The 144,179-nt window shown below is 39.7% G+C and overlaps 1 long non-coding RNA gene across 1 annotated transcript; it reads right to left on the bottom strand.

Moving 5' to 3' along the window:
• Positions 1 to 61,656: 61,656 nt before the first annotated feature.
• On the bottom strand, positions 61,657 to 143,827 carry LOC133218086 (uncharacterized). The gene is made up of 4 exons (XR_009727047.1): positions 143,746 to 143,827; positions 127,845 to 127,974; positions 73,056 to 73,146; positions 61,657 to 61,766 (listed from the first exon to the last, which is right to left on the bottom strand). It is a non-coding gene; the product is annotated as an uncharacterized LOC133218086 (long non-coding RNA).
• Positions 143,828 to 144,179: the final 352 nt, after the last annotated feature.

Below are 144,179 nucleotides of genomic sequence, written 5' to 3'. Positions count from 1 at the left end.
TATTTCTTTAAAGTTCTCATGGGTAAAAGAGGAAAGGGAGAGAACTAAAGCTCGGCCTCAAATGCATCTTCAACCTGCTGCCCATGAGGTTTTGAGAAGTATGATTTACTGACCGCATTGTAAGAACCTGCACTAACTTTTGCTCCTGTATAGCGGAACTAATATGTGCATAAACAATGCAGCTACTTTCATCACCTAATAAGAGTAATTTATAGGTTAGGACCTGTAGATGACTTTATTATACCGTCACCAGCTTCATGAAGTAGAACCTGCTTTGAATAACCGTGATCATTCCATGGAGACATCTCACAGAGTGATCATTAAAACTCCTGGTACCATGCCAGTTGCCATAAAAGTTCTTTGTCACACAATAGGACTCTGGTGCTGTGGAACTACGCAGATGAAGGCTTGTTTTCTTCATTATTTTCACTGTTCTGTTGCCTTTGGCAAGTATGCTGCTGACTGCACACCTACAATTTTTAGTAGAACTTGATAGGCAAAATCTGTTTCGTGCTCATCTAATCTATGACGTGATTAGGATTTACAAAAACAGTACATGCCAGGATTGAGTTAATGTTTGCATAAAAAGATATAATTTAATCAGAACTAGGCAAATTCAAGGCTACCAAGCTGCCTTGGCTTATTGACAGCCTGTTAATGTAAAAAGCAGACCACGTTAATTGTTAAATATGCTGGTCGTTCTTTCCAGTTCTCATCAAACTAAATCCAACTTTAGGGTAAAGAAATTAATTCAACCTTGTCTTAGATGTCTCTACTCTCATTTTAATATGTGGGTATTTGTCATCTCCCTCTCTCCCTTCTTATCATTTGTATATGCTCCTCCATTCTTCTGGAGACTGTAAATGTTGTATGAAGCATAACAGTGCACACTGGCTACTGCTCATGCTTTTCTCTGCACCGTGTGTGATCTCTGTTCTATGTCATGTGATCTTTTAGCATGTTTCCCTAAAACTGCAAAGAAATATCCCTTTTCTGTAATACTTCTAGGAAGTCATTCTCAAGTTCTTCTTGTTGTTTGGGATTTAATACTTAAAGGATCACAAAGTTCATTACACTGAACATAGCAGCCTATATTACTATAAATTCCATGAAATTCACAATAACAACAGATGCAGTTGAATGTTTGGATGCTTTATAATTTGCTACATCTGAGTTTAAAACATGCTCCTTAGTGCAAATCCATTGATATAATAGTAGGGACTTATTTAGTTATAGGTACGTAGAGCTATTTCTTTTTTGGACTACAGATGTTAATAGTGATTGCAAAAAACTAAGTCATGTCTTTAATTTGTTGTAAAAATAAAACACTCCTCCCTACCTTTTAATAACATGATACCCTGTGCTCTTTCCAAAGTTCTATAAATAGCTTTAAAAAGAAAACCCTGAATCTATGAAATGTGGCGGGCCCATTTAACATCTGGAAGTACTCTCGTGGCTGTCTTCACTTGCTTTCAAGACAGTAAAAAACTAGGCTGTATGAATTCTTGATATTCATACAAGGAGTACCTAGTAGCATCATTGCTAGTAAATAAAAGACTAAATTTTCTACACTGGAGATTGATGTTTAAAAGTTTGGGTTTGGGCATTTCCTGAGGGCCTTTTACTAATGCAGAACATTAAGAGCTGTGTGGTTTTTCTTTGTAACTAGAGGAGGCAATCTAATCCTCATTAGGTAATCTTTATTGGACCATCTCTGTTGCATTTATACTGAACAGTACCCTTATTACACGCTTAGTTCCATTTATTTCATCTGTTAAAATTACATACTTCCCCTGTATTCAAAAAGAATCCATGTTCTTGGCTGGCAGACCCAGAGTTTGAACATAACTATTAGAAACTGTTTCTAAAGTAACTTTTAATGCATTTTACTATTCCTATCTCTTCTGTTCAGGAGCAAGTGTTCACAGTGTCTGTGGTACTGGTCCCCCACATGGGAAACCAAGGGAAAAAACATAGTGACAACTGTGATTTTCAATAAGGTATGACACCCCCAACAAATAGATAAGAAAGTAAACCTTTGAACATTTAATTTTATGTTATAAAATATGGAGATTTAAAAAGCTCTATGTCTACAGGGTCCTTTGCATGTTCCCTTTAATAGTGTTGGGGGTATATTTACTGGCCCTGACTTGAGAGAGAAAGAAAAGAAAGGAAGCCATTCTGGGCATTTAAAACAGTTTAATCCCCTCTTTTGACATTTGCCATGTTCTCCTTGGATTTATAGACCACTCTTTCGAAGTGCTTTAGTGAAATACCAGCTATACAGAAGAAACAGGACATTAGTGTGGTCACAGCTATGTGGCTTGAAGACATGGCTGGAAAAAGCAAAGCACTTTCAGTGAAATATGTGATGAAAACAAATAATTATTCAGACACCTTTATGTAGAAAATGTCCAGAGATTTACACAGAAGGGGCTGAAAAACACTGCTTATGCCTTTTTTGTTAAATTCAGTTTTTAAATGTCTGTTTTGCATTTTTCAGCTAAACTAATAAATAGAGAATAAAAGTGAAAATGCTCTTTCTCTGCAGGCATTTCAGGGCAAAAACCTTTGCATTTTAATAGATGTGCTGCATTCTCAGAGCACGCAGCCTACAATGTAAGCATTGGTTCAGCGGCAGCGACTGGCATTTTCTCGGGGCTCCTTTTCACATACATCATTCATATTGATATCAGCTCTACTTGTCACAGGTAAAATGTTGATCTAAACCTCTTGGTTTTTGCTAGAACCTGCTAGGACAGATTCAGGAGTACAGTGTTCAATGATTTACGTACTCCTGGAAACGGACTGAGGTTAAATCAGTGAACTAGATGATACTGAAACATAGAAAAAATACCATGGGCATAAAGCAACCTTTCAGATGGACTTGACCTTTGCACCTAAAACCTCCTGCTGAGGCAGGCTGCTGGACGTGTTAGAGATGGAGCAATGCCCCTCGGATGGTTTCACCTGGGCCGTCAGATCCAGCTGATGTTCTTGTGTTATAGTTTAACTAGTGACCTGAAGATGGCAGTCTCCATTTTGCATGAGCGATATCAAAACTAGCAGAGACTTCCTATTTATCTATGAAGAGTTACTGCTTTCTCTACCTAGCTTGGTTTGTACTGAAGGAACTACAATAAGCAGATACAGTGGTGGTTCATGTAAACCCCATAGTCAGCTGGAAACCTCACCATACAGTCAAATACAACAGGCTTCACCAGCGTTATGAGGAATTTCTGCCAGGAATTCCTCCCAAAATGGAACTAATGGTTCAGGATCTCACGACCTACGCTGTGAACTTAACTCATATCATTACTGAAAGAAGTTTGTTTGTAGAGATTTTTTTAGTATTTACTATTCCAAACAAAGGAAATTCTTTGTGAGTTTCTTTCATTGCAAAACTTTCTTGGAAGATGCTTTTGTATATTTTTACTTTCTTCTTGTTTGTCTGTTCTCTACAAGGCACGGAAGAAGTCTCAAAACAATGTATGAACCAGGCTTTTCCTTCTCAATGCAACACGCTGGTCTTCAAGACTCTCATGTATGTGCACTTGTACTGTTAAGCTAGAATCCTTTGGTATCAGGCACAGATTCAGGGCTCATGAGTGTTAAGCTAGAATCCTTTGGTATCAGGCACAGATTCAGGGCTCATGAGTGTTAAGCTAGAATCCTTTGGTATCAGGCACAGATTCAGGGCTCATGAGTGTTGAGCTAGAATCCTTTGGTATCAGGCACAGATTCAGGGCTCATGAGTGTTGGGGACTCCCATTTGATTCAAGTGGTTTGGGTTATCAGATGACACAGTGATTTTATTCATGTCTTTAGCATTTTCTTTGCTAAAATCTTCTGAGGACAGTTATTTCAAACAGAAAATACTGACACACCAATATAGTTTTGTCCTTTCCAGGTACAATATGCTAGATTATGTCAAAAGTGAGTTAATTATTAGTTATTTTGACATGTTCTCATGGCAGTTCTGTATTTTGACATTCTGATGAGGGCTAACAGGGTAAAACTTACAGAAGCTTTCCTAAACATTCAGAAAAACCCTGGAAAGGGAGTCTCTAGTGATTTCTTTGTTCTTGAATATGATGATACAAATTCAGCATTTCAGAGCAATGTATGGGATATGCATGTGATAAGAGTTTTTCCCAGGCCTCCCAGCTCACTGTATGTGTCATACAGTGGTATGGAAGGGATTTGGATCCTTTACCACAGCAGTCACTGCAGGGTTGTGTAAAGCAGTTCAACTTCAGCTATGGATGTAAATGTTCTCCCCCAGATTCCTGTTTAAATGAAGATTTTGGACAGAAATTAGATGAGCTAATCCTTAAGTTATAACATATGCCATACCTCATTAAAACTTTGGAAGCACATTAAGATCCATGATATTTTAACCCAGTTTAAGTTTTTGAAACAAGATTCCTCATTTATGAACTAACAGTCAGTTCAGCTTTCCCAGCATCCTACCTGTGTGTAATGGAATCATCCATCAGCATGACTAGCGATCATCCAGGGCTTAAGGAAGAAGGTTCTAGCAATTATAAATCCCAATTTGTGAGCAAACAGGCATACTTCAGGATAGCCCTGCGCTAGGTTTCTAACACACCAGGTATCCCTACACATAGAGATATAATTAAGAACCCACAGCCCAAGACAGTGGTGCACAGATACCTGAGCTGACACTAGTCAGAAAGCTGAGTTCTGTCCATTTCATTCCACTCTGACCCACTAGTGAAATCTGCTCAGCTGCCAAAGGGAACTAGAAATTCATTGGGAAAAAAGGGGGTGGCTACTCTTAATGCTTTTGGGTTTTTAAATTCTTAGGTGGTGAAATGGAAGGGTACTGTACACAGGAAGGGTGATGAAGAAAAAACATCTTGGAAGGACACGGCCTTGAAGTGAAAAGAGGAATTTGGGCAGAAGGAACGTGACTGTGTTACAGTTTTGTCATACCTATATATCCGTTATACTGATGTATTACAATGCAATTGGCTGTGGAGCCTTCCCATAGTTGCTGTCTCTGAAGGGCTTAACTACAGGATAACCCAAAGGATAGAAATGTGGGAGAAGGATCTTTGAAGCAATTTTGGTCTTTGGTTTTTGTTTGTTTGGGTTTTTTCTCCCCCGCCAGTCCTGAAGCCCTACAACATTGGAGTGAGATCTCTGAGGAAAGGATACTGAACAGAGGAGGATGACTGCAAAGGAGTACGACTGCAGCATGTGCCAGAGGAACAGAAGAGAAAGAACGCTGGAGTCTGCAAGTGTTCAGGAAGAAGAAGACATAAAAACTCATCAGGGTGGACCACAGACACAGCATCCTGGTTTGTGACATTCAGTTCCAGGTATAATGCAATGTCCTTTTTTAACCTGATACTGCTATCTAGCAAGTTAATAGAGTTGAGCAGCTTTTTAAGGTGTGTGCAACAGAATGGTAGAGTCAGACACAGGTGAAAGTGGTCTCAGCTCACCATCTGATCAAACTTGATGAAGAGAGACTCCGTTTTTCTATAATCAGTGGGCTATGAACAGGTTTAAACTCACACATGTATAACTTCATTTATCAAGTACAATCCTCCAGAATAACAGATGTGTTCATTATAAGTGCATCTCATTTAACTAAAGTATTATCAATTTATTATTTATATGGCATCATTCACAAATTTCAGGATGCCCTATTCTACTGACTTTTTCCTTGCAGTGGAGATAGGACCAGCTTACCCCAGCAGTGCACTAGATAATCATGGCAGGTTCAGAAGGTGACCTCCCAGGTGACCTAACCATGACCCACTTTGGCTGCTGAGGCACCATCACAAAGTCCCTTGCCATTTCCCACTTGCTGTGACATTAAAGGTAGAGCTGATATAACAGTTTACTAAAAAACATAATTCCAGATCCATTTTTCTTCATTAAATTCATGTTAAATGTAATCTATTACAGAGGAACGGGTGGTAAATACAAGGTAATACACATTAAACAATATTGGCAACAGCTAATACACTTGCTCAAAGCACAAAGCTAACAGGTCTTAAGTATTCTTTAAAACTATACTTAAATCATGGAAAGCAAAATCCTTTCCTAGATTTGCTTTTAAATTTGTTCAATTAAGCTTCACAGGAAAAGGGCCCTAAGAACTCTGTCTATGAAACTACAAAATCCTCTCTATTAAGGATTTTGAAGATTTTAGTGTAATTTCTGATTTTACTGAGTTATGAAATCAAACAAATAAATAGCTTCAATAGGGAAGCCAAGTGGGTTAGATGAAAAGAATTAAAGCTGAGGTGTCCGGGCTTTTCCAGTGGGAGGAACTGCTGTCTTAAGAATAGCACAGAAAGATTTTGTCTGCCTGAGAAGAAAACCCAAAGGATTCAGCTTCTGCATGCTAAAATGGAAACTGCTGCATGAAGCAACATATTCCCCACACCACAGGTAAACATCTCACCACAAACTGCATCAAAATCCCTTTTTCTTCACATTGCTGATATCTGCTGAGTAGCCATTTATTTTCTTATGGTACCATAGCCTCCATCAATATAAGAACAACCAAAACTCTCTTGCCATTCCCATGGGGCTGGATGAGGCTGGCAAGGATCTAGTCAAAGGGATTAGAACAAACTGTTTACAACCACCTTGTGAGAGAATTAATAGAAAAGGGAGAACAGAAAAATACCACCACCCCCCCACCCCCCCCCCTTGTTTGGCTTGATAAGAAAGTGATGGAAATTCTCTTGTTAAAACCTTGATTTTTCCTTTACGTTGAAACAATATTCAATGGAATTTCCACACTTTACTGTAGAAAAAGCAGACTCAGCCAACCTATGGTCTGCAAGACCCTACTTCTATGCTTGTCACTGGCAGTGGCCTGCCAAGGGAGACAGAGGGAGACTGGCTGTGTGGGACTGGACCATGATGTCCACAAAATCATCTGTTAGGTAGCTGGATCTTCCCAAGTGCTATTTGAGAGCCGTGATCTCCACCTCCCTTGAAAACATCACAAATGTGAGACAAAGAGCAGCAGTGACTCTAAGGGGAAGCTTGCTTTTTCTGGTTTTTAATTCCTTTAGTCTGCTACCCTCATTTTCTCTTTGCTTTCTCTCATTTCTGTGTCTTTCTCTGTCTGTGCTTTGAGGTACGCAAATTTATATAAGTATATTTATATAAGCAAACAAAACCTCTTGCTTTGAAAATATCAAGCATTCAAACACCTTGGGAATAAAAGCCAGTGAGTGGATACTATGCACTAAAACAAAATAAAGCAAGACAAAGAAACTCTGGATTTATTACAACACTAAAAACCCAGTGCCTGCAAAACAATTTGCTTTAAGTGTGGTAATAATTCCTTCAGGCACATTATATGAGCCCCTTACACATGAGTTACACTTCAATGGTGAAAATCAACTCAGTCTAGCAAGGAGATAGAGCTCCAGTATTTGTAGTGAGTAGGCTCTGGCTAGAAAATGCGCCTTTTGGAGTCCCTGCAGAATCTAGCAGTGCTACTCTGCAACTTTTCAAACACACAAGGTCAAGGACTTTTCACTTACATTTATGTTTTGGAGTTAATGATGAGATGCCACATTCTTAGAGGAATATATAGATATTATTTTCCAAAATACCTACAAACGTTCTGTGCCTTGATTCAGGGAATTCACCCGGGTGTAATCTAATCCCTAAGAAAAAATATGTGGAGTTTAGCTAGGTTGGCTCTCTGATCTCTGTTGCACAGCATGACCACAGGCGTGTAAAGACGAAGGTGCACGTAGCAGGGTAGCTGGGTCACACCGAAACACTGTTGAGTTACTATGAAGATTCCAACTCAAAGTATTTTCCTACCCCATTTTTCTTCCCCCCTTTTCCTTCTCCAGTTTGTGAAAGCCTGGCTTGAAATTTCTTACAATCCATTTTTCTTAGGTGAGTTTTCTTATACATATAACATTGCGCTGTTACAAATAATAAATTCTTTCCCTTCCTTAACAGCCTCTAGCACATATAATTTTGGCTAGCAGCTTGAATAAACACGTCCCTTCCCATCAAGGCTGCATAAACATATTGGGTGCTGCCTGATTCAAGACACCTTTACTCTTTCTTAGGCATTTGTACAGTCTACTGCAAGATGCCTTGGAAACTTCATTTTCAGCTTAAGTGAAAGCGCTAACTCCAGATATTTAATGTATAAATGCTTTTTATTTCGCAATCTCTCTCTCGTGTTCCACTTGGAAAGCGATCTCACCACCATTTATTTTATGTAAGCCCCGCTTCAGAATGAAATAGGCCTATCATTCTCCTTGTTTATTTTTTCCTGTCTCATCTTTGTTTTCTGTGCTCTTGGAAAGCTGTTTGTCTTGTTTTCCCACTTGGCATGGATTCAGTAATGTATTCTTTTCAGTTGCCTTCAAGGCTACAATGCTAAAAAGCCCCAGAGGAACTGGGTACTTGACTGGAAAGACCCCAAAGGCTGTGGGCACCATCTTCCTATCTCTAATTCCTTCACTTCCTTTGAAAACCCTAACATATGCATTAGACTTTGCCATAAGTGCTTCATGACTAATTGTAAAGGTCTAAAAGACAGCTTGTGATACAGCTTTGCTCGTAAGACATGATGCTGTTCGCTAATGTTGCTGTGTTCATGAGCTGTGGGAACAGAGACACTTGGCCATTGCCAACGTCTTATAACAACCACCACCAGAAATGTGCATTGTTGCTCTGGGAAACAGTCCTAAATAGAAGAACAGTTATTATTTAAATTATACTAGAACTAAGCAAATAAATGGGCCAGATCTTTTAATATATTGTTTGCAAGAGTAAATCTAGCAATGGAGCAATCAGATTTAATCAGGTTTGATCCCAGAAGCTCTGTTCCTGCAGATGTGTGTTCCCCCAATCCTTAGGGAAAGCCTACACAGAGCACAGCAGAGATGGGACCCAGAGACTTCTATGCTAATAGGTCAGATAAAACAAGCTGAATGAGGAGACCATGTAAACTGTCTTATCAATGTATTGCCTTTGAATTGTAAGAAGATAAAATATTTAGGGCAGAATTGCTTAAGAATTTAGCCAACAGCTTATTTACATCGTTATTAATGGTAGCTTTAAAAGGACAGTCACGCCCCAAATGAGCTTTGCACTATACACACATATAGAAAGACAAGTCCTTGCCCAAATAGCAAACAACTGGAAAGAATTTATTTCCTTGTCTACTTTTGACAAGGTGAACATTTCAAATAGAGACATGGAAGATTTAATTCCAGTCTCCAGTGCTACCTTCCGTATCGACATGTACTTTTCAGTATAATTCCTGCTTTATGAAACATAAGGAAACATTTTAGATTTATTGTTACCTGAAAAACTACAGATAACACACTGACACAAATAATTCATTTTGCTGTCTGTCTTAATAACTTCTCTAAATTTCTTATGTCAATAGCTTTCATTCTGTTTGCACCATTATTTGAATTTATACTTTGCAGTGACAGCATGTGTCATAAAGTCTGAGCCCTGAATATTTCTGCCTACTGGGAAACTCTTCACATTGTCCTGATTTTAATTAGTCTACTCCAGTTTCTATATTTCAGTAGATTCTATTAAAATTAATCTGAAATTCTCAGAAAATGGTATTCTGATTATTTTTTTTAACATATTCCAAGAATAGAAGAGATCTTTAAACTCATAGTTCATAGCCCCAGAGCTCTTGCCAGCTGTTGCACGTACCTTAGCTGCCTCCTGCCTTTGAGGCACAGTTTGTTTCAAGGCATTGGCAGGATAGTAGTTTACGTTAGTTAAGAGCAAAACAGTTTATATAATACATTAGGAAAAAAAATCATAGTCATAGAAACCTAGACTGGTTTGGGTTGGAAGGGATGTTAAAGCTCACCCAGTCCCAACCCCTGCCACGGGCAGGGACACCTTCCACTAGAGCAGCTTGCTCCAAGCCCCTGTGTCCAACCTGGCCTTGAACACTGCCAGGGATGGGGCAGCCACAGCTTCTCTGGGCACTCTGTGCCAGCGCCTCAGCACCCTCACAGGGAAGAGCTTCTGCCTAAGAGCTCAGCTCAGTCTCCCCTCTGGCAGGTTCAAGCCATTCCCCTTGGCCTGTCCCTACAGGCCCTTGTCCCAAGCCCCTCTCCAGGTTTCCTGCAGCCCCTTTAGGCACTGGAGCTGCTCTAAGGTCTCCCCTTCAGGAGCCTTCTCTTCTCCAGGCTGACCCAGCCCAGCTCTCTCAGTCTGGCTCCAGAGCAGAGCTGCTCCAGCCCTCGCAGCATCTCCATGGCCTCATCTGGACAGCTCCACATCCCTCTTGTGTTGGGGGCCCTAGAGCTGAACACAGTACTACACCAATGAGGCTACAAACCCCTTCTAGCTGAGCACAACTACACAGAGCTGGTGAACATATTTCTCCAAGAAACTTCTTTTTGCTTTGAATTACACTGATTGCTTTTAAAAGTAACTTTTACAGGGGGTATTTTCTCCATGGTAATCTTTTTTTACCCACAACTTCTCTCTGAGTGTCGTGCTCATTTTATGTGTTCAGAACATCCTGTGTATGGAGCACCAGCCGAAAGCAGGAGCAGCATAACGAGCAGCTGTACTTGAAGCAGTCTTATGCTTTTGCACACTTGAAGAGGGAGCAAAGGCAAAGGCTGCACCCTCCATCCCATTGAGCTTTGTTGACTCAGAAGCACATGCACAGTAGTCCTGTGGCAGGTCCACAAGTTGATGCAGAGACAAATTACCTTGCCCAGTCAGCTCCCCAAATTAAAACATGAGACTGGCAGTACATCAAGTACCCGAATTTGTTCCAGATTTAAGCAAATGCATAATGGCAGGTGTACGATGGAATTTAGGTCAGCCAGGGAAGAGAGATCAACAGCACAATGCCACAGGCTCTAATTCTAACTAATCAAGAGACTGGCCAGAGGTTTAGTCCTGGCAATTGAAGTGGCAAACTGGGAATAATTGCATGTTTGGGAAAACATCCCCTTGGGCGTTCATAGTCAACCCAGATCACTAGAGATGATTGTGAGAAAAAGTATAATGAAATAACGATGTTGGCTGGTAGCAGCCAAAACATCTATGGCAATAATCATAATCCAGGCTTTGCAGAAAGATTTTGGAGGAAGACTAAAGGATTAATCAAGGGCCAGTGTGTGGGGAAATGCAGCTGTTTAGTTATTTGGGAAACTACACATTTTGAAAGAATCCCATATAAGAAAAAAGAACAATCTGAAACATTGGATTTAGCAGAGCGCTCAGTGATAAATTTCTTAATTTCTATGACTGATGTCAAATATTTAAACATACTTGTTTGGAAATCACTGTTTATTTTAGGCAGGTGTTCAATGCAGCCTTTGCAGGCGCATGAAGATGTCTGCAGAAATCTGAAACACATAAATTCAAGGATATACCCTTCGGGTTAAGAGTAAGATGTAATGTAAATTATTCATAGGTGGAAATTAGTAATTAGTCATTCAGTGACAGAGGAGACAGGAAGCTGAGACAAAGTGTTCATTAAGAGGTTCTAGGCCTTTTTTTCAGGCAGACTGCAAAGTGATAACTAGAACCACTGGCCAAAGGAGGAAAGCCCACAACACACCCAATTAAGAAGAGGTTATCTTGTGGGAGTCTTACAGCTGTGTGAACAAAGCTGTGTTCTCTATAGACCCAGATGAAAGTTAAGTTAAAAGGTGAAGACATTACCCATAGGGTAGCTGCCAAACTATTGTTCAATGAACAGGGAGTCATCTGCCCAAAAAGACAAAAACATTTAAGTGATGTTGGTCTGCATTTATGTAGTGTTAATCAGTGATGAGCTTTGCTTCCTCAAGCATCAAGATAGGTCTTCACCCATCCCTAGAAAAGTGCAAGGGAAAGAATTCCATATGAGGGCTGAGAGCATTTTATGCCATGGGACTTAATTAGGGGCTTGTGTTGTAATCTGTGTTTATTTTGTAGAAAAGCAAGCCATACAGATCCTTCTTAGTGTGTTATGTATAGACTGTCTACATGTTATACAGAAGAAAAGAAAATGCACACAAGGTCAAGGGTATGTAGAGTATACAAGGAAATAGTGTTGAATTAGAGAATATATCTAGGTCAAGAAAGGGCTTCAATGGAGTGGAAAAAAAATAGGGAAAAAAGATTTAGGAGACACAAATAATTATTAAGTGAATTTTTGGCAAGTGGACACTCTCAAGACAGTCAGTCAAATAACTCTTTGAACTCAAGTTGGCCAGTTTTTGCTATATGAGCAGCATAGCAGCAAGGATCATTTTTACAGGCCAGAGGGAGGAAATGAGAAGATTATGTATAAATCAACAGAATTGGAAAGATGTAATAATACAGAATTCTGACAAATACTATTTTAAAATACAGTCGCTTGTTTAAAAGCCCTCACCAAAGCTGCATATAAACTCATAAGCTACCAAGAGTTTGAATAAGAGACTCCAGGGTTTTACTCATAAAAATGTGCTGACATGGTTGGGACAAATTCTTTTCTATTAAGTTTAATGGTAGAATCAGAATGTACATCCATGCATGGCTTGGAAAGAAAAATGTCCAATTTGTGATGTCTGGTACCAGCTGGTGAATGAGATTAGAAAAATGAGAACTTAACACAGGGAAAAGCTTCTGGTTTTCTCCTATAAAATTGAGTGATCATACTGTCAGCAGCAAATGTGATGCTATTCTAGTGGATGCTAGAACTATCCCTCTATCCCTTTGTATTTACTATGGCAATGCAGAGTTGTTGACACAGATGCACGCATTTCCTTCCTCCTGACTTTATTTTCTTCACTGTCTTTATTTCTCTTAACAAAGCTGATGCTTGCAGATAGCAAAAATGAAATGGAATAACAATGAAAGAATTAACCAGGGTCAGGCATCTCAAGTTAGCCATTTTCTGCTTTTTTTAGTATAATGGTCAAAAAATGCTAATTTGGTTTTAGTTACCCTAGAAGATACAAAGATAACTTATAGATACAAAGAGTTGGAGTGCTGGTTCTGACCTACTCATACCCTTTACTTCATGCTCTCTTTAAAACCTGTGTTCAAGTCTAAACAACAAGTGCAGACAATCATTTGTTCCACCCTGAGACCTACCTGACTAGACATAAGCCTGATTTAGACCAAAACCTGGGTAGCCACATTAAAGCCATCACTTTTCCTTGAGTTTATATTAGTATATCTATATTATTTCCAAAGAAGATCTGGTTTATGGCTGGCTAAGTCAGAAGATAGACCAAACCATGACTGTCTGCATCAGTTTGTGTAGTCTCACTTCTAACAGGGCATATTAATGAGACCCATTATTTGGCAGTTCTACAGCCTTTGGTTTCTTTATAGCCTTGTGCTAATTTAGACTTTGAGCTACTATAATGTTAGCAATTAAAATAAACTTTCAGCCCAGCTTTAAACATGGGAGAATAATTATGATATCCAAAGTCCTCGGTAAGTCGATCAAAAAATACCATTTATTTGTGTAAATAATGGTCATGTGAAGAGCAAATGAGCACCTGGGCAGTTGGACTCCCTGTATGTCTACAGAACAGCATGTGGTCAAGGGGACAGAACCATTATCTGCTCCAGCAACTCATACTTTGTTTAATCCATTTGTTCCTGAAGGCAGTTTATACTGATAGTACACCTTACAATCTCTTATCAGAACTACAGTAAAAAGTAGATGTTATTATCTGAGAATGATCTCTCTATTGGGTCTGATAACCAGAAAGCCCCTAAAGCACTGGCATAGTAAAAAATAATTTTCCAGAAGTTGCTTTCTCAATCCTGTAAATGCTGTACATATCAAAATATATAATTATTCTGATAGCTGAGACATTCATGTAGTGCAGTTTAAAGTTCAATACACTCAGTCTAATCATTATATCATGTAGGACCTAGAAAGCTTGATAAAAAGTTGTTTCAGGATTATTAAGGATTGATTGTATCCATGTCAGATAATCATATATCTCCCATTTCCCAGCACAGAATAATTCACATGGGAAAATTGCTACATGATCTACTCTTCTGGTCACCTGTGACATTTCTTCTTTATGTAGCTGGAAACGATGTGAAGAATGGCAAAGTGGCAATCACTCTCAGCTGCCCCATTGGAAACCACTAAAGCAACCAGGACTCTTCCAGAAGAGAGGCAGCCAACAAAGGTAATGAATAGGTGTATAAAATCATGAATGATGATATTGTAGATGCTAAAGGTTTACACTGGTTTAAGAGGAAATTGGACGATTTCATGGTATTGAAATCCACTGAGGGTTATTAAATCATGGAAACCACGTTTGAAACTAAGAGCGGTCAAAAGCAGGGAAGGCTTGTGTGAGGAAATCATCTGTGCTTGTTCTGTTCTTGCTCTTTGTCTATTGATGCTGTCTGAGAGCAATGCTCCATCCCTGGCAGTGTTCAAGGCCAGGTTGGACAAAGCCTTGGGTGACATGGTTTAGTGTGAGGTGGGGGCTTGGAGCTAGACGATCTTAAGGTCCCTTCCAACCCAAACTTTTCTATGATTCTATGAGAGAGTGGACTATGGTAGTGAGACCTTCCATGTGATCAGATCACTGTCTTCATACTTTTATGTAATGAAACCTGTTGGAACTGCCCCCTGTTGAAATTTACGTGACTCATATGACTTCTCTGGACACAAAGTACTATACAGACCCCTTTTGTGTATTAGATATACCATACCTGAATGGGCATTTGAACAAATAACTAAATAGTCAAATATTTTATTTTTAATGTCCAATATTATAATTTTATTAGAACTGTTTTTCAAGAGCCAAAAGAGATAGAAAATATTTCAGTGAGTTTGTCTGCTTCAGTGAAAGCAGGCCTGAGCTTTGCATATTTCGCTGTCTGTAGAGTTTCCTACCTTTACTTCTTTAGTCCCTGAAAAGGTTCGACTTCTGCTTTTCAGAATTAGAACAACAGGAAAAGCTGGGTTTGTGGTAATTCAGTTGTGTCCTCACCAGTTCCAAATATCCTCAGACAAGTCAATGGAGAAGCTTGAATCTTCAGACAATAAACCAGTAGAAACTCTCACTATAGACACACAGCACAGTGAATCCAAACCCAGAGCACACGCTGTTGCATGGTATGAAATGCAGGTTTGCTCCTGCTCTCACCATGCTCAATACCACCATCTTCAGAGGTGCACATCATCATCCATGTGCAAATGCCTTGACAAGGGTGAGGTGACTGCAGAGCCCTAGGACATAACAGACATGAGGAGGAGATCTGATTTTAACCTTTGAGTTTACCGTCTACCCACGTAAACTCAGCTAATAAGGAATTACATTGGAGAAGTTCCTTTCACTACAAACACAATGGCAGATAAGAAGAGAGGAAAGTTAATCCTTTACTAGGGAGGGAAGCTAATGAATTAAACCACCAGATAACACCAATAAAATATTGGCTTCAGGAAAATCCAGTGGGTGGGCCAACTACTTACCAATGCCAAAATTAAGCACAAATATTTAAAACCAGTATCATCTGGAAATTATAGGGATAGGTAAAAAACAGCACCCAAAAAAAGGCAATTCGTACCAAGATAGCGGCAGGGGTGGAAAAGCCTTTATGACTGTTCTCGTCAGAGGTATAAAATGCAAATGTTGTGCACACATGTGTTTGCCATCTGCAGAGCCTGGCAGCCCGCAGGCTGGCTGTATGGGCAATCAAATGTTCACATTATGAATGATAAGAAAGCAATACAGTGGCAGTGGTAGCTCCTGATGTGCTCTACCATGCAGGTGGTGTTTACAGATAAGCTCCTTTTTGGAATCAACACTTGAGGTCAAAATAATCCAGGGAGTTGTTTGAGCAGAGAAGCAAACAAGATTAAAATAAATATGAGCTCATTGTAACCCTTACTGCTTAGGCCGTTGTATTTATGGCAGGGTTCCCAAACAGAGCAGTTTTCCTTTGTAGTCATGCAATGCACCTGCCACTTTTACAGGGCAAGCTCACACCTCTGTTTTCACACTGGTAATCTATCTACTGCTCTCCTTGTGCTTACAGGTTGCGTAGTCAAAGACAAGCATTCAGATTCACCCCTTAATGTTGTTCAAATGAATTGCATCATGGAGAAGTAGATTGAAAAAGGCATCTTGTACAGGTGCAAAAGAACTTGCAGGAAAATAAAGCACTGTGTGCTCTTGACAAAGAGTAGCATACACTGAAGAGTTCATAGCTTCTTAGAATGATACAAAAGGCACTTCATATTCCACCTCGGCTTTCAGGCTCAGTTATGTTCCAAGTTGTGCTATTCACTACGGTTTCAAGAAGACAGTCACTAAAAGATGAATTAGGACACACACAGTTAGGTGAGATCTACACTGCAATAATTCAGTTTAAATACATGCACAACACATAAGAGTTGAATCAAATCATACCAGCTAAAGAGCTACCTAAATGAAAGATCTTGACTCTGGATATGTGATTTAATGCTGTTTTAGAAGTGTAATGTGCAGTGGTATCAGAGGCTGGTCCCTGGTCCATTAACAATGATCAGAATCTAGTCCTTAATAATAATAGCAGATTATTTTGTGAGAGTATTTTCTTCTGTTTGGTTCTGTGCTACAATAAGCAGTAGCTTGTATTACTAGTTTCAGTGCAGGCAGAAGGTATTCCTGGCTCTTACATCTTCTGAAATGCATCTGTCTTCCCAGTTAATTATCCCATTTGGTTGTGGGGTTTGATGTCTTAACCAAACTCAGCCCTATAGTGCTGCTTCTCTCTACAGGCTGTGTTTACAAAGCTCTCTGAGCAAAGAAGCCTTGTAGAAAAGACTTATTTGGGAAAACTACTGCTTGTTTTCTGAATCCAACAGAAAAATTAAAAATGAAAACCTAAAAATTTCAAGCTTTCATCATTACTTTTAAAGAGCCAGATGCTTAGTACGCGGAGGGATTGTTACTCTGGTCACTGCAATTGAATGCAAAGATCTGGCTCAGCACATTATACAGATCAATAAGAAAATAGCTTATCTGCTCAAACTACTGTTAAAAATACAACGGCAAGACCATGCTGGATATTTTAAAATACTTATTAAAAAGATAAGTGCAGGAGAAAGATGCACAGTAAATTATAAGAAAGATTTCAGTCATCTTTTTACAGAATCCAAAGCAGAATTGTGTGTAGCTGATGGTCACTTTTGGCAAACATGTTTGATTGCTCAATATTAGGGAACCTTTAATACTTTTCTGTTTGGAGGCAGCAGGGTAAGAAAAATGCACTGCCAGCTTTTTTTTAGTGATGCTAGATCCCTAAAGCTGTTTTTTAACACAGATGGTGGAATAGAGTCTCATATTTCTTCCTAGTAATAGCTATCATTCGTAGGGAATTATATTTCCCAGAGTACTTATCTGCTTCTCATACACATACATTTGCATATATATACACATATATTAAAACCTCCTTACATTTATGTATATAAAAAAGATCATTTAGACAGAGTGTACCTCTACAGTATCTCCTTTAGTGGGCTTCCTAGGGCTGCATGCCACGCTACAGGACAGGGCGTGTGGTGCGCTGCCTCAGGGATTTATTCCAACTTGCGTGACAATCTACTGTGAAATTCTGATTTTTCAGTGCTGAGTGGCTGTTCCCAGAAGGAAATGAGGTTTATGAATGCTAATAATATATGGTTGGAGCCCACCACACAGCTCTTTTCCCTCTTCTGCAGAAGAAGGGTCATCAGCTCTGTGCCAGCATCACACATCTCCTTCCCCTCTCTGCACCATAGGTTTTGGTGAAAGTACCAGTGCCTGTATAGGATTACCCTTGGGAACATCAATCTATGGAGCCTACTGAGGTGGAAATTGATCCCTCCAACCCAAATGCATCAGCACAGCATGGTCTCTGCCACTCACAGTAGGTTTCCCTTTGCAAGAGCAACTTGAGCAAAGGCATCAGGAGGGAAGGAGTAATCAGCCAGCCTTGGTTTGTAACTGGAAAAATATGGAAAGCATGATGGTGGTGAGCAATGCTGCTGGAATTCTGCTCACCTCCCCAGGACAACCGTTTCAAACAGACAGACATGCATGAAAGGGGGATCCTGTATTAGCATATGGCCAGGAGAAGCCTGGGCTGCTAAGTCAAACCTTAGGAGAGGGTCTCAGCACCAAATAAAGTTGAGTAAAGGGAATCTAACCATATCTGCTTCCACTCAGGCATAAAACCTGCCACAATATACAGAGACTTGGACCGTTAATACCCTACCTGAAAAGGGATGGGTATTGGATTCAAGTGAAAGCACCAACGTACCAAATTTGTTTAGTTTTCCACCCGACTCTGATCTGCAAAGTGATGCCAGCAGACTACAAATGTACACCAGATGAACAGGTGAAAAGCTTGGGACTATGATAGGAAGACCTTGACCTTAGATGTCAATGATGTTACACTTGGCTGGGATTAGCTATCATCTGCCATGCCCAGGCACTTGTGAGTGCACCCTCAGGGGGGGAAATACATACAGCACTTGCGGATTCAGCCAAGAAGGAAGGAAATGTAGGGAAAATAATCAAACCCTGGCAGAATCCTTTGGGTAAAGCTGCTTTCAGTCTAGTGCTAATGGCTTTTCATGAATATGTCATATACTTATTAACCTTATCTTACAAAGTTTACCTGGGTTTTGAGTGTGTATTTATGAAGTCTTGGATATAAAGAGAGAGAGAGATCTACTTTTCTTTCCCTTCTTTTTTTTATTACATTATTCAAATAAGGTTCACCCTCAGGAAGTACTCGTGGGAACAGGGAATCCTGTTGACCTAAATCAGCTCTGCAGATCTTCTCAGGGGACATTAAGATTCAGTGTGGTGATCCCTTTTTTAATTCCAAGTGGTTTTGCAGACCAGTGGAAAAGACCAATCACTCGTATGTCCAGCATTTCAGAAGCACTCGTTTGGGAATGTTAGAAATTAGGGTGCCCCAGAATTGGAAGGGCAAGCATGTCATGTAGCCTTTAGCACAGATGAAGGCAGGTCTGTGCTACGTTCTATATTCCATGATCCTCAGGGCTGATACCCTGCTCTGAAGGCAGTATTTAGCCTTTTCTCAACTTCCCTTCACCTTCTAGTAATGCCTGAAAGCATGAAGTGGATTGCTGAAGCATGTCAGATCCCAGGCAGCTTTACCCAGAATATCCCTCTTTGTCCTGAGATGTGAGTTCTTAAAGTGGTGGCATCCAGCCAGTGTCCCACAGGGATACATTTTGCACCATTATTTACTCCTTTCCTTGCTAGTCTGCCTTTTAATTCCTTCTGTGTATCATCTTTTGGTTTGTGACTTTACACTCAGCTTTCAGAACAGTGGTTAGACCAGTTGTTAGACCTGGCTTGGTTGTGACAAGTGTGTGTCCCTTTAATCATCAAAACAGGATCAATTCTGCAGTCCCTCTTTGCCTTCCTACCGTGACTACACAGATAAAGTGAGACAATAAATATTGCTTCACCAATAGACTCTAATAACTGTAATTTATCTTCTTGAAAACAACAGTGTTTCGTGAATTTCTTTCTAGGCTTTTGTGTGTCACCTGGGTTTTGACAAATTTAACATCTACATGACAGCAGAGAATGAAGGGTATATTTCTCTGTCAGTGTCAGGGTTAGAACACAGCTATGAGTGAGTTAAATGAGAACATTTTGGGATTACATTGCTCACATTTCTTTCTTTACAATATCTCTGGTTCTGACTCAAAAGGTTCTGGACCACTGTATAAAGACTGTATGTTTTCTTTGTCTGATACTGATTTTAATTGCAACTAATTAGTGATAGACTGTTTACATACCCCATCTGTCTAAGGATGAGAGATTGATGATATCTGATAGATGATACATGCTCCAGCTGTGGGAATGGTGCAGTGTTTGAATGTTAATTAAAAATGAAATGGAATGGAAGTAACAAAATACTTAGTCTAAACTGCTGTTAAAATGTCACAGTCATTAAATTCAAACTGAACTGATCAAAAACATAATTTTATCATGTCCCTTCTAACCATCTGTACAAAAACCTTAGAGCACAAACCTTATCCTTTTTTTTTGTAAATGGCATTGTTTGAACCAGCTCTGACTACAGAGTGGTTTAACTTTGACTTGCCATGCTTATTTGTTAAGTTAAGGGTACTAAGTAAAGTTTAAGCCCCATATAATTGAAAACATCAACTTACATAGCCATGAAAATGGGACTTACAGTGGAAATGGCAGCTGACGTTCAACTGAAATAGATACGTTGGTGTAACAATTATGTACGTGATTTTTAATTCTTCAGATGATTCATTTAGGCAGGAATTGCCAGTACTGTAACTTAGCAAAAGGCAAAGGTCAAATACCTTATTTACAAACCCACATTCCGTGGTTCTTGCGTGTATATATCTCAATTCAGCTTTAACTGTAAGCAGTAAACCTGAAAATATTTTTGTGCTGATTAAATTAATGTGAATTTCACATTCGAGCAAGCTAAAACACACCTACAGAGTAAATAACAAGCCCCTGAAGGAAATTTAAATATAAAGTGATTAATACCCTGAGCTGATGAATAATAGTTTTATAAAAAGCATGCTCATGAAGCAGGCACCTATGCTTCACATCAGTCCATGTGTGTGGGCCTTGCAGCTGGAAAACACGGAGCTGACGTCTCTAGGTCTCTGTGCGGGTGTAAAGGACTATACACACATATGGATGTGACTGCAGAACAGGGGCTAACCTTTCAGCCCTCTGTAGTGATTCACATCCTAGCTGGAATATGCCGGAGAAGGTCAAATATCATTGACCTCAGTGTTTGTGAAGAGTTTCTGCCAAGTACAAGACAAATCTATAAACAGTAAACATGACTTCACTCATGTTCTTACTCCCTTCATTAGCAGAACCACACAGTAACTATGACTTGCAACTATTTTCTTATGTTTAACACATTTTATTTGCCAAATGTTTGGTTTGTCATTTCTTTTAATTACACATTTTAGCAAGGAATATTGGAAAAGCAGGAAAGGCCAAGACAAAGACTTTGGAGGATAAACTGTTGATCTTAAAAGCAATTCCTACTGGAAGAAAATACGATGATTGAGAGGTCATTGGTGCTAGGGTAGGCAAGATAAGTCACAAGCTATTTGAAGTAATGTTTCCTTTGATCTGCCAGGCCTTTCCATGCATAAGGAAATCCAGTGGGGTGCTAAAGGCTTTGCAAATCTTCCTAATGATATGCTGAGGATGCTTAAGGTTGAGGTTAAAGAGGCCTTTCAGTGCAGCTTGACTTGTGAACTTTTGATATACAGAACTGACCTTCCTCTCAAACATATTTGCAAAGCATCTGTCCACATTAGCAAACTGTATGCAGGAGCTTGGGCCAGAAAAGCCATGTTAAAAGAGAAACTTTAGCTCTGCCATTAAGCAGTCCTGCCCAGGGCAGTGATATTATAGGATTCCCACAGGGCTTTATGAACAAAGTGTATTAAGAACAAGGACGGTTTAAAAACCTTGAGGAAAACAGGAAATCAGAGTTGAATTGGTCAAATATTTGACAAGTACCATCAGACATGTTGGTGGGCATGGGACAAAGTTTCTTGGGAAGGCTCCAGCTCCTCATTCCAGTATCTAATTTTTAGGCCAACCTTTAACATTACCATGGCATTCACTTGAAATCACAGTCAAAATCAGGCATAAGAACAGAATCAGTGTTTGACTAAAGAAAGAGCCTGAAAGTAAACTTGGGAGGCATAAGTCCAAGAATCACCAGGGGAAGAAACTAAAAGAGAGAGACATGTAATCCATATTGGCACCACTAAGATATGAGGCAGTTTCTTAGTGCTCTGCTCCTGAACATGTCCTAAGGCCTGAACTGGACAAACACAGGATGTCTATATCCTTCCATACATTTGAGGTTCAGAAACTAAGACATGTATCAAGCTGATACTGAGAAGTGACTAGTTAGATGTGCTCAAGCTGTGTGAAATACGTATAAACATCACACTTAGTTTGGCAATCATGGCAACTTTCTTTCCAAAAAGAAGTCATCATTGCATTGCAACACAAGCTGGGCTCTTCAGCTAGTAGCCCACAGAGAATATGTAGTTCCCAAATGATGACTAAGGGGCCTATAAAGTGTGAAAGACTCCCTCACACACAGGATGATGCTGTTATCACGTGTACAGATGAGACCTGAACCAGAATTTGCCTGGGATGTTTAGACAGGCTGAGAAAGTCAGGGCTGTTCAGCCTGGATCAGAGAAGCTGCATGGAGAGCTCGTATCAGCTTTCCAGTATCTGAAAGGGCCTACAAGGATGCCGAAAAGGGACTTTTCAACAGGGACTGTAGTGATAGGACAAAGGGTGATGAATTCAAACTAAAACAGGGGAAGTTCAGGTTAGATATATGGAAGTTCTTTACTGTGAGGGTGGTGAGGCACTGACACAGGTTGCCCGAAGAAGTGGTAAATGCTCCATCCCTGGCAGGGTTCAAGGCCAGGTCGGACAGTCTTGGGTGACATAGTGTGAGATGTCCCTTAAGGTCTTTTCCAACCCTAACTATTCTGTGATTCTATATGATGGGATGCTGCCATACCAGGATGGTATTAGAGATGGCCAGAATACCAACAGAGGGAGCACACAACAGAGTAGAACCAGGGCATGGGTTGCAATGGGAATGAGACACTGCTGGTGACCACTGAAACCAAAGAGGCAAAATGACCCAGGTGGTTTGTAGAAACCACTCAGACAACAGGACTGAGGCTGGAAAGTGGCATCATACAGCAAGAGGGCTGGGGTCAGTTTCTCTGCTGGCTGAAGCCAAAGGAAACTGTTCTTCACACAAGCTGGCTGGGGCAGCTCACTTAATCACAACCTTTCTTCAAGCAGGCTTTCTTAATCAACCAATTAAAAAGCCCACTATGGGGCTTGTGGCTCAAATACTTGGTCAAGAAATAGAGAAGCACCTTCCCCTGCTGGCAAGACCTGCAACCTACCTGCTAGTTTATGCTGTGTGACCAGCCAACCTCCCTCCAAGGAATATTACTATCTTTAAACACAGCTTAAAGCCTAATTTTCTAATACTTTCTGTTACCCAAAGCCCATTTAGCTGTCCCATTCAAAGTGAAATACTTTTCACATGAGAAGTTCCCCACTTTAGAAAGCCATACATTTTAGCAGTTAGGGTTAGAGCACATCTGTGGGAGGTAAGGTTTGAGTCACCTCAACTAAAGCAAAAATTATTATTCTTGGGGTTTTATTTTACAGGTAAGTACTTTAATCAGTGGTCTATGGGCAATGACTTAAATGCAAGTTTCTGAAGCACTGCTTTGGAATTTAGGTGTCCTGGGTTTGTTATTGTCTTTATTTATTTGGCTTTGTCTTATTTAGGGACTTGAGTCATTACATTCCTGAGGGAAGTGTTGCATTTTCACTTGCAATAACAGAATGACTTTCAGCTTGTCTCAACAGGCTTATTTATAGATCTGATTGCACATCAAAGGAATCATCTTTTCTTCTGTAAAAATGGGTAAGTTTTGAGCAAGTCTACCTGGCACTAACAGGCAGGGAATCCTATGAAGCCCAATATGGCTTAAAGCAAAGACAGGTTCTGGTCTTCTCCATGAGGAGAAGCAGGTATGTAAGTGCTTTGAAAACTTCATTGGCAGAAATGGAATACCTAGGAAAATTAGACAACTGCAAATCTTACTTGGCTTTTGAGGGTCTGGACTTTGGCTATGTAAATCAGTAAGTCCCTCTCGTGAATTTGGTAACTGCACCAGTGTGAAATTTGGCAAATCCCGATTCGGAGTTTATTCCACCAACATTCTGAGTGTGTGCTGTTTGAAATATGTACTTGGGAGCTTTAGCAACAATAGGAAAAAATAATCATCCTTGTTCACTGTTTAGAAAACTTTGTCTACAGTCAGTAAAGTAGCATCTCCTAAGTCCACGGTGTCAGCTAATGAAGGGTAAACATCCTTCTCTTTTTAGGTGTCAGGGCTGGCAGCTTTACTTTTTGAAGGTATAGTGTACTCATAAAACATATGAAAGGATGTTCAGTGAGAGCCCTAAAACTGTTAAAAGGATGTGAAAGACCAGTTCTTATTCAGGGCACATGCTTCTTGCCTCACATGGAGGAGGTTTCTAGGGGCTAGCTCCATATAAACAGTCACAGAGGCTTAACAGGGCAGCTAAGTCAAAATGTGAGATCATGGAAACCACTAATCATTTATTGCCTCACCTCAGAGGCCTCTCAGCTACAAGCGGCTGTCACTTTCTGGCTTTAAAGTTTCTCTGGTTTTGAGCCCTTCTGCAAACCCAGAATTGCCTCAGCCCTGACCCTGCCAAGCAGCCTGGTATGTCATCCTCTCCACTGAGCCCGCAAAGGTACATGCTCCCCACCTCATCCCATGAGGCTTCCAGGACAGAACTGTTCCCACATTATGTCTAGCGCATGCCGATACATTAGTCTGCTTATAAAAAGGCATGGTGGCTGCCACTCTCTTTAAGTGATTAACCAGAAAAAGTAAGTCAGATTGCCATTTAATAAAACAGAGCATTAGAGATCTTCTGCTCATGGGAGATGAGATTTAGATTGTATCGCCTGGTTCTAAGTCATGACCAACAGCTATGCTGAAGATGGGTCTAGACTGCAGCTCTTCCCGAGCTACCCTGCTGAATCTGTATGAGTGTCTGATAGTGCTCATCATTCTGTGGGTCTGAAGGGAGAGGAAGGCAGAGACCTGGATATATGAAGTCATGATGTTATGAGTAGGTAGAACTAGTGATTTGAGTTCTTTAATGCCTAACACTAAGGGTTTAACACCAAGAAGACTTAGGCACATAAATACTTTGGAGGATTGTAATCTGTCAGAGTGCACCCATACACACAGACACAATGTGGTTGGAAGATCAGAAAATCCCATTTAACTTCCAAGTCCTGTCTCTTCATGACACTGGAAAGGCCCTAAGAAGGAATTTTCCAAGCTGCAGCACTCCACATCACTGCTAAATGCTACTGCAAGATCAGTGAACAGTATCTAACAGCTCAAGTGAGCTGAGAGTGAGGTATCTATAAATATGGATCCTGAGCAGTTCAGCTCAGCAGCTCAGCATTGACTTGACAATGTTGAAAAATGAAAGAAGACCTGCCACAGGTAAGTTGTACCTTTGTAAAATATTAAAATTAAAGCTTATTAATGCTTGAACACATAATTTCAAAATAAGAAATGCCACCCATTTTTTATTTACTTAAACCAAAAATAGTTCTCAGAGGTACCTCTTTCTGCTGTGTATGTCAAAAACTAAGCCAGGAATGTGGCCATATATATATATAACACCACTCTGTAAAGTCTCTCGACTCTAGATTGCACTTTTCCTCACAACAGTTTCTGGTACTAAGTGTCTGATACCCCATGCCATTGCTTTTACTGGCTACCACTTCCTCTGATGAGCATGTGGAGTTCCACATTGTCCGTACGCCTGTTTCTCAGAGACAGCAGTTCACCACCACCCAGGAATGTTTGGAAATGTTTATTTGTGTGGACGTGTATGAACACGGAGATAAGTGTGTGGGTGCATGTTTATATATTTAACTATGCAGGAGTAAACTATCTGGATGGAAGCTGATAAGGGTCAGATGAAAATAAGCACTAAAATGACTGCTAAAATAATAAAAAGTCCTTTTTGTGTCCTCACAAAGCAGTGCCTCTGTGACACTCGTATATGTCAGTGTTGAAAATGTAACTAGGGCATGGATATATATATATATAATTATACTATATGGCCTGACTACTGGATAAAACAAAGAATGTGAATTGGGCCAAATCTTGATGCTATTTGCATACAGAAAAGAAAATATAACTGAATTTAAAGAGATGTAGGTTTCATCCAGAGAGAAAACAACAAAGGGAAAAGCAGAGCTGGAACAACACACAGGTTATGTGCAGGAACAACACACAGGTTATGTGCATTATCATAACATAACATGTAAGGCACAACAACCATGGCCTGTGCATGCAGAAAATGGAACAAAGCAGGAAAATCCAGAGTTTTATACTTATGAGGATATGTGGTTATGTGGTCAGATGGGAGGATGGAGTGCCAGGAGGCTGCCGGCATCTAACACCAGATGATCTGAATCACCCTGGGCCAGTCACGAGCTCTTTGTGTTTCATGGAAACCAAAATGAGCCAGGCAGAGCCTTGCTGGAAACCAACCCTGCATCTAAGAATGTTTTCCAAGTCAGGCTGTGAACATAAATATTCCTCTGGAAAGTACCTACCAGGGCATGTACTGTGAAGACACACTTTCAAAAGCCTCCAAAGGAAGAGAGTTTCTGCTAAAGCAGTGCAATGATGCTGTGAGCAGTTTGAGGGCAGCCCCCTGAAAACTCTCTCTTGCCAGAAATCTTAAGCCTCCAAACTCCCACAAGACTGACCCTTTATTGATGCTCAAAGTAAAGTAACTATTTCCTTAGCTTCTCTGCCTTTTATTAAGCCCTGAACTGTGGAAGAGGAAAGAAAATCCTGTGGGTAAATATTTAGTTCTATGGAAGTCAATGGCCAGTCTTGGATCAAGTTCTGTGGGGCAAGATTTCTTCCTGTGCTTTTAGATATATAAAAATACATTACATGGATGAAATTAGAAATTATTTCACCGAGTTCTGGTAATAAACATAGCAATCTGATGCAAGTTTGAAGAGGATCAAATTTGAATGATTCATAGCTTCAAGCAATATTGATCTTCCACATTAGTAGTTGGCCTCTGATCATGTGCTGTTTGTGTATTTATGGTAGTTGCATGGGCTGGTTTTAAGTGCTGTGTGGTTTTATGCTCATAAGTAGTATAGACTTACAGTTTATTTACACTGGGAAGTTTGGGGAGTATGTAAATCTAAGCTGTGTAATACAGAACAACTGTTGCACAATCGTGTTGAATACACACTTAATTTGTGCTTAAGTTTCTTCCTTCCTCTGCCTATGGAATGAGGGACTTTTGCTGTATAGTATACGGTATCTGCCAAATCTGCTTGAATTCCGAGTGTTTGGGGTCACATAAAAAATCCCTCACATCTCTCTCCTCCATCCATCTGGTCTTTTGCAAGCCACTGCTGCTTTATAGCATAGGTCAGTAGGGTGGAGAACACGGTTGAGCATTGTGAGCCAAACAGCTGTTGCACAACAGCAGAGCTGGGCTGGTAAGTGGCGGTGGGTGCCAAAGGTAACCCTCCTCATAGGAAGGCCACCACTGTAACACAGATGGGGAGACCTCTTCCTGAGGCCAAAGGAGGCATTTCCCAAGGACAAAGAGGAGCCGGCACTTATGTGTAGGTTTGATGCAGTAAAACAAACAAAGGGGCTGTAGCCAAAAAGGAAAACAGTAAGGAAGAAAATTAACTCTATCCCAGTCAAAACCAGGACAGGCTCTTACCAAAGAGCAGATAGAAAAAGAAGTAAACATGAAAAAAGCCTTTTAAACGATGAAAGACACTAATGGAAAGCGATGGAAAAGGGGAGGTCATATACACGTGGCAGTTGACAGGTGAAAGCTGATTTCCTTTTGGGTTTCTGTTTAGTTACAGATGTGGCAGGAAGTTCCAGTAGAATAGAAAAGAATCACAGAAACCACACCAGGAGCTCTGAGAGGTGTAGGCAGGAGGGTGTCTGTCACAGGAACAAAGGCAATATTTGTACGCTTTGAAAGGGGAGCCGTTGACATACATGACAAGAGATGTAAAATGGTTCTTTGATTTGAGCCACAGACAGCTTGACAGGTTTCAAAGGGTACGAGACTGGATCAGACCCTTTTTAATATAAGGGGTCTCCTAAGTGAAAACAAAGTTTGTGGCATTGTAACCAGAGTGTTCCAGGCAGAGGGGAGATGAGGGGATCCTTCTACTCCAGGCAGCGGCTGCAGAGGCAGGTCAAGACCTTTCCAGTCCCAGCTGAATCAACCAGTTGATTCCATGTTAGTGTTGCACGAGGATGATTTACAGCAGCAAGTACTGAATATCACCAGCCAAAAACTGAGAATAAGCCAACTAAAACACAACCCCCTTTGAAACAGGGGGAGATGGAAAGAGATTAAAAGGAGCATGGTCAGCTACTGAGCTTCCTCACCCAAAACCCCTTTACCTGAAGGAAGCATGGCCAAAGGCAAGTAGAAAATGGAACTGGGAGTGCTAGTGGCTGAAAGCCAGCTGTGTGGCCTAATTCCTGGGCCACACCATGATCAATCTTATGTGCTGCAGTTCCACTTTAAAGATCAGTTGTAAAAACAGTGGAAGTGTGAGTGGTGTCTAGCATCAGGGGAAACAGCAAGCCAGTTTTAATTGCCTAGGGTGATATATGGTTATATTTAAACATTGTGAGGGACTCTGGCTGGGTGTTTTTCACCACTGTTACATGTCTGCAGCCTCCAGCTTCAGGGCTACAATCATCTAGTTTGTATTTCTGCTTGTCAGACATGAGCCTGAGTGCGTGCCCTAACATCATGTGCCAAAGAGGGACAGGCATAAATACAGAGATGGAAATTTCCCAAATGTATTTGTCATAAGGTCAAATAAGTATAGAGAAGCTTGATCCAGTTAATAATTAATAGCAGATTTTTTTAAACTTAGAAAAACGCATCTTGTTTGGAATAATTCATTGTTACAAAATGTGATTATGTTCTGCTGAATTTACGAGGGAAATCCTCAAAGCTCTGCTTATTTTTCAGTGCCAGATGACCCAGTTTTGTTATCCTTAGCAATAATTTGTGATATAATGAAGAACTTTTGGGTATGATTTATACAAAAGAGTTTATGTCTCTATTGTAAATAAACATTGCTTATTTTGTGTCATTAAGTCTTGAGAGCTGAACCAAGAATTATGTGGTTTAAGATGCAGTTAAAAAGCCAGTGAAGATCGGAAATGATAAATAGCAATGACAATCTTTCTGGAAAGGATGTAAGTCTTCATGCTTCCAGGGCAGAAGATAACCTCTAATTAATGGGGGTTAGTAAGAAATTTTTCCTGTCAGCAAGTTATTCCATAATTGCCTTCTGTAAGGCTTCCTGGACTTTCCTCTGAAGCAGCTGGTATGCTTCTGCAGGAACGGGCTGATAACATCGATAAATCCCTGACCCAGGCCTGTGTCTGTGTGAAAGTCTTTTATAATGGGAATTGTTCCCCCACCCAGGACCCAGGTTCAGCTCGCTTTGTTTGCAAGGTAAAAACTCCGAAATCCCAAGGCAGAAGAAACGACTTGTTTGCTTTAGTGATGTCTTCACTTGTGACAGGAAAAACAAACCTCAAACCCTTCAACTCATGTGTTGGCATGCATGAAGGAAGGTGAAATCTTTTTATTTCTCAGTAACTCTGCTTTGAAAAGCAGTGACTTGTCTTACAATACACGTGTACAGTATCCTTCTAATAGGGTAAAATAAATAGTGCATGCCTTGTGAGGGTGTCTAGATAAAAGAAATCTAACCCTAGCCATCACCTGAGCTTTGGGGCCAGGCTTAATTAGGCTCCCCCTCTGCCCTTGCCCTTAACACTGTTGTTTATTGTTTTCCCCTAATATTTCCACTCAATCAAAGCTTCTTTTGCATTCAAATCTCATTTTTGTTATGTAGTAGGTAGGCCTCCAAAATAACCTAATGATTGCAGTCACTGAGTTCAGAGATAAATGGAGAAAATCACCTTCTGGAAGTGCCTTTGCCCTTTCGTCTGTTATACAAAGAAACTAAAGGATTGGCAAAGCTTAGATTGGCTTAACTTAACATGAATCTAATTGAAAGTTGGTGCGATGAATCATGCTATATGCATGTGATGTGTCATTAGGAGATTTTTTTGACCTCTAGCTGATAATATAGTCTAAGATGACAACATATGTCCGCTTAAAATGCAGAAAGTAAGCTGGGAAAGGGAACATTTCTAGTAAGTGATAAAACTGTGGATATACACACCTTGTTTCGGAAGATGGTCCATCATGTATCTCAGGGTCTCAGCCAAGTAAAAGAAGACTTCTCTGGAATTGAATGAGCTATTTTCAGTGCTCTAGGCGATCCAACAACGGGACAATTTACTGAGGTATATGCAATTCCCTCCCTCCCCTCCTTCTTCCATCAATGTCAAAGCATGAATGATATTGTCTTTTTTTTTTCTTGTTTGGACATGTACCAGGAAAAATGAATCTATTCATGCTTCAGACCCCTATGACTTCTAGAGGCTGCACTGATCATCAGTTACTAGCTGTGAATAAAGCCTTCAAACCTTATTCTAGCCATTACAACACTAATTATAGTTTCCTTAAGCAAAATGCTCCTAAACTATAATTACACGCAAGGTTATATGTTGGCAGTTAAATGAGAAATTGTATTACAGGACTTTACCAGAGGGATGAGCTCACTCTACTGCCCCAGTCAATCCAATCTGTTGAGAAGGAAAAAGGCAGAAGTTAGTGTTAAAACAGGAAACACAGCTATGTATGCTCCCCAGCCCCAATATCTGCAGAAAGCTCATTTCATATTATGCACTATTCAGTTTGTAGTGCTGCTCTCAATTCCCACCTGATGTAAACAGATATTAAGCTGCTGAATATTGATTTTCATCAGGTTCAGGTTTTGGCTCACAATACAGCGTTCTGATCCCTTTGTGTTTAATGTCAGGTGCACTAACATTGAAAAAGGAAACAAATCTAATGCATATTTTATATTTTTAAAGGAAAACACAGGGAATTTTGGGGAATAGTTCCAGTAAAATAGACGCTATTTGCTATGCCCTTACGAATATTCGCTCTGTCCATTTATATGCATGAAATACACTTAGTTCAGGGCTATATCACAGCTTGCCAGAAATAAATGTGTGTTGGAGAGAAGATGATGTCTCAGCTTTGTAGTGTGCACCCCTGTATTACTTTCCTGTGTCTGGTAGTCAACAATGCTGACACTTAATGGGAGAAAGTGATCCCTGGTGAAACTGCTGTGACCCCTCTGGAATTACCCCATGACAACTCTCATCTACTGAGTAGCAAGAGATAAATTAAACAGGACTGGAAATTTGGAGCAAGTTCAGACTTACTTCAGAGTATATGGAGGATTGGAGACATTTTCTTATCATCCTGTGTAAATCCATACTCCCTTGCTGCACACAATCAGGTAGTTTCTTATAATACAAAATATATGAGCAGCATAAAACCTGTTATTCCTGCTTATGTGAACATTATTCTATGTGACACAAGCTATTGCTCTTTGAACTGAATTTTGTTATTTGCCTCCAGAATCTGGTGGTTTGGCTGCATGACATTGACTTCCAGCTAAAACAATTTACTCCCCAATTATTTTAACAGACAACATTTCAAGCAATTAAGAGCATTAATCATGTATTTTCGTATTGTTGAAAATACGTCTGTGAAAAGCTTTAAAAAAGGCAACATAAGACTCTAAGTTTCACTTTGCCTTTCCTTAGATATTCACTGGGAAAATTATCGGAAAGGTCCATTAAATGATTCAAACTCCCTTACCTATATATAAGCCAGCTATCAGAATTGCAAATGCATTTAAATTGACTATCTACTTTCTTCCACAAAACAGTACTGTGGGTTGTTTGGGTTTATTTTATTTCTGATAAATAATCCTTTCTTGCTCTACTGCTTGAATGAAAAGAGTATATATCTATTCTTTGTGTAATCCTGTTGGATTTCATGAGCCTGATGCTGTTGCACTGGAGGGTTGTGTTTAGCTATGCCTTCACTCAGCTCTAAAGAGCATACCCCCTTCTTCCTTTCGGTAGAGTTCAGAACTGAAATTGCACGTGTTGAAGGGGTTGTTTGTACTTAAAACACACTTTGCATATGCGTAGAATGGGTGGAAAGGGCATGGGTATGTGAAAGTAGATACAAATACATGGGAATGAGGCACCTTAAAGCACTGGAGCTGTAAACATGGATCAGTAATTAGTGTACGCTATGTAACTCTGCTGTAAGAGGTGCTTCAATGTAAAAGCAAATTAAAAAGTTTGATGAGAGTGCCTTAAAATCACTGAAGTATTTCATCATTATAAGGAGGATTTTAATTTAGGAGAAAATTAATGGTTTTCTTATGTTCCTGCTTATTGGGAACCTAAAGGCATTTACATTTTCTGTCTAAATGTGCCCCTATAGTGCTTTTTAACAAGACCAAGTTCTGGATTCCAGGTATCAGTGTTTGCTTTTGGTTTACAAAGTCTTTTTCTCTGCTTGTTGCTTAAGGACTTCCTGCTACTTCCTAATTTTCATGACTTATATAAGAGGAATTAAAAAGAGCAGTGATGAACTCAGGCCTAGGATATTACAGAGGTTGCCACAGCCTCCCTTGCATCCATTTAAAGCATTTAAATGTTCTATGTGTATATTTTACTTCTAACTACCAGGAGGTACAGTCCTGAAACCAGTTTTACACAGACACTACTCCTTCAGTTTGGATGGAGCTTGTACAGATTCATTGTCAGAGGAAGTGAATAAATACACTACATCTTGAAAGTATAGCTAGAAAGAAATTAATGGAAAGCAATTCTTCCCTCCTTATTAAAAGTGAAGCATAGAAATTAATTTAAAATATATTTTATATATATACATACACACACAAAAAAGAAAGTGGTTCTTTTCTGGTGTAGTCAAAATTCCCATTGCAACTATGGCTGATATTAATTGGTATTAATCCTGCACTTACAATATCCATCACCTTTGCTCTCACATTAGGATTGAAATAAGGTTATCATGAAGCTGTAAGCCTGGGACTTTCTTGTTAGACCTAAAGCTCAGCACCTGGAGCTGTGAAGAATTGCATCATTTGCAGACTGAGTGATGAAGGGGCATGGCAAGGGCTGAAATGTATGACCACAGGGTTAACCTTTGTGGAATCTGTCTACATAAGCAGTGGGACAGTATCATAGTGAGCCCAGATCCAGATTTTCACAGGGTATCAAGAAAGAGCTCTAAATACTTTGGAGAATCTAGTCAGCTGAGTGCATAAAACCCCTCAGAAACCAGTGAGATGCATTCATTGTCATCACTTTGTTTCAGGAAAATCCATCTTCTCCAGAGATTTTTACAAACATTAAATAGATTAATACGCAAGTATGAAAAAATGAGAGCAAACTCACCACTGAGTGGGACTAAGAGAAAAGGAAATAGCTGATTTAATTAGGTTTTAAAGGATGATTCAGACTAACATAAATCTCAATGAAAGGACAAAAATAATTACAGGTAATTAATGGTAAACCAGCTAAAGCAGAGGAATTTAGTTAGCCTTGAGCACAGTACATAACACACCCAGTTCTTCCTTCTGTACATAACATAGTGCATCCTCTAATTTAGGTCATGAAGTTTCTTTTACACATGTAATTATTTCTCTCTTGCCGTTAGGGAAACACTGCAAATCCCTCTAACACATAGGAGCATTTCTTGTTACTCTGCGAGCTAGTAAAGTATGAGTCAAAAACAAATGACATCAATCATTCTGCCACTGGATGGATGGGTATAGAGTTAGCAAGATGCAAACACGGCTAGCTTCCATATATTTTCTAGGTCTGTCTGCAACGCTCTTCAGGCATGGTTTTATTTATGATGGTGTCAAAAGCCTAGCTCTTAAGTGGCCATTTCTTATATCAGTGTAATGGCCAAAGTGAAGCTCTGATCTCAAAGATTTAATCCTTTATGAAGCTCTGTTTCATACCCAAACCTTCCAGAGTAGTTTAAAAGACATTTCTTTCTTTTTAGTGATTCCATTGAACACACTAATACAAGTGCTGGAAAGATAAATAAAATGTATTTCCATTGACAAGAGCTGCAGGACCACCATCTGGATGGACTGGATTAAGAGTATGGCTTTTGTTTAATGACACATTTCGGTGATTCAGAAAGAAAAGCACTGTTTCTTGGGTCAGGCCCTATACTATATATTATCTTTTCTTTGGCTTAAAGGAGGTGAGAGATAATATCCATGGGTAGGCTTCCCCTTCACCATTCAAGGGGTTTTGCAAGCATTATTTTACAGGACAAAAAATATGGAAGTCTGAATGAAGTCTTAAATCTCCATAACAGATAACTTGCATTTATGCAGGTGGGAAGCAACAAAACATCATAATTTGAAACTACAGCTGGAAAATGGTCGTACCCCATTGTTTGAGTGCAAAATCTGGGACATGTTCAGTATGTAAATAAATACTAGGGAGATATTTCATGACTAAGGCTGGTGCTTTCTTATTATTTTCTTTGTCCCGTTCAGTGGTATTTCTACTCTTCCCCTATTAAAGCAGAATCCTTGATGCAACACCTCTTAATTCAGCTACCTATATGCAGAGATGTATCCCTGTTCATTCAAAGAAGTTAAGCGTTTTTAGTGAAGCCAGATCTGATCTAAGGAAATGATACCAGGGAAGTATCTTCTCCATCTTACCATGAAGAAAAACCAAAACAACCCTACAATGAACATGCCACAGTGGAGCAAAAGGAACCCTGTTAGGGATGAAGGGTAGCTCCCATTTGATTGTGAATTTAACTTAAAGGGAAGTTTGACAGGGGAAAGGACAAAGAAGTCAGTCTTAAGATTTCATGAGTGCTGGTTGTGGAGTTATTTGCTTCTATATTCCTCAGACTGAATGGACAAGTTTCTGTTCCCTGCAGCAGTGGGGTTAGCTGAATAAGCACTTGTCCAAATGACAAGCAGCACAGACTGTAAATTGCCTAAAACCAAGAAAGAGGGATATAATTTTCCCACCTAAAAGCGTGCATGGTGCTCGGGTTTAGTTTGTACTAAAGCTGGAAGGTCTCGTGGCACTCGGGCGAGTCCCAGCCTGATTGGCATTTACAGCTGTGCTCCACTGCTCCCCTGTATTGCACAGCCCCTTCTGTGAAATGGAGTGAGTGAAATGGAGCCAGAGCTTCACAGAAAGGGAACTTTGCACTGAGTGGCAGCTGCTCTGGTTTCCTGTCCCTTCTGCACTGTGAGTGCATAGAGGTGCGGAGCCCTCAACCCTCCACCCTCACCCAGTACTACTGATTCCCCCCTGCCTGCTTTATCCCTAAATCATGGTATATCATTGGGGTTCCTGAGTGGGAAACAAACCAGACCTGCACGTCTCTGGGCTGCTGACCAAAAGCAGACGATTTTGATTTTGATTTTATTCCACAGACTGAACAGGAGATAAAAGGCAAGTGATCCTTGCGTTTGCACAGCTTGGGGAAGTCATTTCTATTCTGAGCTAAAAAAACGATTCTAAAAAGCTCCAAGGGGAGTAAGGACCATGGTTATTGCTAGCAATGCACAGAATTACCCCTAACAGGGCACACCTGAAAAGCTACCCTTGACTATGCCATTTGTTGCACCAGTACACAGCAGGAAAAGCCTGCTGTGTTTGGGCATTTATCAAATTCCCAGTTCTGCAATGTGCCCAATATTGACCATGCTGCCGGGTGAGATGGTGGAGGTTTGTTCCCAATTCCCAGTGAATGGAAAATGGTATGAGAAAGCCCTAATATGTCATTCTTTCAGACCAGAAGCTGCATAACTAACCATAACCACTGAATATTAAGAATTGAACTCCATCTCTCTGAAGACCAGTACTTCACATGGTACAATTAATGGGACTGTGAAACCAGCCATTGCCCAACGGGACCAGCCTGTCCACATCCCTCTGCTGAACCGTCCTACCCTCCAGCAGGTGAGCACTACCACCCAATTTGGTGTCATCTGCAAATTTACGGAGGGTGCACTTGATCCCTTCATCCAGATCATCAATGAAGATGTTAAAAAACAGTGGCCCTGAGGGACACCACTAATGAGTGGTTGTCAGCTGGTTGTGATACAATTTAAAAATCAAAATCATATAAAAATCAATACCTACTTTTGAAATTTAGTCTTTGCTTTAGAAAATGGAAGATAAAGATGTTTTTCTTTGCTATGAATGTGAGTTTTTAAAGCCTGCCTGCGTCAGAATTTGAGCACGGGCTGAGCAAACTACAAAATGTCAAAACATGCAAATAAATCAATCATTCCTGTGTTATAAATCTCACTAAATATGATCCAAAAATAATTTTGGGTGTAGTTTTCAAACTTCAGCATTGCATAAACTAAATACCCTGCAGCACAATTGGACCGACTTGAATTACAAAGTAAAATAAATATACACTGGGATGTGTCTTTTGTTGCTGCTATTTGACTTTTCTGTTTGCCTTTAAAAGTTGTATTGTACCTCATATGACTTGATAAGTGAAAATTAGAAATGTCATTTAAAAGAGTGAAGTAATTCAGTTTTGTGTTGTAGATTTCCAACACATGACTCTGGAAATGTTCTCGCCTATCCCAGATACTTTTCCTCTCTCTAATGTTTAAGCAAGGATAGGACATGCCTGAGAGATATATGTGAGAGCTTTTTGAAAAGAGAATTTAACCTCTGGCTTTTACAAGCAGAGATTTGATTTCTAGATACGAGTTATTTGCCTGCTTTTCAGTAAGTTTTACTTTACAGTCATTTGGAAAACTGTACCCAAGCCTTTATTGTGCATGACACTTGGAGTTCTTTTTTATTGACTTAGGCTTCTTCTTGCCAAAGCCAAAATGTTGACTGCTGGCATGTGAAGAAATGTATAAAGAATAAAATTGCTTTGGGTGGAAATGAAAGAAATGAAACAAAATAAACTTTTCCCTTTTTATGTTCATGTTTACTTCACAGACAGTCAGAAGAGAACCAAACTAAGCTCACTGTCATAGGAAGATGCAGGTATCTTCATGTATCCAACACTTTTATTAGCTAAGGAGTCTTGTGATTTAGCTACATCCTCCTGGATGTGGACAATAAAAGCTTTATCTCTGCACCCCTTATTTCTCAGACCTCCTCTCTACCTTTAGCTCTGTACAGTTGTTTCTTCCCCTTCTTGATATTTCACCATAGTTTTCCCTTTTGATTCTCCCCTTTGCCTCTTTTCTGAGTTTGTGTTGGCTCTTCTGAAATATGAATTATTTGAGGACTTGAATTATTGTGGGATTATTTTCGTGTACAAGTACTTTTAACGTTTTAATTTATATATCTAAAAATACAAGTTCGTACCCTTCAGTTCCATCTAAGCAGGAAAAACACAAAACAACTTTTCAAGAGTTTTGTTTTTACAGGCTGTCATTCTTTCCCCATGTAGATGAATGAGGGGAATTTAAGGAAAAATATTAGTCATTCCCCCTCTGTTTTTTATGCTGCATTTGTCTGAACCCTGGGTTTCAGCATCAGTGAGACTTCCCTACTGACCGTGCATCCATTCTTTATTACCTGAAGCACTGAAGCTTTAGCTCTCTACTCACCCTGATGTGGTCTCCAGTTTGTGAAGTTTTACATCCTCTGTCAGTGGGAAGAAGCACACAGTAGATGAAGCGCTTTCATGGAAATGTCTGCATGGACAGATGAAGGATCTACTTCTCCTCTTGGCACCATCTATGCAACATGTGTCAAAAAAGCAAAGAAAGAGTTATTTATTGATTAGCTTTTCTGCTAAAAGCAAGTAATATTTTTCACTATGATTTTGGCACCTGTTGTAGAGGAACATGAGTGTGGGAGCTTAACCCTTGGTTCTCAAATTAGACCATCTACTCCCCAGTAAAAGCTTCCTTACACTTTCTACTGCTCCCGTGCGTACATACCTTCAGGATACTTTGGCATTGCAAGGGAGGAAGGGGGGAGGCCAGCTGAGGTGAGTGAGATCTGATGACTTCTCAGCAGCACCAACAATCTCAGCCTGTGTTGGCTGAATTATCCCCACATGGCCTGAGGTTTGCAAATGCACCAAAGCACCAATGCAGGGTTCAGTTTGAAAGAGCCACAGTACAAGATTTAATATTACAGTCACAGAAATGAGTATTTTACACATTTCTAGTATGTCTTTAGTTTGCTAAGGAAAACAAAACAAGATTTCAAAGCAAAATTCAGTCAAATCCATCAAGCCTCACCCGTGTTCATATTGAAATCAGAATATGAGTTTCACATTGTGCTGAAGAAAAAGCACAAAGAATATTTAGCTGAGTCACAAAGATGCATGAATTCACCCAGAGTCCTGGTGTTACAATAGGCAACCAATTCAGTGCAATAGTGCCCGTGCTAGTGACACCTCATATACCTGATTTAGAGTTCACATGGGGAGCTTAGTCCAACTTACTCTGTCATGGTATGTGCTGCTTTAGTGTCACACGTATAAAAAGGTTGGGCTAGCCCTCACAGCTCAGTAGGATAATCCATCTGTGTCAGTCCATCTTCACCTCAGAATATATTCAGTCTGATAAATGTGAAAACAACAAAAGAAGAAAAACAGAGGGTTTTGTTTTCAAATTATTACCATCTGTATTTTGGGAGTGTTTCCCATCTATAGAAATACCTGTACATTCTTATGACTAAGTGTACCTGGACCAATTATTCAAGGTGAAGCTGCATGTTATGGTTAAGATATTTCTGGTATACAGGTTGATAGGAAAGCAGTTCCCTCTGGAACCCTCTGCACTGAACTCTCCAGCCTAGCCACAACCTGCCAGAATGAATTTTATGACAGTAAAACAAAGATCATTTTTGACACTGAGCACCTCTCCTGGGAAAGCCACATCCACTGTTCAGAATGGCATTTTCTTTGGATCATCAATTCAGGAGCAGTCTCTGTTCCCCCTCCCCTCATACACACACGTCTCCGAGGCAGCAGAAGTAGTTGCTGTGAAGCTTGAAAGCATCCTCATGGCACTCATAAACTTAAAATGATGTTGTGCCCTTCCCAGGCAGTGCAAGAAAAGATGATAGCCAGCCTGTCATATAGTTCAGCTACACAAGGCAGGGCCCATGCATCTGAACAAACAGTGGGTACAGGAACCGGAATGTGGAGCTAATAAAACCTATGGCTCAGCAGTGGCCACAGAATGTCAAGAACAGGGTCAGAAGTGGACACAGGTACATCTGATAGCAGAACAAAGCACCTTACACTGAGCTAATTAGACTGCTTAGTTAATGGCTTCTGAAGTGAAATCCTCGTGCTCAGCAGATCAAAATGCAATTGCTTCTTCTGAATAAAAAATAAGAGGTTTAGGAGGAGTCATATTCCTTAGCTGAGTAATGCTTAGCTGAGCTGAATACTGACTATTAACATGGAGCTGCTTTTTGCTTATTGAGAATCAGACCCAGCAATCTGGAATTGCTATCAAAGCAGAATGCTTGGGCAATGAAGGGAGGACACCAGGGCACAGCATGCCCTGATCTGTCTGCAGGACCTTTTATAGACACTACTGATGCACTGAGACTAGTTGAGCATTCCCTCAGGTCAGGGATGAGGATGACTCTCTGAAACACCATGGAGAAACTCTGCCCACATGCATACAAAGATAAGTTTTCTTGTCCTTTTGGGGCATCTGAAAGTGAGACTGAATGTCATGTTTTATATCAGAAAATATCAGCATGTGTCATTTCAGCTTTCTGTGCCTCACAGGGTGAAAGAAATAAGCAGTGAGACAGGACAAAAAGCCAATGAGAACAGAAGGAATCCAATGGGGTGAAATCTCATGGGACTTCTGCCTAACAGAAGCTTTTTCAATGCTCCTGTGTAGAATTTCAAGCTTCAGCAATGCAGCACTGTCTGCGCTGGCTTCTGCTATGCTGTATTACATGATGGTCATGAGTGTTCATCCAGGAGTAAATCCTTGACTGGTAAGGTCTATCAAGTTATTTGATGATAAATAACCCTGCGAGGTCTAAACCTAAAGAAATCAGAATTCCTCTGTCAGTCATTTTGGGTTGGTGAAACTAAAAATAACACCTCACAAAGAGCTGCTCTGTTTTCCCTTTCTTTTAACATTCCGTTTAAAATTAACTTGTTTTGACTGAGTAATACAAAGGCAAAACACGAAAACAAAACCGTCCTCATTTGGCACTCCTGTTCCTCACTGAAACTCCTGTAAATAGCGCCTGAGCCTGTGTGCTCATTCTTCCTTGGTTCAGGAGGCAAGCTCAAAGAGATTTGTCTTGATTTCGGAGCGACCTCCCGCAGCAGTGGTGGCTGGTGGAAAAACAAACTGGACATACTGTACACAGGCACCCAGCCAACAGCACCTAGAAAAGGAAAACAGTGTTTTAAAGGGGAAATGCATGCAGCCTATGTGCACGGTACTAAGTCACTCTGCAAGCACCACCATTAGAGATTAGATAGCAAATGGTGTGTAGTAAAGAGTGAAGGAAAGTAGTGTTTGCTGTTAAGTACATAGTTTGCAGTGTACTGATGAAGTGTCCATCACTAGCCTTACTCAGTCAAAAGTATATGGTACAAAATAACTCCCTAGTGAGTCATAAAGTTCATGGTGCATCTGATGTTATTTATGGCTGCTGATACTATGCCGGCCTCCTAGCAGGTTCAGATTCAGTGAGGCCACATATCAACACTCTGTGGATCATATTGATCTTCCACACAGTGGGACAGAAGGAGCTAGGTGATGGTTCCAAGGGAGCTGCAGTGAATAGGAAGGTGCTCATGTTAAACTCAGTGGAGTTATGAGGATACTGTGTCATTTGCTCTTCAGAACATGAATGCTGTGTCCTTGCTTTCTAAGAGTTTTCTGGCTCATTCCACAAAAGCTTGAAAGAAAGAAAAGAGAACAGTGGAAATGAGGTCTGATGTTTTTTTGTATACCCATTATGGACCTGAGTAGAAGCCTCCTAAAGACAGCAAGAGGAGATACCTCTGTGGATTTTAGAGCAGGTTCCATGTGTCTGTATCTGATTTATGCTGGATTACCACTGAGACACACAGGTTTCCTCTGCAAACTGCTTTTGGTTTATGGGCAGCAGTTAAATGGTGTCAGATCATTGGAAGCGTATCTCTATAGGCCTCACATCCCACAGCAGTATGTTTCCTGTGAATATGTACAATCCTCCTGCTGCTGGTTGGTAAGCACTGTGGGTAAAAAAAGAGCAATCTGTAACTTCCCCATTAGTGCATTCTGGTTTTTCTCATTACCCAAATTAGTCCTTTTTCTTTATTTATTCCTTTCTTCCCTGCCTTTCTTAATTTCCTTCCTGCTTGCTTTTTCTTTATTTCTTTTTCTCTCCTCCCCTCCTTATTCCCTCCTTCCTCTCTGCCTCCTTTTCTTTCCTCCTTATAGACCAGATTTGATTCCCTGAGACTTTAAGGGGTGCAGACTGGTTAATGACATGTCACTGCAGTAATATCAGAGCAGTAATATCACTATTTAAGTACAGTGAAGAGCTTTACCCTGCAAGGTCCATAGTGCCATAAAATAGGATTAACATTAATAAGATTAAGGATGATATGTGTTTTTGAAGACTGAAATTCATGCCCTTACAAGAGTAGCCTTAGGATTTTGATAGAAGAATGAAAGTCATATAATGGCTTATGTGACGACTCCTTTGTTCAAGTCGGTGACATCTAATAGCTCAAGGATGAAAACTGCATTATAATGAGAAATCATTTATCATATAAGACAAAGAGAAAGAGGGAATAAGCCTTAAGTAAAAGAGCCATGGAAATAAAAAGATTTCTTGGAAGAAAAGCAAACACTGTTTGCTTCTTTGCTTGCTTGGATGTTGTGATTTTTAAAACGAGGCCTAATTGCATCATTTTACATTTTAACATTGATTAGTTCCCCATGTCTCAAGCAAGCGCTCAGAATCCTGCGCAGTTCATTCCCGCAACACAACTGAAACGGAAGGGTTCATTTCCACACAGATTAAGTTGTGTGTAGGGTTTATTTTTGGGAAAGGGTTGATAAGAAGTAAACTGAATACGCCATGAATAAATGAAAGTGAAGAAAGGTCTTTTGTCCTTTTGGCTAATCTTTACATGAAATCTTCTTTTCCAAGCAGCGGATGTAGCATCAGTTACAGCTCTATCTGAGTATTCTCACATTTTTGTAGAAGAGCCAAAGAATATACAGTTTATAGAAATCTTGAGAACTGCTTCAGGTGAGATGACAGATACAGCAACAAGTTCCTACCCCGAGTCCCCCCTCTGCTCGACGGCCAAACCAAGCAATGCAAAATCAGAAACAAACCAAAACAAAGCAATAGATGTATTCACAGCTGCGCTTTGTGTTTAAGAAGATATCATGGCAAGAAATTCTGGCTTGTCAGTGCTAAAACACCCAGTGCATTAAATGGAAGCGCATTTTCACCCACTCTGCCAAATGCAGTCTAAGCTTTCATACTGTAGTAACAAAAAATCTTATTATTAGTTCAAAAACATCTACCAAAATAAAATATTTATTTAGAAAATTAGACATTTATTTTAATAAATAATACTTTCAGACTGCAGTGGGGGAGTTGGGCTCCTGACATCCACTTGCTCCATTTTAGCTGCCATTCTCCTTGTGGAGATCCTGAAGTGAATTTCTCTCCTCTATGAAGCCAGTCATTTGTAATGCTATATGGAAATTTCTTACCCTGGAGATTACTAGTCTCTTGTCAAGTTTTGTGATAGTAGAACAACAGTTGAAAAAATTCTTGGGTAGGTTGATGGATGAACAGATGTATGGACACAGGACTGTAAAACATGATTTTTAGGGAAGTGAATTAAATGTCCGTATACAAACATGCATCCAGAGACTGGAATCCAAAGCTCCTCTCTTCCTGCTGAGTGGTTCACTGCCCGTAGCAAATATTTGCTTTCCAGGCATGAATCTGGAATCTATGAACATCGTGGTTTATGTTGCGTTCATGGCAGGGTTACTCAGTTCAGGACATTCTGATGCATAAAGGGAAATACTGCCTCCTAATTTTAATCTCAGGATAAAGATTCTGGTGTAGGCAGCAGGTTTGAACACCACCTGAAAATACTTCTTACAAGAAGCTGAGACATGGAGCTATGAAACAGCTCTACAGTGAATGATGAAATAGATGAGAACTTTTTGAGGTTCTCTCATTTCCATATAAACCTGCTTTTCTTGGCCCAGATGCTGAATGGCAGTTAAAACATGTGGCTAAATAAGAGGACATGAGCAGCTTAGTTAAGTTGCTTACCTACCTTCCAATAAGGAATGAGCTTTAGCAACTGGAACCTTTAGTTTTAATATGAATGTTTTCTTAGAAGAAAAACACAACTTTATGCATAAAAGAAATAGTGTAAGGGATTTGGAATAATAATTTGTTTTATGGAAAGAATAGCATTGTAAATATGTATAACGAACTTAAAAACATGAATACTTTGTGCTTGGGTCTTCTTTAATGTATCCAGGAGGCATCACTTGTCTTTTGCGTATTACAACATCTTACCCTAGATAACCTTAATTAGCTTATAGTTGGGAGTTAGCCATTGAGCTAGCAAAACATGGTATTTACTTCTTTCCTTGGCATAACTCCCTTTTACAGGAACGCCAGTCTCACCTTAGTAAACAGAAGATGATGCTTTCAGAAGCATCAGGTTTTACTTTGACTTCAGATCATTTGTGTGATATAAGAGTTGTTTGGTGTTTCTCAAAATCTGTCTGTTGGAGTGGTGCTGTGCAATGCTGTCATCACCAGAATAAATATGATTTTAGTGCTTTCCAAGGAGGCACAAAAAGGGCACTTTTCACCTACAGTTTGCAAAATGTGTTAGGTGAATATTTCAGTAAGGGGTGCAATGAGCCAGTTACTGAAAATGCTTCAACATCTTCAGTCCAGTTGAGATGCCCACCTGGAAGACATGATCAATCCAAGCTTAAGCAAGCAGGTTTTGTGGCGAATAAGTGATACATCTGTTAAACAAGACAATCTAGGCAACAAGAGAGTCTCCTCTGACAACTGGGGTATAAAATACCTCATGTTTCATTGTCATTTTATGTGCCTCTTAGCTCAGTTTCTCTCTGGCTGGTAAAATACCACCCACCATGTGGCACACAGCCACTGTTTTTGTGGAAACTATGGTAATATTAATGTATTATGGTTCTGTCACTGGCTTCACAGCAGGAGTGAAGAACTGTCTTGTTCTCATAGAGCTTGACCCAAAGCTACTGATGGCAATAGCTTTGTTGGCTTCACAAGTTTTTGGAGCAAGCTGTTAGGAAAAATATGAGATGATAGTGAAGAACAAGCCTCCATAACCCTTGACTTGCAACACAGATAGGTTGAAGGTTTTTGCTAAACCAAATAACCATTTTAATTCAATCTCCACTAGAAAAATAGGAAAATTAAATGCTTGCCATATGGTGAAAATATGTTAAGCTTCAAAGAAGTAGAAATAATTAAATGCAACTATGAGAGTTTTTTTTTAGGTTTGAATAGTTTGCCAGTTTCAATATTGTAAAATATATATATATATATATAATGTTATTAAAGCTTATTTGAAAAAAAATATAAGGAGCCCTTTGAATAACTCAAACTCTTAGGTCACAGTTTTCACCTGTATATTTATTTTCCTGTTAGTCAAAACTTCTATAATCAGAAAACTTGGGAAGATTTTGTGTAGGCTTCAATGCACATCAGCTATTTCAGTTTCTTCTACAGGTAACACCAACATGAACCAGCCTTTGAAGATAAAGTAATTTAAAATGACAAACAAATAAATAGAAACAGTGGGTTACTCTATAATCAAAAGGACTATTAAAACCAAAGCTGTACCAAGGACATAATGAAGAAAATAACCTTGTCTGGAAGCTCATCCTTGTGCTTCCCTAAGTAGGGCCTGACAGTAGTGATGGATTCAAGTGTTTTGTCACCATGTTTCTGAAAATACAACATAAGTTTGTGCTACCTCCTTGTAGTTTTCTGGAGCTAGGTAAAAAGAGGCAGCTTTAGGCTGATCTTGCTCTGTGCTCTTTATCCCTGACATGGAGAACTCGTGTGTTTCTCAGTGTGGCACCAACACTGCAGACAGCCCAGCAGCCTGGCAAGCAGAAGCACCCAATGCACAAAGGTTTCAGATACAGGAGAGACCCCGGAGCACGGAGCAGCTGCTGTGTAATGTGCACTCCTGGCTTGAAGCCTGGGGCTTGTCCCAGTGGCCCGGTTCACACCGAGGTTGTGTCTAATTGTTTTACTGTAGTTTTGAATCAGATAGCATCACCCTGGCACATGCCTCCTTACTTGTTTCTCTTTCCTACATCTATGCTGTGTATAACAGCAGTTGCTAAAATCAAGGCAACCAGGAGAGAAAACCTGAGCCCCTCACTCCATTTCCAGTTCCATTTGCACGACAAAGAAAACTGATAATCCAGATCAAGGAGCGTTATGTAAAAGTCTGGTATAAATACTACAAACTGCTTGCCAAAATACAGTCACACATGCTGAATACCCACCTTCCCATACTTACAAGCCTCTACCTAGAATCTCTCTGTAGTAAGGAGCAGTAAGGCACATGAATGCTCATGGAAAACCTAACCTGAAAAGCATGAAAATGGCTATATGAACTTCCCCACATTTCATAGAACCCCAAACTGGTTTGGGTTGGAAGGGACCTTAAAGCTCATCCAGTTCCAACCTCCCTGCCATGGGCAGGAACACCTCTCAGACCAGGTTGCTCCAAGCCCCTGTACAACCTGTCCTTTTGTTCTTCCCCATACATAAATAGTGATCTTACAGTCCTAGAACTCCCAGTAACTGCTTGCTCAGCACAAAAACCTCTCTCACTTCAGGTCATACGGTGAATGGAGGGTCACATCTGATGGTAGAGGAGTTGTAGTGCTATATAACACTTTGAATATTTTCTTACAGCATCCCTTTGAGTACAGGGCCTTTTTAGACTTGCATTAATATTTTTTCTAGCAGCAAAAACCACAAGCAAAGCATTTACCCTTTCTCATTATTTATTTTCATGGGGTGATGCAGAGAGACCTCAAACAGAGTGCTCTAATAGTGCCATCAGTTCTGTCCCAAACAGCTTACAAGCTAATTTCTCATTAGTATTGAAAGATTCACATTTCCTTTAAATTAACCTGAAGAAATGAAAAGAATGGGTATTTTCCAAACTGGTAGATGGGATACTGTCCACTGAATTTCAAAGCCTTTCCCTTTTTGAGCCTTTATCCCATAATAAATATGATAAATGGACTTTAAGATAAAGTTGTACTGCCCTGATTTATTTTTATCAGCTCTGTCAGTAATTCCATCACTAAGGCCACATTCCTGCCATGGCTTTTCCTTCGGCTTGGGTCTGTGTTGATTTAAGTTAAGAAATTTGCACAGAAGCACATGTTCTCTGCTGAGGCAAATGCATTTGGTCCAGCTAGTCCTAACTGGGGAAAACCTGCCCTTTGCAGTTGTATCCACAATTCCTTCCAGAGGAGTCTCTCTGAGCACACTTGGTGCTCTTTGGATTAAAGTGACTTCAGAACTGCAAAATGTTATCATTTATTATTGCTGTTAAATAGCAGCACTGACAGCTAAGAAAACCTTTCAGGAAAGAGCATCTGTGCATCTCTCCCTCAGCACTCACCAAACAAAGAGCCACACTGTTTTTCCCAGCAGCACAAAAAAGTCAAGCTCCTAAAAGCTCAATCCAAATTTTGGCTTTGCAAAAGGAACATACAAATGTGTCTCTCAAATATTCATTTGGGTGGTCCACCTCCTGCAGAATGAGCCGTGCTAGCTGTCATGTTTAAAGAAGTGCAATTGCAGAGCTTTGTATGTGCTGGCATTTGGGGGTTATTTAGGTTTTGGTTTTGGTGGGGAAAAATGAGCTGTAAATGAAAATTTCTCTCCTTAAAATTCTTCCCTGTGAGGGTGCTGAGGCGCTGGCACAGGGTGCCCAGAGAAGCTCTGGCTGCCCCATCCCTGGCAGTGTTCAAGGCCAGGTTGGACACAGGGGCTTGGAGCAAGCTGCTCTAGTGGAAGGTGTCCCTGCCCATGGCAGGGGTTGGAGCTGGATGAGCTTTAAGGTCTCTTCCAACCCAAAGTGTTCTAGGATTCTATGATTATATAAAATTACTATTTCAAAGTACTCAAGACATTTCCTCCAGTAAAGAAACTTACTTTATTATTATCTTTGAATAAATATGGAGTGACTATATTCTCCTCTTTGACAATTGACACATTCACATGGTAAACTGCACCCATTTTGGTAGGAGAAATACTAATGTGGGAGAGCACCTAAGCTTCACACTGAATTAAATATAATCTTTTGCTAGTGCCGCTTACAACTAAACACCAACAGCCAAACATTGCTGTGTATCAGTGATGTAGTGAGTCTTGCATATAGAAAACTTGAGTCTGAAAGGCTTTGCAGTTTTGTGCCACCACTGACAGCAGAGTAGAGGACATTTTATACTTGCTGTTACGCTGGCAGCCCAAATGGCTATAAAAATTACAAACTAGTCCACAAGCTTCACGATTTTATTAAAAGTCCTGCGTTCTCCTATAATCTTAAATCAATGTCACTGTTTAAAGAGCTGTTACCTGCCTTCATGCACAACGACTTCCTTTGGTCAATTTGGAGCTCAGCGTTTTGCACAATAACTAATGCTATTGTCTGTGTTTGGTATTCTGCATGCATTTAAAATGGAGAGGGGAAAGACTGAACATCCACAGGAGATGGAGGCATCTAAAAGATAAACTTAATCAGGAACTGTCTGATAAACAAAAATCTTAGCTGGATGTTGCAGCCATATTCTTATGTGATTCACAGCATTAGAATCATAGAATCATAGAATAGTTAGGGTTGGAAAGGACCTTAAGATCATCCAGTTCCAACCCCCCTGCCATGGGCAGGGACACCTCGCTCTAAACCATGTCACCAAGGCCTCATCCAACCCAGCCGTGAACACTGCCAGGGATGGAGCATTCACAACCTCCCTGGGCAACCCATTCCAGTGCCTCACCACCCTAACAGGAAAGAATTTCCTCCTTATATCCAATCTAAATTTCCCCTGTTTAAGTTTTAACCCATTACCCCTTGTCCTATCACTACAGTGTGTATTTCTTATTCAAAGGCTTTCTTATTCAAAGAAACCTTACAAGTGTGAATAGACAGTGTGTAACTGAAACCAGAGAGCTCACCAAGATCATGTTTTCCTTGGTAAAACAAGTGGTAAAAAAGCTACCCTTTTTTATATTGTCCTTTGTAATTAATATCAGCAAGCTGTATTCAATCACGAATATTTAATCTTCCATAGCTATAGTTGGAAAATCTCTGAAAATTAATTCATCATTTTCTTGCATATAGAAATGTCAGTCAGTGACCATAATTGTACTGACCAATAGTTTTCCCACAAGGGTTAAAGAAGCTATAACAAGTACTGGTTAAACTTTACGACACCATATTAATTAGCTCCTTCTGTGGATGGTCAGCACAGGTCATAGGAAGTTTATAAAGTCATACAACAAATAAGGATAAAGCCTCAAAAGCTTGTTACTGAGCTCTGATTTACTCACTAGCAGAAAATCAGTGGAGCCTGCTTCTTGAGGAAGTTTTTGTGTGTCTGCTCCAGTTCCCATTTTGCTTCGCTAGCTGTTTAGAATAAGAATGCCATGAGTTTCTAGATAAAGTATGTAAGCTGCTGACCTAGCTATATGAAACAATCTCTCAGAGGATAAAACCAGCCAAAAATTAACATTAGCAGCCAAAAATGATGGCAATTAGTAGTAAAGACTAAATAAAGCTAAGTAAGAAGGAAATGTACTGACATTCTGGACTACTGCTGTTTCTCACAGACTCTACTATTGGGAAACTCTTACATTGCTTACAAAAGCAATCTCAAGTAACCTAAATAAGAGACAGTAAACACTGAAATCCATCGTTTCGATGAGGAGCAAAGCATCTAAGAAAAGGCCCTAAATGTGGTTTATTTTTTCCCTTCTTTTTACAGAGACTCTGAATAATTTAACTTCACTTTTTGGGGAAAAAAAAAATAGAAAGAAAGAAAGAAAAAATGCTCTCAAGTGAATGGTTAATTTCAGAGCTGGTCTCTAAACAGAGTCCTGATAACATCCCAGGTTTCACATGCTACTAAGAAGATACTCTCCGTAGCTGAAGCCATTAGTGGGAGCTCCAACAAGTAATAAGACCTGTAACCCTTATGCACCTGTGCTATGTTGAGGCAACCAGACCTGTAGACAAATACAGACTGTATCTTGCTTTATAATGGAAAACAGACTCAGAAATAAAGTAGAAGCCAAGATGGCTATGTTCAACTAGGGGTTTAGGGACTGAATTAGGACTGAGTCTGTCTCTTAATGAAGGAGGGAAAAGTTCATTCATGCTCAAGAGCAGCTTCTGTTCATAGCAAGGGATGTTGGAAATATTTTCTACTAAAATGTAACCTAGAACACGAAAAAAAATCTAAAGTAGTGGTCTTGAAACAATTCAAGCATAGGATTTGGGGATTAGAATAGAAAGTTCTATGAAAATACCTCAGTATGCAGAAGCTATTGAAAGAAAGAAACAACGTTAAGATTTTAGGAAAACAACAGAGAACAAACCAAAGAAATAACATCTTTATGTAAATCTGTGATATGTATGAATCTTGAATGCTGTCTTTAATTCCAGTGTCTCCCTGTCTCAGGAAGGAGGTAACATAAGAGAAGTCCTTCTACATTTAGCAAGGATAATTAAGGTAAGGCTAGATTCTGCACAGGCAGATCAGGATGGTTCAGCCTAGAAAAGAGACAGCTGAATAGCAATATGAGGGAGCACATCTGCAGTAGGTTGGCCACTCATTATTGTTCCCTGTTCATGAGATTAAGCAAGCAGGCAGCATCAAAAGGAAATGCTTGACCATGCAGTGTGCAGTTCTGCTGTGGAAGCCCTTGCAGCAGGGTGTCAAAAGTCTTCACGTGCCAAAAAAGTGGCTGCTTGAATTCAGAGATAAAAAATCAGAGCAGGCCTTAGGAAACCCAGAGGAACTAGATCTGATTCCCAGGCATTCAGTTGTTGGAAGTTAGAAAAGTGCTTCTAAGAAGTATGACCATGGTCTTACTCTGCACATTAAGCCTTTCCTTTCAGACATAGTGAAGAGAAGACATGGGGTTAACTGGACCTCTAACAGCTGTTCTCATGTTATGCTAAATTCCCTCCAGCCCTGTAACAACCACCTCAATTGCCTGCATAAAGAAATAGAATTAAAATAATTTGATGTAGCATATATTTTTAAACTGAAATTTAGCAGCTGTAAATATGGGGCACCATAAAACCTTACTCTGGGATTTACTGTCCGGTATTCTTCATGCAGCAGTGATTGCAGATTTAGCCACTAAAATGTGTCAAGAGAGAAGGGCTGTAATATACAGACATAGGAATACAGTCTGGAAAATGAGCCACGTAGATCATCAACTTCAGTCCACTAGTATTCTATGGGCTATGTCATATAATCCCTTTTATAAACTGTTCAGGCTTCATTATGGTTAAATTTATTGGCCTCCATTTTTCCTGGAAAGCTGTTCCAGAACTTCACTGCTCTGCTGATTAGAAACCTTTTAATTTCCAAGTGAAATTTAATATGACAAGTTTATACCGTTCTGCAGAAGTGTTACAGTTGCTCTCCAAACATACATCACGGAGCAAATACCAACAAGGGAAAAGAGTAATTCAAGTTAAAAACAATAATAGCACCAAAGCGTTTCTGGCCAAGCAGTTTCCTCCAATTTTAGATGCAGATCCCACTGCAACCTTTAATTCTCTGGTAATAAGCTACTACTGAGGGAGCTCAATCTGTTCTGATCAGCTCTGTTTTATATCTACAAATGCATATTAACCTTTTTCCAACTAGTGAATCACTGGGTCTGTCATAACTCTAATGAGCAGATTTCTTTCTGAGGGTGTGGATAATCTAGAAGTGTTCACTTGCTTTTCATGCTTTGAATTACACCGTAACTGTAAGCACGTCTCCAGAGAGTTTATCTATAGAGATTGAATTGGAGACCTCTGGGTCTGAACAGCATGAGTGTTTCCATTTGCAGCTTGGGGAGCAGCTGTGTTAACTCAAAGGGAAAGCACACTCACACGCTTCTGTATATGTGACCTTCTGGAGAGGTTCAGCCTGTATATTTGTTGGTAAGGGTTGCCCCAAGACATGGCTGCTTGGTCACAGTTGTGCGACTTCTGTTTCGTGTCTGATTCAAGTCAGCCACATCTTGTGGGACAAGGACCGTGCCTCTGTCACACAGCACACAACCCATAGAGTGGTGGTCTTGACTGAAGCCTTTGATCACTGCAAAAATACAAATATAAGTGATGCTCACAGCTCATTTGCTTGGGTTTACAAAGCCTGTCTTTGCTGTAGGCACTTTAGGTGTTCCTTCAAGCACAGTAAGGAGAGGTGGGTGTCCCAGTGCTCCTCCAAGCAGAGGGCAGTGAAGAATAGGCTATTGTCAGCCACTCCCCAGAAATAACTAGGAGTAAATTACTTTTAATTGTAGTTCCTAAAATCTACAAAGCATTTACTTTGCTATATACCAGATGTTATTTTGAATAAAAACCTAGACTATACATTTTCAGACCAGTGGATGAATGGAGAATAATTACAGTTTTCTCAATATAGGTTCAACAATGTATTGTTTTTAAATTCACTTCTAGTAATGATTAAAGGCAGTCAGTTTTGAAGGTAATATGCATTTCAATGCCACTTTGGAACAGAATTACTGGGCAGGAAAATAACAACCTACTAGAAACTAATAAAACAGTTGTTATCTCAGTTCTATCTTACAGGAATTGCATTTGCTCCTTCACTTGCTTTCAAACCTCATTTTCTCACATTTGTAATTTATTTGTGTGCCAAAGCTCTATCAGCCCTCCAAACCCATTCTTCCTTAGCTTGCTCTTTTGCCAATGCAAAACTATTCGGTCACCACTGAAGAGCTGAAGCATCATTTCTTAGGAATCACAGGGAAGCACATTTCATTTGTCTGAGAGATCATAAACCCCTTTTGCAAGGGGGTCTTCCCTTTATTGGAGTGTAAAACCAGAACATAACTTTACAGCCTCACTTAACAAAGGAAGCTACAAGCCTCCTTGTTTCCTACTTTGGTACAAAAAGAAATGGTACCCCCAGTAATGGTAGTTGCAGGTGACTGTCCACCTCCTTCTAGAGAGAGATTTTCCAGGCTCAGACCCTGATCCTAAGAGAAGTAGATTATAGCAGAGTCTTTCATTAGCTAAGGTAAGGGAATAAGAATAGGCAAGTGCTACCAATTATATTTCAACTCACAACAGTACCCACTTAAGCATAAGCTAAAGGCCACAGCTCCATTGTTAACAGGGGTGTTGTCACGGAGAAGCTTTGAACACACTGGGAACATTAAAGAGAAGATGTCTCGCATGTGCAATTACTCAACACATCTTTAAAACTGCAAACACTTGTTCACATGTGGTGAAAATTAGAGCTGTGAGCACTTGGGGAAAAAAAAAAAAAGCCCACCTGGCAGGCACACTCCTTTTTACTTTGGAGTTTTATGGGAGCTCTCAGAGCTTGTTGGTCCAGCGAGAGCTGAACCCAAGTCAGTGGAGGAAACTGTGAGAGAAGAAAAAGTGAATGCAAAGAAATGCGCTATTTCTGTCCCAAGCTCAACAAGTTTTTGAATCTCCCAGTCTAGTCCCCCCTCCTCATTAAAAAAAAAAAAAAAGAGGAAGGAAAAATAGGCATCTCTGGATCTAAATAGAAATATTGACAGCTCCTTGGCTTCTTTCTCTACTGGCCTGAAACGGCGAGGGGTTTGAAAGCTATTCCATCCTATCCTACAGGTGGGTTTGCTCAGCAGTATTCAGCAGTCTGAGCTGCCGTAGGAAAAATAGAGCAGGGTCCAATAATTCTCTGAAAATTCATCTCTTCTGTGTCACATAAACCCTGGTTGTGAACTCCAACAAACACAAAGAGCTAATATCCACTTTGGAGAAGCACCATACAGGGTACCAAGCGGCACCTACATCTCACATTCAGAATATCATTTCCACAAGACACAAAAACTTAATAAATTAACCAAGGAATTTTGGCAAAACCACAGCTTTATAACAGGTCCTCCAGATTATCTTTAAATACTCCAAAAAACAGGAGTTATCCAGCAATTACTAGGACACTCTGCCATGCCGAACAGCTATCTCTGTAACCGTTCTGAGTTTCATCACAGTGTCCTCCACTACATGTCTCCTGTTATCATCTCAGAGAATACTTATTTCCTTGTTTTGTATCGCATGTTGATATTCAATATTCTGTACATTTCTCATGCTGTCTTTTCTCTATACACTTTAAGTGTTGACAGTAATATAAGGACACCAAAGAGCATGGAAAAAAACAAATGGACATTTGGCTGTTGCAATTGTCCTTTTCCCAAGCCAGGTCTAGAAACTTGGGCATAGGTGTCCTAGCAGACACCTAAAAGAGGAGCACACCTAGAACAGGAAACCATCGTTATTCCATCAAAGGGAGAAATTCATATTTCATGACTATTTGAACTGGAAAATATTTGGGGGATTGGAGGTGAGAGTTATTTCAATATTCACAAAAATGAAGACTTGAATTTTGCTATCAGAATAAAAACTGTCCATGATTACATCATACACTATCCCTTTTCTAGCTGTCATTCAATATTCACTGCCTTGAATAATGGGTCGATTTCTGGTGTTAGCAGCCAGATGGTTTCTATAGAAAGGTGTTAATCAGGTAGAGACACCAAGCTCTTGGTTTTGGCAATTACTTCCGCAATAGAGATGCACAGATTACATCATGAACTTTTCCCCACATCTCTGCCATATAAATACTCTGACAAATTCATTACTGCATCCAGTTCAGCTGGATTTACTGCCACGTACAAAATGACACTTTAAGAAGACTCTTAAGCTTTCTGAAAACTTTGCAAGGAAGTGAAGAGCTATATGGAGCTTAGCTGAGATGAAGACAGGCATTTTGAGCCAAAAAAGCATGGAAAGTGTTGACAGTTTAAAGATAGAAGTTGGAGAACAGATGAGATTTGACGCGTATTTTTTTGGTCCATCCAGAGGCTTGTTACAGCTACTCCTTAAGTTTTCCTTAGGGACTCATTACAGTGTAGGTAGTAATATCTGTCTTCCATTGGTCTTCCCTTCTCTCTTCTAATGACAAAATACTGATAGCCAGACTTCATTCCAAACACATTTTCTCATAATATAATAATGTTGGAATAGCATCTGTGACAGATAGAGGTAATTTGATGGGCTGTGTTAACCAGAGAAAATAAAAGTACTGTTCCTGTTTAATATTTCCAGTCTGGAGTGACATTGGCAATAACCACAATGATAGGAGAGATCTAACAGCTACCATCAAACTACACAGCTTGCATTTTGAGGCTAATTACGTGACAAAAACATTAAGATCTGTACTGTTACTTCTCCACAGTCTTCCACTGTTTAATAAATAGTATAGCACATTTAGCTATATAAAAGGCAGACAGTGAGGTTTTTTTGAAGGGCAACGTGGCACAAACACTTATGCCATGTGAAAGCGTGCTTGTAGCAGTAAAAAGAGGCTATTCCAGGTTCTTGGGAAATAACAAAACCCCACTATAAGCTTTTTCATCTGAGCTGTCAGTACAGAGAGAAGAGCTTTAAGCACTGATTCTTTACGGTGGAAATCTCGAAAGTGATGACATACAGAGGGAGTCCTATTACTTCCCCTGAGACTTGTTTGCAATGCCAATTTACCAAATGATGTGGCAATTACCTTGAGTTTGGTCACATACAAAACTTGTTCCTGAACGTGGGTATATTGCTAACATCTGTTGTTAGCATTACAAAAAAATTTGCATCGCTGTAAACTAAACCCAAGTTCTAACTGAACACTTTGAGTCTTAAAAGATTAAATAAGAAAATCAACTTGATTCAGAAATCCTGCAGACAAGGGCCCTCTGTGTTGGTTCGTTCATTAATTTCAGAAGCTTTCAATGTAAATAGATCACAAGACTTGGTATGGTGCAGTGCCAGGAGAAATCCCACGCTTAACCAACAGCAATTTTTCTTTCCATGGGACATTTGAAGACTGTGGCTCAGAACCCAGTATCAGACGCACTGAGAGATTTTGGAAATGTAACTCTGCAAAACAAACTGCAGCAAAAACTGGTTTTGTTCCTTTTTGTTAGAACCTTAAAATTGGACTTTTTCAAACAAAAAACAGGGGAATCTCTGCATCAGCAGTGGTCACATTTCACTGCGTTTATTTCTCTTCTGTTTTTTAACCATGTCCCACACTGGCCTTCTACACCACTCTTCACAAACAACATCTCTTTAATGCATCCAATTAATTTGTGGTATAGCACATTACAAACATTCCTTCTAACTGTGACAATTCAGTTGTTGGTTGCCTAACTTGTCTTTTGCTAGTCCTCAGCTTCCAAAAAAGCCTGACTAAAGCAGCATGGTAAAGTTTACTGAACACGACATGGGACTGGCATCCTGATTGCTACTATAAAAGTGGGGCATATATGCCCTGCAGTTCCTTGCAGAAGAAGAAGATGATATCAGAAGTATTGGCAGTGCTGCCTGCATTGTCTGCTCGGTTCCCAGCAATTCTTCCTCTTTCCCAGGACACGAGCTGCTGCGCATACCCCTTACAATAAGCAGATGGGCTAAGGAAGGCTCAGTTAAGGCTTGCCACATGGTTTTATCCCTGCATTGGTTATGCATATCAGGAAGATAGCTCTTGGCAAGCTATAAATTTTCTGCTTCTGGATACTACATGATTCCTGACATTCATAAATTTAAATTACAGGGTTATCTATAACCTGTTGTCAAAGAACAGAGCACTCCAGATACTTCATGTTGGCTCAGAGCATTTATAGCAGGAAGTGACAGCTGTTTTTCTAACACTAACAACAGTCTATCCAGTGAGCCAAGGAGCCCAAATCACTGTCACTATTGCACAATTACTATTGTGCAAACCTATGGAATACCTTTGACCAAATATGAAATCATTTTAAAATAAATGTATTCTAAAGAGGCTTTTAAGTTATATTTGTGCATTTTCTCTTCTCAAGCATTTATTCAAACCCCACTGGAATAACTCAGTGCTTGAGTTCAGAATTGCTGCCAGCATCCCATCTGAGCACCAACTCGTACCTCTGTGCTGGTGTGTTTCATTCGGGCTGTTCATCCTGGGCCAGCAAAATGACTTTCTGTCTCCTTAAACCACATCCCCACAAACGTACAGCTCCTGGCTTGAAATGCACACTGCTCTGGAGCTGCAGGGCAGTCACACAGGTTATTAGGATAGAATGAAATGGAGTCTGGAGCAGGGAGAGGCACACCAAGGGCAGGAAAAAGACCCACTGTGCAAATTTTGTTCATGAAGTCAAAAGAGAAATGAATCATTCTCAAACAGTAGACATCTAAAGGTTGGATGGAACAATTTCTAAACATTAGTCCGACCAAAAACAACACACTGCTGAAATAATGAGGGTATATAAGAAACCAACAAAAGCCAGGAAATTCAAAGCTGAGGCTAAAATTCCACTCTTAATTTAGGACTGTTTTCTTTCTTAAAGAATACTGTTCAACTTGGTTAGGGCCGTTTAAGGTTGTTTTCTTAAGGTTTTACAAAATACACACAATTTGAAATTTTTGCCCTTTTTTTTTTTTTCAATTACATTTTTTTTTTTTTATTCCTCTGCAAATAAAAAAGGAATAAACTACTGGGGTTGAATTTTAAATGTGTTATTTGTCTGAGTTTCAGTCACAGACCAAACCTGCATTACACCAGGTTACAAAACCCAGACTAAAGACTCCTGTCCCTGAAGTTTATAATCAGGCTGACAAAAGGCAGTAGATGAAAGCGGAACAGGGAGAACCAGACCTAATGCTGTTGTTGCACTAATGATGCATGGGCAACACAGTTGCCTGCACATGGGATTTAAATGCCAGCAATGATTCTCAAGAAGGGCAAGAAGAAATGCAGGTTATAGCAGCAGACATGTAATCTTCCTTTGAAGACAGATAAGGTCTTTCTTGCTGGTATAGACTCTGGGTTAGGTAGAAATAGGCAGTAAATAATACATTGTAAAGTCCAGAGGGGTACATTTATGTTGGTTGAGATGGGGGGAAGAAAACAGCCATTCGCCATTCCTCTTTTTTGATCCTGAGCTGGAGTAAAGGAATTTTGTTTGTATTTATTTTACAGACTCCAGGCTGATTTGTATTTATATAAGGACAGACACGGGCATGTTTACTCATGTTGAGTCCTACATTAGTTTGCAAACAGTCCCACTAAATTCAGCAGGGCTGCTTGCGAACAGCACGAACTACACCAGGAGAACCTGACTCCAGAGGCATATCTCAGAGATCTAACTAAGAAAAGTAGTGCCTCTCTTTCTCCCCAAACACAATCACCACTTGATGTGTTCATACCATACAATGGGTGAGCAACTGGCTGACGGGTCAGGCACAGTTACAGTAAATAGGCTTACTGGCAGCCAGTCACCAGTGGGGCTCCCCAGGGGTCAATTTTAGGGCTGGTGCTCTTTAATGTTTTTATAAATGATCTGAATGCCAGAGTCAAATGTACATAAAGTAAGTATGCCAGTGATACTAAACTAGGAGCAGCTGTGGACGAGGGTAGAGGCCTTAGATCTGGGTAGGCTAGAGAGCTAAGCAATCAGGAACCATGTGAAGTTTAACAGGAGCAAGTGCTAGATTATGCACTTGGGATGGGGTAATCCTGGGTTTACATACAAACTGGGGGACAAGAGGCTGGAGAACAGCCCCACAGAAAGTTATCTGAGGGTCTGAGTAGATGGGAAGTTGAATGAATCAACAGTGTGCCCGGGCAACTGTGTCCTGGGGTGCATAAAGCACAACATGCCAAGCCCATTGAGGGAGGTGATTGTCCCACTCTGCACTGCATTTGGGGCAGCCCCACCTCCAGCACTAGGTGCAGTTTTGAGGACCTTAATATCAGGACATCAGACTATTTGAGCATGTCCGGAGGAGAGTGACCAAGATGGTGAAAGGTCTCATAGGCAAGACTTAGGAGGAATGGCTGAGGCCCCTTGGCTTGTTCAGCTCAGCTTGGAGAAGGCTGAGGGGTGACCTGATAGACTTGATTGCAGTCTACACCTTCCTCAAGGGGAACAGTGGAGGGGATGTGGGAGCGTGTGCTGATCTCTGGTGACCAGCAATAGGACACAAGGAAATTGAATGAAGCTGGATCAGGGGAAGTTCTTCTCAGGCTTCCCAGGGAGGCACAGTCTGCCAGAGCTAAAGGAGCATCTGGACAATGCTCTGTTGTATGGTTCAGCTTCAGGTAGTCCTGGGAGGGCCCTGGACTATGATCATTATAAGTCCCTTCAACTTTATATATCCTATAATTCTATGCTTATATATTTTATGATTCTGTGCTTTCACCAGTTACAGAAGCTGTGTGTGCTGAAGCATAAGGATGCTTTTTACCCCAGCACCATTACAACATCAAATCTGTTAATGCCAGAGAATGAGCATTCTCTAGGGGAGAATGGGGGACCACCGATCACAGCAGCAAGCCCTGAGCATCCCCTTGACAGCCTTCTCCTCCCATGAGCAGCATCTCTGCTCGGAGCAGCTACAGATCCCTGCACAAAGGGATTGCTCCCTACTGGGCAGAGCCAGGGATTCAGCCTGCGCTTGCCTGGTCCCTCGGAGCGTTCTTTGCTGCTGCGGCTGTCTGCTTTCTCCAAGCACAGAGGGCGGTGCTGGCGAGCCGTCAGCTGCCTGCCCGGGACAAGACGTAGGAAAAAGAGAAGACTTTGTCATCTAAACCTGTATTTTTTCCAGCAGGGCAACTGAAAACACCAGGAAAGCCGCAATTTAAGCCATTACCATAGTACGGCGGATACGTCAGACATGGCCATCTCTAATACTGCCTCTTTTTTTCCCTCTTTCCCAAGAGAAAAGTTGTTGAAGCATAAATTTTGTTAACAAATCTTGCATCACTGCTCCAGACCTGACGGTGTTATTGTATCGATTGGGCAATGACATTGAAAACATCAGTGTTGTGACGTTTTAGGAAAAGAATGGGGAGTTTGTAATTAGGTTTCATTTTTAATTATGGAAAGGTTTCAGAATAAAAGACTATATGATGTGTCCTGAGGCTACCTGCATATTTTACTATCGAGTTACCTCTAATTTAGCCACTGAAATGCAAGAAGAGAGCACTTGCACATAACAACATGAAACGTCTGTCTTAGGCTATCATTCATTTGGCTCTGCTCCACAGAACAAGAAGTGCTTTTCTTTCAGGTGTGTTTATGATGAGTAAACTTGACCAGATGTTAAGTCTCCTTTGTATTTTAAAGTGTTTTATGGCTCGCATTAGTCAGCTGGAAAAGGGCAGATCATTTATATTCCCTTGGACATTTTTTTTCAGGTTCAAGCTTCCCCAAAGGGGCATGGGACTATGTGAAAATATATATAAGGAAGAAATGAACTATCAGAAATGTAACAATTTATAGCACAGAACTGAATAAATTGCTCTGATTTACAGGATAAATTCTGTAAATATTGAATGTTATGAGGCTACAGGTCCAACAGCTTATATGTAAGAGCAAACTTCTTCCACTCCGTTACCTACAAGGGAGATCAGAGGAAGAATTGAAAGCATATTCTCTTCCTTGTAGAAGCAGTCCTGATGATGCACATAGGTGAGAAAAGAGCCACTGGCTTTTCACACACACTAACACACTAATATTCAATATTTGAAGGCTCAGCTCTCTAAATGTCATTATTAAAGACCGCTAGGATAAATGCCTCTAAGAGAAGCAGCTTTTTTTCTATATAGAATAAATGATTGATATTACAAGTTAGTTTCAGAATTTCTAGGCAACACAAAAATTTGAGCTACAATTTTACAATTCAGAGGAATTTTGACACCCAGGTGCTCTGAAAATAATTGGCAGTCCTAAAATTCCATCCTTACTTCTGAGCTTGAACGCTTTGTTGCTCTGGGAGGGTCAGTTCAATGGAGCATGCCTGGCTCCAACTGCACAGAGGGGTAATGCAAAGCATCTACATCAACTCAATCCTTGCATGAGGCTCTGGCAGGACCAGGAGTAGATTAATCTGGGTGTGGAGGGACATCCCCACGCTCTATGCATCAGTTCATCCAGTAGGAGAGTCCCCTTGTTCCTTCTGCAACAAACTTGTGCAGACTATGCTGGGGACAAACACCAGCAATTACAGGTATGTTGAGATCTTGCATCTTACCTCTGTGAGACCTTACAACCACCAGTTTGTTGTGCCCATGCTGTAAACTGCCCAAAGCTGTAACAATGCCAAGTTTTGCCTCTCCCCATGGTGTCAGCATGGGCCCGGTGCCACCCTGACCACAGCTATGTGGCACTTGGTCAGCTCAGACTGGGTGAAATGAGGGCACGTCTGCTCACAATGTGCCATGTGAGCATATGCTCATGTCTGCTACTAAGCCCTATAATATATGAAATACCCCACCTCCTGTAGATTTATATTACAACTGTGGGACGTGGAGAATCTCATAGCCATATTTACTGGGAAGGTCTAAGACCTCAGTTCCATGCAATTTTAAAGATTTCTATAGTGCAAAGCGTATTTCCATAATGTGGTGGCCAGGAGCAAGGTATTTTTCTGCGTTGCTGTGAAAATTATAATAACTTATGCTAATTTATGCTAATGCTAATATTTCAAGCATTTTTCTACTTATAACTGTTGGACCCACGACCAATCCACATTCTTTCATACCTTAGTTGAGAAATCTGCACAATCGATGGGATTATAACTTAAATATTGCTACTGGAATTCCTTGCAGTGGCTGGAGAGTCACTTTCCAGCTTCTGAATAATTTGCAGTTTAGACACTTCATTGTTACAGAGAGAAGATGAGGGTAGAAAAACTCCCTTTGAAGTTAAAGGACAAAGCAATCTTCTTCTTGCTTTAAGCATACAAACTACTGTAGAAATATTCCTTAATGGAACCTGCCTGGTAGGAGGCAAATCCTTCCTCCAGATCATTTTAGAGCGTTTTGCTTTCATGATGTCTTTCCTAGCCCCTGTCTTCTTAAGAACACAAATTGGTGTACCTCTCACCTTAGCTGGGACCAGGAGCACCTCAGGAAAAGCAGGCTTTCACAACAATACTTAACCTACTTCCTATCCACATGGATCAATCGATAAATAAAGAAGAATGTAAGACAAGTAAGGCATAACAGATTATAAATTCATTTACACAGATTAAATAACTATCGAAAGAGAAATCAAATGAAAAGAATATGAATCTGTATCTTAGGCAATAATGACAGGTGTGCCATCTATTAAAGGGAAATCTTATTTAACTTACGTAAATTGCAGAATCTAAATGATTTTCAAGCATCTGTGCTTACATACAAGGAATATGACTTCACTGATGTAAGACATAGATGTTCTATTGTTCTAGAACCTGTGAAATCCTAAGTGCTACATCAGCTAAAATATTTAGCATCTTCTTTTTCTTATTATTTAGCACCTAAAAGTTAATTGTCACAGGACTGATCTACCCCCAAAGCATAGAATGCAGCTTCAGTCTAGTATTTGAGCTTCTTCTATTCCTAAAGTTATTTAATCACCAATAAAGCAATAAAGAGAGACAAACTTCTAAGGAAGAAGCTGTCAGATTACTGCAAATTATGTTCATGTTGACAAGTGACCTTTGGGATTATTTTATCCAGTAAATAAATAAAACCAATTCTGGTACAACAATGCAAACACTCCAAGAAAAAATCCCACTCTGGCAGTACTTCAGGGGATGATATGGAGAAAGAAGAAAGAAGATTAAGTTTTAACTAAAAGTATTGCAATATTTACCCATTCTGCAGGAACAGTTCAACATTCTCATCAGCTGGTTTCTTTTCCCTTTAATCTTGGAAAGGTTGACTCTCAAATTAAGATTTTATTCTTCTCTTTTTGTCTGCTGTTGAAGAAAAGTTATGCAAATTAAAGGTTCTTAAAAGCTTGGTGGATCCAAGGTTGTTACTAGACAAAAAGCAAAATTAGCATCCTTAGTTACTTTAACATAAAGCATCAAGAACTTCTGAACCTGAGAGGAATGAGAACAAAGAATTAAGAAATGATAAGCTAATCTCTGAAAACACATTAAGGACAGAATATAATGCAGTTGTCTAATAAGTCTACATTTCTTTGGGGTTTTGAGGTGGTTCTAAAACGTCTTTAGCTTTTTCCTCATGCAGTGGAGCCCTTCTAGAAGGGTCAAACGGAGAGAAGCAGCAACATAGATCCCTTTCTCTTTTAGGTTCTCTAAGGCAGGCTCTGTAAATGGGTGTTTCGATTCATCAGGGAAGTAGTAGTAAGGATCAAGGACTAAAGAAAAGCACTGTACTTTCTCATCTGATTCAGACATCTAGAGAAGCATTTAGTTATTATGTCCTATGTCAACGACCAGAGGCTTGAGCATCTTAACATCACCTTCACTAACAATGCAGGCATTTGGAAACTGCTGTCAGTCATGAGTTGATAATGTTGTTATTCACAATTTACATGGTGCCACTACCTCCTTCAGAAATATAATAAAGTTTTCTAGGGCATTAGATGAGAAAAATTGCTGTTTTCCAGATTGCCACCTTTGAATCCCAAATCCCTAACTCCTAACTCTGGTGAACATGCCGCAGCATTCACCTTATGTGTTTCTCCTGCTTATTCCAATAAAGAGTAAGTCTCTCCACAGAAATCAAGAAGTAATAAATACCCTCAAACTAGAATTTACTAGTCTTATTGCTCTTAATTTTCTACAGTATGCATGAGGTTTTGAGATCTACGGTTAAATGTAACAAAGATGACCTGGCAGAAGGTCCACCAGTCTGCACAATGGAGCTATAACACTGAGAATATACTACTATTTTCCCTTTAATATTATAATTTTATTAACTTACAGAACATACTTTGAAATTATGCCAGGAACTTACATTCAATTGCTAAAATAAATAAAATGAGCAAGACCGAGATGTAGTTCTCAAGTAGCTCTGTGAAGCCTCAAGATGAAAGCATTGAAACCTTGGACCCTTTTGAGACTGCTTGCCTCCAGCATGTATGCAAGGGAGTTTGGGAAAAAGTGATTTGCTTATTCCTACTGGTGTTCAAGTTGTTGGAAAGGGAGAATAACTTGTGATGTGGTTCAGCACAAATGGTTACAAGATGACTGCAAGTCATTTTTAGGTCATGGACTTGCTGAGGTAGTTTCATGTTCATTAGAAGGCTAACTCAAAGCTATAGATATTGTGAGAATAGAGTGAAGCTTATGGATGGAATTTGTCAGAGACATTTTCATTAAAGCAATATCAAGAGAAGCTCCTAGATCCAGCAAGTTCCAATGTTAAGAAGATTGATATGGCCTCTTAGAAATAGAAAACCTGGTGTGATTGATTGAATTAGTGCCCACATAAGGTAAAAGAAAAGAAACCATGGTGTTGATATGAAGGATTCAGAAGATGCACAAGAATAGCCTGGGTCAGGACACACCTTCCAGCTATTAATTATGGATCAGAAAGATGGGGAACATCTGCTAGATTAAAGCCATTCTGCTCAAAGGGAGATAAACTATGCAACTTTAGTGTAACTTCCTCTTATTGTGGCTGGTCTAATAGTGCTTCATGCACAGTCCACACTTTATCATGTGCTATAAGTATTGCCATCAACACTGCACAATATAGTCTTTGTCTATGCTGAGCATCCAGGGTGGACTGCCATGATCTCTGCAAGAAGACCTGTTCTCCAGTAGGTCAGACAGAGGACTTAGCCAGATTATATTATGGCTCACTTATAATACACGTACTGGGCCTTCCTTCTCATGAAATCCAACATACCATGAAAAAAGAAATGTTTTGTACCCAAATTTCCCTGTAGCATGAAGTCAGGACATGTCACAATGGTGAAGGCTTACTCATCTTAGCAGCCAGAAAATCCTTCTACTCAAGAAGAGATCAAATCCTCAGCAAACTAAATTAACTAATAAATTCCAGAATCAATCAAATTAGCAAATTAGATTACAAAACAATTTCTTAGACTGGAAAGTGCACGCCAACATGCTGGTTCACTGACATTTCCACTGCGTTCTATACTCAAGCTCCCTGAAACCTGAAGCCATCCCACTTGCACTGCTCTTCCCAAGTGTCATCAGACAAGCACAAAACGTAAGTCACTTCATATTCATTTGCAGTATAACACAAACATTATGACATCTGTCATGAATGTAAAGTAGTAAAATACATCAGTTACTCTTATTAGATATTTATAGCTTGCACAAAGCTGGTACAGTGGGAGCAAGAGCGATAATAATTTGTGATGTAAACTGATGTGAACACAAACATATGTGCAAAACCCAAAATCCTTAACAGTAACAGATCTATGAATGGATCAAATCAGAAAAGAGAAAGAAAAAAAGTCTCGCTGTTTCTCCTAAATGTGGCTAACACAGAACTATTGACTCTCAGATACCTGTTCTGGCTCATTGCTGTCTCACAGGAGGCACAATGAATAGCACACCCATAAGAAAGAAATGAGTGTGTGTGTGTTGATTCAGCTATTTTCCCAGTAGTGTCTTCTGGGAAGTGTTTACAGAAAGGGAAAATAAATTCTTTATAGATTATAAATATATGAATTGATTAAGCCATGAATTATTTCACTCATAGTCCAGTGTAGGGATTTCCCTGTTTTACACATATAATGTATGCTGGTATCTGAGCAGGCAGTGCACTGTGATTCCTATTACATATACTTTCCAAACATTCAGCTGTAGTAGGTGCTAAACATTTGGTCATACTTTCTAGGAAAACTATGTCCTAAATATTTGATCACACTTTCTAGGAAAACTAGGGACAACATGGGAGGTGGTCGGTAGCTACACTGGCTCCAGTGTTTTATTCCGACATAAATACAATTTGAATGTCTTCCTTTGAAACATACAAGAATGAAAAGCACAGCTGACATTTTTTATGGAAGTTATTTTTGCGGTTGATCTAAAATACTACTTTTAAAGTAACATTACGGAAAGAGGAACTTGTAATAATTGTCTACCACACTGAGTTCTGTACATCTACTACTGAAGTTGGGAGAAAACCTTGCATAGTTTGAACTAACTTTTGAATCACTATCACACTGTTCATGTGCCATTCATTTGGAGCATAAATGCAACTCATATCTTAAAGAGGCTATTTGTATTCTATTCTTTTACAGCAGACTTTTAATTTGTTTGATCATTAATTTTTAAGTCTTCATTAATGCAATACATCCTTGTCCAAAGTTAATAAATGGATTAATAGTTGGGATAATGAGAATTCTGGCAAGACAAGAAAATATCAGGAGGGAGAAAGAAGAAGGGGGAACTTGACAAGTTAACGATCCATTAAAGTAAATCCTGGGTCAGTTTAGATCCTGCATGGTTCATTACTGTATAATAAATTTAATTCATAGCCATAAAAAACCTAGGAGCAAGCAAGGGAGCTTCTGGTTAAATTCACTGGGTAGGCATTTCAGATGTTTCTTAAAGACTTTCAATTGCATGTTGTCGTAAGGAAACTTTCTAGTGTTAAAATAATTTAAGTTGACAAATGGAAGTAAAATACCAGCTTTTAAACTAGTGGCTGGCTCGGTGTGCCACATAGACACCTATGCGTGTTCAGAAGCCCTGGAGAAAAGACATGGGAATCAGATGATGTTTAATAAAACTATAGCATTGTAAGATCTGATACACAAAATATAATTACATATTGGGAAAATAAATGGTGGTGTTCGGGATTGAGACAAAAGGTGGGAAATCTGTCAAATTTTCCTCATTTCTCCAAAGCTTCAAGTTTTGGAAACATTTTCCAGGTCCAATATTTGGGTCCTGAGCTGTCATCAGCAAACATCCTCTACAAGGATACTGCTAAGTGTAAGCCTTAATCAAAAATATATTCCCAAACACTACTAGTTAAACAACACAAAAGTCAGAATTCTTTACAGCTCGATTGTTCTCATGGACATTTAGTTAACATTATTAAAGCCATACTTGGTTAAATCCTTGTCTTTCCGTAACCATGTTAAGTTCTTTATGTATCCACAAATCAAAATGCATTGCTTTTGTTGCAGATGCAATCCTTATCCAGCAACAGGCTATGTAATTTGAAGAGAGCTGACCAATGTGACTTTGAATACGTGGAGATTATATTTGTTTAGCATAAAGGTTCTGCTACACAGACATCCAGCAGGACTGAAAGACAGCTAAATGAGGACCTAATTCTTAAGTATCCACTTTTCTTTTAGGAGATGTTGCTCAGCATGAATTGTGGGACTACATAAAAAGGCTCCATTTGGAAGAAACACCTGATACGTTATAAGAAAGTGAGCTCTGAATAACAGGAAAGGATGGAATCAGATTTTAAGGACATAGGTCACAGGGAGTCTGAGATTGCTACAAGGGACTCTCGGCAGACTCATACAAAAAAAAGCCAGAGGAAGGGTAGGAGTACAAATAAGTTCAGCAAGGAATAGTAAGACAACAGAGAAAATAGCCTTGGTCAAAGAGAAGGGAGGAAAATCAGTGGTCAGACCTTACACCCACATAATTGCTTAGGAAATTATCAAGGAACTTGTGAAACTGGGGACTAGAACTGGCCCACAGCTCCATTCATCTGCTCCATGTCCTCAGGATTATTTTTTCCTCTTGATACACGTGTGTATTACTGTGAGGTCTGCCAAGAGGGTCTGAAAGGCTCATTCAGCCCTTAGCAAGGAAACCTTGGCTCAGGGCCACATGGCTGGTTTTGCAGGAAAGGAAAAGCAAGCTCTTCTGGAAGGCTGCAGTAGACCTGTAGACAGCTCAAACTGGAATTTCAGATCCAAGCCCAAAATGCATGTCCTGAATACAGATTGGGAACATGGTATTCCTAGCTAATTTTAATGCACCTAATTAGGATGCAAGATGGATTAAATTCCAAGTTTTCCAGCTTGTGAAAAATATGTATTAATTATACATAAGGTCAATAATGAATCACTTCTATCAATCAGTTAACTGAGGATCAGTGTGAAAGTTCTCTCTTTATTATCCGAAGCTGATCTCACACAATGCATTAAGTTGGATATGGGAGAGATTTAAGTGGGAAATGGGTGGAAGTTTAGGTCTCCTTCACAGTGTACCAGGAGGCACATCCAAACTAGTGGAAGAGCTGCCGCAGTGTTCTGCAATTAGAGGATCCAGCAGGAGATGGAACAAGATGGGACTTCCTACAATCAGATGCTCTTGGGATTTTGCTCAGACCTGGAACTAACACCATAATCTCAACTGATTATATTGAAATACAACCCCAAGCCAAAGAAAGTGTATAATTTTTCATGCTTTTCATAAAATTGTTCAGATTGATAGAATACATTCTGATCCAAAACCCATTCATACTTCAAGTTCAAAATGATATGAAATACCAGTGTTAATTATTAACACATATAATCAGTACTACTTATGATAATGAGTTTTCTATTCTGATGAATGAACAAAAATACTACTAGTGGCACATAACACAGCAATTCAGTTCATCCTCTCATACTGTTTCTCCTCATAAAGAAGAGGCAAAAGCTATTTTTAGTGCTAGAATAAAAATAAAATATTCTTTTAAAACACATATAGAGATTTTAAAGCATGTATTTCCAAATTTTCCATATACATACATACATATATATATATATATAAAGGGGGTTGCTTTCCCACTCATATCCTTATTGCTCCGAGCACATAATCGCACAACGCAGCCTTTGTTATATTTTCAGCATGAGCTATTTAAATCTCAAGACCCCTCACTAGGTAGCACTTCCTTTGTTCCCTGGTTTCTCATGAACTACATACTTTGCAACTTCTATATAACATCTTACCCATATATGCATACACTCCAAGTTTTATAGATGCATATAAATTTGAAGTGAATATCTATTCTTTCAGTACAGATTATTGTGACACCCTTATGATCACTCTGCACTGAATATTTTGCATTAAACTAAGCAATGAAAGTTCAGAATAAAGCCTGGAATAATGAAGAAGTTTTATACTGAACTCAATGCTATCAGAATTTTACTGAATATCTAACTTATTTTATTGGTGTAGGTCAGATCAGCTTTGACCCATTTACTTTTTTTCCTTTTCAATTATTTGTATTCAGTACAGGCTGTGCTAAAATAAACCCAAGAAGTACAATGATTGCTTTAATATATTATTTCCAAAGCTGGAATTTAAGGAAAAGAAAATGAGCCAATGTGCAAATAACCTTTTCCTGTATTATTTTTTTTTTTGTTCTGCTACATAAGGTGCATTAACTTAACTGGGTTTAGTTAAATGTAACCTAAATATAACCAGTCTGAATCAGCCTGTTGATTTTTAACAATGGGCTTTTAGCATGGTTTCTTCCCTTAGAATAGTGGGATTGGCATTCAAAAATCAAGGAGGAAACACTAATTGCCATAAGAACTCTGGCAAACTCTATTACAGTAATAACTGAATTCAAATGTTCCCTACTAAAAAAAAAATACCAATTAGGTACATTTGAAAAGAAATATAAAAACCTAAATATAATAATAGGTTTAATACCACTTTCATTACTTTGCATTAATTTTTCCTGAACGTGATTAGTGTATAATTATTCTAACCTTTTACACTCTCTTGCTCTTAAGATAACCCTAGTCCCTCCCCAAGCCACAGCATCTCTACAGAAGATGAGAAGCAGGTGAGGAGACGTGCAGTGAAGTCCTCCACCTCTTCCCCTCTCTTGCTCCATTGCTGTTCAGGGGCAAGAACTCTGGGCTGGCACAGCTCATCCAATCTGCTCCTCTGTCATGACCATGAACATGAAAATCATGGGGAGACCCTGCTCTTGGTTTCCCCCTTTCCAGTTCTGCTTTAGCAACTGCCTGCTTGGGTGGCGTTAGGGGATGTCTTTCTTCCTCTTCCTAAACCTGCAATGCGCAGGACCTAATTCAGAACTAGCTGGAAGGGTATGTGCACATTTTAATTCTCCTTGTTGCTGCCCAAATGAGATAAAGATTTCTAGCTGATTTCCCATGGTCACGTGTCAAAGACAGTGAAACGTTCGCATACTACAGCAACAGGAACAATAAAAGGACTTATATTAACATTTCCACATGTGTAAGAATTCCCATGGGAGATTTATAAACATGAAGGAAATGGGTAAAGAAAAGTTATTTATAAAAAGTTCTCTCTCAACTGTGCATTGAAAGTACACAATGGTTGCATTGATATGATACCATGTATGCAGACAGTATTTACACTAGCAAAGTATTGGACCTGCCTCCAGAGTGCAAGATCACTGTTTATTACATGGTCAAACTGTGTTGCCAAAATTCTGTTTCACAGCAGTTTACTAAATTGTGGGAGCCTAAGAAACAAAATCAAAACCAAATTCAGAATTTCCCTGAACTGAAACTTGCTTTAAACAAAGTGGTGTTACAAGTATTTGCCATCACCAAGCAATGTAGAACCTGAATTAATGGGCAGATTGCAGTATGCTTTATCGTATCTGCTGGATCTTATCCCAAAGGCTGTTTCCAAGAGATAACCTGTAACATGTTCTCAGGGTTTTGGTATAATTGTCTTTAACGTGTGCTGAAGTCCATTTCCATTATGTTAAAATACTAGATGATTAAGATGATATTAATGGTCATCCTATGAAAAAAAATTGTTGGCTCTTTGTTGAAAGACCATCTCATGGCTTTCTTTCTTCAATAGACTATATTAAGCACGTGGGAATTGTGCAGGGTGACAGCAATATTTATTTAGCTCTGGTATTAGAGGCTTAATGGACTGGGGTACCCACCAGTGCTCCCACTGGCCCATGACAAGGCTCTGACCACCTGAGCAGCCATATCCCAAGCTGACTATTGACTCATAGATCCTACAGTAGTGATCTTCTCCAAGAAGGAATGGAAGGATACAGAACTGCCTTCTTTTACAAAACACTCAGCCTCTTGTATCCCTGGAACAGGCAATCTCACCTTGGCCCATGTAATCCACTCTTCATATCCCTTGGCTTTAATGAAATAAGAAGGTTCATTGTACAAAATAGTGTTAAACATACCTTTCTTTCCAACTACACTTATATGAAAGATGAAAAGTAGTACTGCCAGCTCTTAGATAATTACACACGTTATGAGCCTTCAGCCCCTTTTTAAACAGGAATTTAGCCATTATCAAAGGTCAGCTTTCAGGCTTTCTACTGAGAAGTTTATAAAATGCCTATAAAGCCAAATTTTAGTTTGTGCTAAATACATGTTAGGGAAATTTAATGGGAAACATTTTGATCATTCATGTGCTGCTGGGTCCCAGATGATTTTCTTATGGGACTAATGCAAAAAAAATGATTGCTTTTTAAAATCCTGCTTGGGCACATCATGTTTCCTGGTATTTAGGCCATTTATTGAAAGAAGGTTAACATTTATTATTTATCAAACATGGATCATGACTGTTTTCACTGTGCCACTGTTCTTTTATTAGAAAGATACTACACTAGACTATAGATAGGTGTGCAAGTCATTGCTGTGTGACCTGAGGAGTTACGTTATCATAAATATCATAAATAACATCAAGATAGAACCCCGAGGCCAAAGGGCACAGAAACTCTATTCATTTGAATGGTATTTGGGTGTCTAAACTCCCAAACTACCTTTAAAAACCTGAAGCCAGAAAGCTGCAGAGAGCTCAGACTAGCACAGGGATTGTAACAGGGGGAGGATTGAGCAGCCTCCTCTGCTCTGGGCTTCTCTGAAGGCTGTTGTTCAAATTCAGTTCCAAGACTTTTGCTTTGGTCCCACATGAGGGTTTTTTTTTTTCTGCATTTAGTTATCCTTACTGCCAATACATTGCAATTTGTGCATGTTTTGCAACCGCCTGGTACATACAAGCTAACCACATATATTGTTGTGATGCTGTGGGGGTTGCTATGATGCAATAATAATTTTAAAATCATTTTTATTAAAGCACCCACTCAGTGAAATATAACACGGATGAAAATTATTCTGAAATACGGCAATATAGGCAGTATCCAAAGAATAAATAAGAGCTGTTTCCTAGAAACTGGATAGTCCTGGCTTCACTGGAACAGCAGTATAAACACACTAAACTGGGAATTAATGAAAGGGTATGAATCCAGACCGATACATGTGACAACAATCGGAAGGAACAAGGCTCACAGGAGCACTGAAATAGGCAGCGGGCAGAAGAAAGTGCTGGAAGAGCACCCTGCTGCGATGCCAAAGCCTGAAAGCCCAGCAGACACAGCCAGGGTTGTGTGGAAGGGAGAAACAGGAAAATCCATAGCATAGGCTGTGGATACGCAGTGTGCTGAGAAAGCATGTTCAACATACTTTCCATGCAAGAGGTATTAAAGTGAAAATATTCTATGTACTTGTAGAGGTGGAACGAACAGGTCTGGAAAACTTCCAGGACATCTCACCATGGAGTGTCCATAAACACAGAGGCCTTTGGAGACCCTGGATGTGGCTGCTCCGATGCTGACTGTGCCCTTCCTGAGTAGCTCGTTTGAAAAGTTCAGGCTGCAATTATCCCCCATCCTCTTTCCTCCAAAGAGTGCAAATTCTGGCTGTATGCTTGGGAAGGAATATTATTTCACATTTTTATATAGCATTTTACATGTCCCAGGCACTGAGAAGACATTGATTCAGCCTGACAGGGCTGCAATGAAGTAGGTGGGTAATTATTATTCTTGTCCCCTTGCAAAATACTGGAGAATTGAGAGGATTTGTCCTTGGAGAGTATCCAAGCCAGAATGAGGACTCATTGCTGTGATGACCAACCTGTGCTCATCCAAGCAAACCACCTCTTGGACTGAGCAGGAGACAGAGGAAGAGAGGGTCTGTGGTATGTGTGAGCTATCCTGGAAGGGCTGGAATATTTATCTAGATACAGTAGTTTAAGGATATTTCTTCAAACTTCTGTTTTCTTTCTTTTTCATTTATAACTCACACAAAACTAATTGTATGGTGAGGTTCTGTTACTATATAGATAAGGGGTTGTTTTAGTGTATCTTTAACAAAATGTGTTGAACCTGTAATACTCTGTAAGCCATAAAGCTCACAAAACTACTCCTTTATGTGAGTGGGGTCTGCCCATAGCTTGATGAATGCATTGCCAGATTGAAAAGGAGAAAAAAGTCTTTAGTATGGCAAAAAACTAGGAAGGTTCATATGATTTGAATTAAATTCAGATAATAACCATACTTGGCTCCGTGGTGTTTGGAAAGAGAGTCTGAAATTCTCCTCAGAGACATTTCATAGCTTAACTTTAAATGAGAGCTATGACTGACTGCTCCTTTCAAAGAGGAAGAAAAAGGGTTCTACATATTTAAATCCTTTACTAGAACCTCTTGCCCCTTTCAAAGTCTATTTCCTTTAAGAACAATATTTATAGAAAAAGGGGGGTGTGGATGAGAGCAAGGAAGATACACATCTGCACAAATGTACTCGTCTATCTGTGTATCTCATTCAGGAAATACATGCATTATAAATACAGATACATTACTCTATGTGTCTGTAGACAAGGCATTCCATTTTGTCTATATTTACCCAACTATTTGATCAAGCAAGTTCCTGAGCACATACAAAAGCACTGTATTATTGTAATTTGGCTATTTGCATTTGCCCAGATAATAAAAACCTTTTCAAATCCATAGAAAATATTAAAACCTGATTTTAAACAGTATCACCCATTTGTCAATTCATGTGAATACGTTTCATTGCAGTAGTAGCAGAACTAATTGTTTTCTGTAATTAAGGTCTGGCAGCTGAGAAAAGCATAGTGGGAAGGAAGAGCCAAACCAACATGATGCTATAAACACACTCCCATCATCCTGGTATAACTTAGAGCAGCCTCCAGGAAGCTGTAATTTATGTTGGCAACCACAATTCCAGGAAGACCAAAGATCAGAGACATGCCATGTGTTTGATCAGCCCCTTCCACCACTGATACTCTTTCTTTTGCTGAAGTTCTCCGCAAAAAGTTTGTCTATTCAAGGATATTCAGGTGCAGGAAAACTTCAGGTCTTCTCTTTGACAGCCTCAGAGCTGGTCTGTGGTAGAGGCAAGCTATTAAGATTTGCTTCTATCATTAAAATGCACCGCTGGCACCTAATTGCTCTCAGATCACAATGCCTGTTTAGTTACAAAAGTCTTAGCAACAGTGAGAAAAACAACTTACAATGGAAGACATTGTTTGTCCACAATCACATCATTTTCCTGTTTTACATGCATGGAAATGCATAGTTTCCCTTACTACATTTCACCAGAACCTTCCAAAATAATTTACAAGCAAGTAAATTAAAACAAACCATGAATAAGAAAATAATTCCTTTAAAAACAAAGGCAATTGTGTTATAATTTCTAGAAATATGTGTGTGTTTGTGTATTTCTCATACCATACACTCAGTGTTAAATAAACATCTTGTATTGCTGGCATTTTGAGCACATAACCATCCCCTCAAATTTATGCCTGTTTTGTCTCTATTTGTACTAAATGGTGCTCAAAGGCCAGGTTGGACAGAGCCTTGGGTGACCTGGTCTAGTGTGAGGTGTCCCTGCCCATTGCAGGGGGTTGGAACTTGATCTTAAGGTTCTTTCCAACCTAAAGCATTCTATGATTCTACAAAAACTAACCCTTCCTCAAGCCCCAGACAGTACAGATAAACTTCAGCAGCTGTCCTTACTTTCTTTGCAGTGTAAGTTTAATGGATGAGTGCATGTATGAATGCTCTATCAACAACTCATTAAACTGCAACTTCCAGATTACTGAAATGTACTTAAAAATTATGTTCTGCCCATAATACCTGGGTGCAACACCACTAAGCAACGTGCTTCCTTTCCAGAAAATGTTTTCTGATGTGTTACTAACCATTTTGTGACATTACTGATTAGATTACCTGTTAGACAGAAACCAGTTTCATATTGGTCCTGTCAGGAGGCAGAATCTGTTCTCTTTATCCAGTGACTGTGAGTTTGCTTCTCATATTCTTTCCTACAATACCATTTTATCAGTGATTCACCTTGCATTATTCAGCCTGAGGCTGAAGGAAGAAAGGAGAAAATAAAGGACGTGTGCCAATATGATGGAGATAATAAGGGACACATGCAAGCAAAATGTGTTTGAGTAACACTGAAACCAAACTCACTGTGGGTATGGGACTAATTCTTCCTCCAGATGCATTTGGAAGCAGCAGGACCTGTATGTGTGCGCTTGAGGGGAGGCTTTGGTCACAACAACCAGAAGCCACCAAAGGGAAGTGGCACCAACCTCACAAGTAAAGATTTTCTTCCTAATATCTAATCTCAAACTCCCCTCTGTCAGTTTAAAGCCATTCCCCTTGTCCTGTCACTACAGACCCTTGGAAAAGGTCCCTCTATCAGTCTCTATCAGTCACTCTGTGCCTTTCTCATCATTAAATTGCTCCTCAAACATCTTCCATGAACTCTTACATTGATGGTTTCCCAAAGTACCAATGGATTGCCCTATTCCTCCTAAAAATAAAGCCTTTGACTCAGGTATTACATGTGTGGTCTGATTCAGTTACAAGTTCCTTTACATGACAGCTTCTTTGTGTTTTATCTATTGCTCTGGAGAGCCCATGGAAAAAAGTGGTGCGCATGCAATACTCCTACTGTTCCTATGAGTTTACTCAATCCCTAATTTTTCTGCTGAGTTTCTTCTGCTTCTAATTAAAATGTACTCTTTGGGTGATTAAGATTTTATTTATAAGTTTTATTACAGCAAAGAGCTTAGTTTTAGTTCCAGTAAGATTTAAACATGTCTGATGCTCAATAGGAGAAGATTCAAGCATCTGGTTCAGTCTGTTCTGCTGAACCGCAGCTCCTCACTGTGAAAGGACACAAGGTTGAAAAGGCACTGGTCATTCTTTTGTTACCCACCAGAAAACATTACTCTTGGGAAGTATCTCAGGAACACATTACAGCCCCTGCCTGGGTCTTCTCTATTATTCCAGAAATGAAAATACAGATAACGGCATTCAAGACAAAGAGAAGCCAGCTCATCAAAAAAGTTTTCATACAATAAACCCCCCCACACTAAAGTCAAAGAAACAAAAAATAAGGAATACACTGCAGTTTATCCTAATCAGATTATCCTAATCTGTGGATGAGATTCTACATTGCCCACCTTCTTTGTTAAGGAAGCTGTCTATGCAAGGTATCAGGTCTGCAGTGGAAACCGAACCGGTATTACCAATGAGAGGACAACAGTCTACTTTCTTGCCAACAATAACAAAGCCAAACATTCAGTTTTGCTGTGGAAAAAGCTTGCCAGAGACAAATGAGGAATATGCCTCATTATGCAGCTGGTGTAGTAGGGGCTGAAACAGCTGAGTAAGAGCTTTTCTCTGTGACAAGCAACATGAACAAATCCAGTGGCATATAGTGCACTAAGTCAAAGAAACCTAACAAACCTGCACATGTATTGGATCCAAGCAAGCTACTTGTATTTTCCTTGTAGGCACTATCAATTTTTTGTTTCGAATATTGTTATGTCTCACATGGGAGCACCTCCCATATGAAGATAGGCTGAGAAAGTTGGGGCTGTTCAGCCTGGAGAAGAGAAGGCTGCGTGGAGACCTCAGAGCAGCCTTCCAATACCTGAAGGGGACCTATAGGGATGCTGGGAATGGACTCTTCATTAGGGACTGTAGTGATAGGACAAGGGGTAACGGGTTAAAACTTAAACAGGAGAAGTTTAGATTGGATAGAAGGAGGAAATTCTTTCCTGTGAAGGTGGTGAGGCACTGGAATGGGCTGCCCAGGGAGGTTGTGAATGCTCCATCCCTGGCAGTGTTCAAGACCAGGTTGGACAAAGCCTTGGGTGACATGGCTAAGTGTGAGGTGTCCCTGCCCATGGCAGGGGGGTTGGAACTGGATGATCTTAAGGTCCTTTCCAACCCTAACTATTCTATGATTCTAATTGGGATAGAAGTTTCACATGAAGTCTATACCGACTCCCATTTATGGTGACTCAAAATGTGAATGGGTTAAGACTGTGTACCAGAAGTAGTTCTATGTTACCTGCTATCCTGCTCTCTCTGGGGCATCTAGAAGCCTACAGACCTCCTAGTGAAAGCTACAGTAGTCTCACAACCACCTCTAGTCCTTCTCATATTTTGTTCTTGCCTCCTGTGTTTCCCTAAAACTTCTTAATTCTCAAACATCAGCTTGGCTCCATTTCCCCTACCCTACCAGAGATCAGAAATAGGTATAGAATAATGGTCTTGCATAACCCAGGGCTGTATCTTATGCCCTATCTCCATGGCTTATTTGGGAATTCAAGAACAGCTCTGGGAGCTGTATATAACACAGAAAGGGGCCTACTGTGCTGTGTAATTCACTATGTGGTTCTGTGTTGGAATTCTTCAAAATGTTTCTCACCTTACAAGTTCATTAGAATATACTATGCTGCTTTCACCCATCCATGAAAGGTGTAATAGGATGGGCTTTTAGAAAAAGGGCAGGCTCTCCTTTCCACCCTCCAGCAACAAAGCCTATCGAGATGCTGGGGAGACCTGGAAAAGGCCCAAAAGGCCTATCTATTCCTCAGTTGAATGAAATGTTAGGTCATAACCAAGCACAGCAACTGGCAACCTCTGCAGCCATCCTCAGACTGATGCTTTGTTGGCATTAAGAGCAACATAAATACTCATAGTTTGGAGTTCTCATTTACACCATTACTCCATATGGAGTTCTCATTTACCCCATATGATTTCCTTACAATATTCAGAATTATACTGTCTACACAATGCAGGGGGAATAAAATTGCACTGACGTCTCCACTGTGGAGTGGGCCAGACTAAAGCACAAAGGTATATAACTCAAGAGTGAGATCACTAGTGCTGTTAATCAATGAAATACATAGATGAGCATGCGTATAGAAGGGGTTTCACTGTGCAAGAAGGAGCAGTTTATCTCTCAAGCTCCATTTTGCTGCTGAGCTGGGACACACAAACTTTACACAGACCTGTTGGACACCGCTGACTCATGAACACTGGTTCCACTGCCTGGAGAGCCAAGTTTTTGTGTTTGGTTGCTTTAATTAGGAGACTCATTCACAAGAGACAAGGACCATCTATGTACAGACACAGCTACAATATGGCAGGACTATTAAGTTTCCTATCATCTTTGTTATCTAACAAACTGTTTTTTTAGCTAAATTTGCAGAACCTCTCCCAGTTGATTATGACAAGTTTCGTAATATGCATGACAAGAACCTGACCACAGCAAAAGTTTTAAACAAAAATATATTTGGTGATAACAGATGATGCTTCAATGTGAAAGAATCTCTCCAACCTGCATTAATATGACCCTCATTTCCAAGAGTAGTATGCCATAACTTTGCACTGAAAAGTTAAATTTACACACAGGGCAAATATATCACCTGTTATTATATTCTTTCTTCTTTGTATATTTTTACACCTCCTATAAATCAACATTACATTTTTTTGTGTATGAAATACATCATAAGGTTGTATTTAAAGATTTTTCCAACTCTTGTGAATTTAATCACTTAAAAATATTACAATAGGTGGAATTTCACTACTCTGATAAACAACATTACTCGTTAGTTTTGTCTCCAATTATGATGTTTTATTTTGGAATATCCTGTTTTTACTTCAACAGCTATTGAAAACCTACATAACTTGTCTAATAATCCTTTGAGTTCCTGTTTGGCCAACAGATGAGACTTGCTACGGAATAGTTCTATAACTTTATATTACTACCTAGAAAATAAAATGACCAAAAAAAAAAGTAGCTCTTCTGGATATCTGAAACAATATAAAACATATTGAGAAACAAGATCTATTTTCTATAATCGGGTTCTCCTCTATCTATAAAACATCTTCCAAAAGAGCCTTAAAAAAACAAACAATGTAAAATATTTTAATTTATACAGGCCCCAATTTACCATTTTAATAAGTGCATTATTAATGCTTTAGATTACATCAGAAGAGATTGGGCAGTTGCTTCCTATTTAAATATGTATATTTTCCCTTTAACATGATTCCCTCCCCCCATTTATAATCACACACAGAAAGTACCCTTATTTCAGTAATATGCACAATTTCCAGTAGTTCTGATGGTGCATGTGTGTGCATAATGAGGGGAAAAAAGCAAATTATGGCAGGTTTTAGAGGTTTTATTATTGTTATATGCATACACTGTCCTGGTGAGGTAGCTAACAGAGGCTTTGTAGGAATATCTACAGCAGAACAGACCCTGCAGCTGTTAACCTGCGATTATCCTCATTTATCATTTGAGGAAAGGAAAATGAGACCTATTTAAATATCTCTTGGTAAAAATACTATAAAAGATATTACTGTGTATATGTAAGCAACCATTACCCATTTCCACCTCCCACTGCTCTCATTGAGCATTTTAACTCTTTTCTTCAGGAGCTCTTTCCAGTTTGGGGGTGGACACTAGAAGATTAGTGTCTTATTTGAAGAGCAGACCATGAATACCACCCTGGGGCTCCAGACACAGACCTGCCTCTCTAAGACTTTCTGGCTGCCTCTGAGTCTGCTTCAGGGAATTTCAGTGTCTGTATCTATTACAGACAAAGAAAAAGAGAAATCAGTGATTCCCCTTGTGTCCTGCATATGAAGTTTACAGGGAGATGGGATGCACAAAATAAATGGACAGAAAACAGAATTATGGCAAAAGAGGATTGACTTCTGGTCAAAGAAAACAAATATCCATGCTACACAGGCCTGGCAAATCCAAAACCTGAGAGGGAACATGCAAAGGTATCTTTAGAGATCTGTTAATGTGACTGGGCATAGAACATTTAAGGACCTGTATAGAAATACACATATATGGATACTTCATACCTTGTAATAGATCTCTTGAGCAAGCATCACCAGACAGCACACTGAAAAGCAATCCATGATTTTCACCAGGACTCTTGTGCCTAATGACAGAGATTGGCGAAGGGCATGGGGTATATCAAGGCAACATGAAAGGCAGCAGGTGTTTGCTATCTACCTCAGTCATCCCTCTGAAGAACTTTAATGAGATAAGTAATACTAATGCAGCCTTACCATGTAAAAGCAATTGAAGTAATTAGGGAAGAAGTTTGCTCAATAACTGATTTCATTACCATAACATGTACTTGAATAAAGATAGTTTAATAAAGCCAATAGTTCTATGTGCTGCTGGAGATTGCTGAGTTGGACAGTAGGCTGGCAAGCAGATCTCAGATGAAAGCATCTGTCAGGTGGGCAATGATCAATTCACTCAGGAGGATCAATCCATCAGACTCATTATCTTTTTAACCTCCATCAAACAGACATGAAGAGGGTGACAGGGAACAGAGGAATGCCAGCCCATGAATACAAGCCATTGCCTCCAAGGTTTGCATGGCACCCTCAAAACTGATGTGTGTTTCTTACAGGTGACAACCAGTTCCTATTGATGAACCTTTTCCTATGGCAGGGAAGTCTTTGAAAAATATGAAAACATGGGCTTGGGCTCTGTCTTTAAAATAGAACATTAAAAGTGCATTCTCTGGTACAAATGGATTTGTTTTCTAAACCTGCCCACCCATACCCAGAGCAAATGCAGAACCTGTGTGAGAATTATTATCTTGTGTTTGTAATCAGACATTATTTTCTTCTGCATAAACCACAAGCAAGTGTGAACTGGAAACCGTTAATGAAACATAATGATTTGGTTGAGGGGAGAAGTCAGCAGGGGCCAGGCACCCAGACCCAGCACACAGGTCTAATGGCTCCCAGCACTTGTTTGGTTTTGTTCCACTTGCTTTTATCCTCATCTCTCCCATTTCTCCCAGCAACAAAAAGATGTATAAAGCCAACATGTCACACTATATCCTGAGAGGGCGAATGTGTGAAATTCCCATGCTCTGTGCAGAGACACTGCTGTTAATAACTGCTTTCAGAGAGAAAACTGGTTATCTTGACTTGCTGTACACAGTGGCTCAGTGCATGGACCCTTTGAAGTCACAAGAAAACACTTTTTGTGGATGTATCTGCTTCAGAATGCCCATCCCATCAAAATAAAAATTACCACTGATTTAACTGAGAGATTTAAAGCATGCTTTAAAGAGAGAGATTAAAGAGGTGTTCAAGGCCAGGTTGGACAGAGCCTTGGGTGAGATGGTTTAGTGCGAGGTGTCCCTGCCCACGGCAAGGGGGTTAGAACTGGATAATCTTAAGGTCCTTTCCAACCCTAACTATGCTGTGATTCTATGATTCTAACTAACTTTTTTTTTTCAATACATATTTGGTAGAGATGATAAAGTGAAAATTAAGGAATACATTTTCTTTTGCAGGACTAATAGGCAGGTTTGGGAAAATGATGTCCTATATTGCACTTAGTCTAACGCAACTTAAATGATCATCAAGGCAAGATTATGGATAGGTAGCTTGTTTTCCTTAACCCACATATATCTCACTTCAATCTCTGAAGAATGTTAAAAACACATTAAGTAGAAAATTACTAAGATGGCTAATTAAGTCTTATCAAAGGACACATCTGCAAGTGTACATGCACTGGCAGCTCTTCCATCATAAGTTGGTCTTATTACAAAAACTAGAAGCCAGTTCTTATGAAGGAAATCGGGCAGTTACCACAAGAAGAAAATATTTATACGTTATTAAAGGACTGATTTTTCAAATGCCTGATGTTAATTTAATGAAGATGGAAACCGTGCCTATATTCAACCATCTGCTTGATGAAGGCTTTGCTGAATATTTCAGGAAGGAGAAATTGGCTTCTTTCAACACCGTTAGAGAGACTTAGTGAAAATCAGGTGCTACAGGAAATTATTTTAGTGGATTATTTTCCACCATTTTACCCTTCGATTCAAATATTATAGGATGAAAGAAATGCAGCTTGTGGAAGGCCTAGACCACAAAGAGCGGTTATTTGTCTTTTGGACTGGAGGTTGAAATCTGGGTTCCTCCCTTCCCCTGCATTTCTGAATACCTTTAACAAATCACTTGAAGTCTTCTGTCTATACCAACCAAAACCCTGGGGTTAGTGAACACCTACAGAAGCACTACAGTGTGGGAAGAGTTGTGTCATATATGTAATAAAAGACTTTGTGTCCTCTGGGTTTGATTTTGTTGTTGTTAGTATTATTTACTTACTTGTTATTACCATCTGCAGCTTTTCCATGGGATTAACCAGGACAAGGAGCAGCCCCAGTCTTATGGGAGAGGCTTTGTAGCTGTAACCACTGCTATTTACACTATGCATCCCTAACATGTGTGTGTTCCCTGCAGTCAATTCCAAGTAAGATCCTCTGCCTCACGTTCACCATGGGAACCTTACCTCTCACACAGGAGTGAGAGCTGTGAGGATTAACTTCACTCTTCCATAGTGGCCATTGCTCCCAATGATACAGCCAGGATTTGCAAAACCTTTCAAAGCTGTATTTAAAAGGGGAATTACCTGCATTTAGCTGGCTGGAAAGTACCAGTCACTGGAATTCCTCCAAGACTTCTTTTTACAAAGTAAAATATTTGGAAAGTACATTTGCAATCAATTTAAAGGAAAGGCACATTTTATATTAAAACCCTCCTCATCTGGTTAAAACACTCACTTTGACTATTACTGTCTAAAATGGAGTGTTACAAGATCCAAGCACAATATATTGTGGCTCAGAGAGCAGAGTTAATAAACAGGATAAAGTTTCAGCAATGCAAGTTGAGATTCTGCTTCTCTTTGATTATTTCCCTTTTCATCCTGACCCATGCCACTATGAAGTAAAAAGGGCATGCATCACAATAAAGCTGGAAGATGAAAGTTAGGGTCATAGTTATGAAAAACAGAAACTGAGGCTGATTTTCCCCAAAGCAGGTCTAGTTTCCTAAACAAATGGGAGATGGTCTCCAAAGTTCCCCATCAGAGTACTACCAGGGATGTAGCCTCTCAAAAACTGCAGATGTATTAGGGTATTAATGACTATCAAAACCTCACAAGTCATTTAGGAGGAGACATCCCACAGTAAAACTAGTGAAAAACTCCTCCCTAAATCACATAATCACTTAAAAAATGTGCCACTTTTTAGACTCCTTGGCCTAGATCAATTCAGTGGCAGGCTTTGGTGAATAAGCACCAACTAATAGCGATGCCTGACCCAAGAATCTCTGTTAGTGATCCTTTTGGTGCACGTCTGACAATTTCAGCCCTAACTTTACCCTTTATGACATAAGGCAGAAACTGTTACTGCTACAGTTTTAAATCCAGAAAAGTCTTTAAATACTTTTTAAAAGCAAGCAAAATGAATCTGATTGCTTATTTTAATATTTCTTGTTTTACATATGCTGCATTGGATCATAAGAGAATAACATAAGAGAATAACATAAGAGGATAAAATAAACCGTGCCAGGCGATAGCAGTGCTAAGCCTGGTGTTTTATGGTTTTCTAACATTAAGTGTACTACATTAAATGTGCTAAGTGAAGGGAAGATATAACGCTGTTATTGTAGATGGCATTTTGAGTCTTTGAAATGGCCAAGGGTAGATGAAAATAAAAAGACCTCTTTGCATCTCACTTATGTCTTGGAGGATCTTAGTACACTTTAAAAATTGCACTTAAAGGGATGACCTCACCCAGCACTGGTACACACTGATCCAGCACTGTGTTTGTAAAGCGTAGACTAAGAAATAACATATCCAGTTGAAAATGTGGTGGGAATTCAGGCAAAGGCACTTGGGAATCCAGCCAGAACACAGGGACTAACACCCACATTCTTGCAAAACGTGCTTGTGGGGTCTTTTAATGACCACAAGCAGTCGTAGCAGAACAGTAGTTTTATATTTGAGCACAGCCAGAAACACAGCACCGTCCAATTATTAATTGAGTCATGACTCAAAGCTCGTCTGTTCACAGGGCATCCACCAGTCAGAGCTGCACATCAACCCCTGAGCTTTCGGCTTGTGCACTGAGAACAGTTCATTCCATTTAATCTCCATACTCCTTCAGCTACTGATGTACTTGCAAGACTCCCAGCAAGAATAGAAATTAGTTCCAGTGTCTGTGGCCAGGGACCAGACCTATTTTACATAGGACAGGCTTAAGTCTTCTAGACTTAGTGGTGACTGAGGTGTGTCCAGGTGAGTGGCACACCTAACACCCAGGGTAACATCCTTTCTGCCTTGTTTGGTTTCCAGACATGTGGCTGAGACAAGGCGCTAACCGGTAGAGCCCAGTACTCCTCAAGACAAGTCCATTTGCTAACAAACCCTCTGCTGTTTGCCACTACATGCACTAAAGCTTTAAAGTCAATGAGTTTTTAAAAACAGCCTTCCTAAGTGAAATATTGAAAGGTAAGAAAAATACAACTTGGCTTGGCAGCACCTTTCACCACCTTAAAGTGTCACAAAGCCTGCAGAATCCTGGTCCATTGTGGTTGAACCCTCATATCAATTCCCTGCTTTGCTCTTTTATTGCCTATACCAAATCATTCACATTGAAATCCATACAGAGGGGTGTGAAATCATTGGTGGCATGAGAGAGGAAAGTCAAATGCCTTGGATCTGCTTGTTTTTCTCTCAATGCCTGTACATATTCTGCCAACCTTCTTTGGAAAGATATGCTTGCTCTTGGCAAAGTCAGCAGGGTGAATATGTACAGCCCTTTCCTGGAACAAGTGCAATCGCTCCTGGGAAGACAGAAAACGTAGTAGCTCCTTGCTCTGCCTTTTCCAGCATATCTTGCTCAATTCTTTCTAAAAATATCCAGTACGAGCTCTTTCATCATGAGAATTGCCGTTAAGGGGAGCAGTCCCATTTGGAGATAAGGAATAGGAATAACTTGGGTAGAGATGTGAAGCAAAAAGGAGGTTAAGTTGTAAATTCCATAGAGCTAAACAATCACACCTGAATTTGGGGAGGAAGAAAGTCTGGTAGAAAGACCTTGCATGTGGAGGACACACAGAGAGGACAGCATCCCATTATTTTGAGGTATGTCGAGCTATGAACACTGGGAGGTCTCATTTTGTCCAGAGGAAAAACCTCTTCTTTCCACCTCACGTTGCTCTGACAGAGAGCTTTCCCCTGCGAGACTGGTGGGGGAACATGAGTTTGTTTTGTGGCCTATACGTGCAGTCCCCTCCCAATGAAAACCTACAACTTCCTGACCTCTGAAGCTGGTGGTTCCAGGTAGACCATCACCTTAGATATCTGCAATCAAGAAATAAGGCTCCCAAAGTTTCATCAGTAAAGCATAGGTGCTGTAGGGCTGGAGTTTCATTCTGCCTGAAGACAAGAGACCCAGATGAACCTGCCAGCCACAGAAGTCCCAGCTAACAGCAGTATACAACTCCCTAAGCCCGGGGCAAGCAGAAGTTGGCTTTCAGTATATGTAATGTGGTCCAGACCCCACCTTGTCTAGGGCAAGGAACAAGCAAAGGCAGAGCCTCAAAGAAGCAGGCTGGCTTCAAGCCTGGAGAGATGAAAGAGCCTGCCAGGAACCCAGCAAAATCTGTGCTCCCAAAACATCCACCGTGCTCCCCAACCTTAGATTCCCATAATGAGAATAAATACAGTGATGCATAGTCAAACAAACTGCAGATTAGATCGTGATACAATCAACATGAACTCTGCACCATTAGTGTTACCAGGTACAAGGGCAGGGTTTAAGAAGACATGTGATAAAACCTTAAGTGGTGAAGAACCTGAGAGTTAAACCAAAAAAACTTGTGTTGTGAGAACCGGCAGATGCAGTAGTTTATATCAGGAATTTTGTAGCAGCCTTTTTGATCATATTAATTTTTAAGAGCAATGGAGTTGCACTAAGGATCAGCCAGGACAGTTTTGCCCCTAAAAACAGTGGCTAGGAGAACTGGAGAGAAAATCGGAGCTCAAGTGTGGTCTGTGGTGTCTCACATTTCTTGCACCCTCACACAGTAAAAGGGAAACTCCAGAAGTCACTGTAGTCAGAGACTGTAAATGAAAATATCATGTATGCATATTCTAGATGTGCCTACCTCTGAAGCTCCAGATCGATAACCAAATCTTCATCAATGAAGAAATTGTTAAGGATACCTTCTTACTCCCTTTCTGGCATTAACAGTTCTTATCTTATGATCTTGGATAACACACAGAAAAGTACACTTTGTCTTGAAAATGGTAAAGCCCCCAAGATGTCGAAGCCTCCAATCCTGCAGAATATTAGTGAGCACTGAGGACATACAAAAACCTGCAGTACACGCTCAGTGATTAACCTATAGGCAAAAAACTGCTGCATAAACCCAGTCACAAACCCTAGCTTGTATCCAGGGACAGTGTCAGCGCAGGCTGGTGCTCACATTTGCAGTGAGCAGGCTAAGTCTGACCTGGTTCAGGGTTCACTTTCACAGCCACATAAACAACCCAATACAGGCAGAACCTTGGATTCAGCTTTAAAAGTTTGAGGCTGTCCAAGAAAACTAATTTATACTTTGCCACTGTGTCTTCTATGGAACTAACAATTATCAAGGTTTGAAATCGTTGTATTTCCCTTATACATAGGATTAGTTCAGCAATGAAGATTCAAACATCCCAGAAGCACAGCAGTTAAAAACAACAGTTATAGAATACTCACTGGAGTTTAAATAGAATCGTAGACTCATAGAATAGTTAGGGTTAGGAAGGACCTTAGGATCATCCAGTTCCAACCCCCCCGCCATGGGCAGGGACACCTCACGCTAAAACCATGTCACCAAAATAGTTAGCCAGTTACAAACACCAGGTTTGTAATGTGCTGCCTTTTTATCAAACCAGAATATTCAGTAGTGTCCATGTTTTAAGAAAAGGTTGGGATACATCTCATCTTCCTTTTGCAAACGCCCCCCAGTCATCAGAAACACAGGACTGTTTGCTTTTTTAATGTTTTGTGAGGTTTTCTGTCAAACTGTCAAAACAATTACCTCATTGGAAGCCACGTCTTGGCAGAGAGACAGTGGAATGAGGAGTGATTCTCCTCCGCGGACAACAAAGCGAGTCATTCAAGCTAGCTACCCTTGGAGAGCAGCTTGATCCAAGATAACGTGGGAGATAAGCGATTGCACTGACTCTTTTTCATGTTGCACAACAGGTCGATGCTTGTGAAGGGATCAACCTGCTTTTTTGAATTAGACACAACAGAAGGAAGACGGTAACTTCTGGGAATAATAGCAAGCTGGGAAAACACATTTCTGCAAGGTTTTGATTCCCTCCCACTGGTGTCCTTGAAACAGAGAAAAGGGGATTTTAACACCCGTAACAAAATACATGATCTTATGAGGCACGTGTTACCTTGGACTGCATGAGGTACATGTCCAAGCTCATTTCAGTGTGAATAAGTGTGATTTGATCAAGACTGACCTTAAGCATGTATTCCCATTTTAATACCATTACTGTGGGATCTTTTTTTCTTTACAGTCTTGTGAAAGGACTATACAAAGGGCTTATAGGTGAATTTATCCTTTGCTGAAATTTAAAGGGTTGCAAGTTCCCTCTTCCTCTCCTTACAGGAGGAAGTGAAGCAATTGCTTTAACATACTTGATTGCTGCAAAAATATCAGACCAAAATGTTGAGGTTACACGAGAATAGTGCACAGGGCCTGATTCTGAGGCCAGAGGCACAGCAACTATCCCAGCCTATATCTAGACTGTATGTAATACAGGCATGAGCACTGGCATTAACCCAGTACATTCTCCTGGCTCACTGCAGTTATGCCCAAATTAGGATGCAGGCAGATGTATGTCTCAGCTGGGAGATGGCAAACGCTGGAGTCACGTCTTGGTTTAATAGGCAGATATCTGACAGACAAGGTCCCTGAGAGCTGCTTAAAGCTTCCCTTAAATCCTGCTCCAATCTATAGTCAAGCAGGCAGGTGTAAAGTCACACATGGTTTAAGTTAACCTGTTCCACATGGAGCTAGAATGGAGAAGTGCCCATAAAATCAGCACTAGTCTCCACCTGAATGTGATCTCTAAAGCACAGCTGCAACTGCTGTCAGCCTGTGCAAGCACTGTTTCCTCACCCCTCTGCCTCGATGGGGTTAAGGTGTCCCATCTTTCCTCATGCTGGGGGGGAAGATATAGTATAAGTAGAGGTGGGTGCTGGTGTATACTTATATTCAAAGACAGGGTCTCCATTACACACCATGCAACTGATGCTACTGAGAAGGAGAAAAAAGACTGCTACTGCTGAACCCAGGACACCTTTATTAGTAGTTGCTTTCTTGGCCACATCTGTTTGAATGCTTTTCTTCCTGTGAAGCAGTTCAAAGACATGTACACCAGGGTTACAGCTAATGGGACATGATATTACAACATCTGAACTACATGTCTTCATAAATACTTTGTTTAAGCTTGGAATGCAGCTAGCTGTTGCTGGATCATAGAATCACGAACCAATTTGGGTTGTAAGAGATGTTAAAGCTCATCCAGTTCCAACCCCTGCCACAGGCAGGGACACCTTCCACTAGAGCAGCTTGCTCCAAGCCCCTGTGTCCAACCTGGCCTTGAACACTGCCAGGGATGGGGCAGCCACAGCTTCTCTGGGCACCCTGTGCCAGCGCCTCAGCACCCTCACAGGGAAGAGCTTCTGCCTAAGAGCTCAGCTCAGTCTCCCCTCGGGCAGGTTCAAGCCATTCCCCTTGGCCTGTCCCTACAGGCCCTTGTCCCAAGCCCCTCTCCAGGTTTCCTGCAGCCCCTTTAGGCACTGGAGCTGCTCTAAGGTCTCCCCTTCAGGAGCCTTCTCTTCTCCAGGCTGACCCAGCCCAGCTCTCTCAGCCTGACTCTGTGGGAGAGTTGCTCCAGCCTTTGCTCAGCCCTCTGATCACCCTCTCTGAATACCTGTGTTGAGCTGCATCAGAAGGAAAACAAATTTTAGAAGTCTTATTTAAGTGGACTTTAGTATTTACCTTGACAGAAGTGGCTTTTTCAGGGTACTTAAGAGGTCAAACCTGGTTACCGAGCCATTCGCTTCTTGGCACAAACGTCACCAAGGTTATGCTTTAAGGAAATGCAACAGTAAAGAGGAAAACCTGAGTTGTATGACTCAGCAACATTAAAGTGGCCTCATGAAAGAAGGGCTCGCAGACCATAATTAATGGCCTGGAAATTATTTCAAAACAACATTAGATGAAGCAGTGTTTTCAGATGTATTTTATGTGATTGCACAGTGGAGAACTCAAGGGTGCCCACAAATGTCAACAAAAACATTCCCGCTGACCTCCAAGGGGTATCGTCAGATGGCAAATAGACCAAAAACCCCAAAGGGGCACAAAATTTCATGCACACCTTAATGAACTTCCCAACCACAGCTGTTTATCATCCATATTCAGTACAAGTGCTTCATCTTTGGAAGTGCCAGACCCTGAGGAGGTGAGCTGAGCCCTCCCAGGATCTACTGAGGTGCATTCCTGGTACCTTAGGCTGCAAATGTTGATCTTACTGATTTAAGTACATGCATAAATAGCCTTCATCAAAGTGAACATCTGGTCATCTGTACACAAATAGTGGTGAATTACGTAAACTACAGAAAGGTCATGTAACAGGAAGGTGGGCTGACATTTTCTCCAGTGGTTAAAAGGCCTCAGTTCTGTCCCTTCTTACTAAATCCATCTTTTCAATTTGTTTTAGCAGGTTTCCAGAAGGAGTTACGGTAACAAGTGTGGTTTCGTATTCGCTTGTTCCATGTTCTTGTTACAGAATGAAGTAGATGTGGGATTTACCTTAGAAAAACTGCATTATCAGCACTGTTTACCAAGGACCTTTATTACTGATGTGCTTTCAGAAATAAGAGAATGCCAGGCAGGCTTACCCATCACTTTTGATGTTTGGCTTGGATTTTTTATATCCTAAAGCTAAGAATTCTGGGATGTTGGGGGTACCTATCCAACATATAGGAAAAATAGCATAGGATAACAGGATAATATAAGTTGGATAGGAAATACCTATCCAACACCATGCACAGCACCTATAAATTTAAGAGCTGAATTCAGCTATCAGAAAGGTACATTATTACTATACTTTCATCTCCTTTGAGATACTCATGGAACAAAAAGATCTTAAGATGATGAGCCTCCCAATGACTGCTACACTCCTTGGGACGAAGGGCTGCTATGGATGTGGACAGCAGTAGTGACTCAGTGTTCATAGAAAAAATACACAGCAAGGGCACCATCATGGTTCACAGCATCCAGAAAGCTTTACCAGCTACAGCTGATGCTTCTACTACATTCACCATCTGGGAAGGCTTTCAAAGTGCTTTCCAACTCAGGAAATCTTGAGCAGACTCAGGTTTGAGGCTCCTTATGAATTGTTATTTCTCAAACTATTTGCTCTCAAAGTCTTCATCGCCACCTTGTCACACAAGAAAGCACATGGCTTAGTGAAGGCCAGCGTGCTCAAACACCAGAGTTCAGGCCCATGCAGAAATAACCTGGATCTCAAAGCTGTATATGTGTATCAAAGCAACCAAGCTTAGTTGAGTTATAAAACTCCGAGGTTTTTAAAGCCTTCCTGAGTTTGGATACGTGGAGTAGCTAATGAACAAAGACCAGTTCTTATGGTAGACGCTAAGATACTATTAAAATGCAAATACAGACAGGGGGTAAAGAAACATGTGAATAAGTCTTTTCCAAAAATTAAACACTGAATTTCTGCTTTTTCTTTTCCAAGTTATCCAAACAGTAAAACTGTTTGGAATTACTGAAGATAAAATAGAAGCCTTCTTTGCAAGCAGAAGCTATTACAGATTGTATAAAAATTAATCTTTATCTGCAAAAAGCTGTATTTCCACAGTTGTCAGTACTTTTTTCTAGTTCAAATGCAAAGCATGTGTCTGCAAATGCTATGTTTCAGATGTGTGTGTTGCTAGCCTGAAGAGATGACACTGACAGTCCTGCTAGGATACACTGGCCATAATGGCCTCTGACTGGAACAAATGCAAGACGCAATAGATAATTTTTAACCTAAAGTACAGAACTATCCAATTAGGATCATTCCTTAAATCAGGCTCTGGCAATTATTCTGAATGTTATAGAACCATCAGTCTCTCTGACCATAAATGTAAATAATATCCTTTAATTAGGAAAAGAAAAAAAAGAAAATAAAGGCAATTTTTGTTAAAATTATCTTAATTAAATGCAGCATCTGGCAAGGAAACCATTTACATAGACTGAAATTCACAGCAAAGTATTTCTGTTGATAAGTCTTTGTGCCTTCTTGAGCTACAGAAGTGTCCTTCCCTATCATGACACATATCATCATTCTTTTTCCTTCCTGTCTCTGTGTACTTACATTAGATATTTTTGGCTACATAATTAGAGGATTTTATCATTTTGCTTTGCCTTTTTTCCTTTACATACAGACACTAATTAGATTCAGAACTCAGCAAAAACCCTCAAGAAACTAGGTTCGTATGGTTAAGTCACTCTCTATACTTTCAGCTTTCTTTTCTATCTTCTCGATTATCCAAATTGTCTTTGTGTTTTAAATAACAAATTACTATAGATTAGGGAAATTGCTGGTTTATATTTAACTGAGCCTGTTAGAGGAGTGAAGTCTTCCTAAAAAATTTCATGAAGGCGGATTAATGGCCTCTCTAAAAAGACACAAGCTCTTGTTTTGTGTTATCATTGCGTTGTAGATGTTTAGATCACCATTTAGATGGTCAGGATAGATGGTCAATTTTTAGACAGGAAATCCTGACATGAAGGGAAAGTGGGTTAGGGATTCAGTAGGAGGCAGTCTTAGCTCTGAAGCAGCATTGATGTAGCTCCCTGGTAAAAGGAAGTGTGTTGTTGGAAAGCTTGACTGTTGGCTGGGGTGGAAAACCTCATGACCACTTGTGGTGATTAATGGAAACTGAATGGAAAAATTAAAGATCTTATTCCACTTTTGACAAGAGCAGGGCTGTTGAGTCTTGTGGCTAAATTCCAGGTAGCTATATTCAGCCTACCTAAATACTCCTAAAAGTTATATTTGAATATAGTGTATTATTCTTAACTTCCTACCCTCCACTGGTATGTAGCATTTCTGCATGCAGCTGAACAACAGCTTCATTGTACCTTTGAGCAGCACTGTGACTACTTGGGGTGAAGAGGTTTTGGTGTATTTAAAGTGCTCTGAGATTCTTGAAGGTGAAAGACTGTATACACATAGGCTATTCTATACTTAGTTTTAACTGACATAGTGAAACTTGCCCACACCTAGCTAAAATTAAGCACACAGTATTATTTGCACATAGTTTTCTCCCCCTTTCCTAAGTGTAACAGAGAAAAAATATCCTTCACCTAGCATACTTTTATGATTTTCATCTTTAATGAAAGAATAGAGGTGTTTTTTAAAAATCAGTCCAGTGAATTCAACTATTGTGAATGTAGTGGCAATAACGTATCTGGGAATATATTTTTGAACTCTGTATACATCTACTTTTAGATTTTATATATCTAAGATGAAGAATGTAGTGGTATTCTTGGACATATGTTTTTAGTCTCTCCAGTATAGCTAAAGGTAGGACTTTCTTTGTTTAAATTCCACAAAACACAGAGGACAGTACCTTGAACAATGACCCAAAGAAAAGAGTCCATACTTAAAGATGCCCAGAAAACAACACAAGCTACTGGTCTTTAAATTAAATTTGAGACAAAGAAACCTGTATTTTGGCCTAATTCTGAATTTGGCCATGCTTCACCTATTCTCCATTATAATCCAATATGGGGGAAACTCAATGTACAAATAATTTCTGATTCTCTATATCCAGAACTCATAGTAGTAGTCTTGGAACCAGCATTATGCTTTTGAGATGACTTCATTTCAAAGTGTGCAAAAACTGAGCAGTTGTTAAAAGGGTTAAAAAATAGGACTAAATGTACTTGTTAACTGTTGGGAATGAAGGATCTGTCTGTCTGACTGCTCCCACAGCTTTCAGCCTCCTCCTCTCTCGGTCTCCCACAAATGTTTGTCATTCTACACCTTTTTGACCTCTGCCTCTGTCAAGGCCTCCCACACCATTTTGGTTTCCCACCACGCTGTTTTGGTCTCCCACATCCTTTTAACCTCCGCCTCTGACTGGACCTCGCACACCTATTTTGCTTCCTTTGGAGCCTCCCACACCTTCTCAGCGTCCACCTCTGTCTCAGCCTTCCATACCTTTTTGGGCTTACCACCTCTGTCTCGGCCTCCCTGTTAATTCCTTTCATCAGAGACACTGGAATGCCTTTGTAATTCTACAGCTCTGTGCTCAGATGGTTTGTATCAACTCCTGAGACCCTGCTTAAATTTGTAATGACACCCTACTGCAGAAAGTTAGTGGATTTGGCCCAAGGCTAGGCCGTACTAATTCTCCTTTTGTGTTTTTAGAAATGATAGGATTTTAACACAGCTACTGCCACTTCTGTTTATTGGTTTTGGCAAAATCTTCTACTGAACCCTATTTGTTCCTCATTTGGAAAGGACCACACGGGACATTTTGTTTCTTTGGAGGTGAGGGGAACAAAGAGAATCAAATAAGGGTGATTAGAGGATAAAAAGAAAGTATGTTTGGAATGAGTCCACCCTTGCTTGCGTTCAGCTTGTCTCTATCTCCTGCTTCTTGTGGTACTGTTTGTAGAGTACCTTATCTCTCCAGGGCCTCAGGTTTTGTTATCTAACATAATGACAGCACTGAGACCAGGCATCATTTTCACTACTATTTCTTCCTGAGCACGCAGAGCCACAATGAATAGGTCCAGCCAGTCCAAAACAGAGAACACATGAGAATGCTGGCCATTATCAAGACGCCAGGGATGCCAGAACAAATTTTATCTGGCAGTTGTGCTCCTTTTGAAAGTCGATTTGCAATACACATCAACAGAGCAGAAAAATGCAGGATGTGGACTAAGGAGACTGAATGTTGAACCTCTTGGGATTTCTACAACCTGCCCTTCTATGCACTACATTATTAACTGACATTAAACACACAGCCTCGTTACCATATAGAAGGTCATTCTGCTGAGAAATTTAGCTTGTGCTTCACCCTTCTGTTAACACTTTATTATATTTGTAATATGTATATGATATCAAAACTTTATTTACTCTCCTAATCACATTTCTTTTCATGCACAAAATATTAAGACATGCCAAGTATTTTAAAAGACTTCATTTTAATGGAGTCTAATTGCTCTGGTAAGAAATATTTGTTCATGCCAAGTATTTTATATGTCATAGTAACCCCGTGCAACTTAAACAGTGGATGTCCAAAACCATAATCACTATTTTTTCCAGTCAAATACAGGAACATTTACTTGGACGCTGCATTTGATCTTGCTAGTTTCTTATGTTAACTTCAATATTGCCAATCAAAGCAGCTATGTGGACAACGAGTATTTCCTACAACTATCAGTCCAGTGCACACTATATCAATCGTTTGTTCCAGCTGCACAGTAATGCTTTCATTTACTTTAATCATTTCATTGTATTCACATTTACCATATTTATTCTGTTTTACTCCCTCTCTCCTGCCCCAGTAGCTCATGGTCTTTGTTTTCCTTGAAACTTTCATCAGCCCCCATGGAAAATGAGAGGATTAAATCATTCTAAAATTTGGCAATATAATTTTTCCATTTTTTTCTTGATCATTCATGCTTTTTACACCCATGAGTTTTAGAACTGTCCTTAAAACAATGTTAACCTCAAAATCCTGCAGGTTCAAAAGGAAAGTACTCCCAAGGTTTTCATGGGAAATTTTTAGTCAAATTTTACACATTTTAATTAAACATGTGCAGTCTGATAGAAAGAAATGAAAAGGGTTCTATTTGTCACAGGAAATTTTTAAAAGCTAACAAAGGGATTTTCAATGGCAGGCAGCCAGCAAGGAAACTTGATCTCGGTCCGTTTTATTAAAGTAGCTTTACACTTTTGACATTTGCCTTTTCCCAATAAAACTTCTTGAACACTTGCAAGGATAAGGAAGTTAATATACATAAGCACAAGGGCAGATGGGCAAAAGCCTTGCTCGTTAGTCAAATATCAACCTTGAATTAAAATGGAGAACACCTACATTAGCTGCATCGGGCAAGTAATAAATTACAACACACTTGAACTTCATAGGCAAAGTCTGCACTTGAAGTCCATACTTCTGTACCACAGCCCGACAAATAAGGTCTCTCTTTACAATATGGAAACCTGACCCACTACATAATATTATGATAGCTGTAATGGCTAAGCCTGGTCAGAGATTACCTCCTAGGGCTTTATAAATTATTTAGATGTACTAAACCTGACAGGCTGGACATAAAACTCCTTTCACAAAGCTTTCTCTCCAGCAGAAACTAGGAGAACCGTGTGTATCATGATTGCAATCCATACTTTCCCAAGTCTTCTCTGAGTTTCCTAGAAATCACTTGCATGTTGCTGCATGCTGAGCTTTTCCATTCCTGAAAACATATGTCGTGCAGTGGAACTAATTCTGGAATCCTGTATAGCTTGTGCCTAATTCTGTCCAGCTTAGCAGCAGAGCACTTTGTTTGCAGCATATAAAAAAGACAATCAGTGGAACCTTATTAAAAAAAGTATTTCAGATGATCAGAATATGGTTTCATGAAACATTTAGAGTCATGTTAGTAAAAATCTGCACAGTTTGTCAATTAAAAAGCATTAATCAGCTTTGGATTTAAAACTGACTCCTGCTGTTTCAGATAACAAACAAGTGTTAAAATGTAAAATAATTTCGGTTGCTGTTTAGAACCTCTTAGGAATCTCACTGGCCTTTTTATTACCTTTGGCCTCTGTATTGCCCTTCAAAGTAACTGCTGCTTACAGTATTATCCTTCAATAATAAAAAATGGTTTTTCATAAGGTATTTGTCATAAAGGGATTATAACTGAGACTCTTTAATACTATAATTATTAAGCACTGCTATCACAATAAATATAGTAAAAACATTGCCAGTAGCACTTGGGAGTGTAGAAGTAAATCTGTTGCAACTTGGAATCATAGGATCAACTAGGTTCTGGAAAGGAAAACAGAGTCTAAAAATGAGTTAATTTTTTTTGCTTATGAAATTTTCTAATAGCTATTTAAAGCCTTAACTTTACAAGGAAGCTGTGACTGAAGTTATTTGTGCCACAGTAAGAAGAAAACATAGGCCCAGGAACTACTTAGGGAACGAAAGCCCATGTTAGTACTCCTGTGGCTGTGTCAACTGAAAGGGTGGTGCCTTGGATAAATTATGCCTCTCATTATTTGTGGCTATCTACTGAAATTTTCTGCTTTTACATATGGACCTTCAAACAACCAAATGCATTCTTTTTTTCTTTTTTTTTTTTTTTTCAGTTAACTGCAGTCCTGCTTTCCCTCCATCAGTTTTCACTTAACTCCTTCTGTTAGGATCATCATAATTCAAAAAGGGTCAGCCCTGGTAGCCCTCATCCGTTTTACATTCAGCCCAAGTTCAAAGTATTCCTCTATCTGCTGTCTAACGGGACTAATCTCACAAAAAACTCTGCCTCCCTATCACTGCCCTCTCTCTGAGCAATACAGTTTAACTGCAAATTCTCACTTCTTGCACCCTGTGATTGGTTTGGGTTTTTTTCCCAGCTTCTAAATGTTGTTTTTCACAGCTTCATTCATCCCTTGGCAGGAGGAGGAAGGTGGGAGCAATCCTCTTGGAAAACAGGGCTGCACAACTTCTCAGTGCATTGGAGATCAATGTGTGTGAGATAATTTCTGCATTTTGCACCTAAAAGAGATTACGCCACTAACAGCTCTCTCGGAATGCATCAGAATCAGAGGGGGAAAGGAAATTGTAGCTGGCAGTCCTGAGCAGAGAAGACCAATGAGATCTGGCCAAAACTTGGAAAAGCCTTTTTTGTTCAACAGTTTGGAAGTTGTTTTGCCCATGCAGCACTCCAAAAAACCTCATGTTGGGGTTGGAAGGCAGAAAAGGAGGAAGAGAAGAGAGAATAATGTTCATTTATTTATTGCTTTTATTGATATTTATTTTCTGGGTTTACCTCTAGCTATAAAAAAATAGTAGATTTGGTTTTAAAATAACTAAATATTAGTAAAGGAATTGTTTCCAAAAAGAAGGTATTCATCATGAAAAAGGTCTGATCTGAAAATGTTAAGAAATTCTAAAAGTCGATGTTGATATGTTTGCAGGATCAAAAGAATAATGCACTTCAGTTTCTTCCCAGAAATATTAAAATATAAGGTAAGGGGGTTTTAATGTTAGAGAGGCTAATTACTGACTATGATGAATTTTTCCTATATTTTCCCTTTATTAAGACACTGGGAATTCTATATTTGTAATTGAGGAAGGAATTGGGTTCAGCATTAATAGTATCAGCTAAATTATATGTCCTGTTATTAGATGTTTAGAATCTATTACTTCATTTTTGTGTGTGTGCTATATGATCCCTACTGTAATGAATGTTCAACCAATAAAGGTGGAACAAGTTACTAAACACTGTTCTCTTTTTCCATGTCTGGCTTTGTAACTTTCCACAATAAAAGAGTGAAAAGTTGAGGAATATGCAGTTACACAAACCTCAAAAATGCAGAGTTGGGAAAAAAACCCATGCTTTGTTCCTTGCTAAATGCTGATTGCTACACACGGTCAAAAATTGAAATCACTTTTGCAGCAGAAGGTAGGAGTCAGGAGAAAAGTTATACTTAATGACATCATCTTCATATTTCTCCAATCCCCAACAATATGCTCAACTTTTTCTGAAGGTTCTTAGGTTTACTTTCACAAATGCTCTTTTTCATGAGAGTTCATAAACCTGGGCTTTAGCAGAATAGATTTCCTGCTTGTTGGAGCTATTGGGGGTGGTTCTTGAATTAAGGCATAGAGCTCCATCAGTGTTAAAATTAGAACGAATGACAGCCTCAGAGACAGCGATATATCACAAAGGCAGTGCAGCTCTGCAGTAGACAGCCTTTGAACTCTGAGGGGGAAAAAAACTACATGGAATGAGAGCAGATGGAAATTTGTCAAAAGCTTATAAATCACCACTCCTAATTTCTGAAGCTTCAGTATGAAAGGAACATATATGAACCCAGATTTGACTCTGTACCAACTCCAGAGTTTATTCCCCTTGTTTCTGCTGTCCCTGTGCTTATGCCAGTTAATGCAACTGTTGTAACATAGAATAGTGAGAAATCTTCCTTTGGCATCTGGCTGAAAGAGAAAGAAAAGTGTCCCAGGAACAAAACGTGTTCAACGCCAGGTTGGACAGAGCCTTGGGAGACATGGTTTAGTGTCAGGTGTCTCTGCCCATGGCAGGGGGCTGGAACTGGATGATCTTAAGGTCCTTTCCAACCCAAACTATTGTGTGATTCTATGATTCTATGCCATTGATCTCAAACCATGCCTTCATAGTACCTGAAAAGTTTTCATGGGTAGTGATGCTGCCAGAAATTACATTTGAATAATGCTGTTTGCTATATGTGAATAATAAGTTATTAAAAGCCCTGATAAAGCTCATGGTGATAGTCATGATGTCTGGGAGAATCGGAATGGAGGAGTTTATGTGCCAAGGTTCCAAAGATATTGAGTTGTACGTTTTTAAATATAATTGAATTGACTTCTTGAAAGGAGAGGTAAATGGAAGCAAAGGCATTCAAGGTCCTCCTTTAGTCATCAGAGAGGTCTATTTTTACAATACATAAAAGCATTCAGCTTGCAGTCTTACAATACTGAGCAGCAAGAGGTCAGGTCACTACATACAGAACACCAAGAAACTGTAGTCAAATAGGAAGAGACTGTCCTAGAGCACAGGGTTTAGCAGTAGACAAAAGGACATCCTGCACACCTCTCTCTTTCGGGGAAATAACCTATAGAGGGACATGCAGAGGTTCCTATTAGCCAGGATGTAGAAAAATGTGAGCTGCTGGATAGAGACTTTCAGGAGGGATAAATTCTCATCATCAACATTCCCTGGGAAACTTTGGATTCTCTGGAGTATCACAGCTTTGTAAGACCTTTTGCTTTGACAGCCAGAAGGAAAAGCAAATAGTAAGCCCATGAAGTGACTGCCAGCACTTACTTGCATTCCCCTTTCCTTCTTCTTTCTCTTCCTGCGTGTTTACTGCAGGAAGGAAATGTTCTGACCCCGGCTTTAAAATTAACTCTGGGTCACACCAGTGCTATTCTGCTTGCCCACTATATTTGTAATGCTCTGCTTCTATTCCTGGATCGTATCTATAGTCCTCATCTCCTCTATGCCTTAATATTGCAATTATTCAGTGTCATTCTGAACACTTACTACGTTTCTCCTACATCTTGTACGATAACAAGTCCAAGAAATGGTTCGTTACTATTGTTAGCAACAACTGTGTTTCTGAAAGTGTTAACTGCTCCTAGCTTCCTCTCCTGATGGTTAGCAGACTAGCAGGTCATTAACTGTTGGAAGTGACCAGCTTTTTAGGGATTAGGTTTTAACATTCTGAATTCACCTAGTCCACACAGGACTCATTCTGATGAGCATTTTGCTTTTGTCCATCTTATCACTCCTGGGCCCCTCTCACAGTGTTCTAGGGTTTTGTATAGCACAGTGAGGGGTTTTCTATCTATCCATTTGTGGTGAAGACCTATTTGGTCAGTGGAATGGGGGGTAGGTAGCACAGACCAAAGGGAAGAAGGTGTTCATGGATATACAGTTAACTCCTTTCATCTTAGTGTTGCCCTGTGGACATTTCTAAGCTACATGCCAAACTTTTGGAGATGGCTTTGTGGGTGAGTTGTAGTGGCAAGTAATTTCATTTGTCTGACTTTAGAAAAAGAGAGATAATCAGGAGTTTGTTCCAACCACTGTTAAAAGTGGAAGTCCCCTTTCTGATGCCAGCTCTGGAGCAGGGCTCCCCAGAAGCTTGGTCAGTAAGTTTGTTTCTGCATAGGGAGGACACACATCTTTGCTGCCTGCATGTTTTTCCCCAGCCAGCTGAGAGAGAGGTGGGGAAAAAGCACCCTCCTCCTCACTCATTACAAAATGAAATAGAGAGAGGGAATAAAAGGGAGACTGGGGGTTCATGCAGCCTCTCCTTCCCTTTTGTGGTGTATCTGAGAAGAAGGAGGAACAGTCTCAGCTCTCTTCTGCTCTCCACCACTCTTGGTTTTTTCTGGATACGGAAAAGAGGACGCTGAGTCCTGAGGAAGTATTATTCAGCAGACACTGTCCATTATCAAGCAGTGCCTACCACAACCCCTGTGGTACTTGCAGGCTTCTTCAATCAAGAGATTGCCTGTATAATAATTCAGGTAATTTCCATTTATAACTTTCATTATGAAAGCAAACTCTGACACCTATCACTGGCAGCAAACTCAGTAATTTGAAGCATATGTGACAAGTTTAGAAAATGAGGCAAAGATGTATATAAATATATATAAATTAAAAAAAAAAAAGTCAAAAGTTTTAAACCACTCATGATGTTTTTCAGACACAGTTCAGGATTTTTGAGTGCTTGAGGGGGAGATCCAATTGGGATTTATGACACTACTGAATTGTCACATCATATCATATGCCGTGTATTATAATCACATTTGATGACCTTTCCATGCAGTTTGCTTTCTGCTTATCACTTGCAGCAATAGTGTTTAATGGCATGGAACAGGAAGACGTCAGCAAAACGGATACGGTTCCTCAATGGTAGAAGAAGTAACATGACATTGAGCATATATGTGAGCAGATATAGAGGTTTTAGTAATATATGAGCTGTAAGGAGTAACATTAAGCAGAGATAAAATGAATTTCTAGTAGAGGAATTATGCAGTTTGAACCTTTCACAACTTTACTAAATAACTGTGTATTGATTTCAGATTTAAGCATCAATTGTATGATGCTTAAAGAGAGATCTAACTGATAGCACTAGAGAGTTGGGCTTTGGACTCAACACTGAATTTACACAGAATCTACACAGAATACAAGCTCTTAAATCCAAACCTTTAACCCTGTAGTCAATTGATTGTGGGGAAATACGACCTGCAAAAGTGCCTTCCTTTTTCAGTGCGGTGCCTGCCATATAAAAAGAGGTGTTCCTAGACATGCTTTGCACTGTGGTTTGTATTAAATTGAGACTGAACAGAATACAGAAACATTTCCTGGCCTATCCAAGCTCAAAACTGGGCAGAGTTTCACTTAAAACTTTGGTGAACTTCAGCAAGCTTTCTAATAAATTTGTGATGATAATAATATCCATAACAAGACCCCATGGGACATTCACATGCCTTTCTGCTCAACAGCATTTGGGATAGATGGCAGAGTGATCCCAGAGGATGCTGCATAAAAGTGGCACATCAATAGAAGAACAGAAAACTAGATGCAAAGCTCAACCCAGACTAGACAAAGATAGCTGAAAACGCACCCACGTATGCCAGCTTTCCAATGGAGCCAGGTCGCACTGGACAGCTTCCAGAACCACAGTTTAGGCACATTCATTATTTTTTTCCAGCCCAATACACTTAATAAATATTTTTGTGATACTGAAGTGCTCACTAACTGCTTGTGAATTCATTTTCACCTCATGCCTCCTCCACACTGATCCCTGATCTCTTCACACAGAGCTCTGCCATGTGATTTGTGGAGTAAGGTCTCACTCTTACTGCAAACTGATTAAGGCAGAAACCCTCACGTTGCTCCATACTCGGTTTGAAAAACAGGCTGAAGAACCATTCTAAAAATATTTGTTTTTCTGATATCCAAAGACAGCTTTCCTTTGATGAGACGCGCAGTCTGGCTGTATCCGCTATAGAGGCTTTTCTGGGTAGATGCGATGAACACATATCACCCTGAGAAGTATTCCAAATATCCTTCAACATATTACTGACCTACAGTTTTCACAATTAATGCCAATTATCTGACACAGAGCTGGGTTTACTTTTCTGCTCAAGTGTTTATGTTTCATTTCCTTCTCCCTCCTCACTGAAGGAGAACTTCAGAAAGGGAAGGGGAAAGCTTTTCTACAGAGCTAATCAAGACATCACCCAGCACATAATGCTCTGATGTTTGGACGTACCATATAATGGTACTCTCAAAATGCTCTTATATATTACTGCTCCTACTGCAGCCTTTTCAAACCAACACATCACAGATGACGAAACAAACACACTGCAGACAGAACTGTTTTGTGTGCTAGCAAACCACCAAGGGGGTCCATCTGATTCATCCTGCCTGACAGCACACCACAAGGTTTGTCTGCTCCTCTGCTTACACTCCCCATTTCAAAAAGCATAAAAGAATATTAATAACAACATCCATTACACATAACCCTGTTCTCTTCACACTCTTATAGTTTACCTTCACAACATAAGAAAAGCACTGCTGCTGTACAGCAAGGAGATGGTCAGGAAACTCAGATCAGCACTCAGAAGCAGCCCTGTGCTGCACTGTATATCCACAGGAGAAGTGTGAGGTAGGAGAAGGTTGGGTGGGAATGTGGAGTCACCTGGAGATCGGCAATTATTAAAGAACTCATGGGACTGGAATAGATTTCAAGGGAGAAAGCCACACAGACACAGAATTAAATTGCAAGGGATTTCTTGTTTTCCCCCCAGAACTTCTTAGATATCAAAAAGCCCTGAATCAACATCAAAATTACATGACATATATAATTCTTTTCCTGTAACTAGATTCGGTGGTGCAGCCCTTTTGACGTCCACAACCATTTCCATATCTATAAGGTGGGGATTTACCTCCACTCAGCAAAACTGATTTGCAAAGTTGTGCTCCCAGCCCAGATATCCACGTGTCCAAGCTTGGACATCTCTCCTCTTCCAAATAGTAAGTGATATGCTGTACAGCATACTGAAGTACTTAAAATGAAACTCGCTCTTAAGCTTATCAAAAATAAAATCAAGAGTAGTTAGATTACAGTGTGCATTTGTACAGGAGAGAGAAAATATTGCTTGGGGAAAGAAAGGAAGTGATGACAGGACATTGAAGCCAAACAAAGGCTACATGGCAGAGACGATAACTAAGACTTGGAGCATGTAAGTGAAAGAATCTCAGCCTTCACATCAAGCTCAAATAGCCTTCTCATAGATGTTCTTAAGCCAAAGATGAATTTATTGGCTTGTGGGGAAGTCTTAATGTCCTTTACAGAAGGTCAGACTATACCTACTAACATTTCCTTCTAGCTTTAAACATTATTGATCAATGCTTAAGTACTTGTATAAATAGTATTGATTTTAGTGGGGCTGAAGTATGGCTTTAAAAGCAAATGTTTTTATGAATCATATATGTCTTTACTGCACAGGAAAAGAGCTGTGAACTTCTAAAGTTAGCAAATCAGTGCGATAGTGAACAGTGTGAAGTTACATGATTCTGAACAGCCCTACAGCTTCCTGTTTTAAAAGGCCCAAAGCAGGCAATGTTTTTATGTGAGCCATTTTCTATTTGCTAGCATGTTCCTTAAATAGCTCTTTTCCTCTGTACCAATGTAATTTAACTGATATTTTCAAGGTATCAACCAGTAGGATTTATCAAAGAGATAAAATTCTCATATCAAAGCTAAATAACTCTTAAAGAAAGCTGATTTTAGTACATGGTATAATGTAGTCATCTCTTATCTCGAAGCTGGTTTTGCAGGTACTATAGCTAAGGCTTAGTACTTGAGTGTGAACATCAACCTCTTGACACAGTCAGCAATTTGTAGTTCTTACATTGTCCAGATTACTGTTTTTAATGATAACACTGAATTGAATGATAAGAATGTCTTTTATTTATTTACCATATTTCTATAGCATTTTCTAGAAATCAATAAATCAATAAGTGAATGTGGGACCAGTTATTGCACAAATAATTTACGGCTGCAGAAGAAAGTATCTAGCAGTATGCATGGGATATGCTATACACTGGAATAGCTAAAAAGTAAACATGAAATCTACACTTTTAGACTTTTTGCTTTAGAGATTACATTCTAACTGCAAAACCAGTGGTTTCTGGGACAGAGTTTTATTAGAAACTGATTGATTTTGCTATTTTAGCAGAATTCAGACTGAAGGGATGGTTTGGAAGCTTTTGAGAGAAGTTTTGAGGGATGCAGAGTGCCAGAACATGTAAATGAAATCTGAACATGAACATATTTGACGTTTGATGCAAGTCTTAAAATGCTTGGCCTTTGTCATTTTCTACTATCATTTAACCACTTTAATATAAAAAAGTCGTTTATTTTTCAGTGGCAAAGGCTGCTATGACAGGATGTTTCCACTACTTTCACAGTAACTCGGAGACTTTATACAAAGCCTGCTGGTCACTGAGCACGCTGCTGCTGATCTCAGGGGACATATGAACTTTTGAATGAGCATGCTGCTGCTGATTTCAAGGGGTATATGAACATTTCAATGTCCATATGCACACAGCTTTGAACAGCTTTGTAGATGCACCTTGACATAGGACTTTTTTTTGCTGCCTCAGTGGTTTGGCTCCAATCATGATGAAGCACTTCCATTGCCCAGCTCCATCAGGCTGAATCAGCTTTTAGCTAGATATAGTGCCTAGCTTCTGATGGGAATGGTGGGACATAGTTATTGACATCATACCTCAAGAGCAGACACCTGGATTCAATGAACAGCTCGGTTTGCAGCAGGCAGTCACCTCAGCATATCTAGGACTTAACTGGTACCTATAAGACACCTTTCCCATAACTCATTGCACTCCATGTCCTAAGAAGGGCAAGATTAATTCAAAGTCCAGTCAGTCAATGCTATTACATGTCAAGAAAGATATTATTGCTATAGAAAGCATATACAAGTCTGAGGTACATAATCACACCTGCATGTGTACAAAGGCTTGTTTCATTTGATGGCACAGTTTACAGTAGCTATCAACAATCCCAATGTTTTTGTATTGCAACTCAAGGTTTTTTTTGCTTTCTTTTATAAATAGGTTTGCAGCATACAGAAAACCTGGCTTTCCAACACCTGCCCTCAACCTACAAGTCGATGTGTCATCCATCATCTATGTAACAAATGATCTTGCAGATTCATGCATGGTTATGAGAGGGAGCCAGGAGGTATGAAGACCCAGAGATGCATCATCTTAGAGCCATCGTAATGTGGCTGAGGTTTGAGCATTGCATATAATCGCTGCCTGGTCACCCTGAATGCATTTTTTCTTTAGGAAGCATAGTTCTTTCAGGAGAGCCTTTCAAAGAAACTTACAAGTATGTTTTTTAGGGCAGAGTTAGTGCTATACCTGAAGATCATATAGAGTCATAGAATAGTAGAGGTTGGAAGGGACCTTCAGAGGTCATCTAGTCAAACCTTGATGGGGAGCACAGACTTAGTTTATCAGGTATAGGGATGGGGACTATGACCTTGCTTCCAAGTTCTCCACTGAACACTACAGTTTCAAAACCACTAAGGACTGTCTGATTAGTTAAACATCTCTGCAATTCCCCAAGGAACATTTGTCAACAAGACCACAGCCAAACAGCCAAAGAAGTGCACTTCACTGTGTGTCCTACCTACCTACCTACCAGTGATTCCCTGACCACCAGAGTGAGCTACAGAAGCTACATCTATAGTACCTAGAAATTTTGTTGCCTTCCAAATGTGGCTGGAGTAGCATGCACCCAGGACCAGCCCAAAGGTAACACTGAGAACCCAGGAATGGGTCATGCTCCTGCCTTCTGATGAAGACATGAACCCCCTGTACCAATATTTGCAAAGGTGTCCCTTGCCATAATCTGTCACAGCACCTGCACTGCAGAAATCCTGCCCAGGCCAGGGGAAAGGCCTTGGTCTTGGGCAAAGTCTCTCAACTGATGTAAAAGAGCCTTTTTAAAAAAGGATGAGAAAAGGTCTGTATGGTATAATTATCCTCATGCAAAATAAGAGAGAGAATAGAAGAGACAGAAAGATATTAGCTCATTGTGTAAAGCCAGGCAATAAATCAATAGAAAAGGCTGGACTAGGAATCCAGAAGCTGACTCAATCACTCATTGACTCTCAATCCATTGCTTTAACTACTAGACAGGGTTCCAACCAGAACAACATTTGTTTGTGTACAATGTGCCAAAAAAAACATTCTTGATCTATGAAAAAAAAACAGAAAATGATACAAAGCAGGTTGCCTAGTAAAATGAGATTTAACCCCCTGCCCTTCATCTGTGCTTTAAGGACTCCCTAGGGAGCCACAAATCAGAGCTGTGAGATTATGTGAAGGGGAACAGCATCACGAGTGTAACTCTGATGTATCATAAAAGTAATAGAAAAGGCCTTGCGAATGAAAACTTTCGACAGAATCCAATAGGACCCTTTGAAATCAAGAGCTGTTGCAGCAGTGTGGCCGAGCTACCACACACTGCCCTCTCGGTATGCCTGTGGGAATCCGAGAAGACAGGAAAACAAGCACTTTCCAAATATTTCATGGTGGAGAGGGAGAAGAAAACTGGAAGGATAAATTCATGTTTATACCCATTTAAGCTCTTTCTTCAAACTTAGCTTTGCTGGGATAGCTATGTGTTATTCCTGCTCAAATCTGATTAGAACAGCTAGCTCAAGCATCTGCTTTTCTGTTAAATTATGCATGTTACCACATTAATTCATCTGCCAGCTTTCTCCTCACTGCTTACCTCTTTCATCCACCTGCTTGACTTTACTTGACACCTAGATTATGAGCTTTCAGAGAGCCAGAGAGCATTTCTATTTTAGGAAGCTCTACTATGCCTCGCCCATGCAGCCTAGGATTTCACTCAGTACTCCCATAAAATTATGTCATCACAAGTACCAAAATCTGTGCTTTCTTAATCTCTATGCTGCACATATATTCTGACCCCATACATGTGGAAAGCTGTTGGGCAGATTCTGCTGTGCTTTATACCAATATAAAAGACAGAAACATTTAAACTTCACTTTATGTTTTAACTTTGGCATCATTATTCATGTATAACAAAATAAATAATCACATTCCTGCCACTCTAATAAAATATCTAAGTTTTTCATATGGAAAAAAAAGAGGAAAGATAACCTTGCATATTGCTGCCTCTAGCTGAATTCAGCAAAAAATGTTCTTCCCCATCTAGAGACTTGGATAATAAAATAGGTTATTTATTGGCAGTGGGTGATGTGTGGATGATTACAGTCTGGTAGGTATTTAAGGGTAAGTCCAAAATTGCAGAACAAAAGCTGTTTTCTATTCACATTTGGCTCAGAATGCCTCAAATGAAATGGACCACCCACAGTCTGACACTTCAAGCTGCAGAGCACTGAATCTGCTGAAAGCCAGTTACGAAGAGTGATACAGTAAGATCATGCTTAACACAAAAGGAAAAAATGACCCAAGAAGTATATTAAAAGAATAAGTACATTGAACTAGCAAGAATATGTGCACATTAGAATGGCCCTTTTGGCCAAACTTATTCATGATGAAAGGACAAATAAAACCCATTTTAAGGATAGAGTCTGCTCCAGGTGGGAAGAGCACCATGAAGAAGCTTGTTTTATGATAGGTCAAAGCTGGTGATAAAGCAGAGACCTCACCATTCCCACTGCCTCAATTATTAACCTATGTGTTAAATTTGGGCATCCTGATACATTCTACTGTATGACAGTTACAACAAAGCTAATTTCCACCAGGGCAAGATCACTATTTAACATACTTTACTCTTCCTCCTAGTGTTCAAGAGAAGACTGTTAAACAAAAACAGCATTGGAAGAATATGGAGGTAAAGAATATTCCTTCCATCATTACACAAAATTATTTTGGAAGAATGCAGTTTGAAAGTGTTATTAAAAAAAAAATCCACAAAACTAAAATTCAGCAGTTATCACTAGCCCAAAAAAGCCTGAGTGTATTTTTCAGGGAGTAATTGATAGCATAGCTGCTGCTCCCAAAATCTTTTCTTTTTACTGTGTGTGGACATGTTGTTAGTCTTATTAGCTTAATCTTGCCTGCTGTTGAATGCCCTGATGTGTGCTTAACTTTGGCAAGAAACCACTTATGAGCTTGAAGTTGAGCCTGTGCTGAGTTGTGCCATTAGATTAAGGCTCACAGTTAAATTCTACACATGCAGCTCTAGTTTGCCTGTCAGATCTCCTCTAACCATTGTTGCCCAGAAATAAAAAATATATGTGATTAAATAATTCTCCTTCACTATAAACCCAGTCCTGAAAATTACGACACGCTGGTCTTACACACGTGTGCTACAGCAAAATGAGTTTCTTATACCCCAGTTACAGTGAGATTTATACCGTTTTCTCCTATTTCTCCAAGACATTTCCGGGAAGTTGCCAGGAAGCCACTGATGTGCAAACAGCTGTTGGGCATGTGCACAGCTCAGCACATGGGACCTAAGGAGAGACTTCCTGGATGGTGCAGATTTACGGTGCATGAACTATAGACAGCATATATGCTAATGCACTTGGCACATCCACATTTCCAGATGTCCAGCAACCCTGTCAGAGCAGTAGGGCTACTAGATGTCAGAATATCTTTGATGAATGCATAAAAACCACACTGAAAGAGAAACATCTAAGCAAAAAAGAGGACTTGATAAGAGAATTATGGACCTGTAGTTGCTGTCAGTCTATTTACCATATCAATCCTCTATAAATACTGACTAGTATCTTTCACCACACTAAAGTGCCACCATGGAGCAGTTTATTGGCCTTTTATGGCCATTAAAAACCATTCATTCATATTATCAAAATGAAATAAGGTAGGAAAATGAAAGTGTTCAGACCTTCTAGCTAGAGATACCAGAGTCATTAACTTTGTACTCTCTATGGATGTGTACACATTTGGCTGGGTATTCCTGCTACAAAGCCTTTTCCAATACTTTCAAAGTCCCTTGCTGTTCTTCATTAAAAACATTGCATCAGGATGTCATGCCTAAAGTTTCCTCTAATATTCACTTTTGTAAACAGAAACACAAAATTAAGCCAACAGCTGCAAGTAGATCTTATCTCCAGTCACATGAAACCTGTCCTAAAATTTAGCCACGTGGACAATTCCCTTGGTTTATGATCCTGAATAGCTGGACTCCTCTCAGCCTATGTAGTACTCCAAGTCCTTTAGCAACACAGCCCAGAAGGAAACCTATCTAGCCCTTCTTCCTGGGAGGGACCCATATATGTTTGGGTCATATCTGTCATATCTGTTAACCCTTTTCCCTAGCTCCCACTACTGAAATGCTTCTTTTGAATAGAAAAGACTTTGTATGGTAGTCTAAAATACTGTTGCACTTTATGTGTCAACATAAAAGATATACAACAAACAAAGATAATAGGCCCTACATGTGCTTCCTCAATGCTTTAGACTTTCACACACGACATTTGGGGTTGTCCACAATCCTCCTCCAACTCAGACAATTTCTTTCTATTGTTCTACCATAGAACAATATGCTTAGCCTGGAGTTAAACTAGACCCTGTACTCACTATCTCCCATGTGTGCATGAAAGTACATATAAAGCACATATGAATATGAGTCATCAGCCTTTTCCCTCCCCAAATGTCCACCACATGGATGTTTTCAGAAACCATGGTTTGTCATCTTTGTCCCTGTTGGGATTTCTGCTTCCCCTTAAAGAGACAAAGATGGGAGAGAAATAGCTTGTCTAGCATCCCACCACAACAAATGCTGTTGTTCAACACAGTTAAAGGTTCCTTGGTGTCCCCAGTCTGCAGGACACATCATAAACCTTGTCAGCAAATGAAGCATTCCACATACATTCAGCAAGTCCAGGCTTTGAACATTTTTAGCAACTACTTCCAGATATGAAGCAGAACGAATAAATTATGACAGACAGATTCCCTAAATAACCACCCCATTCCCTATGTATTATTCTTACTCCTGTCAAGAGCTTAAGACACTCCCTTACTTACACACTGCTGATAAACACACCGAATTCGGCGTGTATGTGAAAACCATTTCCTCGGGCAAGTGATTATGGCCTCTGTTGCTTCTCTTGAGTGGTAATGGAGTCCCTAATTGCTCTCCTGACTGATTATGCTGTTCCTGGTGTTTCATTTTCAGAGTACTTAAAGTTCAGGTAAATCACACTTACTACATGACCTCTCTACATGACTCTTTTTGCCATGCAAAGGCAAAATCATCTCTGTTTCCTTCGTGTTATTTATTTTTTACATCAGCTACAGATTTCTAAGTCGAAAAGGACTAGAAATTATTATTGTGCAGCTATTATATTATTATTAAATTAATCTTTTGTGCAAGTACTTTGCTGTTTAGCAAAATTCATAAGCATGTGTTTACAATTAAGCTCGAGCTTTAAAGCTTTGTGAAAATGAAGGCCTAATGCCTGTCAGCCTTTGGACATTCATTCAGCTTGCTAAAATTACTTACAGTATTCTGGTGCAATCCTGATGTCCTTCTGGGTTTCTTCTTCCTGCTCTGGAAAATGTATGTCTGTTTATAGCATGTGTTGTTATAACCTCTCTGGTAAACTACCTGGCAAAGTATTCGTATACACACAAAACGCTGGTGCTCTGTCTCAAAAGCATAGGTATACTTCCTCAAGCAACACATACAAATCATAGAATCATAGAATCACACAATAGTTTGGGTTGGAAAGGACCTTAAGATCATCCAGTTCCAACCCCCCTGCCATGGGCAGGGACACCTCACACTAAACCATGGCACCCAAGGCTCTGTCCAACCTGACCTTGAACACTGCCAGGGATGGAGCATTCACAACTTCCCTGGCAACCCATTCCAGTGCCTCACCATCCTTACAGTAACAAAACTTCTTCCTTATATCCAATCTAAACTTCCCCTGTTTAAGTTTTAACCCATTACCCCTTGTCCTATCACTGCAGTCCCTAATGATGAGGCCCTCCCCAGCTTCATAGCAAGTGTTTGCTGCTTCAAGAAGATTTTGGCAGATGTACAGAGAGGCAGTTTGTTCAACTGTTCTTCCTGCACAGAAAAGTCCTAACGCATTTATTAATGAATATCAACATTTTAATAGTTCTGTGTGGCCCTGCAAGAGGAAATGTTATCCTAATGCATGGTTCTAAACTTCTACTGAAAAGATGATCCTTCCCCGATAAATGCTGGGGTCTCCGAGAGGAATTTACACGCAACCCTATCAAACATCTCTATAGTCTTCTTGGTTTAGTGTATGCTATATAACAATTTCCATATATTTAATAAGAATGCATGTAAATCTGCAGCATGCCATTTGGGCTAATATGGACATCACAACGTCTCTGCCCACCCTCTCCAGAAATGTTTGTTTCCTTCCTGAAACATTGCAAACATTCTTGTATTAAGTTCACTGGTGAGAGCTCTACACTTGTAGCAGTACAGGTCATGGGAGATCTGGCTCTGGTTGTGGTCAGGTATGAAACCCTTCCCAAGCCAGACCTTCACAGAGGGTTCTGCTGTGTAGATGGTGCAAGAAGTAAGAGCAGCCTGCCCCGGTGATGCCACTGGTCTTATGTGCATGCTGGTGGTGCTCACTACCCCATCGTGCACACCATTTATCAGCAGATTTGAGCAATTCCACAGATTTTTGCCCAGGAGAGGACTGCAATGAAAGCCTGATGAGGCACTGAAGTATTGCTGTGGTCCCAGAGTCCAAATTCTCCTTCCTGATTGACTTCTAACGCAAAACCCCCATGTAAGGATGGGACAGAGCAGGAGGAATCTGTGAAGGGGCAGAAGCAGACCAGTACAGTCATGTACTCCTGGCTCTGTAGTGCTGTAGCACAGCTAAGGTTAAAGGTCTACCATAACTGTCTCCTGACACAGGTGAGAAGTCTGAAGGACACAATCACCCCTCTGTGTAAAAGATAATCCCTTAGGGGCACAGCCATCCCCTGGCTATGTTTAGTCAGCATCTGGCACAATGAGACTGAGATGCTAATATAAACTCTGTAAATAGAAAATAAATAAGAGCTTCAAAGCAGCACCAGGCATTGCTTCAGGAGTTAAAATTTCCTGGGTTTTGTTTTTTTTAGTTGCACTTTTTCAACAGATTCTAATCATGATTGCAGTGTGAGATCTTTTATACTCAACCAAGGAATAAAACACAGTTCATGATTCAAAACAGGGAACAAACATCATCAAGGAGTATTGGAATAAAACAAGGTACACACTTAGGACTGGAGTTAAGTGACGCAATTCAGGGTCCATGGATTTTTTAAATCATAAAGAAAGGCCTGGTGATACTTATTAGGAGTTGAGCATCTACATTTTCTTTAAACATCCCCTTGAAATTTCTAATAATTTCCCCATTTTACAGCTGGGAAACCTGAGGCAGTGATTTTCACATAAAGTAAGATAATAACTTCCCTGTTTAACCTTTACCATTGGTCTTAAAAAATCTTATATATTCTTTCATTATTCAAAATCACAATAATTTTTCTCAAGTCTATAGGTATCTGAAATCTTTCCTTTGTCACTATCTGAAGTGATGAAAATTACATCCACATTGCATTGCTTAATTAGACTGTTCACTGTTTTTTAGGTCCCTGATTGGAAACAGCAAAGTGATAAGAAAACACATTTTAAATGATATATTTGTCCAAATTTAACTTTTTAGTAAGTTTTTTAGTTCATGCTATGAACTGGAGTTGATTTCACCCAACTCCTGTTCTGAAAATAACTGGAAAAAGAACAGAACTGTATCTTACACTCTAACATAAACTCCAAATAAACTCCACGTCACATCAACATGGCAAGATGAGAAAATAAAGTATTTGCTGCAGAACTGTTGTGATTTCATGCAGAATTTTAACGTTACTTAGCAACAGATTTCCCTGAAAAAAATAGATGAGAAATGGAAAGATTAATGCTCTGTTACTTGCTTTAAAGCACATTCAAGCTGTTTCAGTCCAAACAGAAATAGCATACCTTGGAAACTTAATGACCCATTCACTTATTTCTCTGTAAGCAATAAAAGAGCAGCGCGCATGCAGGGTAGGTTCTGTCACTGAGATATCAGCAACTTCTGCTTCAGCAGCAGAGGTTTGACTACTGCTTGTACAGAAGCTAAAGAATAGCTGCTGGTTAGCATGGAGAAATACACTGAACTTCTGTAACATGGATTCGTAGTGGGGTTTTAGTGATACAGAACACAAAAGCTGGCATTTTCATGTACATTTGGTCCATATGGCATTCATTTATTCTGAGACGATCCATTTCCTTATCATTACAAGAAACAATAAAAGGAGCAGCCAAAGAGAAAATGACAGGGAACTTGGTGCTCTCAAAACCATATGTGTATCATATAGACCAAACTGAATGTAGTTCTGAAACACCACTCATTTTTTATAAACCCACATTCCAGCTGTATATAAATTCTTGCTTCTACACAACATTTCTGTTCTTAACTACCTGGCATCACTGTACTACTCAAATTAAAGGCTAAAAGTATAGTAGGAGCTTGTTTTTCAATGTATTATCAAATTTGTCTAACACAGACACAGCAGTACCCCATCCACTCTTACACTAACATTAGTGCTGCACGGGCCATGACCAAAGGTCTAATCCTGTTCTTTCTCATTCACATGAAGCAGCGTATTTTCCAGTGGCTCCACAACAAGAAACTTCACTATGCATCAAAATTGTATCTAAGAAACCAAGTGTTTTTAGAAGAACAGATTCTTGATATACAGGCAGTCTGGTGAGATCTACAGATTCACTGATGCATGAAGACTTTGCTTGGACCAACTCCAAACGTGAACCTCAGCCCAGAAGTACACGGACAGGCTCAAACCTAGTACAGTGATCAACCTTACCCTAATCAGATCGGGGTCAGTTTATGCACAGTGAGCCAAAACCACACTGTCAATCTAAGATCAAAAGTGTAGATTCAGAAGTACATTCGTTCTCTATATTTCGAAGACCCCGAGGTCTTTGTTCACAGCCCAGCAGCAGTTTCTACAATTGTTTCGTACATTTTTTGACTAGTGCTGTTGTGAATGCACACGTTACAGAAGGAAAGCAAATATTTTCAGGGAAAAGGAAAGTTTCAGACACAGAATGGCACCACAAACGTGTCATGTCATGTTAGCTACAACACAAATTGCTCAGTACCAGTATAACCTAAGTTTGCTTTTTCTCTGTAACCTGTAGATACCACCAGTATCTATCCTGTTTAAACTTGACTCCAGTGTCACTCTTTCTATCTCTTAGAACAATGAGTAAATAAGTAAATATTTCCTTTCTGTTTTGAAAGAAATAAAAAATATCTCTGCAGAGAGTAATAAAATATCAATCAAAAGCAGGATGACGTTTTTGCAGTAAGTTTTCCATCCCAGTGAGTCATCAGACACCAGGACTTGCACTTCTTTAAATACAAAAACTCTCTAACTTTCAGCACCCAAACTCAAAGTTAATGTGTAAAGTGACCCATAAGATTTCTTCAGCCAGTGCGTATCACCCATACAGAGCAACATTTTTTCCTTGCCAGAACAACAGAGCTGAACAAAAGTTAGATTCAGAGCATGTAAAAAGGTAGAAATTAAAAAAACTTGGGTGCTCAAGGGTAAATCACAGTATGGTTTGACAGCACAGCCACCACTTGGCTCTACAACTGCAGAGAGTGGAAGTTTCACTGGTTGTATTAAAGTTTGGTGAAGGATTTGGTTATGTATTAGTTGATTATATAAAACTTGGTGTAGGATGAGTTCCTGCGGTGGGAGGGAGGGACATACTGGTTCCACTGTTCTGTCTGCAGCAGTTGGCTGGACATAGAGCGGGACACAAGCCACATCCTTTGCAAGCTGGCAGAGCTTGCATTCCCAGGGCACCAGGGACTCCTTCCTCAGACTAGGAACACATCTAGAAATCACCATCATGTCCAGGCATCTCTTTCTCCCCAGTGATGCTGTCCATGTCCTGCCTACTAAGCTGCAGTATTTTCAACTGCTAGGACAATGGCAATTTATTACCAACACTCACTTGAGGTATGCACAAATATTAAGGGCTTAAAATGCACAGAGGTGGTTCCATAATAACATTTCATTCCTATTTTTCCATCTCTACAGGAAGGTTTAAATAGTTATAACTGTTCAGAAATGCATCATGAAATTAAGCTGAAATGATAACATAGGTTACCTGGGCAAATAAGACAAATGACTGTTTTTTTATAGGAGAATCTACAAGGTTTCTGAATTAATTGACAGCATAGTAAGACTAGGTCAAAAAACCTGAAGAGAAATATGTTTCAATTAAATAATTTTTAATGAGCTGCTACAGAGATTCAGCTGTATGTAAAGACCACATAGTTTATCAGGGGCCTATAGCACAGCTGGATAGCAAAGTTAGGGGGAAATGCAGGGTCTCAATTACATATCCCAGTAGACACTCACTATCTAGAGATACTATTCTAATCTAAAAACTATGGGATTTTTGTATATATAATGTAAGCTATTCATTTTCATAATAGAGCATTTTCAATTAAGGATATTTTCTCCAAAACTGAAACATAAAGGTGGGAATATCAGTATATAAAAGCTCTATTTTCTTTTCAGTTCTGCCTCAAAGGGTTCTCAGTACTACTGAAAACCTTTCTACTTCCTGAAGTGTTGGTCCAATAACTAATATCAGATAAACGTTAAGAAATAAGAAGCTCTGTCCAAGGCAAACCCAGTCTTTAATTACCAATTAACAGTCTACCAAATTATATCACAATCAAAGTCATGAGTTTTCCCCTTTAATTTCTGCTTTATTTAATGGTCTCTTTATAGGATGTAAGAAACAAAAGTGTCATGCAGATAAAGCCAGAACTTCTATTTAAATGAGCTAAGGATGTTTATACAAACCATGCACACTCAAACAAGTGTGTAGCACATCTATAATATGCTCATTGTTCCTAAACATAGGACTTGTCATTGTGTTTTGACAGATCAAATTGTTCTCCTTTTTAATGCTCCACTTCATCTGTTCACACTTCCTATTCCTAAATAATTCTAGCGTCAATTTTTGTGATGCTGTAATTTACAGGCCATGTTAGAATTGTTCCAACGAGGGCACACTGAAAAGAGAAAGAAGGAGCAGAGATGTAGAGGAAATTCCTCTCTGATGCCAGAGAAGAAGCAGCCCTCAGCGGGTTGGGAAGAGGCATGTGGGGGACTGGCAGGGCTGACCTCCTGAGGGGTTACTGGTGAAAGGACTGGGACCCTGGCCAAGCCAGCCTTTGCCATCCAACAGAGCTTGCTCCCATCTGAAGTGATTTTCTGTTCTAGTAACTCACTGAACTCTGATTTGATTTTCAATAAGGGACCTATCAGTAGAGCTGTCTTCCGACCTTCAGATAAATTGGCCGGTGAAGAGTGGCAGGCAAAACAATGCTCATTTATATTTACCTTAAAAGAAATGTGAGATTTTAAGGAAAAGTTCTTGCTTTTCTCAAATTTTCCTGATTTCTGGTTGAAAGATCCCATTATGAATTAAACACAGTTTGAGGTTTTGTTTGTTTGTTTGGGTTTGTAGCTGACTTCTCAGCTTAAATCCAAATGACTCTGCTTTTCCTTTTCATCCTTCTTTTCCACTCTTCTCCCTTCCCCTCCTCTCTTTACTCAGATTATTTCACTAATCTTTTGCCTAACTATCATTCCTCTTTTATCCACATTTCTTTCAAGGGGAGAAATATTATGTTTTTCAACTGTCTCTTTGAAACTTTGATTTAAATGCAAACTTGAACCATCTACCATGACCATCAGAACTGTACCACTGCACCTTCAAGGTGGCCAAAATATTCTAGAAGACAACCTCCATTCCTACCCACTGATTTGGTGCTCATTTTCTGTAATAGTAAATGTTTAAACTAGATTGAGGAAAAAAAGGAAAGGTTACTGATATTCAACGCACCGATGTAGATACAGAACATCTAAAGCAACATTGTAACTGAAATCTTGATAAGCCACATTCATTAATCTTCACTGAGAACATCAATCTTTACATCTCAGCAAGAAGATAACATCAAGGAAAGCAGAGAAGAGAAATATCAAAAGATTTCTTCATAAAAGTTCTAAAACATGCAAAGAATTTCCTCAAGGAAAGTTTCAAACATTTATCACTTCTAGAAATTATCATGCAGGCAATATTACATCTTGAAGAGATTAAAGGAAGGCTACTTGGTCATGTCATGTGTCCTTTTTTCAGTACAGAATTATTTCCCAGCAATATCTTTTTCCTAGGAACGATTTACATGCATTGCTCTGTATTCTGCTTTCACAATGAGATCACATCTAGAGCTCATCTGCAGGAGAAAGTTAATCCCTGCTACAGTAGGAATTACAGCTGTCCCAGATGGACAGCTTGGGGTGTAAGTCCCTAGAAGGCATCCAGCTTACACTCCTCATCAGAGTTCCTTTTAGTGGATGAAGAATAATTGCAAAGGACAACTCCTGTTACATCTTTTACACCAAGTTCACAGGGAACAAGCTACACTTATTTCACTGAACGCACAGAGGGCACCCAGTTTTTAGGCAGTTAAACCCACGTGAGATGGAAAACCCAGCAGTGCTGGGCCATGCATGTTCATTCAGTGAGGGCTCTGTGAGGACTTCAACTGGTGCCTCACTGAGACAGGACAAGAATGCTTAGACACCATCATTTCCTTAAGTAGTTTGCTTCTTACACCACTTCCTGCACAGACCAAGTAGTCCTGCAAGAATTTCCTATGGTAAAACTACTTTTCTGCAGTCACATTTGTCCTTTTGTTCCAGGGGCTCCCCTTGGCACAAAGCACCCAGTTCCTCTGCCCATCTGATTAGATTGAATTACATGCTTTTACTACTCCTACAAGCTAATGCAGCAGACCTACAATTAAGTGTGGGATGGTTGAGAGTCTAAATGGAACTAATGTCTGGCCCTAGCAAATGCCCCAGGTTCAATTTTTTCTTTCTCTTTAAATTGATATTTTTTTAGGCTGTTTTCCAAAATTTAAGCCCCTGAAACAAGTCAGAACAGTGCACCCACTCACCCTATTCACAATTATTGTTGCTCCCAAGCTGCTTTTAGTATCTCTGACAAATTACTCGCCATACAATATTGCCCTTGTAAGGGAAGAATAAACTGGAAGCAGCAACGTGATGTCATTCAGCCTTGTATAATATCAGCATTTAGAGGAAATACATTTGTTAGTATGCCACGAGCATCGGCTAAACACTGCAGCCTTATTTTGCACCACCTTGAGAACAGAATACAAGGAAATATTACATGGGAACAGAAAAAAACCCAAAACAACTAATCCTAGAAGCCCCTCCTTCCCTGGCTGGAAAGCAAGAAATACCAGAGGTGTTAGAAGCCCTCTGGCACAGCAATTCCTGAAATTATGACAGAGCCTTCGAATTTGTTCTGGCTAGTTAGACTGAAAACTTCCTAGAGGGAAACAGATAAATGGATAACAACATGATTATTGCCCACAGGCCCCCATATGGAAAAGGAGTGTAATTTCAGTGCGCTGATATGATTATATTTAATTTGCCTGCTATAGGTTACAGCATGCTGTGTGCTGAGGAGGACAATCAGATAACCCTCTGAACGGTGCTCATGGAATTCAGAGCTTCTGGCACAAGTGCTGAAATAAGATTAATGGCAATGTGTTCTACTTTGCCTTGAAGCAGGTTTGCATCTTGTTTCACTAGATATTGTTGTTTCCAACATCAGTATTAAAACAAGGATCCAGCAACCTGGCAACATGTGGAACTGAGGTCTCATTTACATACATCTTAACTGAGTACTGTGTATTTTCTTCAGTCCAAGAATTAAATCAAGAGAATAACCTTCTATAACCTGCTCTGGGACCCTCAAATTTAGCAACAATTTAGCCTATCCATTGAGCCTTCCAGGCAAACCAACAGCTGAATTTTCTCATTTGGAATAACTTCCCAAATAACCTGATTCCCACTGTGCTCACTTCCCTTTCCTTTGCTCCCCTGCTCAATGCTTTATATGCCACATTTGATAACTAGCTTGAGAGTTTTACCTAAATCAAGGTACTTTGCAAATTCTGTGGTACTGGGATGGTTTACTTTTCCACTACCATCCTGGCTCAATTCCTCCTGCTATCCATTAAACACCTCTATCTCCTGCATAACAATAAAATAAGTAGCATTTCTTGTACACACCATGAAAATGCCTACAAATACTGTTCAATTAAATAACGATTGATTGTTGGAACCATGAAGAGTTAATATAAGCCCTTGTCTGTCTTTCTTTGCCCTGGAGACCTGTCAGAATGTAATTATTTTCCACACCGATGTTTAAATTGTTGGATCTTTTCCAGCTATGTTCAACCTTCAGATTACATTCTCCTCCTTACTCATTTGTGACAGAGCAAGCCCCTGGGGTAACCAGCTAGCCCAGTCTTTTCCAGTCTTGCTTTTTTGGGAACTCCACCCTGGGTAAGATCTGTACCCCTGAGCTATTCCACTCAACAGGAAAATATTTCTTATTGTGCAACGTGCATTGCAAAGGACTTGGAGCTTTCATAAGGTCTGATTTTGACCCACGTCTCGCAGACACAACACACAGAAACCAGCAACAAACTTCCCCCAACTTCAAACACGCTATATTGAGACACAAAGGACTGACTTACTCTTTTTGCCTTTTCTTGCAAACTTTTATAGTGAAATAAGCTCAAGTAGCCACAAGGAATTGAGGTTATTTTTATTAAATATGTCATTTCTCTGGGCATGTAGGATACTCTTGGAATAAGGGAAAACAAATGTGGTCTGGTATAAGCTTATTTTTAAGCTAAAATGGGATATTAGTCTTTATTTACTTTTCATTCATTCATTCATGGCATATATGATGTTTCACTTCCATTTCCAGACCATACAACTTGAGATACAAAAATGTGGTGGTCTGATGGAAGACATTGCAAATTAAATGTGGTTGGATTTTCCAGAAGAAAATTACCATGGCATTTCCAACTGATTCTGATTGTGTGCAGGGCAGGCTGGGTCTCTGAGAGACATTCACTGTTTTAAGGCAGATTTATTTTCCTCTTTTCTTTGAAAGGATTATTTTTTAACTGTGTACCATTGAAGGCATGTAAAACATACACAATTTAGCATTAATTCAGAGTACTTTCTTCCCTTTCACATTCCTTCTTGCTAGTAAAATTTGGATGCCTGCAGTCGTATTCCTATATATAGCTCTTTAAGCCTCTCCTACAAGTGATTGCCAGGAAGGGGAAAATGCACGATGCACAGACCACTGGTCTGGCTCTATTTGACCACTTTGGTGGTTTTGTATTGCCTTTCTGAAACATATCTGCCTCGAATGCATTGTGGAGAGCAGGTTTAAGTTTTCTACAGACTCTATTCAGGTTTCCACAAGATTCAGAGAATGTACAGTTCTGTGAACATTAAAATTAACATTACATAGCCAAAATTATTCAGCCTTCTCCTTCACCCCATAGAGCATATCACTCATCCTTTGGGGAAAGCAACACTGTTATCTCTGTCCAAATAAATGATCACTAGAAAAATAAACCTGAACTGTAAACAGATTGTTGGACAGAGGTGTACATGCGGGACCTGAAAGCCATCTGTTGAAGTCTGGTGGTTTCAGTTTGATTTCTCCTGGTTAATGCACAGTTGATAGCAATAGCAGAATCATTCTGAAAATCTAAAGAGATAAGTTGTTTATCTGAAGAAATTATCTTGCCTGGAGACTACTGAAACGGCTTGAGTTCCTTTTTAGTTTGCTTTTAACAATATGATGATGTGGGTATGTTTTAATATGGGTTTTACTACACTGTTAACTCACAATGAAATAAACTGTTAGCTCACCATTAAAATAATAGACTGTAAAGCACAAATAGCAGAAAAATAATAATGGAAAACATTAATTAGGAAAATACAAAAGTGTGTTAGAGCCATTGCAGAAAATAAAACAAGAGGAGCAAGAACAGCACCATCTAAAGCAGAAAGTCACTTCTGACACCAGAAACACATTTCTATCCATAAGGAATCACACTGTACAGTGCTCTTATGTCTTAGTACCACACCACCATATTGTCCTGCTCCTGCTGCCCAGCACAAAGCAGTCCCTGCTACAGAGAGGGAAGCAAGAAGGAAGGAAGAGGATCACTGTAACAGATAATTTGGGGCAATTAGGTTGAATACAAACTGAAAAGAAAGACATAGAGTTTCCTTTCTCGTAGGCTGGGTGAAATATGGAAGATCTGTAGTAAAGATATCTTCTGTGTTTTGATTTATAAAGCGCAATTCCAGATAACTGTGTTGCCTTGTACAGCTGGTGATGTCTTATGTCAGCAGTAACTGACAACAAAAGTTTCTTTTTATTAATTTTCCAGTGTCTTTTCTTTCCTTGACACAGTAATGTTGGTGCTGTGATTTGGTTCCTTTCAAATCTTTCTGGATTTCAGATTCTCTGGCTCAGAAAAAGATCCTCTATGAATACAAAAATTCATCTAGACTCTAGCATATCCACATCTGCCACAAAAAAAAAATACTGCCTATCTTGTTCTTCATTTATCATTACAGTATTATCCTTACAAGAAAAAACACAATGTACATTCAAAGAGAGACAGCTGATCGTACCACTCTACATTGCAAGTCTGGGCACATAAATATAAGGACATCAAACTATTAGAGAGTGTACAGAAGAATGTGACCAAGATGGTGAAAGATCTCAAGGGCAAGACTTAGGAAGAATGTCTGAGGTCCCTTGGCTTGTTCAGCTCAAAGAAGAGAAGGTTGATGGGGGACTCAATCTCTGGTGAGCCATGACAGGACACGAGGAAATGGAGTAAAGATGGTTTAGGGGAAGTTCAGACTAGACAGTAGGAAAAGATTCTTCACTGAGAGGGTAGCTGGTTCCTGGAACACACTCCTGTGGAATGGTCAGGGCACCAAGCCTATCAGAGTTCAGAGAGCATCTGGACAATGCTCTTAAGTCATATGGTTTAGTTGTAGGTAGGCCTATGAGAAGCAGGGAGTTGGACTCCAACTTTATGGTTCCCTTACAATTTGAGATATTCTATGCTTCTACTGTCATTTGTTTTGTTTTCTTTGGCACCAGTGTGTCCGTGTTTAGTTGGATGTTCTCCTGCCAGATTGGGGATGTTTGAAGTGATAACATTAACAAGAGACAGAGCAGAATATATTGGTAAGGATAAGCATATGACATTTCTGTATATCATAAAGTAGTGGTGAGGAGAAAGAAAGAGGTTTGCTGGGCTGCTGGAACTAATACGAATGCAATCAACAGGAACTTTTGTGATGACTTAGGAAGAAGCATAAAGTCTCACTGTTATGTCTGCCATCAATGCCATATAAGCAAGCAATTCATTTAACAGCCTGACAAAAACATTGCCATTTATTTACTGGTAAGGAAACAGACAACTCAGGTATAAGTTCTACCATTTCTCTGAGCAACAGTAATCTGGCTGGTCAGAAATTGTCTCGGATAAATATATATATATGATTTTACCAAATGAATGTTTTGTCTCTTGAAATGCAGACTTGCTTATTCACCTAACTGGATTATTTCTTTCTGAGTAAGTTCAACCAAACTGCAAATATTTCACTTTGTGAACTGCATGATAAATTTATTTGAAGGCAGCTCATTAGCAAACTCTATCTGCCATGCTGCTTCATGGAACATACAATTCAGGTGATTTATGGCTTCTCACTATGAGGAGATGCTGTCTTGGGTAGACCGTGATACACTGACAGAGCCATATGATGGAGCAGATGAGTCACATTATTACCTCATTGAAGCCATGGTCTAGCTCACAGGGACTTATGCATGAGGTACTCTTAACACCTACTGTGCTGGGAATACTGCTTCTTTGTAGACCATAACAAGAGATTTGGGGGGGGGCTGGAGGGAATTTATTCCTACATCCCCTTCTAATGAACTTTGCTGTTTCCCAGATGGTCTCTTCCTTGCCTTCCAGAACAGTCTACATAGCAGTTTCACTAAACCTTTAGTAAGGGGAAATCTGTCAGCCCAAATAACCACCCAGCATTCCTACATAGAAACTGTAGCAGCATTCATCAAACCATTCATGATTCATCCATTATTCATCAATGCATTTTCATTAAGCATTTCCAAGACTATTTTCTTGGCTTTATAGTGCCATTGTCAAAGATTAATAAAATTAACACAAAAATTAATAGATAAATGTTAATCTCTGAGCAGTGAAATGTATCCTAAAAGTCTCTGAATTGTAGAAAGCTCTTCAGTTGTGGTAGTCAAAGCTGTTATTAAAGAATATGGATAGGATATTCACAAATATGGGAAACAGCACAGATAAACAGGTTCACCTTTTATTTCCTTGCCGTTCAAAAGGCTGATTTCCTTGGATAGTGCCTTTTGTTTTTTCTTTCTGCTTCATTCTTCCCTTGATTGCAATATGGGGATTCTTATCACTTTATTTTGAGAGGGAATGCCTTAAAGACTAAAGTCTCCATCCCTGAAATATTTTTGCACCAACTTCTCTACATATCATTTCATATAATCCAGGCCCTAAATTTTACTGTAATTCATGCAATCATAGGTATGTTGGCTGGAAGGAACTGATAAAGTTCTTCAGTCCAATTTTCCCACTTGAAGCAGAGCTGTCACCAGCACTAGCTCAGAATGACTCCAGACTGCACAAGCAACCAGGGCTCATAGGATTAAGATGTACTTACATGCATGCTAACACAAGACCTGCCTGCTCACTTTCTTTTCCCTTTATAAACAGGTGCTGCTTTCCTCATGCTGTCCCTTTAAAAGCAATTCAGTGCCAAATATCAGTAAAACGATGCTGGCAACACTTTTTAATAAAAGGCAAATCCCACTTACCACTTTTGATATTCATTTTAGTGCCATTAATCACGATGAATTCATTCAGCATGTCGCATGACTGCTGTGTGTAATTTCTTAGGAATTCCATTTTCATTTAACATTAATTAAAGAGCACTTATTATAGTGTTACCAAAATTAATTCCCGGTCTGCAGCCCTGCCTGCCAAGTTTCAACCTTCAGCAAATTATTATGGGTGAGTTATAGACCCTGGGAAAATGAGCTCTATAATGGAATATTAACTATTATGATGCATTTGTCACTATATTACAGTAAGGGCAACGTTCCGGGCGATGGTGATCTTCCAAAATAATGCACTGCGTGATCCTGCTTCTGTCTAGCCCTTTAAGACAGTTATTGGAACCCATAGAAATTACAGACAGTTAGCAAGCTTGTTTAATCCAATATGGTTTGTGAGACACCCTATCCTTCTTGCTTAGCGTCTGTTTGATTATGATACACTGATCGGACTCAGGATATTACCTCTTTGGCAATTCAGCTTCCTGCTGCTGAAGCTGCACAGACACCGTGGCAATATTTTTGATACAGCCCAGCAGAGCTAAGTGTCGTTCATTAAAAGAAGATTTATTCACATGCATCTGTCTCGAATCTGTCATATTCTCCCTAAAGGGAATCAGGCATTTAATACATTATTTTTTTTCCACCTATGACATTCACCATGGAATATATAATCTTAGTTTTCCCATCTTTTCAGCACCAAAATAGCAGGTTTGTATATCTTAAAGGATTTTGCTACATCCTGTTTTTGCAAGAAAACCTAGCGAGACCATGAGTTATATAACAGACCTTCCAGGAGGAGAGAAGTTTGGGCATTACTTTTCTTCTTGTTTTATGCAAGTTCACACACCATTAGTTGGTCCCTTGTTTTGGCGTCTTTCCTATAAAATTCTGAACAGCTCCAAAGCCTTCCTGCTGAGAAAATAAAAAAAAAAAAATCAAGGCAAACAGAGTGATTTTTGCCAAGATTGGGATAGCTTTTTTTTTTATCTTTAACTGAATAGAGGGAAGCAAGTGCAGGGGAAAACCATACAAGGGACCGTCAGGAAAAGACTGTGTGCCTTGTTTTTCCAGTCACTTCTTTAATATTTGTTTTCAGGAAAGTTGTTTTCCAAAGCGGCACCCACAGAATCTTAATCGCTGGAACAATGCTGAACTTCTCAGGTATTTAAAACACCAGAAGATCTAAAGCACATCTACAAGGACAAATGACAGAGAAGAGGCTGCCCATGGGTCAGATGGGCCATTATAACCCAGCTGAGAAAGTGTACAGCTGGGACTACATCATCTGCCTTGCTTCTAGTCCAGAGCATCCCAAGGGCTCTGAGTAAAGTCAGAGGAGCTCTGACTGTCTGGACACAACTGGGAAGGCAGATCCCAAAGCTCATATCAGTATGATCACATAGCTACCTACATATCTGCTCCTGGCCATGGTGGGAGGTGGGGTGAAGGGAAGGAAGGGGAATCACACCACATTTTGACTTCAGTTTCATTTATCAGATTTCTGGCATTCAAAACTGGATGAGCCCCCATCTGTTGATGGAAGATCCTCAATCCTCACAGCTCATCACTCTGTTTCCTAACAAGACCAGAGGACACCTATATCTTGGGTTCAGCAGTAACAGTCATTTTTCTCTTTCTTAGTAGCTGGTGCAGTGCTGTGGTTTTGACTTTCAGCCTGGGAACAGTGCTCATAACACTGATGGTTTTAGTTGCTGCTCAGTAATGTTTACTCTGACCAAGGACTTTGTGAGCCTCATGCTCTGCCAGGGAGGATGAGAAGCCAGGAGGAAGCAGAGACAGGACACCTGACCTAAACTAGCTAAAGATGTATTCCATACCACAGCACAACATGCCCACCATATAAACTGGGGGCAGTTACCCAGAAGGGTTAGGTCACTGCTCGGGTCGGGCTGGATATCAGTCGGCGGGTGATGACCAGTTGTATTCTCTCCCCTTGTTATTTCCTTTATCATCATTATTCTTGGTGGTAGCAGCAGTGGTTTGTGTCATACCTTAGTTACTGGGCTGTTCTTATCTCAGCCCATGGGAGTTACATTCTTCTGATTCTCCTTCCTATCCCTCTGGGAGCAGGGGTAAGAAAAGGGGGAGAGTGAGAGAGCAGCTGCATGGTTCTGAATTACTGGCTGGGCTTAAACCATGACAACCTACCATTCACTTACTGGCCCACAGACTCAACAACCAGCCAGTTTCACAGGCTCTCTTTGCCTGAGGCTGGTCATGCACCTTCTTCAACTCAGGACATTGTACCCTCCCCAGAACGGAGACCAAGGATCCAGGGAGCTCCTAACTTCATGCTATGTACTTCAGGAAATTATCATTACAATAGTGCAATGCCAAATCTAAGCATTCTTTTGATATCAATCCTTAGGGTCTCAACATTCAAGACCCTTATTTATAACGTATACATCTCTCACACAATTAGATTCAATGATGAAACCACAGCTCTGTGTTTGCTTGGTGAAAGAGATGGCTGTAGTGGCAGGCTGGTATAACCTGTGGTTTGTAGCAACTACATGAAAAAACACCTTTCCCAAGCACTGGGCTCGCTTTCCAAGCTTCAATATAAATTCACCACACACAATTCTGCAAAGCTTTGGATGGAAGCTTTCTGGGGATTGTGAGCAGTCTTCTGCTGCCCAAGGTCTCAAAGCCACCCAGCCAGGGAACTGTGATATTGTGCCAGTAACTACTCCTGCGTGATAACAGCCAGAGATTTTAAAGCAATCAAGTCTGCAGAGCTGGGTGTCAGTGCCAAGAAGACATCTCCCTTTTTAGCACCACTGCCCTGCACGTTTCAAAGTTTACATTCAAAAGAAGACAACTCGCCTCTGATCCAGAAGTGAGCCCTCTCCTTGCTCATGCTGGTCACAGGGGAGTGAGGAGGGAGGGTAAAGCAGTGTTTCCCATCCACATCCAGCATTAAGGAAATCCAGGTGTGCACCCCAGGTACAGCATAAGACCACCCCTAGCACCAATACACCAAGGGCTGGCCATCGTGTTCAGGACTACAACACAAGGTTTATTCTGAGGCAGTGGCAGCAATATGTTTAATATGAAACAGTGGTCTCCATTGATGAGATTTTGGCAGATCTTGTTCACTCCAGCACTTCTCCCAAGCATCCCTCAGAGTACCTGAGCTGCCCTTCCCACTTGTTTCTGGTATGTCACACACCTGCACACTTTTTGTACTCAGCAAGGAACTTGTGCTTGGGAAAACGTGATGTCCTGAAAGTAACATCATCTTGAAAACAACCTATTGTCTAAAAACCATTCCTCGAAAGCTCTCAGCAATAGCTTACAAAACACCGTACCCAAACCACTACAAGAGAAGCAGCTATACTTGTGACACAAACTGCTCAAAACTACAAGCTCTACTTGTGCACAACGAGGCATCTAAAAAAGGTTGACAGTTTAGACTGTAACTATCAGACCGAATGTACTAAAAACTGGTGTGACCTCAGACAGAAATCAATGATTAACCACTAAACTATCAATTCCTTGATACACATTTGCTTCTTCCACTTCAAAAAACTGTAGAGGAAGTTCAAGTAACATCTGAGGAGCAACAAAGAAGTTGGTCCTCAGATAAAAACCCAGCTTCTCTCAAGCCTCAATGCTAAGTGTTGAGTCACACAGGTGTTACCATTCAGTTTTCTTCCCAAATAAATGAGAGCAACACACATGAAGGGACTTTTGTATTTTCTTGCAAGGTGACATCCATCACATTTGAGCAGCAACTTGAAACAGTTTGCTTTTAAATACATTTTGTGAGTAAGCACTGCAGGTGAAGTTCAAAGCAGGTTCTGGGTCATGCACAGGCACACATCTGAGGGAAGGGAGAGGTCTCACTGACATTTTCCTGTAAGAGTTTCTTACGTGTTTTTCATAGGCTTCCTCTAAACCCTGCCAAACTGTGCCAACACATGCCTCTGGCATGAATAAAAGGCTCAGCTAAGAAAATGTATCTATCACTAGCAGGAAATGTGCTACTACCTGTTGACTCATGCAAATAACATTTTCAGCAAGAACATTTGTTTCACCTAATTGATGACAATTCTGTGAACATATTTCAAGCCACTATTCAACTTTAATCTGCATTGGGCTTCTGAATTGTTGGACAAGCACCTAATGAAGGTTATTACTAATCACCTCCTCTAAACAGATGCCTGGTTCTTCACAGTATCACAAAAAAGTAATATTCACACAGCAAGGTTACTGAAACAATGAAGAATAAAGTAAAATGTTATCATGGAATCATAGAGTCATTTAGGTTGGAAAAGACCTTTAAGATCGTCGAGTCCAAACATAAACCTAACATTGCCAAGTCCACCACTAAACCATGTCCCTAAGTACCACATCTACACCTGCAGGGATTGTGAGTCTACCACTTGCCTGGGCAGCTTGTTCCAATGCTTGATGCTTCCAGTGAAGAAATATTTCCTAATATCCAGTCTAAACCTCTTCTAGCACAACCTGGGGCCATTTCCTCTCATCCTATTGCTTGTTACTTGGGAAAAAATACAACACCCACCTCTCTCCATCCTACTTTCAGGCAGCTGTAGAGAGTGCTAAGATCCCCCTGAGCCTTCTCTTCTCCAGACTGAACACCCCAGATTCCACAGACATTTCCCATCACACTTGTGCTCCAGGCCCTGCACCAGCTCCATTGCCTTTCTCTGGCCCTGTTCCAGCACCTCAATGTCTCTCTTGTAGTGAGGAGCCCAGAACTGAACACAGGATTTGAGGTGCAGCCTCACCAGTGTCCAGTACAGGGGCACCACCACTGCCCTGGCCCTGAAGGTCACACTATTGCTGACACATACCATGATGTTGTTGGCTTCTTGGCTGCCTGGGCACAAGCTGCTCATGTTCAGCTCCATCAGTCAGCACCCCCAGGTCCTTTTCCACAAGCATCTTTCCAGCCACTCTTTCCCAAACCTGTAGCATTGCATGGGGTTGTTGTGACCCAGGGGCAGGACATGGCATTGAGCCTTATTGAACCTCATACAACTGGCCTCAGCCCATCTATCTAGCTTGTTCAGATCTCTATGTAGAGCCTTCCTATCTTCCAGCAGATCAATGTTCCCACCGAACTTGGTGTCAAAAACTTTATCATTTCATGATCATTATGCCCAAGGTGGCTTCCAACTGCCACATCACCCAGAAGGCCTTCTCTGTTCACAAACAAGCCCAGTATGCTGCTTTCTCTCATTGGCTCACTCACCTGCTGTGTCAGAAAGTTCTCTTCCACACGCTCCAGAAACATCCCAGACTTTTTCCTCTCCACTGTGTTGTATTTTCAGCACACAGCTGTTAAGCTGAAGACCCCTGCGAGACCACGATACCTCATGGCACTAAAACAAATGCAATAAAGAGGCAAAGCGTAACCAAAAAATAAATAATCTATGGGAAATAAGAAAGAAACCAAGGTACCAATCTTACCTCAGGCATTTTCTGATCTCATCATGAACTCTTTTCTTATCTGCACAGTAAAGAAAAAAACTCAGAGACCAGAGTTGTATTATGCAAAACTTCAAACGTGATCCCAAAAGTTTAAGTCAAACAAGCAAAGGGCCTGCATTTCACTTAGGATTATGGACAGAGTGCCTGAGCTTCCTACCACTTATGTCGCTTACAGTCAGTGAATAAGCAGCACTAAATTCAAGTGGCATTACTCTTACTAAAGTGTTTGCATGAAGTGAAAAATATTTCATCATTTTTTACTTTGATTGAGCTTGTTTTGTTTGTCTCTTTTTTATTCTTATTTGTCGGGAAGAGGACTAGGCTATCATCAGCCACTGCCACAAAAGGCAAGAAAGTAAATACGGCTGCACTGATATGTTTTCCACACTGTAACTTTTGCCTGGTCATAAAACTGCATTTTAAAAGGTTGGTTTAGGTTCATTTCACAGGCTTTGTAAAGAAAAAGGCAGCTTGGCTTAGCAGGTCATTCTGTCCACACCCAGCTAATTCTGCAGATGGTATTGATCTCCTACAAGAGTATTACTGAAGAAATATCACTTCTGGTTTTCCTCCCTTTTCCCACCTCTGTAGTGAAATGAGGCTTAATCTCAGTTCTAACAGTCCATAGTGCCTTTTGATCTGTACCTTAGTAGGCTTTACTCAGATCCAACAGGCTTCACATCCAAGCCATGTAGAGTCTTTACAAGGCTTTCAGTGACCATCTAAGCTTCAGAGAGTCCTAGAGCTGCTAATGCAAGGAGTGCAACAATGAAGCACATGAACACATTAATCTCAAACACTGTCTGTATGCCCCTTAAGATATGGATCAGTTTTTGACTTTGAGGACCATTCTTCATTTGAAGAAAGGATCCAAGGACACTTCATGAATAACATTATGCATTTAAGTCTTCATTGCATATAGCTCTTCACAAAATCTCACTGCCAAACATAATTTTGTTTCTAAGACAAGTGCCAGAATATTTAAAGCTTATAACAGTAAAGGTCTAGTTACTAAAACATGGTATTACGTTGAGGCTGCAACTTAGTAAAAGCAATTACCATGTTGCTTAAATTTATACAAAATATTCAGCCATAATTATCTATAATTACTCGGGAACACTGTCATTTTATAGGGGTTTAGACTCTTAAATAGTTCAACAAGCTCTGTAGGCGTATCAGGCAACGTCTGTTTAATATGTTAAACTCCCATTTAACTCACCAAAAAAAGGAAACACAATAGAATAAGCTGACAATTGGTTGTAAATCACACCAACCCAGGTGCTACTGTGTAGTGAAAAACAGTAAATTTAGCTCCTTTTATTCATTAAAGCTGAGAGTTTTTCCACAGGAGCTGAAGAAAATGAACGCTAATATTTCACTATAAGCATTAACTCGTTGTGAGACATTTCTTAATTTCCTTCAAAAATCCTGGTTCCTGAGTTTACAGAGTCAAAAGTCCCCCTTTTGGCTGAAGATCAGAGCAGTTTAAAGCAGCATATCGCCCCTGGGTTGCCTAAATGGCACACTCTTTGTTAGTTCAGACTTGGTCAAATGAAGGCCTCCCAAGCTGGGTTCTCAGTCTGTGTAAACTCTCTGGAGATCAGATCTCTTCCTCCCCAGGAGGCTGGCATGGACTGGTTGAACTGGGAAAAGGATGCCAGTGCCTTGTTAGAAATGAGTCAGAAGTGGCAATGAGGTGGCAAAACAGGAGCAGTGAAGGTGGGCAATTTTTTTCCTCCCGTACTTTAGACCTGCTTTTGCAAGGTATACACATCTAAGCTTCAAGCTGATGATAAAGACCTTCGGTTCTGCAAGCTCTGACTGACGTCTACTGACCTGTCCACTTTACAGTAATGCAGGAGCTGCTATAAATTCCGGAGATGCAGAAACATCTTTCTTCTCATACCCTTAGACATAATAACTGGTGAATGCATGAAGAAAGAATGGTAATGGGCTTTCCAAAATAGAGCTGGCCAAATTCATGAGATGCAGATTTGGTCAGACAGAGTATTTTTATGAGGAAGGTTGTAATTTACAAAATTCCCATTAGGAAGTTTCTTTGGTCTGGGATGGGTTTTCCAGCCCAAACTCAGGAGAAAAATTCCCTTTAAAAATTTGAATGCATTAGAATAACCTTCCTCTCTGAACATACCGAAATTCCATTTCAGTCCATCTTGGAAAAGAAATAGGAAGATCACAGAAGAGTTATCTACCTCTCATTTAGGATTTTGGCCTCTGTTGTTCTTCACACAATGGAGATTGCTCTGCAACAAAGCTAGTATACCCAGAGATGTCCTCAGACATTGATCTTCCATCCCATATCAAAAGGAAAGATGTGAATTCTCTGGGACAGTGTATTGAACTAGCTTGATCCAGTACCATGGAGGACTAGAAGGCTCTGACTTATGACCTTTCCCTTCAACTGTAAGGAATGCGAGCCATTTACTTGCATGGAGTCAAGCATAAGTGAATAAGGAGATGCAATATTTGGAAAGTTGCTCTAACTGGTGTAGTTGACAGCACAGTGGTAGTTTTCCAAAGGTAAACATTGCTATCTTTCAACCAATTGCTAAGAAATTAGTTTTGGTAAAACTGTTTATCTTCAACCAGAGTTCTACAGCTATTTCTGTTTCTCAGGAATCTACAAAATAACGTTTTTTTCCAGAATTTCAGTTGCATATATACAAACACTTCTGTCTGCTTTGGCATCTACTGACAGGTTTCACAGTTCCCACCTCTTCCCATGTGGCCCCCTTAATAACATTTCGTGTGTTACAAGGAGGAGATGACTTGGGAGTTGTGGTTGGTTGAGAATTGCTCTTCTCAGCCAGACCACACTATTTGCTGACACTGCACTGGGCAATGACTCATCACTGATTTCACCTCTCCATCATTTGTTAGCTTGGTTTTCATTTCCCTTTAAAATACAGTTTGTTGCAGTAAAAAACAAAAATGAGGAGCTTTCATAACAAATCCTTTCTTAGAATCTGAGTATTGTGAAGCATCACTCAGCTGAAACTCTGCTAAGATATCCAAAATGACTACTTTCCTTGCATTAATCTGTCAAAAGGGTGTTCAGCATCTATCAAAATTCCTTCTATAAACAGGATTAACTTTTTTATTTCTAATTTTTTTTGTCCATTTCAGGTAATGATACTTGAGTTGCTCCGTAACATGCAGGGAAGTCTGGTGAATGTTACGGTTGTTTGGCAGAGAGGAAGTGACTGCACCATTAACACTATCCAGAAGTGAGTGGTGATAAACCCTGGCACAGCAACAAAAAGAATAGCCAGGCAGAGTGACACAAGAACTTGTGGAGTACATTCTGCAGTTGAAGGCAGAAACCCACATGAACTCAAAACATAATCAGTTCAAATAAACCTTGTCCCTTGCAAGCTATAAACAGAGTAAGTTCAAGAGTGAATGTATTGGGTATGGCATGGAAGGGAAGTGAGATAAGATGCTTTCTTCTACTACTTGTTTTAATAAAAAATAAAGTCTATTTCAGCTTTACTATAAGTACGCTTCACAATATAGTTAATCAGTTCAGAGATGTCCCATTGTAGCTACCATCTTGAATTTATCTTCCAAGCATTTCCTGCTGTTATTATCTTACAGCTCTGGCAGTTTAATTGAGACTGAATGGCAGCTCACTCTGTTAACAAAGTACATCAGACTTACAGTTTGGAAAGAAACAAAAATGCACCAGATATTTCCTTGGATTCTGGTGTGCTGCTCATGTTTTAACTTTAAGCTCCATAAGTTACATGACTTTCTACATGATGTTCACCCTTCTATATGCTGGTTGTGCTGAATTACTGCTGTCATTCCCCTTTTAGCATGAAATATGAGCCATTTAATAGATTTTCCTTATTGCCATTCAGGATAGAAACTCAGAAAGGACTGAAAGAAGAAACCTCTACCTGTAAGTGATGAAATATTAAATAAAATATTTGTATCTAAGAATGTGTACATAAATTAAGCCATTTTTGAGTTTTCAGTAAGGAAGTATTAGGTTCCAATGGATACTGACCTGTTTTACATGTGAATTCCCACCATCCTAATCTATCCATCTCTTCCATTCTGCAGTAATAGCTCGCATCCTATCACATCTAAAGTAAACATTTGTTAATGAGTTCAAGGGAATAGAAATATTTGCTTTGGCATTCTGGCTATTTATATTTCACAGACTTAGCCCATTCTGACATAATCATCTGCAGGAGAACACATTAACCTTTCCTCAGTGTTCCTAACTCAGCAAATTTGATAGCCAAGCACAAAGTCAGGTAGTCCAGATAATTATTTAGGAAAACAAGAATAAAATCCTTGAGAGGATAATATGAGAGTCTAACCTATGCAAGGAAAGGTTAAATACAGATAATATTTGAATTACAAGTGCACTGGCCTTGTCTGAATTCTTTCTTCTGTCTAAAAAGTTATCGTATTTGTTTATCCCAGCAATGACTGATTAAGTTCTCATGCCAGCACATTAAAACATCAAATCAGAATGAGAAAGACTAAATTAATTGATGGCAAATATATGATGCCTAATCAGGCACTGATGATACCAATAATACAGAAAAGATTCTATGTCAGCTTACAGCATACTCCTACTTCATATTTTGGAAGCTCTAACACAGCTTTCTAGCAGCTGTTGATGAATGAAAATGAATTAAGTAAAAATCCTTTATCCTTTGGAGTTAAATATCAGAAATATCTGACTTGGGTGGCTCAGTTCCTCAAACGTATCCTAACTCTCAATGAATTGGATCTTGGGTCTCCTTCAGTTTATAGGCAGGTAAAATGGTAGTGCAACCCACCTATTAAGTACTTAAATTAAGGCTTATAAGCATCTCATTAAAGGTATTAAAACTTACCAGCAATGCAGTATCATCACTGTTCTTTTGCAGATTCACCTGGAGACAGCTCAAATCTATCTGCACCTCATTGCCCTGGGGTCTGTGGACAGCTTGGGTGTCCATGATTTACTAAAACAATTGAGACACCTGCTACGCTTATGTACTTTTGTAAATCCCACCTTTTGCATTCAGCATCTTTTCATGTTGTAAGTACATATATCAGTTTTCTTCTGTTCTTTGTTATTTTCTCTCCCTTTATGAAATCAGTGAGAGGTATCTAAGCATGCCTAAGAAGGATGCAAGAGGTTTTGATTTGGAGATATTATGTACTTGGGGACTTGCTAGCTTTTGGAATTAGTTTGGGTCTGTCTCACACAAAACTATGCACACAACTGATTTTTTGAGTTATTGGGGGAAAAAAAAAAGGAAGTATCTGTAATGATTCTTTTCTAATGAGTCAAAAGTGCAAGAAGAAAGAAAATTGTTTGTGGTCAGATGCAAAGATTCATTTCACCACAGATAAAACATGAACTTAGGTTTCAAGTGGAATTTCATGTTTTTTATTTTGGATACAGGTCATATTAAAACTGTTTAAACTACATGTGTGCAAAGTTTGGTAATGGTCAATACTTCCAAAGCAATCAAGGCTCTAGTACTCAACATGTTTTAGCACTTTATTCCAACTGGATCTCAAAAATCTGTTGCAGAACTCGGCATTTCTGGTTTCCAAACTAGCACCATCTATGTTCAGATGCAGTATAACTGGTAATATGAATAATTCTGAAGACCTTGTTAAGCAGAAGAAAAGTCTAAAGTTGTCGTGTCATTGCAGGGACAGAAATTGAAATGTGGTCTTAATAATAGTCAGTCCTTTTGTTCTGTTTTAGAAGCTAAAGACGACCAGGCCTACCCTACCAGTGAGCTAATCCTCTCTACTCACATTCACTCCTGAAAAAGTTAAACACATGTTCAAGATAAAATACCTTTTGGCTAACCAGTTTCTCTCAAGAATATTGCTATCAGAATGACCATTCCAGCATAGGATTCACCAAAGACATGCTCAATCCTCACAAGAAACTGAACAAATATTTGAGCTTTAGCTGATGCCACGCTCTAGTTATTTTGATTCTATTCCTAGAAGAAACTTGACCAGGTTCTTTAACACTATGCCAGACAGTCAAATGGAAATTCTCTTCCTGATTATGGCTCTGCTCCAGAGAAATTCTGAATGTTCAGTCCATAACTTAGCACAGCAGTCAGCTGCCTAAATGTAAGCACCCCATGCTATTTAGGATGTTCAAGAACATCTGAGACACCTTCATAGGAATTGTAAATAAGACATAAGACAAAGAAAACAAGGCTTTTCAGAGTATTCTGGCTTTGAACTGTATCTCAAAAGGCAGAATATATTTATGTTAGGCAACTGAATTTCCACTCAATCTGACAGAACACCAAGACAGAAATATTTCCTAACACTTTTATATTTTAATAGCTATTGGTCAAATGACCTTTAGAAACACCAAGGACAACATCACTGGACCTAATACCACTATTGGTAGGTCCTAATGAAGTATTTGTTTTTTGTGGCACCTCCATCTTTTTGTTTTGTTTCAGCTTTTCAAAGACTTTATCAAAGAAATACCTGTCACACATTGTGCCTCTTTGAAATCTCTTTTTTTTTTTGTACAGTCCTCATACAGGGTTTGGCTCACATTGAAAAAGTATTTCACACTCAATTCTCTGTTGTAGCTTTAAATAGATATAAAATAGCAAGTATATAAAGCATATAAAGCATCAAGAACGCTCCCTTCGATCATCAAAAGAAATTATTCCACTAAGAGGCCGGCATTAATCTAAGCTGAGATAGCGTCTTCAGCTATTCCTTCTTTACTCTTGTGTGAATTAGTCTTGGAGATTCTTTTTACTGCTGGTTTTCATTGGTGGTTTTCTGCAGCTATTTTCAGCAGTTGGTTGTCAAAACTTTTTGTGGAAAGCATTGTCAATATAAACAATCTCCTGATCTAATCTTGTAGTAGCCCTGTGTTTAATTAAATTTAGAGTATGGATTCACAGCAAGGAATTTTTTTAGCCCTTGAAACCTTTATATAAAGCCAAACCCTTAGTTTCTTGGAAGTGGGTTTTGGGGAAAAAAAAAGGGGGATGATTTCAAATGCCGTATTTCTAAGAGCTACCACACAAGTAAATACAATGCTTACTTCCTCTGGGAAATGCCATATAACGGATTTAAAAGATGAACAAAATCCCAGTGTTTATTCAGTCTAATGGATAAAAAGGATAAACTCACTGACTTATCACAATGGTCAATTGTATAAGAAGTTGAAACAGGCCATTTCTGACAGCCAGTGAAAAATAACATTTGTACCCATAAAAAAAAAGGAACCCTGATGTTGTATTTTGTATAGAAAAGCCAATAGAAGTCCCCAGCCAAGATTTTTTATCACTAAACGATCTTGATTTATACTTTGTTTGAAGTTCTCAAAATGAAACTTTCAGTCTCTCACTGGCTAAAAATAAACTTGCTGTAGCTGGTTAGGAGGCAGCTGACAGGTAAAGATTCAGCATTCAGCCCTTATGAGAACAATTGAGAGATTACTCTCTCATTCCATAGAAATCAAGCACGACTTCCATATATATTTAAGATCCAAGTCTGCAAATTCTGTGTAATAAATAGCCAAGTTGGAGCTGATTTGTGAAATGGCTTTGCAGAATCTGCCTGTTTTGAGAAAACTCAAAATTATTAATGGAAAGATGCACACTCTGGGTACATTTCAGTCAATACATTTCTAGTTAATTGTTAGCAATTGAAGCACTGTTAGATGTTGTGCATCCCTCATAAGAAAACATTCCCTATATACATGTCTTCTTTAGACTCAAATTCTATACTCTGAGAAAGCTCAGTAAAGCATGGCTTTCTTGCGTAGTTTGCTTGGGTTACTACTCCACTGTCATTCATATATAGACACTTCTTGCTTGTGGGGAAGGGCAGTAATTCTAATCTCCAGTTGAACCAGATGATCCATCCCCTATAAACCCAAACAATGTTTTAACAGGTAATATATAGCAAGATAGCTGCAGGCTACATTATTTGTTGATAGTCAGCCAATGTCTTTCTGCCTTTCTAACCAACGCTTGTCTCAAAGGATAGACAAGGTCCATCACAGTTACTGGAAAACACAAACAGGAGCTTTCATACCCATGCCTGAGGAATACAGCCTTAACAGGAGAGAATATTAAATATCCCTTTTCCCCACCCTCCTTTTTAATAAATAAATAAACTGCACAAAACTGTCATGAATGGTTTGCATTAGCTGACTGCTTTCGGACTAGATGACCGCCACAGGTTTCCACTTACCCTATTAAGATTCTAAGAGTTTTCACATTGGAAAATGTGTTCTTTATATAGGTAGATACAACATTGCTGATTCAAATATGATTTATCTAGTTGGTACTGAACTCAGACTAGACCAAGTAACACGTTCAGATTTAGATGTTAGTTCCTGAGGTACCCATAAAGACGTACCCTAACCTCTGTACAGAAGGTCATTTATATAGTAAATTAATGACCTGCAGGACAGAAGACACTGATTATTTCAGACCAAAAGGAAGGGAAGTGGTTCAGAGGACTCTTCCTAAGAGGAAACTAACTAATTGCCTCCTTTCCCCTCATCCCTGCTTGTATTAGAATGATCACACTTGAGCAACTACCTGGATATGACTCTGGAAGCCAGAGATGGGCAATCTTGTCTGCATCAAAACCAAATCACCTTCATGCCTCACAACTATAGCTATCCTTCACCTCTCTGATATTAGCTCTTTTCAGATTTATTTTCCACTACTTTACTTTTCTTTTTTAAACATAGATCTTTTCACAAACATATAAACATGGGAAAAAATTCTTTACCTTGCAGACACTGTTCACTAATTTGTTTGGATTTACTCTAACTTCATAGCAGCATTGTAGTGAGGTCAGTCCTATAGAGTTGCATGATTGGCAGCTCTAACATATAGTAGACATATTTTTTTGCAGTCAGATATACTTTTTTGGAGCCACTAAAGTATTAAGAGAAAAATTCATTTCTATCCTATTAATAAATAGATTAGTTTATCTTTTGCTATGCTTTAACCAGTTATCTCAGGATGCTATTTCTTAACTGTAAAACAATAAAGATTTGGAAGATAAAAGTGGAAAAGTTGCAGTCCATTAGATCCCTCCATGTACATAGGTCCTGAAATTCCTCCTTGTCCTCACCATTTCTTGCACACAGCTTCATAACCTCTGAAAAAGCCCCAAGAGGCTGTTTTGCTCAGAAGATCACAAAGCAGGCGATGAGAAGGAAGGAGGATAGAGACATCAGAATTAAGCTGAATGTTAAAGGGATTCTGCTCGGAATTGGGCTTGTTTCAAGCCTTAGTACTGACATTGTTAGACATCCCCCCATAAAATCTCCCCAATTGCTGAAAGTTCTTTAAGTCACAGAACTGGGATTTTATGCTACATAGCAAACTACTTCAGAAAAGGTGGCAGTTGTCGTGCTTTGAATGTATTCTAAATTCAAAAACATAAGGAAACTATTGTGCTTGCATTCTGCAGAACAAAGTATGTGTTGTAGAGTATATTCTTCAATAATTCAACCTCTAAAAGGTATGTCATTTCAAGCCTTAAAATAACAAAGCTACACTCTTGCAGAGGTTATACCACATGGGGGTGTTCATTTCCCTTTGTCTTAGTTGCATAAACTCAATATCAACCCTATACAGTAAATGATGTCTGCCCTATTGTCTTATATAAACACTCTTTTGTTTTTCTTCAGTGAAAAGCTGTGTTTAAAGAAAGCTCTGTATGAATTCCAATAAAGAAACTAGTGTAAGAGAACTGGGTTCATAAAATGAATTAGAACAGCTCTACTGTTACATCGCCTGGTGCTGGAAAGCCAGCAAAGTCAGATAATATTTTATTTGGAGCTGAAATGAACTGTTGTGAACTCTGACAAACCAGCACTTCAAAGCATTCTGAACATACTGCCACTAGCATAAGGAAATTTATCGTGACTAAAAGCCTGACTCTGACCTTATTTACACCATCTTTACTCTGTTGACTTCAGCTGGATGGAAGAGCAAAATTAAGTCATTCCCGTCTATCTCTGTTATCTGTGCTTTACAGAAACAGGGGATAAAAAGAAGGAATCATACTGGATATACCTATTCTACTCCCAAATAAAGCAGCTCACAAAACCCTCAGACAAAATACTGCACATTTGGGCAACTTCATGGGTGGCCCATGCAGGAATCAAGAGAACCCATGAAAAGTAAGAGGTCAGATTTGGTGATATTGCTGAATCTTTAGAAATTTATACTTTCCGGGAATGGGATAGAGCCCACATCATTACATTATTTTTATTGAACCTTAGAAATGCATCAATGTGGCTAAATTAAAACAGAAACCATGGTAAAAATATTTTAAGGCTTTAAGAAAAGATACATATTTTTACAACCTCAAGCCCATTATGGATTTCATGGAGACCAGCATGAAGCAGTTTGACATTATTATGATGATAATTTATTAATGATTTGTATATTTCAGTACCCCTCTGGTTCTCCTGAGACAACATCAAGACTTATCTGTGTGATGCATTTCAAGGACATAAGGAATAGGGGATTTTTCCTCATAAATCAACAGAATAATGCAATTGCTGAATGCACATAAAAGCCAGAACACAAGAAGATTGTTATACAGCAGGGTACAAATTGCATTCCTAGTTATTCCTAAATGTTCCCTTTTTGGGTCTTTACAGGTTGGGTTTTTTTAATCTACCTTGTGCAGAGATGTCCTCAGTCTTGGAAAACAGTTGAAAACTTGTTAAACTCCTCAATCGCACACAAGCGAGTGAGAAGTAAATACAGTATAGCCACCAAGAAGGATTCAAAGGGCTTTGAATCGTTAGATGTGAAGTGCAATTCAGCTGACACATGGCACGTGAAACTGAGCATAAAGTAATGCAAATTGGTTACAGAAATGCAGCTCAGGAGTAAAAAGTGAAAGGGGAAAAAACACAGAGAGGCTTAATAACACTGGACACCCCATAAAACAATCATAGAAACGGGCCTGCTGCCAGTACAGCACAAATATACATGTCCACAAAGCTGATAGAGCAAAAATCCCACCAACACCCCACAGGGGAGCAGTTTTAATCTTGGCCATAGATATGATGTCATCAAAAGCTGTTATTTCATTCCCATTCCCCAACCCCCCCCCAAAAAAAATGAGCACAGCCAAGACAAATTGCACAATGAAATTGCTCTCTCTGCACTAATATATGCCAACTACACTGTGGCTGGAATGCAGATTTGGATGAAAACAGGATGCCAGTTTTAGGAATTTATCACCATTGTGGACCATTTCAGCTTTGGGGTGACCTGTGAATGCAAAGGAGACCACCTTTATGGTTTGTTATCACTTATCATCCCTGTCAAGAGGACCACCACAAAGCCTATGCACCATTTATAGATTTTGATGTATCTGCTCTAGCCAGTGTTGCCTCCATAGCCTACACATTGGCAGGATTAGAGAAATTGGTGAAATTCTGTCTAGGCTAATAGTGGATTGCTGCAGTTATTAATTCAGTTAAAACACCTTTTTAAAGGTCCTTTGAGATATTTTACTTTTTATTGTCACTTCTGAGTCCCTCCAAATGCCATCAGATAGCGTCTCCAATGGGATTCCATTAGAAACTATTGTGTCTCTGCCATTTTTTGAACTTTTTTAGACAAAACACATTTTCCATATCTCATTGTCCCTCTATCTCTAAACAATCAGAAACACACACTGCAATGCCAAGACCAGCAAAGAATCTTACGTTTGTACATGTGAGACGTGGTAAGTGCTTAACCCTCCCTCTTTGCAATTAGAGCTTTGTAATACCACATTGCCTTGATAGTTTAAAAGTTCCTTTCATTGACCACTGTAATTTACTTTTGCAAATCTCTTGATGAATCCCAGGTTAGTTGAACTGCTCAATTATAGCCTTATCCTAATCCTAGTAGCTAAGCATTAATGCTAGCAACCTCCCACATCCTAATCCTGTTCCACTTGACACTGACCCACACTCAGTCCCAAATGATGTGTGTGTTAGCATTAAGGCAGCAAACAACATATTAATCAGGAATTCAACAAAAAAGGAAAGGTATATAACAGGGCAGCAGTGAGCATTTCAGCAAAAAGACTCTGCTCGCTCCATATATTTGGTATATACAGATTTAAATACATCTAAAGTAAAAAATACCATAAATACATACACAAACGTGTTCAATTGTTACAAATCTTGTAACTAAGCTATTAGAAGGTGTCTTGTGTCTTGAGCATGATTTAAAACAAGAGGGAAATCCAGCCTGAGGTCAGATTGAAAGTATTAGAACTAGGCAGACTTAGAAAATGGAAAGACTTTTATGTGTGATAGACTCCCATCCCCTATAATTCACTACAGATTGGGAAAATGATTCCTTCAGATCTGCTGCTGACAGCTTAATATTCCCAATGATAATGTTGTCAGGTGATAACACAGAGCCAGTCTATTCACTTTGATCTGAAAGGAAAGTTTGCATTGACTGCAGCTTTTGGAGGGAGGTTCTGCTTGGGAAAAAAATCTCAGCTAAGCTGAAATATCACCTGAAGAGCAGTTAGTTGCAGTCAAGCTAGAAGTGCATCAACTTCCAAAAGGTCCAAGTTGTCTTCCCTTAGCAAATCCTGAACAGTGACCAAAACTCTCTCTCCAAAAGTATTACCAAGGCAGCCAAAGGCACACAAGAACAATCCTAAAGAACCTCATACCCAGCTTTCAAAGTGAGTGTTACTGTCAAATATATTCTCTCAAATTTCAGGAACATGTATGTATGGCTTCTAGAAACGCTTGGTTTAAACGTCTCTCCACATCTTTCCTTAGCTAACCACAAGACCAACAAAATTCCTCTAGGTTTCTATATCCATACAGCTAAATATGCTTTCAATTATATTCCTGGCATGGTTAAAGAAGAATTTTGATAGTCTAAGGCCTTTATGTCAGGATAGTAAAACCATGTCTTTTAGAATGATATTGATACTGTTCTGTTACTGTCTGATGCAGTAATTACAATAGTGAAAGACTGGATTGTCCCTGTGGGTACTTAAAGAGAAGGGGGAAAGCAGCATTCCCCACCATACATAGAGATTAAGGACAATTTTTCCCTGTCCATAGGCAAATAGTACAAAAGGAGACAAAGAAAAGTGATGCAGGGGCACATTTCAACCTTTGGAAAAGGTAGGAGCACAAATGGGGGGAAACCTGCAGCACGGTTGGTAGGAAAGAAATAGGATTTGAAAAATAACCTAACTGTTATGGAGATTACATTAGAACTCAGGGAATGATTTGAAAATTGCTTTCAGGTATTATGTTTACTAAAATTGCTTTCCTGCCTTGTCTGAATGGCAGAGTTATTATCACCTACCACACATAACAGATAAGCTGTAGCACTTGTAACTTGAGTATTATTCATATCATAAGGGTTTCATTAAGAGCTTCCATACGATACTCCAGTGTTTATACATGCACACACGTGCCCCCTTGGTCTGTGTGTGCATCATCAAATTACTTTCCTTTTAATTGCAAAATTAAAGCTGACTTTGTGCTTAATAATGGGATTCTGGAGCTATTGCTGCTGTGGGGATAAAGAGCAGTGTAAGGATAACTAGATCTGTAATTCAAAGTACAATTGTCAATGACTGTTAAATGCACTTAGAGTGGTCACTTAATTGAAAAAGAAACCAGAGCAAGCAGTCCCTTAAAACAATTAAATTAAGCACATCACCTAAGCATAGTAAACCATTTAATAACATAAAAGCTTGAACTTCAGCAAGGAGAAAGATGACTACAGCCAATTCAGTTACCAGGATCTGCTTTTGGCAGTGTAGCTCAGGTGATAGATTTGGGATCTATTTCTCTTTAGGTGATGAATTTGTAATTTTAACCCTAATACATCAAGTTAATGTTGCATATTGGAAATTTGGAGTTGAAAAAAAAAAACATATTCTTAAAGAACTGCAGCTTCATTTTTCCAAGCAGAAGGGGCAAACTCTTGGTGCAGAGCTCACAGTGTAATTTTCACACAGAGTACAGTGGCACCAGGACCTTCCCTTCCCTGACCCCATGAGATCCATTTCTAGGGGAGTTTTAGAATTAAACTAGAAGAGTTTTGTGTTATGTATAATGTTTTAAAGTTTCTGACTTAGACATACCTTTATGGGCAGCCGGATCTCTCTGAAAGTGCAGAACACCAACACCAAGAGCAAAAATAGTGCAAGCTGTCAACAAGTCTCTGTGGAGACCGTATTTGAACGAGGCATTCAATCTGCATCACATTGCCACCGAAACTGCCAGCCATCTCCAGCTGTTTTGCCTGGACTTTGAACTTGGTTTTATTTCTCTTGTCACCGATACAGGGGTTTTAAGTTTCGGAAACTACTATTTTTTGTCCAAGTTGACCCAACAATGGCCTAAAGGTGGTTGACTACATATTAGTATCAGCCCTTTGGGGAGTACTGTAGAAAAAGCTACAAAGATAGAGCTATCAAGTCCACATGAACTTGGCTAAAACATGTTTCTTTCGTGTAGAGATGATAAAAGGCCTGCGGAATAAGGGTAGGTCATGCATCATCAAAAAGTACACATGAAAGTTGTCCCTTGCACAGTTCTCCCCTTTGGCAGTCCATTATTTATCGTAAATACACCTTATGTCACTACCTATGTCACTACCACTAGCCTGTTTGTGTTAATAAAAAACAGACTGACAAAATACTGTTCTCATATTCAGGAAGAAAACATCCACTGGTTTCAGAGTTGTTCAAGGCTACTGCAACTCTGTGTTTGGTTTAAATACTTACATATGCACATGCTGTGCTGCTCCAGGGTTTCTACAAACTTTTTACAGGGATTTTCCCACGTGGTCTTCTCTGGTGTACCATGAACTTTTCCAAACCCACACAAAAACCCCATCTAACTCACCAGGTAAGATGGTATCTATGCCTTCCGAGCACTAGCAGCTTTCTCTGTTACAGGGTTCTAGAAGTGCAGTAAAAAAGGAATTAGACAACAAAGCACTCTAGACAGGAATAAGATTTCCTGTCTTCCCCACACCCCTTTACCATCCTTAGTTTATCTTATGGGTGCTATATTGCTAAAAAAAAATACAGAGAAGGTATATGCTCCATTTGTGCAGCTATATAACATATCTATATGTTAAATGAATAAGAAAAATGGTGGAAGATTTACTCCTTTACGTTATTCTTAACAGTATACTTAATTACCCGCTCTTATTTAGTACTGTTTATTAATTTGTTTATTCTTCTTACTTCTCTGGTTCTATTATTCACATTAGTATTACTGAGAGAGCCAGTGAGCTGCTGGTGTTACTCAACATGCTTTAAAACTGCAATACCTGTAATCCCACACTTAATAATACATACACACATGCTATTTATGCATGCCCACATCTCATGAACTTTATATTTATGCACTCTCATAGATTAAATATGAAAACATAACATACTTCTGAAGATCTTTCCAATTTCAAGCAAGCTGGACTACTTTCTAGTTCACCTGGGGAAAATTGAGAAATATGGAGAGGAAAGTTATTATTCCCAAATCAGTTTCACAACCTCTTTCATAATGTAAATCTTCGATTCCTCTTGTCGCTCTTCCATATTCTCTTCAAACTTTCAAACCTATGATTTGCTGTCTTTCCCTCAAAACTCACCCACAGGGCTTTGGGAATGTTTCTGTTCCTGGCAGGGCTGCCAATATCTGGTGGTAACTTCTGCATGGGCAGAAGCTCCCTGCAGAGAAATGGCAACGTTTCTCTTTTCCCAGAATATTTTGTACCCTTGCTGTTCCGCTCAGTGTGCGGTTCCTGGCCAGAACAGCATTTTGTCCTATGTGTCATACACTTGAGCCCTCCTGTCTTCCTGCTTATAATCATAAGACTATTGTTAACAATAACAATGTCAACAGTCTGAATTTACAAAATAAAAGGCACAGAGATTAAGTCCTTTAATTAATCCATTGGAGGAATAATCCACACCACACATTGCTACCAGAGATACTAATTTTTAGTGTAGGGAGAGGAAACATGGGACACGACCTTATTTAAATTAACTTCCAGAACATATCACATTATTAAAAACCAAGTGG

This window comes from Neopsephotus bourkii, unplaced genomic scaffold (genome assembly GCF_033783945.1).
Source record: "Neopsephotus bourkii isolate Nb327-2 ecotype Australia unplaced genomic scaffold, CSIRO-AGI_Nbou_v1 NB_1189, whole genome shotgun sequence".
NCBI lineage: Eukaryota > Metazoa > Chordata > Aves > Psittaciformes > Psittacidae > Neopsephotus > Neopsephotus bourkii.
Note: the sequence above shows the minus strand (reverse complement) of the source record. Positions and strands in the feature narration are given on the sequence as shown.